The sequence below is a fragment of the Dryobates pubescens genome, chromosome Z, assembly GCF_014839835.1.
Source record: "Dryobates pubescens isolate bDryPub1 chromosome Z, bDryPub1.pri, whole genome shotgun sequence".
NCBI lineage: Eukaryota > Metazoa > Chordata > Aves > Piciformes > Picidae > Dryobates > Dryobates pubescens.
The window spans coordinates 37,200,013-37,344,191 of NC_071657.1; the positions used below are offsets into that span (position 1 = coordinate 37,200,013).

At 40.9% G+C, this 144,179-nt stretch overlaps 1 protein-coding gene across 7 annotated transcripts; it reads right to left on the minus strand.

The window, feature by feature from the left end:
* Positions 1–20,301: 20,301 nt before the first annotated feature.
* Positions 20,302–120,072, minus strand: ZNF462 (zinc finger protein 462). Of its 7 annotated transcripts, none has more exons than XM_054179055.1 (14): positions 119,283–119,507; positions 116,213–117,105; positions 76,833–77,084; positions 70,852–76,340; positions 69,819–69,983; positions 67,993–68,267; positions 64,819–64,937; positions 60,327–60,518; positions 39,068–39,332; positions 35,206–35,342; positions 29,525–29,748; positions 26,989–27,121; positions 22,109–22,223; positions 20,302–20,958 (listed from the first exon to the last, which is right to left on the minus strand). In XM_054179055.1, the coding sequence occupies exons 3-14, from the start codon at positions 77,050–77,052 to the stop codon at positions 20,757–20,759; spliced, it is 7,536 nt and encodes a 2,511-aa protein (XP_054035030.1). In that variant the 5' UTR covers positions 77,053–77,084; positions 116,213–117,105; positions 119,283–119,507; the 3' UTR covers positions 20,302–20,756. The 7 variants fall into 7 exon arrangements, with proteins under 7 accessions (XP_054035030.1, XP_054035033.1, XP_054035031.1 ...); XM_054179058.1 differs by lacking the exon at positions 119,283–119,507 and adding an exon at positions 118,730–118,842 and having other exon boundaries at positions 116,213–116,345; XM_054179056.1 differs by lacking the exon at positions 119,283–119,507 and adding an exon at positions 118,730–118,842.
* Positions 120,073–144,179: the final 24,107 nt, after the last annotated feature.

Here is a 144,179-nt window from a genome sequence, read left to right on the forward strand (position 1 = left end):
TTTGTACAGAAGAATAAATACACAAAAAGAGCAGGCCCTGCAGGAACGTAAGAGCTGACTACTCAATCTCTATCCATAAGTGAGTTGTGGTATTTGTGTACAGCCACCATGAAGGTGAGCATCTTTTTACTTGGATGCTCCTGTGCTGGGATAATGGAGCTGGTGATTTGGGCCAATGGTTTGGACTTGGAGGGTAAAGAAGCCAGTCAGCTGGAACCCATGGCCAGACAAGTGCATATTGGCAGGAGTCTTGCAAGAAAGGCATGTCTTCTCTCTTTCTAGGGTGACTCCTGCTGAATGTGAGGAACAGGCATCCCTTTAGAGACAACATTTAATGCCTGGGCAAGTGAATGACCACTAAGAGATGTGCCAAGAATAAGAGGAAACTATCTGTGTGGGAGCTGATTTTTGCTGACTGGGATATGCTGCAGACACCATTAGATCCAGATGAACTTGGAGTTACTGGGCTTATGTGGCACAGGTGGGTGCTGGCTGGAAGGACAATGAGGGACCAATGGTGCATGACACAGGTACCCTGCTGAGTCAATATCCAGATACTCTCTCTTCCTCCTCATAGGCCATCATCTCCACTGTTGAAAAAATTGTGACAAATCTATGGAACTGCTTGTTAAGATGTGCAAAATATTGTGCCAGCTGAAGAATAGGTTTCACTCTCCATCTGTACTGACATGAGTCTCAGTTATCAGGAGGAAGTATTCTCCTGTAAGGCCTGCTTGAGAAAGATGCTACATACCACGAGGGACACTGTGTTTTTTCCTATGTAACCATGGTGAAGACATGACAAAATGGGATGGAAAACATACAGATATGCATACATGAGTTGCAAGGTAAAACAATCACAAAATGGGGCCACACCAGGCACAGTGACTCTAGGCAGCCCCTCAAGATGACATAAGTAGGCTTCTGATTCATATTTATGAGATGAGAGTGACAGCAATGGAGGTATAGTCCATGTGAGCTACTCAAATGTGTATGTTGATCATAGATGGTCTGCTTGGAATTAGAAAGGCCCTGACCCTATCCAGTTGAAGGAGAGGGACAACAGAGTTTATCTGACTGTGTGGATTCAATGACCTGTCACATCAGAACCACAGGAATATAAGGCTTTTATGGATACTGATCCACAATGCACCCTAATGCCCTCACATTACAGAGAGACAGAATACATTTGTATTTCTTGAGTGAACGGAGGATACCAGGAACTCACTATAGTGGTAGCCGGCATGTCTGAGTGGCAAAAGCACCATATTGTGACTGTCCCAGATGCCCCGTGCATTCTCAATGTAAATCATCTCAAGAGAGGGTCTTTCAGGGACCAGAGGGGTACTGGTGTGCATTTGGTTTAGGAGCAGTGGAGTCAGAGGAAATTAACCAGCCGTCCACCTTGCCTGGTTAATCAGAAGACACTGCTACTGGGGGACTGATGAGGGTTGAGGAAAAAAAAGTGGCAGTTGCTGCTACAAAAGTTCACCTGGTCCTGATCTGGCTCCTCCTGCTCCAGCTCCTCCTGCTCCTCAGGATTGCTTTCCTATTTATTGTAACCGTGGTACTTTCACATTGGGCTGAGTGTAATTCTGTGTACTTTATACTTGCATTAGCATCAACATCAGTTTGTCTGTTTCAACCCACAGATCTCCCTTTCCCAGTTCTTTTCTGCTGGTGAGGGGTCATCAGATGATCATAGAATCATAGAATCATAGAATCAACAAGGTTGGAAAAGATCTCAGAGGTCATGAAGTCCAACCTATTACCTAATAGCTCGTGCCTAACTAAACCATGGCTTCAAATGCCATGTCTAATCCTTTTTTGAGCACTTCCAGGGATGGATAAAGCAACCGCCATAGCTCGTCTCCAGATACAGGATAAAAATAACTCTGCAGGGGAGTTGAGGGGAGGTACAGACCTTCGAGTCACATTTATCACAGGCACAAGGCAAAACATAATCCAACTCTGTTCCTCCCCAGTATGCCCATGGAGAGCACTGCAGACATCTTCAGCCATGTTCATGGCAGGCAGTGGGAAGGAGAAACTGGAGTCCTCGGCTAAGATGCCAAATCCCGGGAAAGAGCAGCACCAACTCTTCAAGTCCAAGCAGATAGCTCTCGCTAGCTGAGGACCCTGCCAGCCCATGCAGCTGGTATGCAGGCATGGCACATGCACCATACATCCACAGAAAGAGTCCTTGTGACTACTTTTAATCCTCTGCTACCTTCAGATGGAACTTCATCTTGTCACACATGTTGGACAAATAGCTGGAGCCAGGGAAAAGACAATGGGGTTTCTCCCAAGGAGGAGAAAGGAAACAGCGCAACTCAGTCAAAATGAAAATCCTCCATTTCACATAGAACTTTTAGCAGTGTATTGTCTCCAAAGTAAGGCCATCCCTTCCAGCACTTCAAGCAATTGAAACTAACTGTTTTGATTTGCAAAGAGATTCCAGACAGAGCAATGCTCTTGCGTGGCAGGTTTTGCATTAGTTGAATCAGCACCTCCCAGCAGAAAACCTTGCCTTTGGAAGGTTTCCAACCATCTCTGCTTTGGAAACAGTGCTTAGGGCAAATCACACTGCCACATCAACACTGAATCATAGTTCAAATAGAGATAGAAACCTGCAGGATTTCCAGAGCAAGTTGTTTCACCACACCCTGAATGCAAAATCTTTCTTCCACCCCCACTTCTTGCAAAGGGTAAGAGCAGTGTCATAAATGTTTACACTACTGCTCTCTGCCAAATTATCATGATCACTCTCACCACCACAGGATCTTCTAGATAATGCTAATTGCTTGCAAGGGAAAAAAAAAAAAAAAAAAAAAAAGAGGCACTAAAAGAAACCAGGATAAATGGTTACATTTAACTATGAAAAACTCTACTTCAACAAACAAGCTTAACTTGTAAATTTTGTGAAAATGTCAGAAAATCAGATACTGTGGTGGTTTGAAAGGAAAGGCTCTGCCTTCCCTTCCCCACTGAGAAAGAGACCACGGCTAAACCCAGTCGGAGAAATGAGAGTATATTTTACAAGGAAACAGATTATATGTAACACAACAAATACAGGTATTTTACAGTATATACAGGAATATACAGCAAATGAACTCAACCAGAAACCAGACCCCCCACAGAGGGGGCTTCCCCCTGTGCCCCCCTTCACCCCCTACCTCCCTTCTCCCCCAAAGAGGTAGAAGAAGAGATGAGGATGGTTAGCAGGACAGGGGAAGAAGCGGACAGGCCTGTTACAGGGAGTGAGTTAGTTCTTATCTCTTGGCAAGAAGCCCAGAAGCAGATCCAGCCGAAAGGGACAGCGAAGGAAGGAAGACTGAGAGAAAGTCCCAGCTACCCTGGGTCTAACAATCTCACCTCCCACAATTCTACCAATGAAATTCGTTTACAATACCAAAATATTTTACAAACATTTAGCCCGTGTGCCCCTTTCTTAAAGGCACAGCGTCAAACGGCCACAGTTACTTAGAATCATAGAATTGTCAGGGTTGGAAAGCACCTCAAGGATCATCTAGTTTCAACCCCACGTGCCATGGGCAGCAACACCTCGCACTAGATAGGTTGCTCAGAGCCACATCCAGCCTGGCCTTAAACACCTCCAGGGCAGAGGTTTCCACCACCTTCGTGGGCAACCTGTTCCAGCATCTCACCACCCTCATGGTGGTGAGACTCACCCACTTCTTCCTAACATCCAATCTGAATCTACCCATTTCTAATTTTTTTCCATTTCCCCTACTTCCAAAGCTTATAAAAGCAAGTTGTGTGAGCCTGTATTGCATTGCTTTCGGCTCTTTCATACATCATTCCATGGTCACTGTTGTGTCAGAAGGTAGCAAGCAGGAAGAAAAGAACCACCTAAAATACCAGTCCCTGTTGTGAACCAGATTCACACAGACCATTTGATGATTGCTTGTTTTTCCAAAGTCACACTTTGCTTGCCTTGAACCACCTAAGCAGTTTACTTCCACCATATTCTTGCTGTGTAGGATAGTATTAAACCGAACTCATGGTGTGGTATAGAAGACTGAACAAAGTTCATCTGAACCTTGTCCCCAAGCCTGACATTAAAGACTATTTTCCCCTCTTCCAGTTGTATGCATCACATCTCAATATATCAGCATCAACGAGAAATTTGTAGCCACACTAAAGGGGAAAAAAACCAGGGAGCTATGTAAGAACTAGAGACAATGCAGAACTGCTAGAACCATTGCAGCTGCTGTGGGTAAATTCATGGTGTGACATTATGCACAGGTAAATGATCATTTTTATATGCATTTTGTTGTGGACACATGAACTAGCACAAACATACAATATTATACATATAATTTTTATATTATACTCTTGTGAAGGAGGCATGGAAAGCTCCATTTTAACTATGACTGTTTCTGGAAGAGGAATAAAACTGATGAGTCTCTCTCAGGCTCTCTAGAGTGGGTTAAATGAAGACATTCCTTCAAAAATACTAAATCTATCATGGTAATACAGGGAATTGCACAACCCCTTAGCCTGCCAGAACCTCATTTCAATTAGCTTTTCCAGACTTTTCTAAAAACTTCTATTATCTTTCAAGAACAATAACAGGAACCTAAACATTGTAAACAAAATATTTTTTCCATGTTGAACAGTTTAAGAAAAAAAAAAAAAGAGAGAGAGAAGAGAGAGACATAATGGGGAAAGCAGTGGAGCACCCAGGCTCTCTGTTTCTGTGGAAGCAGCTTCTAACGTTTGGTCTGGGCTTCACTGCACACTAGGAGAAAGCACTTTCCCTGCTGTGTTGTGCTGAGCAGTTTCCTTACAGCTTCCTTCAAGCTGAAGCAGCATGGCTACAGTGCTGCCTAAGGGACGGAGTTCCCCAAGTCCTCTTAAAGTCAATGCCTGTGTATCCTTCAGGCTGCCTGTAAAGTTTTGGTCAAACTTCATCACTAAGGTATAATGAAAGTGTATGGGATAAGAAAATTTTTGGTGTTGTAGTACGTCTGTCTTATCTGCAATATGGGCTTTCTGGTCCCCCTATCTACTCCAACCAACATCTCATATGAATGTGGAGGGCAAAATCTGCACTGACCGCTTAGAGGATAAGCCAAGTGACTATCATTCCAATATTTATTTCATGAGAATTTAGAACATTTTGCACTTTCCTCCAAAAGTCTTTCAAAAGCAGTTTCCTCTTGCTGGAAGAATGCCTGTTGTCCATTTGATGCTAAAGACAGGACTTTGCTGTTTGCTTTTAAGTCAGCTATTGTAGGGTGGAGAGCAGAGAAGGAGTTAAGCTGTATTATGCTGCCTTGCCAAAAGGATACCACATTATCCAAAAGGAATGACGTGGAACAAAAAATTGCAGGGTTGTTTTTATTTTTTGCATGCACTCTCTTGCAGGCATACAGATTGTAAACTGTATTCTTCCTTCTTTGATTTGCCTGGACGATTGTATTTCAGATGGCTATATAAATTAAATGATAGGCACTTCGTACACCTTGCTGCCTCAGTCATTTATGAAGCAGCAATCAGTTTTCTGTTGCCCTCAAAAGCTGCAAATTAATGGGGCAGGACGGTGGTGCTGTTTGTCTGCATTTAAGCCTGTGTTAAATACAAATTTGTTCCCTTATTGTTGGAGCCTGTAGCTTGATATGAACAATATTCCCTCAGAGTAAAGCCAGGCAAACACAGAGGGACTGCGTGATCCACCACCACAGAAAAAGAGGACAGCCAGTTGCTTTTCTCTGTTTCTTCACAGGATAAACCAGAAAACACCAAGTGATGCCCCTCCTGATTTGTTTTTCTAAGAATGTGTCTCTAGCTCCCAGCTGCTCAGCTCGCTGCAGCATGTTGTGCAGCAAGATCATTTTATAGCCAATAAAGTGTTTCTTCGTGTGTGTTTATTATCCCTGAAAGTGGAATCTCTCATGGCTGAACGTAGCTTGCATGGTGCACAGTAGGGAACGTGTGGCAAACTCCCAGCAAATTCCAGTGTTGAATGTGATTAGCTCCCCCATACCTCTAAGGAACAGCACCAGGAAATTGCTAACACTGTAAATTGTCTCAAATATGCACTTACTAAAGCCTTTAAAGAGCAATTACTGTATGTTAACTGAACACCAATCAACCGTAAAAACAGCAGTTATGTGGGTTTAATAGGTATATAAAGGAGAAAATCTCACCACCCTGCAATTAATTCTAAATCGCATAAAAGGTGTAACTTGTACACTTATTAATAAAACATGTACAGCATGTTAAAACATTTAATTAGCACTTACATAACGACTGAAATTTGCTGTTGAGGGGAAACACACCCCCTACCCCCCGCCCCACAATGCTCAGATTGTCCTAGAAATTAGGTGTTTTCAGCTACTCTTCAGTGACTTCGAATTTGGCCTTGTCTCATGCCCTTTTGGGAGCAATGATAGATTGTCCTGTTTCCCTGCCTCTGGCATCACCTTTGTTACAATACAAGATATACCTAAGAATGCCAAAAGACAAAGAAGGGACATCTGGAAGAGATGTTTATGAGGAAGATCACAGAACCACAGAATGAAGGGGGTTGGAAGAGACATCTGTAGATCACTTAGTCCTGCCAGAGCAGGTGGATGCACTGACTGCATCCAGGTGACTTTTAGATAACTCCAAAGATGAAGACTTCACCACCTCTCTATGCAGCCTATTCCAATGCTCTGTCACCCTCAAAGTAAATAATTTCTTCCTTGTGTGGAACACATAGGTGGAACACATAGGTGGAACATCCTATGTCCAAGGTTGTACCCATTACCTCTTGTCCTGTCACTGGGCACCACTGAAAACAGACTAGCCCCATCTTCCTGACATCCACCCTTTAGGTATTTACAAGCATTGGTAAGATCCCCCCTCAGTCTTCTCTATGGGGACCCACCCTCAGCTTTTCTTCAATAGGACAGATGTTCTAGTTCCCTGATCTTCTTCATAGCCCTTTGCTGTGCCCTCCAAGGTAGTCCAGAACTGGACACAGCAAAGCAGAGGGGAAAAAAAAAACCTTCCTTGACCTGCTGGCCACATTTGTCTTGGGTCCACCCCAGAAAGTCCTTGGCCCTCTTGGCCATGAAGGCACATTGCTGGCTCATAGTCATCCTGCTGTCCACTGGGTCGTTTTACACAGAGCTGCTCTTCAGCAAGTCAGCACCCAATTTGTACTGATACATGAAGTTATTTCTCCCTTGGTGCAGTACCCTACACTTGCCCTTGTTGAACTTCATACAGTTACTCTCTGCCCAACTCTTCAGCCTGTCCAGATCACACTGGATGGAAGCAGCACAGCCTTCTAGTGTGTCAGCCACCCTTCCCAGTTTTGTGTCATCAGGAAACTTGCTGAATGTACACTCTATGCCTTCATCCAGACCATTGATGAATATGTAGAACACTGGACCCAATACTGACTACTGGGGGACATCACTTGCTATGGAACTCCATCTAGGCTCTGCCACTGACTACAACCCTCTAAGCTTATTCTCCAGCCAGGTTTCAATGCACATAACTGTCCAGCACAGGATGACACAGGATCACAGGATGTTAGATGTTTGAAGGGACCTCCAGAGATCATCCAGTCCCACACCACTGCCAGAGCAAGACCATAGAATCTATCACAGATCACACAGGAACACATCCAGATGGATCTTGAAAGTCTCTAGAGAAGGAGACTCCACAATGCCTCTGGGGACCCTGTTCCAGTGCCCTGTGACCCTCACAGTGAAGAAGTTCCTCCTCATGTTGAGGTGGAACCTCCTGTGTTGCAGTCTATACCCACTAGCCCTTGTCCTATCATAGCGTGCAACCTGTCCCATCTCTCTTGACAGCCAGCCCTCAGATATATATAAATATTTATTAAATCCCCTCTCAGTCTTCTCTTCTCCAGAATAAAAGGCCCAGATCTTCCAGTCTCTCCCCACACTTCCTTAGCTTGCCTGTGAGGATGCTGAAGTCAATGTCCACTGCCCTCCCCTCACCTATCCATCCAGGCATGCCCTCATAGAAAGTTATCAGATTAGTCAGATGTGACATACCTTTGGTGAATCCACACTGACTACATCTGATTACTTTTTCTTCCACATGCTTTGAGATGGTGCCCAGAACAAACTGTTTCATCTTTCCAGAGATGGAAGTGAGGCTCACAGACTTGTAGTTACCTGGGTCTTCCTTCTTGCCTTTTTTGAAGGCTGGAATGACATTGGCTTTCCTCCAGTCCTCAGGCACATTGCCTGTTCTCCAGGACCTTTCAAAGATGATGGGCAGCAGCGCAGCAGTGACTTCTTCCAGCCCCCTCAGCACTAGACAGTTCATCCCATCAGGATTCATGGACTTGTGTATATCCAGTTTGATCCTCCTCAGCCAAGGGAAAGTCTTTCATCCTCCAGACTTTCTCTGTTATCTCCAAGATCTGGGACTCTTGAGGGCTGGACTGAAGTAAAGAAGACATTCAGTAAGTGTGTTCCCTGCATCCTCCATCACCAAGGCACCTGCCACATTCAGCAGCGGGCCCACAGATTCTCTAGTATTTCCTTTTGTTTCTGATGAATCCTATCTTGTTATCTTTTAGCTGTTGCCAGATATAATTCAAAGAGGGCCTTATCTTTACTTCTTTCCACCCTACATGCTCTGACAGCATTCAGTGGTCAGTCCCTTCTTCCACGTAATGTAAACACCCTTCTTTGGCTTGGGGTTTTTCAGCTTGCAAGCACGCAGGTCTCCTGCTTCCATTTCCTGATTTTGTGTTTGTAGGGATGAACTGATCCTGAGCTTGGAGGAAGTAATACTTGAATATCAACCAGCTGTCTTGACCACTGCTATCTTCTACAGCCCCAATCTATGGGGTTTCACTAAGCAGTTTCTTGAAGTGGTCAAAGTTAGATCTCCTGAAGTCCAAGGTTGCAATCCTATTTGTCTTTCTTTGCCTACTACCCTGATTTGATTTGGGTTAAATTAATGAGGCCAGAATTATAAAAATATCATTATCTTAATTTTTCCTGAAAACCCCACCCCAAAATGTTGTACAAAACTTATTAAATTGTTTACAGGTTCTATTTGGTCATGAATTCTACCAGGATGCTTATTGGGCAACTTTAGTACAATTTAGAGAATTCAGAAAATAGAAAAGGCTAAGCCACAAAATAGCTTCACCCCACTTATAAAATCAGAGGCAAGCCTTAAGGAAAGTCAATGAGAATGTTGGTTTTACTCATGAGGATGGAGCAGGAAGTTGGAGACAGTCCCTAGGTCCTTCTTAGGTGACAGGCTCCAGAACTGCAATTTATGGATAACATGCACAAATCCAAAGGAAAGGGCCCCGCCAGAATCAAAGTGTCCATAGGCACAGCTGCCATGAGGGAAGCTCATGAGCAGCAGCACTGTCTGAGCAGTGCAAAAAGGCCACAGTTTCACAGCAGGCAGGGTCATTCCACGGCAGGCAGGCCTGGGGAGAAGCCAGGTCCAAGTGCTGGTTTCTCCAATTTTGCCACAAATGCAGAGTGAGTCCAAGATGAGAGCGGAAAATGGGAGTGAGCAAGATGAAGGTGAGAGCAAGAGCCTCGACTGCTTTCTGGTCACCTTATTTAAGGCATTTTCTAGACAATGTGTCCAAGGCCAATGCATAATGGATGTGAAGCACCCTGCTTAATCATAGCTTACAAACCCAGCAGACTTGCCTCACCAGTACATACCAGTGAGGGACCTCCTCCCCGGTGGGGTGAATGGGTGCTGTTTACCTGTCCCCAGGGGATGGGGAAGGAAGTTTCGCACCTTGGAAGACAATATTGTGCCTTTGTCTTTCCTCATTCAAACCTCCATTGACAGAGATGGGGAAAGGGGCATTGGGAACACTCCATAACATACTCATGACCCCGAACTCTCTCTTTTCATGATTGCTACCGCCAAGGCTGCCCACATCCTTACTGCCCTTCACCAATCCCTCTTTGTTTGTCAGTACTAGGTCCAGCAGTACACCTCTCCTTGTTGGCTTCTCCACCACCTGAGTCAGAAAGTTATCATTAATACACTGGTGGAACCTCCTAGACTGCACGTCCCTGGCTGTGTGCTCTTCCCAGCAGATATCAGTGTGATTGAAGTCTTCTCAGCATTTATCTCAGTGAAGCTGTATTTTAAAATCTGGCCAGTAAAAAATACGAGTAATCAGTTACTACCAAAAAGATATTAGTTAATAGCAATTCATAATGTGGATAACTTAATCAGTAGTGCATTAGGAGAGCAAGGAGAGTAAATCTGCACGTGGAAGAGAACCCATCTGACTTCTGTGTAGCATCTGTTAAAGTCCACAGTCAAGATGAAGGTCAAACAAGAGAGGGCCATCTTTTGTCACCAGATAGAGGGATCAGTAGGTAGAAAGACCTGCCTTTCCTCAGAAGTGTAATTCAGCAGACCACAAGGATGTGGGCAAATCTGCTCACCTGCAGAAAAAGGGTGTCCACTAACTAAATTTGCCTAAATGCTTTGACTGTATTTGAGTGCATTTTTACTCATCATGGTAGTAAATCTAAGTTGATGGTACCCTAACAACTTTAAAGATACGCAGTACAAAAAACCAAAACCCAAAACCAAGCAAAACCCCTCAAAAACAAGAACAACAACAACAACAAAAACCAACCAAACAAAAAAACAAACAACTGTGCCTTTCATGCACAAAGGTTTCTCTCAAAGCAAATGACAAAGGATACTAGTATGAAATACTAATGGGTTTTTGTTCAAATTATGATTACTATTAGTGAAAAGAAATGCAAGGATTAAAATAATTGAAACATTCCATTAACAACAGAAGCCTTTCTAGTCCTATGGATCCTTCATGAAGGAGACCTTGAAATGGTGATTAGAGACATTTATAAGCGGTTGCCTGTCACTGGAGTATAAACAGGAATTGAGGTTCATGAGTTTTGAATGTAAGTTTGTACAACTCTCCTTGCTTTTAGTGGACTCAAAGTCAAAATATTACAGATTTACTAAATATTATTCACAACACAGGGAAGTTAGTCAAGAGATTAATAACATTCCCTTTAAAAGAAAGAAATCTCAGCCTGAAACTGGACACCTCTTGTAAGGAAAGATGTACTATAAACTTACTGTTGAAGAAGCAAACAAGATTCCTCACAGCTCACAGAAATTAAAGAACATGTATTACACCCTCACTGTTTCATTTACAGCTTGTGCTAGAGTTTGCATCAGGACAGAGAGCTCTGAAATAGAATCTGAACATTTTTAATTTAGAGATCTTGGAAGATCATCTTATTCCAGGTTTCACTTCTGCATGACAAAAGTATCACCTCTTCCCTGCACACATTAACCACCTGTGAACACAGCACTTTTGCATTGCTGACTAATGGTGGTACCCATTCATGCTTTTACTTGAATTGGAGGATCACAGAGTTTTCTCCCAAGGACAGCATTGAAGAAGTGGTTTACTTTACTTCCTAGGCAAAGACAAAAGATCTGCAGCAGATGACTAGAGTCTCCACTCTGGGTGAATGAAGTCTCATCACGAAAACCAACTTTCCTATAACTGCAATCAGAAGGAAGTGCCAACAGAATTTATTGATCACCAGCACACTTATAATGCAGACTCTAACTTTAAGTGCTGAACTCACACCTCCTGCAATGGAAAGCATGATTTTTGGATGCTGTGAAAAGCACTCACATGCCAAAGGATGCCAAGAACCCCTCTGGGACTTCAGAAAAACCTATGCTGCCATTATGAATATGAAAGGCAACGAGGTTGCCAAGGTAGTAATGTATTTGAGTCTTTTTGGCATTGTGCGTGTCATCAGCATATTCGTTTTAAGAGCCTGACCCCTGTTCCTCTTTCCTCCTCATTCTGAGGCTCTCCCAGACTGCACAATGTCCCTGGGAACAGCCCACTCACTCAGGGAAAGCATCCATTTTATATAAATTAGTGGGGAAAGAGCATTTCATTGTCAGTTTTCCAATTAAAATACATGGAAATAAGTATATGCTACAGCATGAATCCCCGCAGAATGAGGTCCTAATTACTACAGATATACATTAAATGGATTAAATAACAACATACATTTAATCTGATTACAAGAATATAATTATACTTTTGTTACTGCAGTTAGTTGAGTTAATTACATAGAATATGATATTTACATCTGATTGCCTGTCTTTTATTCTTTGTTTTTGAAGAATAGGACAGAAGACCAACAAGTAGCTGTGAGAAGGACAAATCACATTTGAATTCATTAACCACCACAAAAGCTTTTTTCCTGCTACTGAGCCAAAAAAGTGCATGTCTTGTTTGCACCTTTCCTCCAGGACAGGTCATAGGGATTGATGAAGGCAAGCACAAAGATACTCTTGACCAGCAGCTGGATTATGTCTAATCCCAAATGGAGCTGAGCAGACTCTAGAAAACTCAGTTTTCTTTCCTAGTTGTTTGCTTCTCCCTTCTGGGGAGGGACAATGCCTGTGTAATCTCAGTCATGATTTCTTATGCCTGGGGTTCCTCTAGTACCAACAGCCGTAGAATCATAGAATGGTCTGCATTGGAAAGGATTTCCAAAGGTTATCTAATCTAAACTCCCCACAGGGACATCCCACTAGATCAGACTGCTCAGTCTTGTAAAGCCTGACCTTGAATGACTCCAGGGATGGGGCCTCAATTACCTCTCTGGCAACCTGTTCCAGTGTTCCACCACCCTTATGGTAAAGAACTTCCTCCAAGTCCAGCCTAAATCTACCCTTCTCTAATTTAAAACCCTTGTCCCTCATCCTGTCACTATAAGTCTTTGCAAACAGTCTCTCTCCGGCCTTCTTGTAGGCTCCTTTCAGGTACTGGAAGGCTGCTATTAGGTCTCCCCCAGAGCCTTCTCTTCTCCGTGATAATGTTTTCAGTCTTCTAAATACCATAGCCCCACTCCTACCAGCTCCATCATAGCCAGAGCTTGTCCTCAGGTTACTAACAGCAGTTCTTTAAATGAAGGTGGAAATGGTTGTTACAGGAGCAGGCAAGGAATGAGGGAAACAAACCTTCTTTTCTAATGCGTTTTGGGGGAGGAGATTCCTATAGTAATAGCAAGAAAGACTGTGCAGGTGTATCAAGATGGCTCAAAGACCTTACTTCTTCCTGTGGACAGCAAACTTTTAGTGCTGTATGTTTATTTACCTATGAGAAACCAAATCCCTTCTACTTCTGAACAACTATTGTTACTTAAATCTAATGATTTCAACAATCACATAGCTAAGTGTCATAAAGAGTCTAAGCAGACAAAAACATTCTCTCTGGAAATCAAACACCTAAGACTCATGTCATTATAGATCATGTCTTCTTATTATCTGCCAGTTCATACAGACCAAAAGCACCTCTGCTTTTGCTGCAGCATCTCTGCTATAAGACTTTGGTGACTGCAGTCTAAACGATTCCACACAGATTTTGAAGTATCATTTGGCCCAGTAGCTTTATATGATTTCCTTCATTTGCAGAGAAAAGTTAAAATTCCAGCCCAACATTTTCAACACAAACTAAATTAGAGACATAGCTTTGTCTCTTTAAACACTACTGAGAGCACAACACAACAGCTGCAAAGAGACACATTTGGAAGTCATACACGTAGAATTGGCTAAGCTAAGCTAATTTCTTCATTGGTGGAAATGTAAACTCAGTAGACAATTCCAGAATCAAGCTGAGGCCTCTTTGCTTTTACATCAACTATTCAAAGGGCAAATTATTTGAAAGGAAGAGAAGTATGTCTCTTCTGATTCCAGCAGCTGACTTCATTTTTTCCTAAGCATCCTAGCTGAAATGAATCAACTGGATTTCTTGACACTTTATTTTATGTACAGGGAGAATTCATTTTATGAACAACGTAAGAATAACAGAGATCACATGACTAATTTTTATGAGGCATTTCTTTTTCAGGAGAATAAAATAATAAGATTTTGTTAACACAAAAATATTTTGCCAGTCAGTTCCCCTCAGAGAAACCAAGAGTTCACTGAAATTTAAAATGGAATCAATAGCAAAAGTACTGTAACTCATTGTTGTAGCATAAAATGATTGTGAAAGTGGTTAGACTTCTTCTGCTTCTGTGCATAAAATTATTGATAAAATGGATGTGACTTTAATTAGGGACAGATTATTCCCTTCCTGGTCGCCATGGGATTTCTTGCTTTTCCCTTCATGCCTCAAGACACTGAACTAGAGATGGAACAGACCTCATCTAAGTTCTCACATTTTGCTAGAATAGATTTCAAATGCAATAAAAGGCAAGATAGTTGTGTTACTTGACACTGAGCTACACGCTCCATCTGTGGCTGCACAACGAAGTGCATTGCATGAGAAGTTGTTTTATTTTGCTTATTTATAGGGCTGTCTTCCTCATTTTTTTCTACTTTACCCAGTTGTGGTGTCTGACAATACTGGCCCAATCATAAAAGCAAAGCAAAAACAAAACTCCACCACCATGCTGACACTATTTTCTAGGGCATTTCATGTGATTTGTAGTATGTTGTGGCAGTGCTGAAGAAAAGGAATTGTAGTCTTGAAGTCAGAACTGATTAAATACTTTGGGTCAAGATGAAACACAGAAATACAGATCAGTACCTTCTCCTACATGAAAATTACTGTTCAGTGCTGTCTCTTGCTAATGATGTGTATAAACCCATAGAGGAAGTCTGATAAAATTTACTTTAATCCTGCTAAGAGATCATTGCCTCAGGTACGGTTTATGTTACTAAGCATAGAGACAGAAGATATTGGTCAGAACTGCTGACAGAAGTGCTGGCCAGACTCTGTGAGTCAGAGAGCACATACTTAAAGCAGTTCATGCTTCACCAAAAATAAAGGCTTCCAAAAGGTCAGAAACAAGCTGGAGAAATCAGAAGCTAAGGGAACACTAAAGAAAGAGAAAAACATGGAACTGAAATAGGAAATGGAAGGAAGGAATTCTGGAGGTCTCTGGTCCAAAGCAGGGTTAGTGCCTACGCTAGGCCAATCAGTCATGGCTTTGTATGTAGGAGGCCAAACCCTGCCATCAACAGTGAAGAGAGCACATGCCCTTGGGTTGACATAACCCAGAGCTGCACTACTCTCCCAACAGAAAAGTTGTTTTGTCTGAATGTTTCCTCCCTTGACAGCAACATGTGCGTGTCCTGAATGTCTCATGGAACAGACTTCCTTCTCTCTCTAGTCTTGCAAAATGCATTCTGTATTTGCACACACTGATAAGTAATTGCAAATTCAGCAGGAGGGACAGCTAGGTTGTCTTCAGCTAGGTTCTCCAAACATCTCTTGGTCTAAATAGGTGTCAGTCTTCTTTCCAAAGAATTTGGCCAGGGTGCTTGCTCTTTGACTTACGCCACCCAGCCCTACCTTTGGTTCACAGAGTGTTTGTTTGCATCCATCCGTTTAGCAGAGGTAAACTCTGAGCTTGGTAGATGACAGATGAGAAGACAGTAACAAAATTACAGGCTGCATCCTGGAAGGACTGTAGCCTTTAAGGCTAACCTTTGCACTTCAGACTGCTCAAATTGAAATCCCTGTTTCCAGCAGTGGTTCGTGTGGGAAGGTGTGGAACTAACCATGCTACAAACAAAAGTTTCTCTAACATCTTCAGCCTGTTTTGGACTAAACCATTCCTTTTTTTCCCAAATAGCCTTACCCAGAATATTTCCCTGTTCAGTGTTCTTGCTGCTTTGGGACCAGATAGCTCACTTTGTGTGGTGGAAAAGTCCTGAGTTACTCTGTGTTATTAATGTTAGAGAAACACTTCAGAATGAGGAAGAATGAAGAAACTTGGGGAAGTTTTAGTTGAAGTGGACTGAACAGCAGCAATTGTATTTTGGTATTTTCTTGAAGCCTGGAGTCTGACTTTTGCTTTTTAAGTTCACACAAATTCTTCCGTGTGGCATCATTTCCAAGACAACTGGGCCACAAGTATCGACAGTTCCCTTAGTCCTTGTCACTTTACAGAGTGGACTTTCTGTAGTAGGAAACCCTACAGTTCTAGACCTGTAATCCTAACCTCTTGTGGCCCTGCAAATCCTCAGCATTGGTCCTTGAGTCACAGGGTAAACTCCACTGCTCCAGGGAGGTTGAGTGTTTGCAGGGGAGTGAGATAGCTGTCTTCCTTCCCATAGCAACTCCTACAAAGCCTTTGCACCAGTGTGAATATGAGGGCAACTGGAGAGCACTCAGGCACTCTGCTTCTAGACCAAAAGAAAATGGCAGCAGTCAGCTAGCAATAATGTAACAAACATTTACTCAGACTTCTTGAGAAAAGGAAGCACAATGAGCTTGGGAATACCGTGTGTGCAGAACACCAGTTGTCTCACAGCACAAATGCCCCCTGTGAAATCTATGGCTCCCAGTCACAAGAAAGAATTGTCTGACAAGACAAAGAAGTAATGTTGAGTAAAGGACCTATTTCCTTTGCCTCTTCTTTCTCACCCTCTTTTGTATCAAGCACATGAGATCTCATGGCAGGTGATCCAGTCATGTTCAGCCAGATACCCAAACTGCAAAGATCAAGGGCTTTGTTTTAAACTTACACAATCCTGCGACTGAGGTGAATGTGATAATGCAACTGGTGGTACTCTAGAAATCATCACAAGGTCTTTCATTGTATCAGTTATGTAATTCTTGTTAGTGATGTACCATTGAGCAATCCTTTTTAAATTGGTGAAAGTGCATGTGAGCTCTGGGCTACAACATAAAATGTGTGAAGTATTTGCAGGTCTCCTTCATGAACAAGTATTTCCAGAGACCACTGAAAAAAAGAGCAATGTCTATTGGCCTAAAAATAATTCTTCTATTTTTTCCCCTGTAAACACAGGATAAGAAAATACATATTTCAGTACAGAAATATTTTGAGTCCTAGAGAGAAAGGCGGAAGCATGTTAAGCTATCAGGTGATCCAGCTTTCATTCTATTTAACATGATACACATTCAGTTGAGATCCAGTGCCAGCACCACCAAAAAGCTATTTAAACTAGAAACAGGCTGTGATTAGTACACACCCAAAAACCCCCAAACAAACCAAACCCCCACAACCCTCAAACCCCCCCTCTGACATCATCTGAAAGCACATTTAGAAGGAAAAAAAAAATAAATAAAATCCAAGACAACACCAGAAGCATCATTTTCAATTTTCAGGGGAGAAAAGAGGTAAAAATAGTGCCTCCTGCTCCACCTTACTGGGTGTGTGTTCAACTCCAATTAACGATAGCTTCCATGCTGGATCCCGTGCATTCGTCAGATATTGGATCATACAGTATTCTGGCTCATAACAATATTGAGCTGATACCTCAAATAACAGCTGGTCTCCACCTACTTTGATAATTCAGGACAACCTACAAAATTCCTTCATTTCTATGTTTGGGTCCAGGAACAGTCAGCAGACATTCACAGAGTGCCCTTGACCGTCTAGTGGACGGTAGGATTATGGATATTGGTAGCACATAAGACCCTTAATGGGAAGGTTGTGAGTTCAAGCCTGCAGTGGGCAGTAATGTCCTCCCTACTCTAGTCATGAGGTCTGTGGCGACAGGTTGGACTCGATGATCTTTGAGGTCTCTTCCAACCTTAGTGATACTGAATGCTAAAATATCAAGGCATTCTTTGGACATGCGGTAGACCCGTGTGAGCTGAAGGAAGTCGCAGGCATCCCCCTCCCACCCCCCCCCCCCCCCCCCGCTCGGGTAAATCATAAATTCCCACTGAAAAAGCAGGGTGGAGGGGAAGTGCAGAGGGACAGAAAGGTGCTTTTTTGCCTTCCCAGAACTGCAAACTGCAGAACCAGCCGCTTATGCAAACTCATCATCAGGGCGTCCAAAACAAAACTACACAAACACAAGCGCACACTCTTAAAAAGTTTTTATTAATTTTCATTGTTTTGTTTTTTTTAAAAAAAACAAACCCGTCAGTGCAACAGTTCAGTATCCCCTTCCTATCCCCCATCAGTAAGCAGTAATTTTAAAATGAGGAAATACCGAGTGCTGAAGCCAATGGGTTAGCATTTTGCTATTATTTCCTTCTGTCAAACTCTGAAAAAGTCCTCTGTATAAATTAAACAATGAAAAAAATGTTACTTTCAATTCTATGTCATTACAGTCAACAGAATCATAATGCATCTAAAATGTGTGTCCACAATATATCAGGTATACATTTTTGGGAAATGGAAAAAAAAAAAAAAAAAAAAAAAAGAAAAAGAAAAGAATGAAAAAAAAATATGACATTCTAGGCTTGTTAAAAGGATAATGGTCCCATATTTTTTATTAACAGGTTAGCAAAACAAAATCCAATGGATTACAATATTTACATGTTATTTGAAAAATAAAGTAGTGATAAAAGCATGTCACAATCATTTTTTTTTCTATTTTTTTTTCTTTTTTTTTTTTTTTTTTCATTTTTGGTAACCATTACAAACACCCAATCCAGGTATGGAACTGTTTAAATACATTTGAAATGAGGCCAATTAAAAAAAAACAAATACAGACACAAAATATGTATTTATACTTGTCCCTCCAATGTGTTTTTCTATGACGTTCCCTCCCTACTTAAAAAAAAAAAAAAGAACAAAATGAAACAAAACAACAAAAGGTAAAAAAAAAAATCAAAAGAATCCCCCTAACACACAAGTGATGAATCCCCAAAAGCAAAACACCATGCTTCTCAAGTAGCACTTATTCCACAAATGCAACATTTTTTGCCAACAATTTTATGTGAAGCTCTCTAGGACACCGTTTCCTCAGCAGCTTCCTATGTTACCCCCTCCCCCTCCCCCAAACCCCTCTAAAACAAAAAAAACAAACAAAGACACATGCAGTTCTAAAACTAGGTTTCAGTCAAGTACTTTCTACTTTTTGGAAAGAAACTTTTTTCTTTTTTTTTCCTTTTTTTTTTTTTCTTTTTTTTTTCTGTCTCTTTTTTTTTTTGGTGTGTGGTTTTTTTCATTTGTTTGTTTTGTGGCTTTTTTTGTGATTTTTTTTTTGTTTGTTGTTTTCCTCTTTTTTTTTTTTTTTTCCTCCTCTTTTTTTTTTTTTTTTTGCTTGTTTGTTTGTTCACAATCAGAACACACCATGGGCACCAGATCCTGTATTCACTGCTCAGGCAAAATTTCGGCTGAGTCAGGAAGGCTTTCCACCTGAGAAGCAGTGCAGGATCAGCCCTTAGGTATGCAGGTTCCTATTCATTCTACGCTGCTCCCCTCGTGCTAAAAAGCTACGGAGGAGGGGAAAAACTTAGCAACTCCACCTTGAATCGAGTAAATGTAGTTCTCCAGGCTCAGTCATATGTAACTATTTCACCTCCGCTCTCAAAAAGATGTGTTAACAGATACCCCTCCCCCCTCCCACCACACTAAAACAAAAAGAAGACACGCATACCACAGACGGAAGAAAAGAAAGGCAGCCAATCTTAACAAAAAGTTACTGGTGTGAGACTGATAGATGTTAATATGACAAGCAACAGAATGGTTATGAGGACCTATGTGTTTGGCCCGTGAGCTGCATAGCTGTGCTGTAAGTTTGGTTCTTTAGTTGTTTTGTTTTTGTTGTTTTTTTTTTTCTTTAAAAAAAAAAAAAGAAGTTAAAACTTTTTTGTTATTTCCATGTTTAAAATTAACAACGACAACAAAAAAAGTTCTATATTCACAAGATCTAGTCTCCATTCCCTGTCCCCCCCCCTCAAAAAGAAATACTCCTTTTACATGAGAAACTTAATTGTGCTGTATTTGTAACACCTCAGGCTGATAGAAAAGAAACATGTGGCAAACAAAACTGCACAATCAGTCACATGAAATCTATCAAATCCTAAAATTATAACTGAATACTATCAAACAGCTTACCTGGAATAAAGTATGACAATTCACAAACAATTATCTAGGAATTAAAGTCTCTCTCTCTCTCTCTCTCTTTTTTTTTTGTTTTTTTTTTTACTAAAATAATTAAAAAAATCACAGTATTTTAAGAAATAAAACCCACACTGGGATTTTAAGCACAATTTGTTTTCCTTTCTTTAAAACTTTTTTTTTTTTTTTCTTCTTCTTCTTCCTCCATTCACCACCTTGCCCAGCAGTCTCTCTACATTTAACCACAACAACAGCAGGTAGTACTGACAAATGCAGAGATTTCCCTTGGTTAATTCTGAGGTACTAGGAAACAGGTGACTGTTTTACGCAAAGTAGTTTCTGTCTTTTGTTTGTTTGTTTGCTTGCTTGCTTGTTTGTTGCTCGTTTTTTTTCTTGTTTTTTTTTTGTTTGTTTTTATCTCTTCCCCCCCTCCCCCCTCTTTTTTTTTTTCTTTTTTTTTTTTTTTTTCTCTTTTCTAAAGCAGTTGCATTCAGTCTGGAAAAGCATTATGTATTAAAACTAGAAAAACGCACACAAATTTGTGCGTTGAAAAGTTGTCCCCCTCCCACTTCTTCCATGCTCACGATGCTTCCATTCACAAACAATCCAAGTCTCCACTGCAAAGCACGATGTGTAATGTAGGAATACGGGGAGTTGCTTCATTAGTCCAAGATGAATGTAACTTCCCATTGTCAAGATCCAGAAGAAAAGATGCAGTGATGTAATGGATCCACTTATTCCATCACATAAATAACTTTAATACACACACACACACACAGGTACCAGTGCTTTGAAAATAGATCATTCAGTCCTAAAAGCAGCTTCATTTCTTTCTTCTGCCCACCCCACCCACCTATCCCTCCCCATTCATCACTGTTCAAGTAGGTTGATTAGAATCACATCAAATGCTTATTCGTTTTTGGCCTCCGAGTTGTCTTGGAGAGGTTTGTCAGCAGCTACCACACTGACTGCTGTTTCACTGCTGTGGGAATAGTCCACCACCATTGCCTCAATGCCTTCTTTCTCTTCTGGCAGTGTGCCAACAGTTTCTTCTATGTCCTCCTTTGGCTGGCTGTCCTCACTGATCCTGTGCTTACTTTCGTTCAGTGCCCTGGGAAGCCAAGAGGCAGAAAACACAAACACTCACAGTCAATACAGGCAACAGCAAAGCCAATCTGTGCACATCACAAGAGAGAGAAAATCAGACCACTTTGTAGAAAGGCCAATGCAAGCAGGCACGGCAGTGGAAGGAAGCTACTAGTTTTGAAAACAAACTGCTCTGCACTAGGATAGATGTGAGAGCAAAGAATACCAGTTCTGACTTTTAGAAGTTTTATTTGCCTTTCCCCAGTCCCTTGTAAACCAGACATACATGGCAGCAAACAAAAGCATAGGAAAAAAAACAACAAACCTTTCTAAAGAGTTAATGATCTGATAAAATGTTTTATAGGTTGCAACATTTCAAGGACTCATATTTAGGCAGACACGGTTGAGTAAGAGAAGTGTTTCTCATCCCTTCACAGTTAACCTACAGTATGGTTTTCAAGTGTCTCCTGCAAGTCAGATGCCTTGAAGAAAATAGATTCTTTGATGATAGCGGTCAGAAAAGAGAAACAATGGTTCCAGAGATGGCTCTCTCATCTGTGACACTTATCATCTTGCAGTGTGCAAACTGCTCTAGAAAAGCACAGCTCTTCCCTATGAAGGTAATCTACTGAATTTCACTATGCACAATTTAGGAGGAGTGCATTCAGAACAGTTCTACTTCCCTAGAAGGTTTTGACATTTGTCTGCACAGAATTCCTTGTATTGCTGTGCAAGATTAACGGCAAGCATGCAAAAGAGATGTAACAACAAAGGGTAAAAAGAAACCCAGCTCCTTCCTCGAATATTCCATATACTTTTCTACCATTTTTATGCCGCTCTGATGACAAGCAAAATCAACAAAGCATTCAGGTAACGTTAATCCTGGCCACGTGGTATTCACTCAGGGACATTTTTAAATTTTAGAATCACAAACAAATTTAAACTCTACAGTCTACAGTCACCCTGAGGAGTGGAGCTAAAAAAGGAGGGCAGGAACCTCCCATGCAGTGACATCTGGTGACTACATCCACACTTGTGGCAGAATTGTTCTTCACAGAACTGCTTTGCCTTCATCACAAGGCTTTTTTTGGGAGGTGAGGAGTGGGGTAGTTGAAATGCATGGAGATCTACTGTTAAGTTTTGATTGTTTGGTAAAGGAATGTGAGCGAACTTACATGCCATGTCTCAGCACATGTCGCTCCCACTCAGAGCCTTCTGTAAATGATCGTCCACAGAATTCACATGGGAAGCGTTTCTCTGGAGCACCGCTGTCAGGAAACATCATGGAATCTGGAAAATGACAGCATAGTCTGTTAATTTAGAAGTGTCAGGTCAAGAAGTGCCTGCTCTGGTCCCCTTTGCTGCATGGCTCCAGTAATTGTGCTAGTGAAAATGTAACTTCCCATAGCAAAGTGACATTTAAAGTGACAAATCTCATTGTAAGCTTTAAAGCATCTTTGCAAATAAGGGTAACTACTCAATGTTCCTGTATTTAAAAACACGAGACTGTGCAGTTTTAATTCAAACCCAAAAGTGAGTTTAGGGCTGAAATGGCTTAAAAGCAAATAAAAGAAACCCACTAAAGCCTATCTGTAATTTTTTAATTGGTAATACAAATTCTAGGAAGCACAGATTTGGTATATTTAACATGTGATACTCATAATAAATAGATATCCCTTCATGAGGAGGTTTTGTGGGTTAAGTCCTGCATCTTAACTGCATAGGTGTTTCATCCATCCTACTCTATACAAACTACTTTGGGCCTCATTTGCAGAAGTGTCAAACATGTAGTAGTAACAAATGAAGTCACTGGCATCTCACAAAGTGGTATTTTGGGAAGCCAAGCTCCAAGTGAACTAGCCAGCTTTAACAAAAGCTGAAACATTTTCTCACAAATTAAGAACATCACCACATAAGCCATTAAAAATAATTGCATGGACTATCTCATTTGATTCTTTCACTGAAAATGAGACAGCACCATCTGCTCAAAGCATAAATTCCTTAGCAGGGATGATCTTACACAAGAAATCAATAGAATGTCTTTCTGACTCCTCCCAAACTACGTAATAAAATAAAAGGGATTTTGCTTCACTTTGGTTTTGATCTTTGCTCATTTGATTTCTTCAATCTCAGATTTACTTTGTTCAGAGTAAGCCTATAAACTTGATATTGTCCATACATTCCCTAAGGTCGTGTAAACATATATTTAGGACACATTTTTCACTAGTTAGCCCTTACTGAAGTTCTATAAGGAACGCTTTCACACATCATTTTTTTGCCTCTTTTCTCTGAAAAAAAAAATTTCTTACACAATCTGAATTTTAATTCCTTATGTGTGGTACAAATTTATAAACACATTGCAACACACAGACTAGTCATGGAACAAATATTTATAGAGTCCAAAAGGATTAGAGGCAGATGCTGTTGCTCTGCACAAGAACACACCTTCTGTACAAGAACCCACACCTTACAGTATACAATAGCAAGTTTATTCTGGGCCTCTGCAGAGAACAAATATGCAGTATAGAGTCTATTTTGTTCACACAGAGTGGAGTTGGAGTTGTTCATCCCAGAGAAGAGAAGGCTCTGGGGAGATCTTGTGGCCTTTGAATTCTTAAAGAGGGCTTATGGAACAAGACCTTTTAGCAGGGCCTTGGTGGTAGGGCATGGGGTGATGTTTTTAAACAGAGTAGGTTTAGACTGGCTATAAGGAAGAAATTTTTTTAAGATAAAGGTCTTGAGACACAGGAACAGGTTGCCTAGAGAAGTTGTGCATGCCCCATCTCTGCTCATGGCAGGTGGCTTGGACTGTATGATCTTTAAATGTCCCTTCCAACCCAAAATGGCCTGTGATTCGTGCTTGCAACTCAAAAGGTTAGCAAGTGCTACTCTAGTAAATCCATCACCGCTTCAGAAAGCACAATCTTGTTCACCCTATTTCCCAAGCAGCTTTGCTTCTAGGGCTGTGAATCTGGACTACTACCCTGGAGCACTAGCAGAAGCCACTCCTCTCTGTGGCTTGCAAAAGAAAGGCAAGAGACTGCCTTACCTGACCTATCTTAAGATTTTCCTGCATCACACATACAAGCACCCATGGACATTAACCACTGTGGGAAAACAGCCACTAAATTACCTTTTTTACTGAGACCAAGATATAGAAGTCAGTAAAGATACACAGTCCCTCTGGGATTTAGTCCCTACCAAGGGAAGCTGTTCTTTGCATGATGTATATCAGACACTCTGGTTTTCTCTCTTACTCTTCTTCCTTAGTTGACATATTCTCTCTGGAATTCTCCCTGGAAATTTACCAGCAGACAATGGCTTCCCTCCTTTCCTATTCAAGACAGCTGTTCAGTTTTACTGAGCTTGCTACCCAACCTTGCCTGTTCACATGGGCAATTGCCTTTCTTTGGTCCACTGTCCAGCAGCCCATTTGGAGAAGCAACACACTCCTCTTTACACCTCGAGTACTGCGCATACCAGCCTGGAGTCAACATGGTGAATCTAGGCAAGCTATTGAGAAGAAATCCTGGTTCTGCCAAAGTCACAGACTTCAGAAGGTGCAGGCAGCATTTGCTTCCAGATACTTGGAAGACAGCCTCTCTCATTGGGACATTTTTTCAGAAATCTACCTTGCATCTTGCAACTTGCCTTGTAATTCACAACTTGCCTAGAAAAATACAGGCAATACACTTGGATCTTCTCTGAATACCCTTGCTGTAGTAGGCATAAGGGTTTTATGCATTTTCTACCTATTTTAGTATATTATACACAGTAATAGATTAAAAAGAAAAAAAAATAACAACAGTGAAAGACTGACTCTACAGATCAGTCAGAAAAAAAACAGCTGCAAAAAGGACTTGGAAATATGCATGATTTTTTTTTTGACTGGTCATCTGAACAAGCATGCAGAAGTCATTTTAGCCAGTCACAGGTTAAAAAAACCCACACGTACGACTGAAAAAAGTTCAAACTAAAAATCAGAATTATTAAGACATTATCCTTGGCTTAACTCTTGATTCTATGAATGATGGGGATAACCCTTATCCCCACAAATCTAAACCTGCAAAATAGAAAGCAGTATATTTCCATTTTCACAGTGTAACCTAAAGTCAGTTTAAACAATGAATTTCACCTTGGGCTGTGCCCCTTCTCATGGTGCATTTAAAGGTATTTATAAGACCTGGCAGATAGCACTTACTTCTTGGTCCAGACACCATAGCTTACAAGGTCACTTCAGTACCTGTGTTTGTATGTAATGTCCTCAAAAGGACAGTGTCATCTCCTGCTAGCTCTGGGTCTATATAAACTATTAATCAGCCTGCTACATCCGCAACTAAGGTAAGCTGGTCCTTTAGTCAGATCACTGCATTACATAATCATTGTTCCAGCCAAGAAACTCTGAGGGACGAAGCTTTTCTCAAATAGACATCCAGCCATATAGAACAAACATCTGTTTAGGTCCTTCTCTGATTTTTCTACTGCTCTGCCCAAGATCTTGCAAAGGATATTTTAAAACATAATGACGTTTCCTATCCAACTTGCTTCCTTCCTTACTTAAATAAAAGCTATCACTAACCACACTTGAGTGCTGGTGATAACTGTGGACTCAATTTATGCTGAGGGGTCACTAAGCAAAATCCAAGATGCTGGGGTCTTGCTATTAAAAGGTAATGAACATGATCTGTGCTCCTGCTCTGTAAACAACCTGTGAACCCAGAAATCAGAATTTTTCAACATCTGAAAAGATGTAGGGAGACATAATGTCTTTTGTGAACATCTTGTGATTGAGTTAGAAAGCTGGAAATTCAGGAGGACAAAGATAAATGTGGTGGTGTACCTTTAGTTAAAGTATACAGAACTTGGCTAACTGCAGTCATCAGGGTGACACCAGGAACCCACACTCAGGCTTCACCAGGCTACAGATACTAGAATTGCGAATATACTGTATTTGACGGGTGAATTGTGCAGTAGAAAAACTAAACAACAGAGTTTACATCGGAGACTGCAATAACCTGGGAAGGTTGTTGGAAGGTTGTCATGTCACAGTTAAGATCCCAGGGCCAGCCTGTTTCTGAGTCAGGACTCTTAGTGCAACTATGTGGTAAAACTAACATTTGCCTCTCTTTCAAATGTCCCAGCAAGGACTTGCTCTGATATGAATTTGTTGAAGTTGGGTGTTTGTTATTTCAGCCTTGTTTCACCAGTTTTAGCCAAAGCAGGGCTGTCTTGTCTTCATAAGACTCCCTCCTTCAGCTCTTTGGCAGGCTAGATTGGTGGATCTTCATTTAATGGAAACACCTGCTGATGGCAAATGATTCAGTCCCAATGTGTACTAAATCAACTTGCCTTCCTGTCCTACCATAAGCTAGGCAGTTATCCCACAAAGGCAAAGTCAAGAAACCCTTAGTTCAGTTTATAGGGAATTTCTTCCCTGCTGATTAACTTTTGCCAAACCAAGGTCATGAGCCAGCACATGACCCATCTTTGCTGAAATCTGGAGGATTAGGTACGAAACTGGACGCATACTTAAGTCTGCAACAGTACATATGGAGCATGGATCTATGCTGGCTCCACAGCTGTCAACTGCAGCAACTGCAACAGGATGATGCTGTCTGACAAGGAATTCTGAGCACAGAGCTAATAAGAGCCCATGAAAAAGTTTGTCCACAACCTCTTCATCCTCACTTAACAAAGCCAAGTGAAAAGCTGAAAACTGGTTACTAAAACAGAAAATCCAAGAGACTGCTGAAATACTTAAGTTTGTGTAGTTTTCCAAGACCTTATAGATGTTATCTGCATGGGCAAGTAAGCCACAGATCCTATCTGTATTTTCGCATAGTAGACATTTCTTAATAGACAGAAAAACTGTAATAAGGATTAGAAACACAAGATTCCCCCAGGAGCAGTGTCTTCATAAAAGCTCCATTCTGATTCTGCTGGCATGCCTGCATGAATCTACAGGAATGTGCTACAGAGTCAACAGGTGACCTTGCTTGGTGGACTGGTGGAGTGTGTTGCACAGTGCCAAAAAGAAAAGAAAAAAAGCACTGACCTCTCTCTTCAGCCTCAGGACTTAATTCATCTTCTTTTTCTTCTTCATCGCTGCTGGAGCTTTCTGTTTTCCCCTTCATTTGTTCCAACTGGTCCAAGTTAACCCGTCCAACCAGCTCAAAATTACGGCTCACCTTTGAAAGAAACACTTTTGTCAGCAATCAGCAGAATCCTCAGCTAATCAGAAAAATCATCACAGATGCAAAACAAAATCAAGTACACCCCAATGCCTGCTTAGCTAGAGGTGACATGTGTCAACTAATCAAGTTAACACTAATTTATTTTCAATGCTAGTGATTCCTCTTCTCTTGCTTATTCTGCATTTCTAGGGTTTGGTTCTCAAAATGTAATGATGTTCAGCAACCCCCCCCCCGATGATTTCTTACTGGTTTTGATGTACTAAAACCCCCAACAACTTAAAAATCCAAGAAATGCAAAACCAGTTGAAATTGTTTCTTCATTTTATGAGACCATTCAATGACTGTGATCAAACACTACTATTCCTCATCCACACTGACTGGTGTACTCCATTCATGAAAGGATGGGTCTTTTACTAAGCATATGTCTGTGTGTGTGCCACATACACATTCATTCATTAATAGGAGATCAATTTTCATTTCAAAGGGCTGCAAAGTACTTTGCAAACTGATACACAGACTATAATGGGAACACTTCACCCAGCAGTCAAATTCAGCTAACCCTAGGGTGAAATGTAACAGCTATTTAACAGCTCGTAGCAGCAGTATAAAAGGAGCAGCTTAGGGCATGGAAGTCAGGAAATCCACCACATCCAACAGAAACAGCAGAGGAGCAGTCCAGATTTACAGTAGAAGCAAAGAGCATGGAGCATGACCAGAACACTAAGGCCAATGCTTGTTTGATGACAAGTGCCCCCTGAGTTCATTCATCACTGCTGGGAAGATTTTTGGATTCATCTTTTATGCAGTGTGACAGTCCTCCAGCTGCACAGGCACTCAGCCACAGAGACAGAGAGGATGGAGAGAGAAGAATCAGTACAACGCCTCCTGCAAGATGCTGAATGAAATATCAACACCCACTGACTACTTTATCCCTCTATGGAATCATAAATGTGAGTGAAACTAAGAAGTAAATATGAGTGTAGTATATCTCCAAATAGCAAACTATCCTAAAGGCAGTGGTATGCAGATTCCTACTACTACTCTGTACAGACAGCTGTGATGAGGTTGTCACCCTTAACTGAGACTTAAACAAACAAGACCACATGCAAGTCATTAAATTCAACATGGCTCATGCACAGAAGCTCCTTGAGGTGCAATATATCACCTGAGTATTTGAGCCCAGAACTTGGATACAAATTAGTGAGAGATAAATTATTGAAGAGAGATGGGGAAAGGATAACCTAATCTACTGGCACCATCACTGCAGGTCTGGATTGCAAGGGAGAGCTGAGTAAGGGAATAATTTTCCCAGACTGATGCACTGTGTCAAAATTATAAGGAATAATGCACCCTGGGTATGCCAGGTGTCTTGCTGTGGTGACTAGGAGTCATGGAGCATCTCATGTACCACATGAACTGCAGAAGAATCTCCAGAAATAATAAAGGAGAGGGCAGGCAAGCACCACAGGCCAACAAAAGTTCACAGAGATTGTTTTTAGAAGAAACCAGGTATTTTTTAAGTATTAGAAGTCCCACTGGGACTTCTGCTGCTAATACTGTCAACATACAAAGAAAGTGTCATTCAGTCAGCAAAGTAAGAGTGAGTTTTCATCGAGGACCTGGTCAGCTTAGCTGCAACAGGTGAAGATACATAGCTGCTTCCTCTGGAAATTACAAGGAAGCACTAACAAATACCCCAAAACATATCTCAGTTATGTAATTTAAGTGTCTTTCATCTACTCAGCTCTCAGTTATAGAAATTCAAAACTAACAGACTGTGGAAACCCTTTAATGGCATCTCAAAGATTGGATCAGATTTACACTCAGGCACTCCACATGAACTCCAGAGTAAATCTTAATTTAGGACCTGGTTATGCTTGTGCTTTAAAATTCCCTTGTTAAAAGTAAAAGGCAATGTATTGCCCTCTTTGTTATTACAATACTCATGGCATGCCATGCTGCTGAAGTTGCCAGAGCAGTCTTATGTTTGGAATGTCCCCATTTTCAGAGAGGCTGAATCACAAAGCATTAATAGCGTTTCACAACTCCCTTTTTGCCTCTTTAAATACTTCTAGCATAGACAACTGCCTTTTCTAGATAATCACACACTGCATACCACAGTCTGCCAATTCTGATGAATGAGAACATCTTTAGAAACCCTCAATTTTGAGTATCTAAACAACAACAACAAAAACAAAAAAGTGAGAGAGAAATAATAGAGAGAAATAATAGAAAACAGAGGAAGTGAAATCTTACATGGGAGTAATTTTCAGATTTAGGGAGGGAGAGAAAAAAAAAACAAATGGCAAGTTGGCTACTCAGAGCTGACATGGAAATAAAAGAACACAGAACTTGCAAAGAGTAGACTGCTACAAATAAAAACTCTGTGGATGTTACCTTGTGCTCCTCTCGAAGGTGAGTGTCCAGCTCATCTGTGTGTTTGGTCTCATAGTAGCAGAGTTGACACTTGTAAGGTTTCAGTTCATTGTGCTTCTCTATGTGCTGCTGCAAGCTCTCATCACTGGAGCAGGTAAAGGTACACTTATCACAACGGAAAACAATCCCCTGTAAGTACTTGGACAGTTTGGAACGGCAGACTTCAATGGGAACGACCCGCTCTTCTGTAGGGACAGAACAATGTTCACTTAACAAATTTGATGAAGTATCAGGCCTGCCAGTCAACAGTTTGAGCACTACTATACACACAGAACAGGATCTGATATATGGGTGGGCAGTTCATCTGAAAGGTAATGGGAACTAAGCTGCACCAACACAAAAAAACCCAAGACAACAATTCTTCCTGCAATCACAGGGTTATTCCTCCAAGGCTACAAATGCAGGTGTCCTCACAATTGTAGCTGCTTATAGGATGAAGAGCATGGGAATGGACAGCAAATGAGATTCTATCTGCAAGTCAGAGTAACAGAGCCTGAGAATACAAAACAAAACCATTAAACAAGACAGACACAAAGTTCATATTTGTGAGCAGCCAGGAACAATTGCTAGAAACAGAGAAGATGCAGGATGCTTCCCAATGCATCAGCCTGCTGGCTCCACAAACATCAGAGCTGGTATCCTTACAGGTAAAGCTACTTTCTGGAGACTGCAAGGGTACGGCCATATTTTTTTCCTAGAATAGGCTTTCTACTTCATACAGAGTTAGAAACTTCTCAATACACCCATAGCTTTCAGAAAGCTCAACATCAAAATCTGCATGCTGTCATGTCACAACTTGCACAGTTCAGATCATGGATACAGGCATGTACTCAAAATGCTCTTGCTGAGGAATTAAACTCTCTGCTTCTGAAACAAAGCACTCACATTTAACAGACCAGCAATTAATTTGACACAGCCAGAATCCAATGTGTGTAACACTCATCCACAGTGGTTCTCTGAGCTGTATGCACAAGGGAAACCCTAACTGACCCTTCAGATGAGGGTTGCCAGAAGATTGTCATTATGGGCTTTTGTTTCCCAACTGTTTTTATGAACTAGAACATTGAACCTGAGCAGCATGACTCCTTATAGACCACTGATTAAAGAAGAAGTTTGATCCTCCTCATGCAGGTTCATTACTCATGACAGATTAAAACAATTGAACAAAAAACCCCCAGGTCTGAATCTCAGATGGCAGACATGAAGGCTAGGGGAATATGAGACATGGCAATCCACATATGGATCTCAGCCAATGGGCCCTTTTCTGTAGTCAAGACAGTAATATCACATCCAAAGATAACTACAGAAATACAAACTGGCTTAGAGTTTATGAAGGGTGGCAAAAGCTCCACTGCTCATTTGCTTCTGGCCAATTCACATGTCACCTCTGCTGACAAGACTTTCTACAGCCGAGCAAAATATTTCATCCTGATCAGCTTCTCACTGAACACAAAAGTTATTCTATCTCCTAACTTCTTTGGCCACTTCAAAAAGCAGTTTTCCCCACAGCTATGCTTTAAAAAAACCCAGAAAACAAAAACCCAACAAACAAAAAACCCCACACCAAACCCCCAACAACAGATTCTCAAGCTATAAATACAAAAAGCTGTGGTCATTCAGAGCAGGGAAAGGGAAGAAAAGGACCTAATAGGAAAGGGAATATAAAGCTGTTGACTCTGAGGTCATATGAAGACTTTTTATAAGGTTGTTGCAGCTGTGGGCTTTTTAACTCACTGAAATAAGCATGCAGATGGTTTCAAGACTGAAAAAGTCTGGTGAAATTTTCAAAACCAGAAATACTACTTTAAATAATTAAAAAGTCACTTTTCCTGTAGCACTTGGCACACACCATAAAAGCTAAAACATGAGATGGTATAAAACTTCATCTCTACCAGACTGCAGTAATGCAGCATTCCCTAATTCACATTAGCAAAATCTATTAAGTCACCATCACAAACACACTCCCCAGAGTAGCCAGAGAAAGAAAACTAAATATAAACACCAGTTTTAGCCTGAAGGATATCACTTTCAGCCGAAAGTGATGTATTCATGATGTATTCATGTCAGTGAGCTTCCTCCAAGCAGCAATTTTGGAACTTGCAGGGTTATCTGGATGCAGAACCTCCCATTTGGAGGATCAGCTTGCACATTTAGAATGCACTTATCTGGGCAACTGACGCAATGACAATGAATCATAATGCCCTATACACAAACTGAAAAAGGTAGTTTCTTTCTTGATATTTATTACTTCAGAGCTCACCAGTGTCTAAATGAAGACTACTGCATACATGCCACAGAAAGATGTCCTGAATTGTGGAATATAGCAAGATGTGTAATTAAAAAAAACCCAACCAACCAAACAAAAACCCCAAACAAAAAGAAACAACAACAACAAAACAAGCCACAAACAAACAAACAACACAAAACACAAAGTAACCACCTAAGGAGCATCATCTTGATTTAAGAAATCCAGTCGTTCCATTAGACTGAAATACTCGGTCTAATTGTAAGACAGATCAGAGATTAAACTGAAAGGCCATTAATGCACTAGAGTATATGCAGCGCAGGAACTCAAGGCAGACATTCTTCTGCTCAAGGCACCAAAGAGCCAGAGACTCTATCAGTCTTTAGTTGTAAGGAAAAACCTTTACTCGCCACCACACCACAACATATCATTAATTGATTTCCTTCCCTTAAAGGTAAATCAAGAACAAACAAAACAGTCCTCCTATTGAGATGCAAACCAATTATTTAGTCATGTTTGATGTGAAAATATGCATATTTGTCTGCACATCCAAGCTACAGTCACAGAACATGTGGCATTTGCATTCCAGTAGCCAAAAGCAGCACAATGCTTCTGCATGTATCAATGAAGATGAGTGTACAAGGAATAATGCCAGAAACAACCACATGCAAAGAATCCGGATACTCAGCAACAAAACTTTTGAGGAGGCAGATGAATTTGAATACTTGACTTTTTTATCCTGAAGTTACTATTCCAGAGAAGTGGGTGTGATTTCTATTAGATGAAAGGACAAAATCACCATTTGTAGTAGAAGAGACTAACTGTGTGCTAAAAGATAAAAATAATGTCCCAAGGATATTGAAGTAGACCAAATAGTGACTTTGGCAAGTCGCATTCAGCCCTGGGAAGTACCAGTGTGTTTGAAAATGTGTGATGGTAGTGGTGCTGGAAGGAATAATGAAAAGAACTGTATTGTCCAGATTAAATCGTAGGCCAGCACCTCTGCTAGGCAAAGAGTGAGTTCACTGTCCCCTCTGTATGTCCTGTTCCCAGGCTTGCCTGTCACAAAGGCCAGAAGAACCAGACAGTCAAACTTCTTCTCTTCACCTACCCGCGTAGCAAATTCTAGTTGTGCTAATCCTCTGCTACAGGCTCTGCTCCATCTGTACCCACAGAAGGGGAATAGGTGATAGATGTAAGAATGCTCTTGGAAGCTTGCTCTTTGCCCTCATTCTTAATGGGAAGAAAATTCCCTTTTTTTTTTTTTTTTCCCCTCATAAATGAGGCATTCAGGCTTTAACCTTGCAAAACTCAGCTTCCACAGCCACTTACTACACTTTTGATTTCAAGCACATTCTCTTTCATGAAGGATTAGGGGACCAGCAACATGGAAGTAATGTAAGAGTCATGCACACATCTTTTTAGCACAGGAGGAACTTTAACTATGAATGGATCAAATCCTTAATTCTTGATTTCACAGAGAGCACCACTCCCATCTACCTCAAAAATTATTTTCTTGGACCATGGCTATGGACATGCATTAGTTTTACTAATGCAATGGCTATAAAAAAAGAAGCCTATCTCCAAGTACATTCACCATCCCTCTGACTCTCTTTCAGTGAAATGTTAAGCCTTGTCAAAACTGTCTGCCTCAGCTGCCACACAAACACAGCAGCAGAGTAATTTTTTTAGCTGGATATACACATCAGAAAGTACTCTAAGGAAGGACTCTACTTCCTTTATTAGATGGATGCTTGACACATGAGAAATCCCTTGTTCCTCCCCCTGTGGTCACTGAGATTCTTTATCATCAAAACTTCTATTACTTCTTTTTACCTCTCCCATTGGATATACTGTGGATATAGTGTTAATATCCTTTGCTACCAGCTGTGTTTTAGGAACACAAAGGCTTGAGGTTAGTTTGTGTAGCTGAAGCAACAGCTCTAAAAAAAATCCGGATCACTTACCCAGGAGTTAACCACCTCCTCACAACTGGTCTGAAACTGCCCTGAACAGGCATTACAGTTGCTTGAGCTCATGAAGTACTCTTCCTCTTCTGTAACTGGACATTCCCAGTATGAATTCTATACATGATGGAAAATACCCTAACTAAGCCCATCCAGTTTTCTCTTATCCTGTCTATCTGTATTTTGAAGGTGTGGCAGTATTCACTGGAGCCCTGGCACAGCCAGAAAACAGAGCACACCTCAGCAGCACTTGGAACCACATGGTCCACTGCACAAGGGTTAACTGAATCCTCTTCTTTAGAGTGAGCCAGTTCTGGAGTATGCCCTGAAGCTGGGAAAAATCTGACACAGCAACACCTTCATAGACACAAAGTAAAAGCTAAAGCATCTGCCAAATTCTAACAACCAAATAAGGCAGATTTGTAATGTGCTTTCTGAATCACTGACAGGTCATTTTCCCCAGATGTTCCGTCAGAATGGGCCTTTTAGCAGACAAAGATTTGTATAAACTCTGCCAACCTCACTGCTTTAGTACAAGAAGGACTCTAAGCTATGAACACTGAAAAGTGGCATGTTACAAGGAATTATGATAGTGCTTGTCACACCAGGATCTCCTCCAGGAAAAAGATGGCATGCAAAACTTGTGTTTGCCCGCCACCAATACCCTACTGTGAAACTCTGCCCAACCTGCAAGCAGGCAGAGTGCCATCCCAACACATGGGTTTGGATTTCAGCAGCCAACAGACCATCTACAAGCATTGAGTGTGATAGCTATGGGCATGAGTCCCAGCCCAGAGAGCCCAAACAGCTGTCTCTCCTGAGCTAGCAATCCCAGCTAATAGAATATAGAAATCCTTCCCTTTCAGTTGGCATAAAAAAAAGAATGAAGAGGGGAAGACAGAAAATGAGTCTTACAGAAAAAAAAAAAAAAAGATAATTCTTGTTTTGATCCTAAGAACACTGACAAGGAGTTAAAAAAAAAAAAAAAAGAAACACACAAATACCCAGGAATACCATGGGACCTCTGTGGTTACCTGATACATCTTGTCACCAAGAGTATGCCAGCAAGGCCTTTATGACAAAAATGAAAGGAAGAAACAACAAGCAAGAAACAACTCTGGCCTTGATCAGAGCTGTAAATTAGGGCAACTCTTGCAAAACAGGTATTTGATGACTTAAACCCTGTAGAGGAAAAGCTTAAAATCTGTTTTAAATCTGCCCTCTTTCAGCACTGGCTAGCTCTGAGTTTTAGAAAAAATAAATAAGATGAATAATTTAGAAATTTCACAAAAGATACTTAAGGGCTGATAACTTAACGCATTTGTCCTCATGTGCAGAGAGGGGAAAATTCAAGGAAATCAGACTGAAAGACAAGGGCATTGCTCAGCATTCCCCTCATCAGGTACAGACACATACAGGGATAATGTTACCTCTGTGCAGAACTATATGGTCAATCATGTTGCGTTTATATTTGGTGTGATATAGGCAAAGAGGACAGCGAAGGTCTTTGGGTCCTTCCTCAGGAACTGCCGAATGCCCAGCTTCCACGTGCATAGTAAAAGCAGATCTGTGAAACAGGAGGGAGAGATGGAAGCAGTCAGAGGAGGTGCGCAGGGAATGATGAAGTGTCACAGCTCTGTAAGGGACGTGTGGCATAAAATGGTACAGATAGCACTCAACCTTGTCTTCACAGTGGCACATGGCAGTTTAGCAAGGGTACTCACATGAGTAACACATGAGCAGAGGTATTTTCAGAACTGTATCCTCAAGTAACAACCACTCTGATGAGATATTCTTTTCTTATGGGTTGCTCTATAGCCACATTGCTATAGGTAAGATAGCAAAAGAATTTGCATCTGCTATGTGTCTTCAGGCTGAAATATTCTGTGTACTTTCTCTGACATAGATTCATTTTTTTACGAAACTGAACAAAATTTGTCAACTGTTCTGGACTTTCTGGAGGCAGATAACAGTCTTTGTAGGACAAACTCAGAACCAGCGAAAATGTTTAGATTCAAGATACAAACAAGATTTGCATTCAGTGAGTCTGCCTCAGAGTTTTTAAGCATTGACTTTAAGGATCTGAAAATGTAAGATGAAGAATAGTCTACCTATTCATGCAGAGGAATGAATGTACTTTTGAACAAGAAATGTCATGCTGGTATTGCACTGGCTGCATGTTTAAAGTTGTAAGAGACATGTATACAGAGGAATCTAACCACACACCTATCTAAAACCAAGCTCAATGAGAGGTGTCTGTAAACTTGAGGCACTTGCTTAATTTTTCCTAAAGCAGTGGTAAAGCTTGCAAAAGCTAAGGACCTTGCCACATTGGGCTAGACTTAGAAGTCTCTTTGAAGATTCTCAAAACTGTTAGCTTCAACATAAAGCAACTTAGTAACACAATTGCCTTTGAGCCTGATCCAACTATTGCTGAATTCTACAGGCGTATTTCTACCAAATTCTGTGAGTGTTATCGTGTATGTAAATTTCTATGGTGAGTTGACAAGAGGATTTTTTGCCACCCTTCCCTACCTTGTTTTTTGTTAAAAGACAGAAAAAATGCTGTGCTTCTAAAGGAAGCAAGATGTAATCCCTAAATGTTTGAGACATCACACTGAAGAACTCCCTTATGCAACTCTGATCATGTTTAAATGATGTTTGATGTAAGACGATTTTTATTTCATCCAGATTGAAGAACATGGCACTCTTGAAACAGGAACAGACTGGACAGACCCAGCAATTGCTAACATTGTTAAGACAGATAATAATCAGCAGCAAGCACAAGCAGCAAGCCATCAAAGACGAAGCAAGGGACTGAAGCATCAGAGGCTAGAGATAGGTAACTAGAGTTGATCTTGTGCGGATTCTCTCAGGTTTGCACTAAAAACTTTCTTCAACAGAACTCCTCCCCTTTATCCAGTCATACTGCTTAATGTCACCAGTCTTGTAAAGGCTTGAAAGGTTTGAGACTTCAAATGTCAGCTGAGGGTGTTAAGCCTGAGCATAGAGTGTATTAGGAGGAAATTATGAACAGCAGAGGTGCAAGTTTTTTTTTCTTATGGAACAACACCCAAACACACACATGGCACCACATTCTTAAGCTTTGCACAGTAATTGGATTTTCTGAAATGTCTATGTATGCTGTCAGATATGCTAGAGAATGGTTTGTATTTTAGCCATAGACAGTTGGAGAAATAAAGTAACATGAGAGACACTTCTTCAGAAAGATGATACAAATTCTCTTGTCTCCCTAGGTCACTTGGTTGTCCCATGCTTCATGCTGGTTGCATCAGGATATGACAATCTGGCAAGGCCATAGAGTCAAGAAAAATGTTTCTAAAAATACATTATCAACAAAAAGAGGGCTAAGGAGATTTCTCCTGCACTGGAGATCACTGAATATAGTGATCAATGATGAGGAAAAGGCTGAGGAGCTCAATATCTTATTTGCCTCAATTTTCAATATTAAGAACAGTTGTTCTTGAGGTGAAAGACCCTGAGCTGAAAGACAGGGTTAAGGAGCAGAACAAAGCTCCCATAAGCCAAGAGAAAATGGTTAGTGAGCTGCTGTACCACTTATACACATACACAAGTCTATGGGGTCAGATGGGATCCATCCAAAGGTACTGAGGGAGCTGGCAGAAGTGCTCGTCAAACCACCTTCTGTCATTTTTCATCAGTCTTGCATAACAAGGGATGTCCCATTTTACTGGAGGTTAGGAAATGTTACATCCATTTACAAGAGCTGGAAAGGGGATCCAAGGAATAAAAGACCCGTTAGAATGACCTTGGTGACAGGGGAGATTATGAAGTAGATCATCTTTAGCACTACCACATAGCATGTACAGGACAACCATGTGATCAGGCCCAGTCAGCATGGGTTTATGAAAGGTAGGTGCTGCTTGATTAACCCTTCTATGATGCCCACTTAGTGGATGAAGGAAAGACTGGATGTTATCTACCTAGACCTCAGTAAAACCTTTGACAGTTTCCCACAGCAGTCTCCTGGAGAAACTGGCTGCTCATGGCTTGGGTAGGCATACTATTTGCTGAGTCAAAAACCAGCTAGGTCCAAAGAGTTGTAGTTAATGGCATTGAATCCAGTATCTAGTCAAAAGTACTGTTCCCTGGGACTCAGGGCTGTGGCCAGTTCTCTTTAATATCTTTATCAATGATCTGGACTAGGGGATTGAATGCATCCTTGGCAAGTTTGCAGATGACACTAAGCTGAGAAGGAGTGTTGATCTGCCTGAGAACAGGAAAATTCTACAGAGGGATCTACATGTGCTGGGTTGATGGGCTGAGGCCAATGGTATGAGATTCAACATGGCCAAGTGAAGGGTCCTGCACCTGGGTCACAACAACCTCATGCAACGTTATGGGTTTGGAGCAGTGGCTGGTAAGCTGGCTGGCAGAAAAGGATGTGGGAGTGCCGGCTGACAGCTGGCTCAGAAGTGTGCTCAGGTGACCAAGAAGGCCAACGGCACCCTAGGGAATAACATGATCAGCAGGACCAGGGAAGTGATCATGTCCCTGTACTTGGCACTGGTGAAGCTGCACCTTGAATATTTTGTTCAGTTTTGGACCTCTCACTACAAGAGTGATACTAAGGTGTTGAAGTGCATCCAAAGAAGACCAAGACAGCTGTTGAAAGGTCTAGAGAACAAGTCTTATGAGGAGGGGCTGAGGGAACTGGGATTGTTTAGCTTGCAGAAAAGGAGGCTGAGGGGAGACCTTCCTCTCTACAAATACTTGAAAGAAGGTTGTAGTTAGGTGGGTGTCAGTCTCTTCTCACATGTAACAAGATGGGACAATAGGAAATGGCCTCAAGTAGCATCAAGGAGGTTTAGATTGGACAAATTTTTTCACTGACAGGGTTCTCAAGCATTCTAAACAGGCTCTCCAGGGATGTGGTTGAAACACTGCCCCTGGAGGTATTCAAAAGATGTGTAGACGTGATGCTTAGGACATAGTTTAGTGGGGGACTTGGTAGTGTTAGGACTTAAACGTCTTTTCCAACCTAAGTAATTCTGTGATTCAGTGGTTCTAAAACCTACTCCAAGGACTGTTTCATCTGCAGCAGATGGTACTGGCTGTGTAGGAGAGAGGAAAATGGATTACATGGATGCTGCTGTGATCTGGCATAGCATTTCCCATGTTCCTCTCCCTGGTTGACAGTGGCCATTTTTCTGTTAGCTACAGCCAAACATGTCAAAACATCTCAAAAAATCCTGTCAGGTGCTAAAAGAAGCCTTATGAGTTCAGTTTATTGTTTTGCACACTACTTACTTAAAGCCTGTGTAAAAGGAACAATCTTTGCACTTGAAGAGTTTTTTCCCTCCATGCTTGTCACGGTAGTGACGCCGAATGCTCTGTATGTAACCCGAGGAGAATTCACAAAATTCACAGTTAAGGATGGCTTCTGTTTTTTCCAGTCCTGCAGCACTTCCAGAAAGCGGGATTGGACTGATGCTGCTGTTGTTCCTGGCCAAAGCTGCAGATTGGTAGTGGTTCAACTGCTGCTGAACATCGGGAGGCTCAGAGTACGAAGAGTCTGTAGAAACACAGAGGGAAGTTGTTACTCCAGGTGGATCAACAAAAGTAAAAAGGTTGGAGGCCTGCCCAGCATCTATTGGGTTTTAGAGGGGGTTGATCCAAACATTGGTTATGAAATCCACTGACAGCTTTCTGAAGGAAATTAAGAAAAAGAGGCGTAATATTTCTTAATCTGATCTAAATGTGGATTCTACAATTTAAAGGGTGATTGGTATAAATCATACTTTTGATATCTGATCTGGGGAGGAATGAAGCGACAGATTTAAATTAAAAGCAGTCTAAAAAGGAGTTTGGTTTTAAGACACTTTTAATTTGTGAAGGTAAAGCACATTAATCACACTGCCAAGTGCTTATGTGTTTGGCGCACAAGTCAGACCAGATCCTCTCCAATGTCTTATGCTGGTTTAAATCAGATGAAGGTCTAGCACAGGACACATGCAAATAGCCTATCCAAAAAGAACAACAACAACAAAAAGTAAAAGAAATTAATATTGCTCCCTACTTATTAATTTGCTGTTATCAATAGTAAACATTAGCAAAACGCTACATTTCTACATTGTCACATTTGAAGCAATACTCACAAAAGCTAAATTCCAGTTTTCCTACCTGATGATGCTGGAAATGAAGTCGTCATTTAAAAAAAAACCCAAACATTTAATCATAAATTCCTGTAAAGCAAACTTCTAAACCACATTTACTTGGAAGCTGCTAGGTTTTGCTATGCTAAGAAAGACACCTCTTTATATAGTCATATACAGACCTGTCATTTTTACACTCCATCAGAACTCAGCTACATCATTTTAATGGCATGTGGAGAGACAGGGTCTAGAATGTCTCAGTACTGATACTGAAAGTTAAAATACTTACAGGATGGCCAAGGGATCAGGCCCAGCCAACACGGATTTAGGAAGGGCAGGTCCTGCCTCACCAACCTGATCTCCTTCTATGACAAGGTGACTGCCTGGTGGATGTGGGGAAGGCTGTGGATGTAGTCTATCTGGACATCTGACACCATCCCCCACAGCAAACTCCTGGCCAAGCTGTCAGCCCGTGGCTTAGACAGCAGCACTCTGTGATGGGTTAGGAACTGGCTGAAGGGCTGAGCCCAGAGAGTGGTGGTGAATGGCGCCACATCCATCTGGCAGCCAGTCACTAGTGGTGTCCCCCAGGGATCAGAGCTGGGCCTCATCCTGTTCAATATCTTTACTGATGATCTGGATGAGGCTACTGAGTCCATCGTCAGTAAATTTGCAGATGACACCAAGCTGGGGGCAGGTGTTGGTCTGTTAGAGGGTTAGAGAGCTCTGCAGAGGGACCTTGACAGGCTGGACAGATGAGTGCTGGGTTCTACACGTTGGCACAACAACCCCATGCAGTGCTACAGGCTGGGGTCAGAGTGGCTGGAGAGCAGCCAGGCAGAAAGGGACCTGGGGGTACTGGGTGATAGTAGGCTGAACATGAGCCAGCAGTGTGCCCAGGTGGACAAGAAGGCCAATGGCATCCTGGCCTTTGTCAGGAACAGTGTGGCCAGCAGAAGCAGGGAAGTCATTGTGCCCCTGTAGTCACACTGGTTAGGCCACACCTTGAGTCCTGTGTCCAGTTCTGGGCCTCTCAGTTTAGGAAAAAAGTTGACTTGCTGGAAGGTGTCCAGAGAAGGGCAACAAAGCTAGTGAGGGGTTTGGAGCACAAGCCCTAGGAGGAGAGGCTGAGGGAGCTGGGGTTGCTTAGCCTGGAGAAGAGGAGGCTGAGGGAAGACCTTACTGCTGTCTACAACTACCTGAAGGGAGGTTGTAGGTAGGTGGGGGTTGGTCTCTTCTCCCAGGCAACCAGCACCAGAACAAGAGGACACAGTCTCAAGCTGCACCAGGGGAGGTTTAGGCTGGATGTTAGGAAGAAGTTCTTCACAGAAAGAGTGATTTGCCATTGGAATGGGCTGCCCAGGGAGGTGGTGGCGTCACCATCACTGGGGGTGTTTAAGAAGAGACTGGATGAGGCGCTTGGTGCCATGGTTTAGTTGATTAGATGATGTTGGATGATAGGTTGTACTCGGTGATCTCAAAGGTCTTTTCCAACCTGGTTTATTCTATTCTATTCTATTCTATTCTATTCTATTCTATTCTATTCTATTCTATTCTATTCTATTCTATTCTAATTAGTGGAACCCTTCAAAAAAGGAGGGAAGAGGCATTGTGTTGAACCTTTTCCAACACACTACTTGAATGTGAAGGTTAGGAATTAATCTGCTTTGTTCCATATAACCCAGTTGCCTGTGAATGGCACAAATGAAAGCACATGAAAAAGGCACACATGAATTTCAGGAAAGAAGACAAAAGGCTTTTTTCTTAAGCCTTCTGGAGGAAGAGGGGGAAAAAGCAAGCTGGGATGGGGAGAGGAGTGTGCACAAATTCAGGACACAAACTGTACCAGCCACCTCCTGCTTTGATGGGTACTTCATTTTACAAAGCTTAATTCCCCAGTGACAGATATGTAGGAACTCTCTAAAAGACATAGTACCATCCATTCTAACCAATTAATATGGAGAAACAAAAGGCAAACAGGCCTATAGGCCAGTCAGTGTGGGGACTTCACCTCTTTTCAAGAGTAAAATGCTTGCTTTCTTTTCTACCTCAAGACAGTTATACATGACTGAGAAATGAAAAATAAAACACAAGGAAGAGACAAATCTTTCCAGGTTCCCCTGGCTTCATCACCACGTACAGTAAAGACAATGCCAGACACAAGAAGCATTCCAGTAAAATATTTTTTTTTAATGTTTTTTTTACCTATCCAGGTCTCATGAACTGAGGCTGGATAATCCAGCATTTATCAACATTTATTTCCACATTCCACCACTTCTACAGCATGTCTGATCACCGTGAGGGCTCACAGTGAATTCCACCCATTCAAGTATCAAGGCTTTCTTTCCCTTGTATTTGAAATGGGCTCACCACTTCTTTTTCTTTGTGACAGGAGAGGCCTGAGGAGCTGCAAACCTCTGCAGAACTCTCTTCACTCTCTTTGGGAGCAGGACGTTGAAGCCCAAAACTGCATCATTCAGAGCTGACTTACTTAGCTGCAGCCTAGCGTATGGTCTACCAGGCTCAATGCTTCTAAAAGCTCAGAACACTGAGAGATGAATTTCCTGACAAGCATATGACATCTTTCAAACTTTTCAACTGGATATTTATATCATCATCATCGAGTCACAGACTATTTTGATTTGGAACAGACCTTAAGGATCATCTCCTTCAAAAACTCCTGCCATCATGGAATGGGACACCTTCTACTGGATGAAGTTGCTCAAGGACCAATCCAACCTGGCTTTGAACAATTCCAGTGCTGGAGCCTCCACAGCTCCTCTGGGTAACCTATGCCAGTGCCTCACCACTCTCCTGGTAAAGAATTTCTTCCTAATGTCTAATGTAAATGTAGCTTTTTCCAGTTTGAAGTCATTACCCCATGTCCTATTGTAATGGTTTAGCACAAGGGCTAACCTGCTTGCTTCCCTAACACAAAAGTGAGGGGAAGAGTTTAGCTCAGGGTTGAACTAAAGAGATAAGAGTTTAATATAACATGAGATATCATAAGCACAATGCATAATTACCTTACCTAATAATGAAATTAATCTACAAATACAATGTATGACTACCTTAACTTAGCAACTTAGCCTATTGGCAGAAGCAGCACACTGAGATATACAGGGAAAAAAGAAACAGCGTAAATAGAAACCCACACTGAACAGCTACCCAACACCCACTCTTTCCGCCATCATGCCTGCAGAAAAGAGACCACACCCAAGAAGCCGGAACCCAGAAGCAGCAACTGGATGCAAAAGCCTCCCATGCTGCAATCTGTGCTGCTAGCACTTTCATTTTTGAAGCTGGCATGACTGCAGTGTGGTATGCATAACAGCAGCAGGTTCAACGCAATCCATGACACCTATCACTACATGTCTTTATAAAAAGTCCCTCTCCAACTATCCTATAGACTCCCTTCAAATACTGGACCCTTGTCTTCTCCAGGCTGAACAACCTTAGTACTCTCAGCTTGTCTTCAAGGGAAAGGCTGGTCCAGCCCTATGGTCATCTTCATGGGCCTCCTCTGGATCCACTCTAACAGCTCCATGTCCTTCTTGTGCTGGTGGCTCCAGAGCTGGATACTGTACTCCAGGTGGGGTCTCATGAGAGCAGAGTAGAGGGGGAGAATCATCTTCCTCTAGCTGCTTGCCATGTTTTATTTAATGCAGCCCAGGATACAACTGACATTCTTAGCTGCAAGCATATTTTCATAGAATCATAGAATGTTAGAGGTTGAAAGAGACCTCCAGAGATCATTAAGTACAACACCCCTGCTGAAGCAAGATCACTTAGGGTAGTCTGCACATAAATGCATCCAGGTGAGTTTTGAAAGTCTCCAGAGCAGGAGACTCCACAACCTCTTTGGGCAGCCTGTTCCAGTGCTGTCACCCTCATTGTAAAGAAGTTTCTCCTCATGTTGAGGTGAAACTTTCTATGTTCAAGTTTTAATCCATTGTTCCTTGTCTTATTACTGTGCACCACCAAAAAGTGATTGGCCCCATTCACTTGACGCCCACCCCTCAGATATTTATAAACACTGAGCAGATCCCCTCTTAGTCTTCTCAGGACTGTACAGCTGCAGGTCTCTCAGTCTTTCTTCATGGGGGAGATGCTCAAGTCCCCTAGTCATTCTCATGGTTCTTGTCTGGACTCTCTCTAGCAGATCCCTATCTCTTTTGAATTGGAGAGCCCAAAACTGGACATAGTATTCCAGGTGTGGTCCCACCAGGCAGAGTAGAGGAGGAGACGAACCTCCCTAGACCTGCTGGACACAGTTTTCCAGTGGCCCTCTTGGCCACATGGGCACATTGCTGTCCCATGGAGAACTTGCTGTCCACCAGGACTCCAAGGTCTTTCTCCACAGAGCTGCTTTCCAGCAGGGCAGCCCCTAACCTGTATGGGTGCTTGTTGTTATTCTTCCCCAGATGCAGGACCCTGCACTTGTCCTCACTGAACTTCATGAGGTGTGCCTTCACCCAGCCCTCCAGCCTGGGTGGCTGTACAGCCTGACAGGGTGTCAGCCGCACCCCCAGTTTTGTATCACCAGTGAAACTGCTGTGCCTACTCTCAATCCCCTCATCCAGGTTGTTAATATACTGAACAAAACAGGACCCAGTAGTGATCCCTGGGGAGCTCCACTGGCCACAGGCCTCCAACTTGAGTCTTGCTGGCTCACACTGAGCTTCTCTTCAACCCACACTCCCACACTCCTTCTAGGGAGGTGGTGGAGTCGCCATCACTGGAGGTTTTTAGGAGAAGACTTGACGGGGTGCTTGGTGCCGTGGGTTAGTTGTTTGGGTGGTGTTGGATTGGTTGATGGGTTGGACACGATGATCTTGAAGGTCTCTTCCAACCTGGTTTATTCTATGTATTCTAAGTCATTCTCCTTAGGACTGCTCTCTATCCATTCTGCACTCAGCCTGTACTTGTGCTTGGGACTGACCCGACCCAGGTGTGGGACCTTGCAGTTGGCTTTGTTGAACTTCATGAGGTCAGTATGGGCACACAACTCAAGCCAGTCCAGGTCCATCTGGATGTCACCCCTTCCCTCCGTATCACAGAGCTTGGTGTTGTTGGCAAACTTGCTGAGGGTGCAGTCAATTCCAATGTCCATATTGAAGACAAAACTGTTACAAACAGGACTGGTCCCAGTACTGACCCCTGAGGAACACTCTTTGTTACATTTCTCCACTTAGGCATCAAGCCATTGACCATTACTGTTTAAGTGTGATCATCCAGCTAATTCCTTAATCCACCATGTCTTTTCAGTTTAGAGATAAGGATGTCATGAAGGACACAGTCAAATACTTTGCGCAAGTCCATGCAGACATTAGTGGCTTTTTCCTTGCCCATCAGCACTGTTACCCCTCATAGAAGGCCAACAAATTTGTCAGGCATGATTTGCCCTTGGGGAAGCCATGTTGCTTGCCACTGAATCACCTCCATGTTTTTCACATGCCTTGGCACTTTCCAGGAGGATCTGCTCCATGATCTTGCCAGGCACAGGGTTGAGACTGACCAGCTCGTAGTTCCCCGAGTTGTAGTTTTTTCCCTTTTTGAAAACAGGAGTTATGTTTTCTCCTTTCCAGAGAGTGGGAACATCACCATACTGCCACGACTTTGCAAATATAATGGAAAAGTGGTTTAGCAGCTCCATCCACCAGTTTCCTCAGGACCCATGGATGGATCTCATCGGATCCCATGGAATTTTGCACCTTCAGGCTCTTTAGGTGGTCTTGAATGTGATCTTCACTTAAGAGTGGGTGGTTTCTCACTTTCTCAGTTCCTGCTCTTACATTCTGTAACTTGGGTGGTATGGTTAGAGCCCTTGCTGGTGAAGACTGAGACAAAGAAGTCACTGAGTATCCTTACCTTCTCTTCTTCCTGGGTAACCAAGTTCCCTGTTTCCTTCTGGAGTGGGCCTACCTCTTCCCTAGTCTTTCTTCTATCATTGACATACCAATAGAATCTTTTATTGTTGCCCTTGATGCCCCTGGCTAGATATGATTCCCTCTGGACTTTAGCTTCCCTGACCTGCTCCCTGGCTACTTGGACAAACACTGTATTCTTTCTAGGATACCCAGCCTTGCTTCCAACCTCTGTAGGTCCCCTTTTTGTGCCACAGAGTGCCCAGGAGTGCATTTTTTCTCTATGCAGGCCACCTGGTGCTTTTCCCCACTTTCCTCTTTGTATACTTGTACTTCTTGTGAAATCTCATACATGAAAACTGCAAGAGTAGACAGCTACATTTCTAATCCCACAGAAAAGCAAAAAATTAAACACACAAAGTAGCTTTCCTTGTCCTTTATTTCAACCAGAATTTTTGCTGGTATTTTGCTCCACTACAGTGCATCAATAATCATGATATTTATGGGGGGGAGGGGAGAAAAAAGAAGAAAAAAGGAAAAAAAGAGAAGAGCTTATAGAGAAAGCCTTACACTTAATGGTAGCATGGGTAGCATGGATGTTCCTAGTTTTGCCTGTGTATTCTTCCCATTCTCCCAAATGATTTCATTATTTTGCAATCCTTCTGGAGTGCAAGACAGCACTTCCTGAAGAAAAACACCCCACATGTACACGGGGCTTCTGTTGGTTTCTGAGAAGCAGCTTGCCAGACAGCTATCCTATCATGCAAATACAACCCAGCACCACCAGGAACACTTAAAACAAAGGTCTAAAGCCAACTTTAGTAAATCACACTTTTTCATTCCCATTGGTTTTGGAACCAGTGAAGGCAGTGGAAAGATAGCAACTGACTTCAGTTTGCAAACGTGTTTTAGCACACGGCACAGAATGAACTGTCAGCAAGTAAGAAACAGGGTTGAGGTTCAGATTTTTAAAATTTGTTTTCAAAGCAGTACCTGAGAGAAGAACTAGGGATGCAAAACCACAGCCAAGGTGCAATAAAGTTGCCTTCAAGTTCCACACAGGCACCCCCTCTACTGCTGAAAGAGCAGGCTGATGTTTCAAACAGTTCTGAATACACCTTGGTGCTAGGCCAATTTAAGATGTTGAGTAGGTATTAAAAGAACCTCAGCATGCACACAAGCCTTGAACTACTGTGCACCAAATGATAGACAACTTTCAGTGGTGTTGCTGCAACAACAGGATGTCTGGATGCAAGACTGGAGAATGAAGAAGGAACAGAAAGTAGCACAAGAAAATAAAGCATGTTCATTGAAAGGGAGGAAAACAGAATGCTTCTCCCTGACTGAAATAAATACAATGAAATAAACTAAACAAACAACCCCCCTCCCCCCCAAAACCCAACAAACCAAAAAACCTACAAACAAACAAAACCAACCAAACAAAACCAACAACACAACACATGAAAAACATTTATATCCGTTTTTACAAGTAATTTTTACCCAAAATGAATGGAAAGGACTTCACCATGCAACTCCAAAAGCAAGGTAAAAGCTTGAGATTGCTCTGATGTAAAAAGAAAAGCACCTACAGTTATGCCAAGAAGCAAAAAAGTAACATTAACTGATACAGTATAAAATGGATAAGGAGCAGTGATACTGCAAATCTCAATTTTCAGATTTCACGTATCACATTTACCTACAGACTACAGGAAGACTATCGATGCTAGCCAGTAGTGTAGTCCCTGACAGTATCTATGAATAGGAAAAGCCACAGAATCTACTCTTACTATACAACATAATTTTCAAATCCGAATGTGGAAATTACTTGCTGAAATGAAAGCAGTAGAAATGACTGTCCATATGGTGACTCACCAACACAGCCATATCTAAATTAGGGCTGTTTGTTGATATGTCTCATACAGTCTATGCACAAGGAGAAGAGTATTTCCAGACTGCCTAAAAACACTTCGATGCCCATTAAGTGATGTTGCCACCCTGAAAATTTTATTCAGAGTACAGGCACAGACTGGGTTAATGAGTCTGTCAACAATACAAGAATCATAGAATCAACCAGGTTGGAAGAGACCTCCATGATCATCCTGTCCAACCTATCACCCAGCCCTATCCAATCAAATAGACCATGGCATTAAGTGCCTCATCCAGTCTATTCTTGAAGATTTCCAGGAACATTACTACTTCATCCAAAATATATTCAGAGTTTCTACTACAATGCAGTGCAACAGAGTATGAAAATCTAGCTTGATACACACCGACACATCTGAGATCATAGAATCATAGAGGGTTTTTTTGGTGGGGGGAAAGACCTTCAAGATCATTGAGCCAAACCATTGTCTAACTCAACCAAGTCTGATGCTAAACCATGATCCTTAGCACCACATCTGTATGTCTTTTAAACATTTCCAGGGATAGTGATTCAACCACCTCCCTGGGGAGCCTATTCCAGTGTTTAATAGCCCTTTCAGTGAAAAGGTTGCTTCTAACATTCAATCTAAACCTACCCTGGTACTACTTGAGGCCATTTCTTCTTGTCCTATCATTTGTTACTACTGAGAAATGACCAACATCCACTTCACTACAACCTCCTCTCAGGTAGTTGTAAAGAGCGAAAAGGTCTCCTAGCCTCCCCTCAGCCTCCTTTTCTCCAGGCTAAACAACCCCAGTTCCCTCAGCCACTCCTCATAACACTTGTTCTCAAGACCCTCTGCCAACTTGACTGCCCTTTTCTGGACATGGTCCAGACTCTCAGTGTCTTTGTTATAGGGAGGGCCCCAAAAATGAAAACAGTACTCAAAGGATTGCCTCACCAGTGCTGAGTACAGGGGCACTTCCTTATTCCTGCTGGCCACACTATTATTCATTCAGGCCAGGATGCTGGCTCGTGTTCAGCCAGCTGTTGATCAACATGTCCATGTTATTCTCTGATGGGCAGCTTTTCAGTCACTCTTCTCCAAACCTGTAGTGTTGCATGGGGTTGCTGTGACCCAAGCACACAATCATGCACTTGGCCTCATTGAATCTCATGCCATTGTGCTCAGCTCATTGACCCAGCCTGCCCAGGTCCATCTGTGGAGCCTTCCTAATCTCATGCAGACCAACAGTGTCTCCAAGAACAGTAACATTATACATTGGGGAAAAATACACAATAAAAACCCATCATGGAAACAAAATGAAAATCCAAGTTTTTATGAATCTTATGCAGTGTATAACAGTTACCTAAAAGAAGAAAAAATAAAGCTTCTAGGCTGGATACACAAATCTACTCAGAAATTAAGTGCCGATTTTGTTACTTGTAGGTATTTTCAGAGTTATAGATGAACACACATGCAATGGTGAAACACACTAAACCAAGACACCTAAACCAAACAGAAGACCAAAAATACACCTGGACATGACTATATGACAGATACTCAGCAGCAGCTGAGAAACCAGAGGAAGAAGTACCAATTAAAGGAATGAAATCAAGTCATCGCTTCATCCTTTTAGTGTGAACAGAGCTAAACACACCTAATACAAGCACCTGCCTGCCTGCACAGTGAGAGATAGTCATGTGGGGAGAAACACTGTTCAGGAATAGCAGCTGTTTGAGTACACTGAAAAGCAAGCTTATTGCATTTGCAAACCACTACCAATAGAATAACTCAATGACCACAAGGAAACAGTGGGAGATAAAAATGAAGACACCACGCTTTCCTGGTATATCTACACAGAAAAATCAACCAAAGACAAAAGAGATCAGCATTTGTATAACAAAATGAAACTGCGAAGAGGATGTTTGACTTTAAAGATAGAATGTATGAATAACAGAAAGTGCTTTAAAACTATTTGGGAGGGAAAAAAAGGAATGCAGTAACAATATCAACCTATGACATTAAGGAAAAGTCCTAAAGAGACTAAAAGGAAAATATTTGGAATGCTATTTGATGTTCTCTGCATTCATTCACACAGAAGACTTCTATGAACAATGACAGCAAAATTCCAGGGAATTAAGCAGCAGATAAATGGTTTCCTCTAGACAGAAACTTATTTGTGAAAGAAAATCAAGATGGAATACTATACCAAAAAATACCATCAAACACAAAATATATAGCCAAAAGCATGGATTGTTGAACTGCTACTACTACTACTGCTAATTTTAAAAGGCTGATTACAATTCTAAGAGTGCAATTTATGAGATTTAAAAACACAATCCCTTCTGAAATTCAGTGAGATTCACTGAGTGGTAGGATAGCATATAGTCATGAATGGCAACAGCTTGCAAAGTGGGAAGGTGGCAAAGCAGGGTGTCATACAAAGATTGTCAAGACTACACACATTTGTTCACTTTATGCCATGCAGCACTGACCTGGAAGGAAGAATATGTGGGCGGGTGAAATGTTCTGGCAATAAATTAAGATGAGGGAAGGGATGCAACAAAATGTTCATGAAGAATCTCAGGGAACCATACAGCACAAGGAAGTTTTATTCACTACATGTTTAAAAGCACAATGTGAATCTACTCTTCTACCTAAACTCTCACATCTATTAAAGAATCCTTACAATGCTAGGATGTTGTGAACAAGATGTAACAGAAGCAAAATTTGTGTCCTTGTTTGCACTCTCCAAAAGGCAAAATGAAAGAGTAATCACATAGGAAAGAAAATAAAGCCCTGGAAGAAATTTGCCATTTAAAGGATTTACACCCAAAAAACCCCACCTAACCCCCAAATACCTTGTTGGAGGACTTTTTTTCAGGTTTATTGGTAAACATGATTTTTTGGCTCTTTCTGGACTAGCTTTTGTGAGAAAGATACTACATACACATCTAAGGGTCAGAAGAGGGCAGCCAGAAAGATAAACTGCGCAATCTTATTTATTCAAAAGAGGCAAGAAACGACATACATGTTTAATTCCCTTTCATGTGCACAACTATCTCTGAATGTGTCTGAGATGGGACATGTGCTATGCAGCTTCTTGTACTAGTATCAAAATAATTTCAAAGGGACATAAATTTAATCTAAGAATATAAGAATTTTATCATCTGAATTTGCTTACACAAAGTCTCATACTGCTGCATATAGAAGAATTTTGAGAGTTTCAGAGTTGGGATCAGGTGGCTAGAATACTCTGTATGAGATGATGCAAAGAAAAGCAGTAGGAATTTTGTAAGACTTAGGAAAGAGATACATATAACCAATTAAATAAGTTATACCATATTATTTCTATCAAAAGAGAAGGATCAGTCCAAGAATTTCCCATGCCCTCTTGGTTTTGAGTATCTAACACTACCAGGAATTGCTATTAGCAGCACCTTTCAAGACAGGCACAACGTGGTCATCTCTATCCTACTAATGCTGTGATTTGGAAGGATCACTTTTAGGGGTCAGGCCATTTAATTTCTACTTATCCCTTCTTTTCATCTCTACTGCCCACAGCAAAATTTCTTTCCTGGCTTTGACTCAATTTAACTTGCCTGCAGTTCTTTAGGTGAGTTGGCCCCTTAATAATTCAGGCTGCACACAACTCCCTCATAAACTAGGCCCTTTCAGTAGCTGCTCTACTGCTTGCAACCCTTGCAACATCAATGCCAAGCCACTACAGCTTTATAACCCCACCAGCTGATTTCTTATTGATGTTTTCACTTGTAACAGAGATGATGCATGGGGAGTGCATTATGTTTCCCTTGCTCTGACATTTGTGTTATTTCACCTCTGTTTATCCACTGCTTTCTCTTTAACGAACATACCAGGCATAGAATCTGCTGCCACTGGCTTGTACCAGGTTAATTTGGGGTCATACTTCAACACTATATTCTTATTATGTTATTCAAGGAGTAAAATTCCATTGGCTAAATACAGGGTGGCACTTAAAACTAAGATTTCTCCAACAAGACAGACACTGGGATCTCCATGTGCTTACCTATTTCCATAAAACAAAAATTGCCTAGCTATTCCTCATTCTGTTAAGCTACACTCAAAACTCATAAATTGAAGTACACTTAGAGAATAATGGAACACAAATAGATCTGGAAATAGCTTTAGCAAGATGCTGATCTAACCAGTCTGCCAAAAAGACTTGCTGGGAACACATTCTTTTCTGAATTTACAAATATTTCCTACTTTGATTGATTTCTCACTCAGATAATAATCTTAGCAAGCAGGTTGGTTTGTTTTGTTTTGTTTGGGTTGGTGGTTTGGTTGTTTTGGTGGGGTTTTTTGGTTGTTGTTGTTTGGTTTTGGTTTTTGGCTTTTTTGCACTTGTAACCAAGCCATTCTCATGCTATTATGCTCCATGGTTTCATTCTCCATTTGAAAGGCAATTAATCTAATGTTTTTCAGGCGCACTCCAGATTTCCTTCCGTATTATACAACCATAGAATTGTCAGGGGTAGAAGGAACCTCAAGGATCATTAAGTTGCAGCCCCTGGCCATGGGCAGGGACATCTCACACTAGACCAGGTCCCTCAGAGCCACATCCAGACCAGCCTTAAAATCGTCTGAATGTGGCTTCTCCCACCTCCCTGGGCAACCTGTTCCAGTGTCTCACCACCCTCATGGAGAAGAATTTCTCCTAACATCCAAGCTGAATCTACCCATTTCTACTGTTGTTCCATTCCCCCTAGTCCTATCAATCCCTGACAACATAAAAAGTCCCTCACCCGCTTTCTTGTAGGCCCCATTCAGATATTGGAAGGCCACAGTAAGGTCTCCTCAGAGCCTTCTCTTCTCCAGACTAAATAGCCCCAACGCTCTCAGTCTGTCTCCATAGGAGAGGTGCTCCAGCCCTCTGATGATCCTCGTGGCCCTTCTCTGGACATCCAGAGCACATCCAGATCTTTCCTGTAATAGGGTCTGCAGAACTGGATGCAGGACTCCAGGTGGGGTCTCACCAGAGCGGAGTAGAGGGGGCTGCCTATGCTTCTCTTCATGCAGCCCAGGATGTGATTGGCTTTCTAGGATGCAATTGTACACTGGCAGCTCATATTAAGCTTCTCATCCACCAGCACCCCCAAGTCCTTTTCTTCAGGGATGCTCAAGCCAGTTGCTGCCCAGCCTATATTGGTGCTTGGGATTGCCCTGACCCAGATGCAGGACCCTGCACTTGGTCTTGTTGAACCTCATGAGGTTGGGTTGGGCCCACCTCTCCACCCTGTCAAGGTCCCTCTGGATGGCATCTCTTCCCTCCAGTGTGTCTGCTGCACCACACAGCTTGGTGTCATCAGCAAACCTGCTGAGGGTGCACTCAATGCCACTGTCCATGTCACCAACAAAGATGTTGAACAAGACTGGTCCCAGGACTGATCCCTGAGGGATCACTTGGACATGGACCCATTGACAGCCACTCTTTGGGTGCAGCCATCAAGCCAGTTCTTCACTGAATGGTCCATCCATAAAACTCATACTGCACCAGCTTGGAGACCAGGATGTTGTGTGAGACAGTGTCGAAGGCTTTGCTCAGGCCTGGGTAGTTGTTTGTCCTTCATCTATTAATGCTGTGACCTTTTCATAGAAGGCCACCTGGTTTGTCAGGCATGATTTGCCCTTGGTGAAGCCACATTGCTCTGCTCCTTTAAGTATTTGTAATAATACAAGGTCACAGCCACAAACATGTATGTCACCTAAAAGCTCACTTGCCTCTAAGCTTGAAATGAAGAGGGGAATGAAATTCAGTTTTATTAAGTTCTGCATTTTTGCATTCTGCTTTAAAACTGGCGCTAAAATTACAGTGACAATACATGGAGACTGAGGATCCATTCTAGTCAGAACTCAGGAACTTGTAATTTGTTCTGGAGATTTCCAACATACATCCAGACATTATCATAATTATCATCATCATCATCGTCATCATCACCAACAGAAAGTCCTAATCTCTGTCACCAGCTCTGAGCTCAGATCACTGTGGGCAGTATTTTCAATCATTGGTTCTGAAATGTAGTAACAATATCCCTTGAAGAAGAAATAATGCCAGCTAGTTAAACATCAAACTTTGGGTCATCAACTATGATGATGACATATGTCCATTTCAACAAAGCTGAAGTGAGGACAGAATCCTTATCTTTTCATTAAACATCAAATCCCTCTAGTTGGTTTTAGATCAATATAAAGTCTCAGGGGACAGGGAGAATATCAGTAAGCATACAGAAGACAGCTTCTACTGTGTGGGACCAACAGCCTGCTGAAATGCTCTCTTGCACAGCATTGGTAAAGTCATACCTCACAGCAACAGCATGCTTTTTGCTCCATATAGAATGACCATGAATTCCAGGGACAGCAGTGGTATGTGACAGCTACAACAGTATCATCTGCCCCTTCATGCCATAAAAATCAGAGCCCAAAGTAAACAAATATCTCAAGTAAAAAAAAATCTAACAGAAATCTAGATATGCCTCATTCTTTCCCTTGCGGGTGCAATCATGTCATTTCCACCTGCCTGGAAGGAATTCAGAAGATGTTTCTTCCTACATTTTTCACTTGATCCACCCAAGCTACTTATTTTTTCTTCTTTCTACCTGAGGCAAGTCTTTCAGTATCACAGCAATCCCATTGCAGAAGACTGGACAAATCCATATAAAGACTGAGAGCAACCTTCTCCCAGATGCACAAGTTTCTGTCTCCACCCTGTTAAATTGCAATTTTGCCTTTACCCATTCAGTTCAGGCACAAAAAGCTGAGAACCAGGAAAATGCACAACAAACCCCTCTGAGCACTGCCAGTGACAGAATTAACATTTCCCTCCTTTTCGCTAGCCACAATACTGTTCTCACCGCACTGCAGGAAAAGGCCAAAAGCCAAATAACTACAGTGGAAGACAGATGCAGAGAAGAAGGTATTCCCCAGTGCCCTAGGTCCTTGAAACAGTCATGAGTTTGTTCAGTAAACCTGGAGGTGAGCAAGACCTGCATTTGTTCCACCAATCTGCCAATCTGATGCAGGAGAAAAAGTTCCCATCTGATCCAATGTGTGATAATTAGTTTAACATTTGCCACAAGCAGAAAGACACACCAACAAGCACCAAAGATTTTTAACAAAGACTGACAGGCAGTGTGGTAGCACCTCTGGGAATGAAAAATAGGTGAAGTCTGAGGTGAAAGAAGAAACTTGCTCTAGGTTAGCAAAAGAAGGAACACAGATAGCAGGTAAATAAGGCAGCCTGCAAGGAAGAAGACTTAATCTGATGCTTCATACTAAGCATGCATCACTCCTATGGGGCACAAAACTAGCAAGACAGGCAGAACAAGCAGACAGTTCTTTGCAGCCTGACTCTGACTACAAAAGCAGAGGCATCTTGCGTTCTGCAGTGTGCAGATCACCATGTGCATCCTTAACATGGATGTCATCCTTCCAACTTGTCTTGCAATTAAAGGACTTAGCTACTGAATTTGCCTGAATTTGCTCTGTAGTCATTACTGGCTCTCTGTCTCCCCAGTCAAACAACAGACAAATAAAAAGTCTCAAACTTTTAAAGAGTGGGGACCAAGCCCCTCCTCCTCCACCCCCAAAGACCCACCACACAGAGACCCCAAACTAACTCCAAAGAACAAGCTATTCTGCTCCAACAGTGTTTCAGTGCTGTGAGGACTGACCCTTGCAGTCTTGCTAAAACAGCAGCAGCCATAGAACACTAAGACACAGGAGCAACAATGAGAGAAACAGCATCAAAGGTAGAAAGGATAGTTTTAGGAACTTTGTGCTCTGATTATAAGGTTACAAAAATATTCCTTATCAAGAGCAATAGTGCATGTGAGGAGAAACAAGCCAGCCAGCCACAAAGTATGATATGCATTTTAAAACAAATTCAAAATCAGGGGTAGTATGTATGAACATATGGAAAGCCCGCTTCTCTTCTGAAAGGTGGAAGAAAGAGGGAGATCCATGGCTATTCTAGTTCTGACCCTGCATGTGTTTTGTGATGTGTGCTGGTGTTAGTGATAGACCACATTCGCACAACATTGAAAGCATGCTTCAAAGTCATACATAAAGTGCGTGGCATTCTTCATCTCAAAAATTAGTCATTACTAAAAGGGGATGTGCAATAGTGGTATGACTGAGAAGACATTAGAAGCCATATCCAGGTCTCTTTAGTCTTTCACTTTCACTCTGCTGTTTTAATTTGACAATTCAATATTATTCAATATAGCATAATCAGTAAAATGAAAAAACTTTTACCTTAAATTACTGCACACAGTCACAATACAAGCACATTTGTGAAGCTCCCAATCTGCCAGGCATATGAATAAGGAGTAGTACTTTGCTGTACAATGCAGTTAGGCCAAAGGGGCTATTTGCACAAAAGAAAGAGCTAGTCAAAAAAGCAGCAGTACTAGCCAGGACAATTTTGGGGAAGTACTTCACATGTTTCCAAGAGCTTTTGCTGAGGGGGAAGTCATAACACAAAACCAGTTAACAAATTCATTAAGTCATTCTACTTCATGTGCTTTATGACTATAGGTTGCAGTCATTAATTTCTGCACTTTATAGAAGGCAGGCAGTTCACCACCTCCACAGCTCTTGCATACCAGGAAATGTGTAACACCATCGCTTATACAAGCAGCATCTGTTGCCATGGGCTTTCTCCTTAGGTGACAACCACTTTGCAGATACCACCTTGTACCTATCACTCCTGTTCCTGTTTTCTAGTGTTCAATCACACCATTTTTGTGCCTCTGCCTTGCTTCTAACTCTTCCCTACTGAAAATGACACTAGTCTTCTAATGTTATACCTTGGCAATGCAAATTGTAGGATTCTATTGCCATACATTCAGCTCATCAGGAAATGTTGGCTCTGCTGACCCTCCACAGTGCAACACTGGAAACCCTTATCTGTGATACATATTGCCCCATAAAATAACAGTATATTCAATAAATCCATACAACCCTTCTGGGCACAGATGAACATGAATATAAGCTCTGATTCTCAAGAAAATTGTGATTCCTCTTGCTAGAGGATTCATACAATCCTCCTAATAATTTGCAATATTTCAGTCTACGTTGAATTTTTGTTGTATAAATTCTCAAAACTGTTAAGCTGCATTTCAGCATAAAGGGAAAATAAGTGACTACAAACAAACAAAAAAGCCACCCACACAAATACAAACAACTAGCCAGACACTACCATTTATTATTGTTACTACTACTACTACCACTACTATTGGGAAAAACCTGTAAACCACCATAGAATACATAGAAAATACATAGAATAAACCAGGTTGGAAGAGACCTTCAAGATCATCGTGTCCAACCCATCAACCAATCCAACACCAGCCAAAAAACTAACCCACGGCACCAAGCACTCCATCAAGTCTCCTCCTGAAAACCTCCAATGATGGCGACTCCACCACCTCCCCAGGCAGCCCATTCCAATGGGCAATCACTCTTTCTGTATAGAACTTTTTCCTAACATCCAGCCTGAACCTCCCCTGGCGCAGCCTGAGACTGTGTCCACCAGGACAGCAAAAGAACATTTTAACCTCTTCATCATTTCAAGAAGAGTTGGACAGCACAAATTAATCACTGCCCCTACACTATGCAAAACAGAGATAAGTTTCAGTGCTGAACAGCCTTTCCTTTTTCTTTTTTTTTTTTTTGTTAGTTTGTAAGAAAAACACCCTCAAAACAAAACATCACCACTTCACCCCTGCAAAAAACCCTAGATACTTCTATTTAAATTAGTATACCGTGAAAACACATTCCTAACATACCAAAGTATTGCCCAACAAGCAAAGAGAGTTAAGATACAAAAAGTGGTGTCTTCAAACCAGGTGTCTGTAAGAAAACCTTCTCTGCTCACTGACTGAGATTGACACTATCACTTTCTTACACTACTGGCCTGAGAGGCATACCACTGCCAAAGCGGTTGTCAGTATTTCTAATGACGATGTAGCTGCCAGGGATGAGTTTACCTAAACTGTTCAGCACATACTCCATTTTAACTTCACTTCCACAAAAAATGCATGAAGCACCCAAAACATCTGGAGGATATAAAGTTGAACACTTCAGATATGGTTGCTGCTCCCAACTCAGAACTAAGAGCTGAGTCACAAAAACATAAACACATTTGCATCTTTTAATGAATAGATCAGTTTAAAAGAACAAAAATGTTCTAAGAAAAGTCCCACAGAGAGTAATTTCTACAGGCAAATCAGCCTAAATTCCACTGGGCTGTTGTCCCAGAACAGTTCTATTCAGATATGCACTCTGCTATTACAATTTAGTACCCTTTTCCCTCTTCTCCACTTTACAGGGTTCAACAATTGGCAAGACGAGTTCTGCTAACTCCTGAAACCTCCCCAAGTCCTTTTTCTCTATTTCCTATTCCAATCACAATATTCATCCACAGACAAGAACTGACCCTGTCACCATTTCAATTATGCTGGCCTCTTGTATACCTACCAGCCTACAAAATAAGTTCATAGCAATGTGAGACAACCTTTATTTTGCTTTTCGCCCCAGCCCTAATTCGATTTTATATCCTCAGTGAGCTAACTTGATCACAGCTTGCATTGCACATTAAATATGCATACAAACACAGTCAAAACCCAACTACATCACACTATGTGAACCCCACTTAATATTTGCTACAGCTGGACATAATAGTGCTTGTCACAGAGACCTGCATTTCCTATTATTTGGACAAGTTTTTATTAAGTCCTACTCATGACCTGCAACTTGCAGGCCTAAGCCACAGTGACTTTGATTTATTCTCTTCTAGAAAACAAACATAAATTATGTCATAATTATCATTAACCTGATCTGCAGCCAACTTCTGAAGGTAAAAAAATTACTTAAAACAGGTCACTGTGTCCTCAAGCAATGCAGAATATCTTAACATGATTATTGTAACATCTGTACTCATCTGACTAGCTCTCCAGTGGGTGGCTTCTATTATTGTCAAAGTGACTTAACCATTAACCCTGTTTAAAGGCGATCAAGCTAACTGGGGCAAACTCTGCCTTGGTTTCAGGCTACAATACAGATCTAGGTAACAAAGTCAACCTCATGAAATGAGAGCCATCATTTCATGTGTTTGCAAGAGTAGTTCCTAAGGGTTGCAAATTGTCTTCTGCAGAGATCTGCACTCAAATTTTAACTTCACTGATCCTGACTTTTAGCTCCTGGGATAACGGGCGGGGGGAGGCGGAAAAGATGAACCTTCCTTCCCAAATTTAGATATTGTCCTTCTTTATCTCTCAACACAGTAGTGCTAACAAGAGACAGCTAACACAGAAAAGTCTAACTTAATACTAAGCCAGGAAGTCCTTGCTGCACTGTTCCAGACAATCCTTCAACAGGTAGTCTGAAAGCATCTGGTCAAAACCTTTCCGTATGACCACAAGAGTGACTTCCTGAACCACAGAAGTATTATTCATACATCTGTTTTTCTTCTGATTAGTTTTTTTCTTTAAATTCCATTCTGTCATGTTTTGAACTTATTTCTTCTTTTTCACTCTTTCTCACTTCATGATTTTTTTTTTTTTTTGCAAAGAAGCAGAGAAGGGGTAAAATGTGAGATCAAAATTACTACAAAGTTATTACTAATAATATTCAACTCCCATCCTTAGTTCAACAGTAACTGAAGCAAAACAGCAACAACAGAAAGCCCTAAGAACCTCTTTGACCTCTGTAAAGAGCATTATTTCCTTCCTCTTCTAACATGCCCTTCATCCATCCCAGTTTCTTGAAGATCTGCAAGTCTGATCCTTTTATTTATAGGCACTTACATTCTCCTCCCACGTGAACACAACTCATCCAGGAATTAAGATTATTTTCTCCCCAAAGACCAGCTCTGTTCTTAACTGGCAGGAAGTGACAACCAAAACATGCCTCAGGAGCTACCACTTAAAAAGCCTTAATGCTTGCTGTGATACCACACAACACCTCTTCTATGAGTCTGCATTTTCTCTGTTAACAGCATTCCTTCCTCTGCTGCTTTCCAAATATCTTCTGCATACTCCTGCAGCACAATGCAGTTAACAGAGGTTTCAAAGCACGGAAAAGAAGATGGTTCACAGATTCGCCTTTGTGCAAATGCAACTTAGTATCTAAATGTACTTCTGGTGTCCTCTGCAGCAAGGAGAAAAATAATAAATTACTACAGGTTCACATTTTAAGCTTGGTCACACGATTTCACTGAAGTGCTCCACTAACAAGATACAGGGATGTTTTTTAGGAGCATGGATGAAATTAGGTGAAACCTTTCCCACTGTCTATCAATAGAAGCTTTTCCTTTGAAAATTTTCTAAATTTACAATCTCTGCTAAGAAGTAAAGCCAGCACTGACGGATTCCAAAGTCAACTGGTGACAGGACAAGTAAATGCAGTATAAACTGGTGAGGATTTAAAACAGGTCATTCCTACAACATCATGTTTACTCTCGATTTTGATGCAACTTCAAATCTTTTTTTTTTTTTAAACCATCAAATGAAGTTGCTTTTTGGGCAAACTGTGTGGGCCCCCCCCTTTTCTTTTCCCTTCCTTTTTTTTCTTTTTTTAATAAGAAAAATACTAAGTGGCACCGTAGACAACAAAATTCTTGCTTTGAGGCACCTCTTACCATTAGAGTCCTCCACTTCTTCAGCAGGAGTGTGGTTCTTGGAGGTGTGGTGGGCGTGTGAGGCTGCAAGGTTGACAATGCGGGGTCTTGGTAGTGTCAGTGCTTTCCCATGCACTTTCAAGGAGTGCTCTTTCAGCTGGCTGATTGTCATGGTGGAAAATGAGCAGGAGGAACATTTGTAGGCATGTTCACCTGGGTGAGCGAAATACAGGCAAGTCATCAGCTCACAAAAGAAACAAAATGGGGCCCCCATAGTTCTCTTATTGATGATGGCAGTAAAATTGCCACGAACTCTTCAGTGAGACTGATCCCAAGGAGAACAAGATATGTGAATCTCCTCATTTGAGCTGTCTGTAGTCTCCTGGTACAGACACCTGTTTTGGGCTGAAGTACTGCATTCTGACAAGTGCAAATCCTTGTAAAGTGACCAATGTTTGGGAAAAAAAAAGGCGGGGGAGGATAAAAAACAAAGCAGAGACCAGACTCTTAGCATGCCTGTGTTGCATGGTATGAGAAGAAAACAGATTCTGGGATGAAAATGGAGTCACTTAACTATAGTATTTCTGAATTTCTTTGGGAGCTCAGCAACTAAGAGGAGGTAAAGTCATCTGTTTCTGCATGCAGCATATCCTGAATCATTACTAATGAAGCAAGATGGACATCACAAAATGCTAACAAGGTCCCTCAAAAAAACAAAACAAACCAGAAACACACTCACAAAAAAACCCCACACCCAAACAAGCAAAACAAAAGAAAATAAAAAACCAAAACCAAGCAACCAAAACAAGAAAAAAGGAGGGTTGTAATTTACATTTGGGGAAGGTTGGATTTTCCCTATGAAAAAACTGCCATTATGCAGGAGTAATCTTCTTTGATCTGGTAATCAGTTCAAGGCTGGTTTACCGCAAGAAGTGAACACAGCATTACCAAGAACAGCAAGCATCTGTAAGGCTATGTGAAAGTGTGTTATGAAAAAACCAACTAAAAGAAATGAAAGAACAGAAGTAATGAACAGTAGTGAATTTAATTTTGAATACATTCTGAGCCACAGAGACAGCAAATAAGAAGAAACAAATCCTGAGACAAGACTTGCTTTGCATTAAGCATGGAGGCAATTGGAACACAAAGTGAAACTGTCCCAACACAAAAAACATGAGGTGCCAAGTTATTTTTTTGGAAGTGACACTTCCATGTACAAGACTAACACTGGGCACATATGAATTGTACATAAAGTGCCAAAACTAATATAGGAGTGAAATATTAATGAATAGTAATAGCGGAACAGGAGATCTGGTAATGAACGAAGCTGAACATGTTTTCCATCTATCATAAATTCAGCATACAGGTTTCTCAAACAGCATTGTTTCCAACACCAGAAATAAGTGAATCAAAGGAGAATGTGAAAACACATGTATTGCAGCAAGTCAGAGTAAGCACACCTGAAAACATCAGCAACTAACTCACATATAAATAACTCTCGCCCCTCTCTTCCAGAAAAATTATGCTAACAATGGGGACAAAATACAAACTCTTTAAAAGTCTCTTTTGGTACATCTGAAAAAGAATAGATTACTTAAGAGTCTGAAGTGGTGAAACAAGAAACTGTCTCACATTTCTTCAAACGGCATTTCTCACCTCCGTATTGTATCAGTTATATATTACCTTTTTCTAGAAATATAAACAAAACAATTTTTTTGCACAGCACATACAACACATTACTCAACAGAACAAGATAATATAGGCACAAAAGAAACTCTGAGGTATAAGACACCAGTGAGATACAGATATATTCATGGTTTGTCAGTATAAGATTCATGGACAACAGTGGGCATCAACCATTAACTTAAAAGCACCACAAGACATTAACTCAAATAGAAGGTGATTATATATTAAGCATTGTAGAAACAACTAATAAATACACCTATTATTCAGCCATAACAATATAGCTGGACATTAGCATGAAAGGATGTGTTTGATTGCAGAGAAAAGGCTACAATTTGTCTTAACAGAAGCCTTCTGCACTTTCTGACTGCTAGTTTTGCATTTCCTAAAATTATTATATTAATACAAATAGAAACAAATAAATCTTAAATTGGATGTAATGTGTCATGACACTTGGTAGGTACTCAAAGCATTATGGTCCAGACTACAGAGCATCTGAGCACAGCCAATACTCTTTTACAATTATCCATTTGGGCATGCAGTAATATTACCAGTGAGGCAAAGATACTAGAAAATGCAAACAAAGGCCCCTCAAAATATATAAATGAAACAAGGCAAAAAACAACCAACCAAAGCCTGAAACCAACCAACCAGAAAAACCCCAACAACAAAAGCCACAGGTGGAAAAGTTCAGATGAAAGCAGAGAGCTCATTTAGAAATACTGTAAATTGAAGCTTGATGCTAAAGGAGATGGCACATACTGCATGAAAAGCAAATGCCAGAAACACGGACTCGTATCAGCTGTTAGGCAAGAACGCATTTTATAGTCCACTGAATTTTGACCCATCCCCAGGAAATTAGGGAGAGAGGCAGACTGAATAAAAGACCGGAGGATTTAAGTTTCCAATCCTACATAAACTGGCAATGAGATGACTGATAAGAGAGAAAGAAAAAGAGTTACAAGAGAGAGATGCAGAGAACCACTGTCTTATTGAAAAACTGGGCAGTTTGAGCTAAAGTCTTCATAACGTTGGTTCAGTAGTGTATTTTCCTTAAAGACTGACTCAAAACACAAGACAAAGCTCTGACTGAAAAACATACAAGCAATTTTTCTATGATGTGAATATCCATTTGGTAGAAATGGACTGAGATAGATCATAAGCCTTTGGAAATTCTATTATGCAAGTCATTGTTCAAGCAGTATCTAGGCTACCCTGAAACTATTCTTGTATGATGCAAAGCATGGTCCTCCAAAGAATGTCTACTAATCAAGAGCTTGAATTCAGAATAAATAAATCAATGATGAGTGTGAAGTAAATACTAGTTAGTTGCATGCTAACTTTGGCAGGTTCACACAAAGTAGTCCAACTGTATAATAACATAAAGAAAACATTATTTTATGGTTGGCAAAGATAAAGAACCATGTCACTGCTGCACTGGATGTGGGACTCTGTAAAACGGAACTGCTGCACAGAGTTGGGTTTCCTAGAAGGAACAGAATGCCAAAGTTCCATACAACAGAAGGTTGGCAAAACTTAAGCTAATCTCCAATGCCCATTCAAATAGAGAAAAGGGTGGCACAAGTTCTGTGAAATCCAAAATCAATCAAGGAAACAAAGTACAAGCAACCATCAATCCCTCCTACATTTTTGTAGATGAAAAGGGCCCCTGGATCAATGGTGCAAATAATGGCTTGGGTTTTGTTTGTGGTGTTTTTTTGTTTTGTTTTGCTTTGTTTTTTTACCATCAGACAGCTATAAATCCCTCCTGCCTTTTCTTCCTACTTTCCTCATCCACCCCAACCTGAGTATATGACAATGTAAACAAATAATTAAGAAAGGACCATACTTCCAGCCTTTTTGTCATCTGTTCCAGGAATTTCTACTTGAAAATTTCTAACAACTGAGCTAGTTTGCAAGTTTTTAAATTAGTTAATATTCCATTATTTGCATCAGCATGTATGTTTGGACTATAGTTTAAGGTTTGTTTTTGGTCTTTTTAACCACAAAGATGCAACTGGAACCAAGGAAGCCAGTGTTTCTTAACTCAAATCTTCTGATAATCTTTCAACACATGATACATGATGGTCCCAGAGGGCAGGGCCAAAGAATAAAGATGAAGAAATTCTGAGTATTGCACTTTTCAATAATTAAAGTTTCACCACTTTGAGGTGACCTATCCTCTATGACACATCACCCTCCCAATTCTTTTTCATCTGAAGCATGTCTGTTGGCTTGCTTGTATGGATTTCATTTCTGCAGTAAAGAGATTTGCAAGACAAATTTCCATGCATAGTAAAGGAATCGTGTCATTTACAGTCTGCTGCCCACAGACCTGACTCCCAGAGTTTGCAGTGTTTGGTCTTAACATGAAACCCAGCATAAGACTGCCAAAACCAAGATGCAACCCATGATCCTTTTCCCAGAGTCACCTAAAGCACAAATATAAATACAAACACAGCAGAGAAAATCTCACTATCAATCTGGTAAGATATTGATGGTATAAGTGGATTTGTTACATTCTTGTGGAAAACAAAAAAAGTAGAAATCATGATTTTTTAAAGATCATTCATATGAAAGACAATAGAAGAAAACGATAAAGTTCTTAAAGTACTCATCATTGTTGTTAAATTCTTAGCCTTCCAAAAACATTATCCAAACTCCAGATGAGTCCAGCAGATGCACAGTCTGGCCAATCCCAACTTCCCTTTGAAAATCTTACCCAAATTTGGTGAGAAAACACGTGGTTCAAACGATCATCTCTGATCAGCAGCAAGACTACATGGGCCATTTCAGCTGCTGCAATGCAAAAGTGAGTGAGAAAACTTACCAGCATGAGCCTTGAGTATATGGGTTTTTAGGCGACTATTATAAGAGGACTTGAATGGGCACAGTTTGCAACGGAACGGCTTATGGTGGCCATGATGGGTCTGCATATGACGATCCAGACTTGAAAAGAGAAAAATAGGGAAACACAAAAGGGAAAATTATTTCAATTATTCCTTCAGATGCAAAGCAAAACACTTAAAAGCAATGATGAATTAAATGAGACCAAACTCAACTATATTTTCTTATACTCTTAAAATTCAATAGGTTTGCTTACAGAATCTGATTTGAGGAAAAGGAGCAGAACTGACACCAACCCTGCTATGCAGAAAACAAGCCATTTAAATAAGGGCTGATATTAGTATAGACTAAATTATGCCTGATCCAGACTTAAAGGACCAGCTGAAGAAACAAGAAACAGCCATAAATAGTAAAATTATCATTATACCATTTTTCTCCTGGCAAATGTTTTGGTGAAAATATGTCCCATTTTGTCCTGTTGATGAAGTTAAACAAAAAAACACGACCAGCTTTACTGAGGAAGCCTTCTTTTGGTTACAGCAGCAAAAGCAGATTAGAGATCCTGGTTGGGGGAGGGTGCCAGTAGGCTGCAGTTGATGAGTTCCAGGATTAAAAGACAGCAGTTTCAGAAGTAACAGTGTGGGAGATTCTGCATGAAGCTCTACAATAGAAGAAGGGGTGGCAAAGACCAGCCTTTACTTTCTTCAGGGAAGCTCCTAGCATACTTAGTACTGGGGGGTGATCAGAACCTGCTCTATCTCCAGTTTCTTCTAACAGTTCAGTAATGTTTGGAAGGGGAAAAAAGGACGTTTTCCACATTTTCCTGCAGACCTCTGTAGCTGCTATAATGTGGGTGACATCCATGAATTCACAATCTCCAGGTGGTAGGTAGGGAATTTCAGCTTGGGTTGTAAACATTTCCAGTCTTTGGACACATTCTTTCTTTGTGATCTAGTTTTAGATTGAGCCATTTTATGCAAACTGACAGAAGAATGACAGGGCAGACACAGATCACTGGAGGACTAACAATATGTTGTAACTATCACCCACTGACCATCTTAATTCTAGATGTATTTCAGGGTGTATTTTTTATTTTCCTAAACTCTTTTTTTTTTTTTTAACTGAATATCAGCACATAGAGATCAAGCGGCAGTTGTTCCAGCTCTCTTACACTACACAAGATTGTCATAGGATCTTTAGTCCAACACTGACAAGAACCTGAGCCAGAAAATCCCTGTTTACAAGAATTAACATTGAAGTCTGTGCATTTGAAGATCTGATGATAGAAACCAAACCAAATAAAAAAACCAAACCAAATCAACAAAAACAAACAAATCAACCCAACCCAAACAAACAAACAAGCAACAACAAAACCCCTCCAAAACACATGTCTAAAATGTACAGCTTTTCTAGAGAAACAGGGTTGGGGGAAGAAGTCTCCTAAATGAGTAAGATATCAAACAATTGCCATGAATACTACATAGAACTGAACTTGTTTTAAACAGCTGTCAGGGAATGAGCTTACTTAACAGTTAGATCAGACTGCCAAAGATGTATGTATTACATATCAAGCTATTTTGAATATATACTTTAACACATTCTACACAGTAATCATTAAAACTGTATTCACAAGCACATACTGTGCAAGTGAAATTCTACACAAGGCAGGCTACTAAGTTTTGGTCAGTCTGGGAGAAATGTGGGCTATTTAAACGATCAGCTTGGTTGTCTATGAGACTATCTCCCAAGAGAATAATTTAACCAGAAATAAAAAACTGTACAGTTATTCCCTGACACTTTCTGACTTACCTGTCCTTCTACCTGTAGGACATAGCTTTAGTTCACATTCTAGGCAGGAAACAGTAACTGGAAACCTAACTCAGCATAAATTTGATTTTGGAAGCAAACAATACAGGTTCTGCATGCTATGTTAGGAAGTAGCTTCATCTACTGTCAGGCTTAACAATACACCCTGTAGCACCCAGTCTTCCCCCTGTCCCTTTATTACTGTTTGTTAGTCAACCGCATGGACCTTTTCAATAAGGCAGACCAAAATGTGGCATCAATTTGCAACACCATGACACCAGCAGAGATGTTTTTTAACATAAAGAGTTAAAAAATGTTTGATATCATGCTTTCTCTCCCATATGCACTTGACTGCCAAATAGTGACTTCACCAAATTTAAAAGCATTATTGATAGTGCTATGAAAATCTAAATCAAACAAACACCTGGATCCTCCTCTTCTCTTAAGAGCATGTAAGCAGCACTCTTACCAGAAATCAGAAAAAACATGCATCTGAGTCAGTCCAAGATGTCACACATAGAATCACAAAATGTTAAGGGTTGAAGAGACCTCGAAAGATCATCTAGTCCAATCCCCCTGCCAGAGCAGGATCACCCACAGTAGGTCAGTACGTCATAAAGGAAATATCCCAAACAACCCATTTTTGAGGGGCATGCCATATATATATATATTTTTATTTATATATATATATATATATATATATATATATATATATATATATATTTGTGTGTGTGTGCGTGTAAGATTAATTTTTTAAGAAGATGAAGCTCTGGCAAACAAATTATAAGGAACCTGGCTATTAATGACAAATGCGTGTTTTTCACATACTCCAGCAGACAAGGAAGCAGGCTGAGGTAGGCACTAGTATACAACACTAGTGTGAATTTGAAATATTTGTAGGCTGAAATTGTATACCATAATTAAGAAAAAAACTTAAAACTCTGATTTTAAGGTAAGTTTACTATAGCTATTTAACATTATAAATGAAGCCTCCATCAACAAAAAGCTGTAGCAATTATAAACAAGGTAGTTATATGACATTTGAAAAATTAACAAGGAGAATACTTCTTTCTCCTTTTCTTGAGTGTCACGCATTTGACAAAGCTGGGTAAGTGGTGGGATTCACTGTTTGCCTACTGAAAGAAGTCTTTTTCTTTTGCTTGCACACTTTTCCCCTACATGCAAAAAAATAGCCACTCATGATAGCCAAAGACTTTGCAGCATGAAAAATTTCACAATGCTGAGAAAAGCACCGCTCATGATCAAGTGTGCTCCTCTTCGATGTCAACCTACAAAACAGTAGAGCCAGTTTGTGCTTCTTTTGAAAACAAAAATAAAAGCCACAACTTACTTGTGCCTGAAAGCAGAGACAAAGGAGCAATACTGGCAGCTGTACTTGTCTTCCCGGGCAAACATGGCCAGAGCCAAGTGACTCCTCTCGTGAGATCGCAGACCCTGCATAGACATCAAAACCCGGTCACACTGGCTGCAGTAGTAGCCCCCAGGCCTGGTTTCATCTTCCAAGGATGTTCCAAATTCAGCTTCTGTAAATTCCATAATGCCAGGGTCTTTGGCTCCCTCAAAACCCTCCATCAAAGTTGTGTCTGAAGAATCTTCAGCTTCCTGCTAAAAAACACATACCCCCCCAAAGCCATCAATTGTCTCTCCCTTCTGCCCCTCAGTCTTTCCCATGTGTTCATTATAATGGCTAAGTTTACTACTGCATTATTTTTCTAAATATATCCCTACACAAGCTCCACACCAATGGCTTTCTGAGAAATAAGCCTACTCTAAGGAAGGAAAAAAAAAAAATTGTATCCATTATATGCAGAGGTGTATATGGGAAAAAAGAATCTCAGGTTTTGATCAAATTTGAGTCAGATAATGCCAAAACACAAGAAAGGGAGTCCACTATCCCTCAACAGTCTTGATGTGAATCTTCTAAAGTTTCAGATAAATATTAGTAAGGTATAGAGTGAGTTAATTTTAGTTTCATTTGCTCTGACTTACAGGGTAGCTACTCTGCAGACTGTAACAGGGATCCAGTCTACAGCAGACTCTGTTCATCAGTGTCAAATTCACAAGAAGCTCATACTCTAAAAACCTAGAACCTTCTTTTAAAATAAAAATATTTTATATATGCATATTCCCTAACTTTCCTTTCCCTTTACTAACCAGGGCATGCATTATGCATTTTTGCAGCAACTTTAATAACCTATGAGAGTATTTCCACCACTTTCTTTTGGCCAAGGTTTTCAGACGTTGTTCCCTGCTACAACATTTTAAAAAGAGTAATACCCTTCATAAACTTCACTTGAGAAAAAAAGCAAAACAAGGAACTGGCCTATTAGGATGAAAGTATGTAAATCTGTCGGTAGTAGCAAGAAAGGTGAAAGCTCTCTCAGGTAGCATGAGTGAGGCTAAGGACTTGGCTTCATCACAACAAGCAGATAATGTCACAAAAGAAGCACCCTTAGGCAGCAAGACTCTTTGCCAAGAACTCAATGCAGGAGGAGACAGAATACACAGCTAGTTCCCACAGCCTTGTTGCACTTCACTACTCCTGCAGATGTACTGGAAATTGGGCAGTGGAGCATGGCCTGTCCTTGGAGATATACCAGAAGGAATCCCCTTTCACCAAGAGAAAGTAACAACACATTTACACCTAATCACCTGAATGGGGCCACTGTTTCAGTTGGCCACTGAATATTTTGTTTGGAGCCACTGTGCAAATTTCACATGGAAGGGTGTACCACAAGCAACTTCGCACATTTGTGTGTGCACACTTCCTCTTCTTATAAAAAAACCCAACAACAAAAAACAAAAGGGCAGCTCTTTCAGGGTTTAACTAAGCAGAAAAGTAGCCCAGAATAGCTGAGATAAAGCTTCCTGCTCAAAACCCAAGTTTTTCGGTCATCGACATCAACTCCTTTGCGGCTGAGAAGAAATAGAATTATATAGTCTTCATGCCCCTGGATCAAGAGTGGAAAAGAGTTAAAACATTGTAAAATAAACAAAATGCACTTCAGAAACTTAGCGTTAGATTAAAACATCATGCTGAACTGGAGTACCCAGTTCAAAACCCATTCAACTTCACAAGAGGTTTTCAAGAAGTCCTTTATTTTGAACAGTGCAAGAAGTTTCAGTCAACTTCAGTCACCATTTAAGCATTCTTACCTTTACTGCCGCTGACACAGAAGAGACGTTCCCGTATTGGACATGCTTGCGGAGGTGATTACAGATGGCTCGAAGTGTTGGATGGACTTCCACACAAAATTTGCATTTGTAGCCAATCACCTTCCTCTCCTTAAGTTTTGAAATATCTTCCAAATGTCCAAAAGCCTGTTGAGTATACAAGCACAAATCACTGAAGTATACTTTGCTATCTCATTTTTAGGAACACAGACCAGATTTTACACCTGAAGGGAAATTAAATTATGCTTGATGTACACTTGTCCTGTTTTGCAGAACTGCAAGGCTGATTTTTACTGAAATCTATTAATGCCTCCAGAATACGGGATGGGCATCTCTGCAGGAGAAACCAACAGTTTCTGCATAACAGAAGTCCTCTAGAAGATCATTCAATTTGGCTTCAAACTGTGTTCTTCCATGACACCAAGACTTCCCTAATAGCTGTGCAAATCTTTTCCACAGCGACTATATTTCAGATTGAAGCAAAAGGAAGGGGGTAAGCGGGCAAGAAAAGGAGCAAAAATTTGGTTTTCTGCTTATGAGGCAACTGTCCAAAGCATCAGTCACCGGAGAGAGTCATGTCACATTAACATTGACAGCATAACCAGAAAACATACTGAGAGGGAAAGAAGGTTGAGAAGGAAACTGTTACGATATTCAGAGTTCCACTGAAGAAGGGGATGGCACATTTTGTAAATTATCTTCAACAAAGTACATGGCTGCCTTGCAACAAAAGATCAAGTAGCTGTCAGATACAGACGGCCTTCCAGAAGGGTGGGAGGAAGGAAAGAAGATGAAGAAAATACTGCAAGAAGCAGTAAGCAGCAGATTCCTACGGAACCTAGGGAGATGTGGAGGATGGATGTGGAAATTAAAGCAGAATGTGTGACTGACTTATGGAGCTCAGTGACGCTCTGAGTCACTCATTAGCCTGTTGGCTTTCAAAAAGAACATGCAAGTGGGCATCCCTGGCAGGGAGTGGGAAGCAGGGAAAGAAACCAGACATACAAATCCTTACCCTCTCTTGTTTGAAATCCACAAAAGCACCATCTGCATATTTCTGCTTGCTCAAAAGCTGCTTCCTCCTCTCCTGACGTTTGGCACGCTTCTGGAATTCCTCATTGTGACCATTCAAGTGTGCAGTCAGCTCTGCCGTGCTATGCAATTTCATATCACAGTGCTTGCACTGGTAGACAGCATTCTGAGTACGGGTGCCACTTGCCAGTATGGCAAAGTCCCTTTTCAAATCCTTACTGTGGTGATCAGTGTAATGCATGCACAGCAGCTCTGCTGTGCTAAAGGACAGCTTGAAACATTTTATGCACCTGAAGGGAAGCCACTCAATTTCCTGAGCCTCAGTCTCCACCTCAGGCTTTTCAAAATCATTCTTCTCCTCAACTGGAGCTGGCTTTTCATGCTCATCAGCATACACAGCAGTGAAGTAACCCCCCAGCTTGCTTGCATGTTGCTTCTTAGGGAAAACACCTGGGTGACGCTTCATGTAGTGTGACACAATACCCTTTTTGCTGAAAGACTGGAAAGAACAAAGTGAGCACTTCTTCTTCTCTACAGCCCTCCTCAGCTCCTCACTTAATTGAGGAGTGTCATCCTTAGGAGGAGATGGAATGATCACTTTATTGGGTTTGTCGCTTACCGTCCTGGAGGCTGCTAAGCAGTGAGTGTAGTAAGCATCAATGTCATGTCTTTTCTGGTAGTGTGCTGCAAGCCCTTTGCGGATAGGGTTGGTGTATGTACATAAAGCACATTTGAAGAGGTTGTTCTTGCCTTCTGGCTGTGCCCGGACATTATTATGCTTGATACGGTAGTGTCTAGCTATCCCCTTCCGGGTGGAACAGAAGTATTTGCACAGTTGACACCGGAAAACTGTATGAGACACTAAATGTGAACTGGAGAAATGAGGTCCTGCCATAGAGACTTCTCCAATATCCTCAACTGTAATTTCTGGGGAGATCTTTATTTCAGTGACCATGTCTGGCTCCACTGAGGCAGACATCTTTGGTGGTGACTGAGCAAAAACATCAAATTCAGGTTGATTATGGTATTTCTCATAGTGAATTTTCAGCTTCTCAAGTGTTCCGTGGGTGTAAGGGCAGAGTTTGCACCGATAAGCACCATAGCCTTGCTTGAAAATCCTACTTGTCTCCTCCACATCATTCTGAGCAATATCATTTGACTGCTCCACATCATGCACAAAGTCTTCAGCAGTGACCTTTACTGATGGGTGCCGTTTCTGGTAGTGTGTGAGAACGCCGTGAATACGTGTATTAATGTATGGGCAGTGTCTGCACTTATATACAGCTCCTGGATTAATGTCTATATCCTGAGCAAAGTCTGCAGCTTTCACTTTCATTCCAGGATGCTTTTTGCCATAATGTGTCAGGAGGCCATGCAAGTTGTTATACTCAGACTGGCAAACTGTACACTGATAAGGAGTGGAGGATATGGCAGGGTTTGCAGAAGCCAGCTGGATAGCTTTGTCCTGGGAAAGGCTGGGATCCTCTACACACTCTGCATCCTGATCAATCTGTGACGTCGTTACCTGGTCTTCAGAATCCATCCTGACTCCAGCTTCATCAGGCTGTGGGATGGATTGATCAACATCTTTCTCCTTAATGATATCTAACAACACAGATTCATCTCCATTCATGGCCCATGGGTGAAATGCTTGGTAATGATTGGTGATATCCCAAATGGAAGATGCTTCAAAAATGCAGTCTCTACATCTATAGGTCTTTATCTCTGTTGGCATCACAAGGGCAGGAGGGGAAGGATCAGGACCTGCCCAGAGTTTAGTTGCCATATAGGTATAGTCAACATAATGCTCGGGATGTCTCCTTTGGTAATGCACGAGCAAACCACTTGGCTCTGTGTGTGAATAAATGCACCATTCACAGTGATAACCAGCTTCTATCAAGCCATCCAAAAATGCCCATCTCAGAATAGATGTGACTGTGGCCTTCAGGTTTGGGTGGTCCTTCTTGATATGTTTCCTCAATGCATAGAAGTAAGGTGATGTGTAGCTACACTGCCTGCATTTGAGGGCTCTCAGCTTTGACTTCTCCCGTTCAGTGCCAGAGGTGTGAGCAGGCATATTGCCAGCCAGTTTCTTCTGGCTACGATCACAAAGGCTTCTAATGGTGGCTGTATGCTGCCTAATCACATCTGCGTTAGCCTTGAAGTCACGATGCTTCTTTTGATAATGAATGAGCACGCCTTTCACAGTCCGATTTCCATAATCACAGTGTTGGCAGAAGAACATTTCATTCTCAGAAGGATTCACAGAGGTCTCAGATCCACCCCGGCTCAAATGCTGCATTGACACTGGTGTCCTCTGAATACCAGGGGGCATCTCACCAGCTCTCATCATCGCTGCAGTAGGGGGTGCCTGTCTGATATATTTGGCAGTGACCTTTATCTCTGGGTGCCTTTTCTGGTAGTGGACAAGCACTCCCACAACTGAGCGATTGCTGTAAGAACAGTGTTTGCAATAGTAGAGTTCCGTAATGAGTTCTGGGGGTGCAAGGGGTGAAGGTTGAGAAGACAAGCTGGACAGTTTTGGGGATATGGGTGTCCCCAACTCAAAAGCCATCTGAGCCAGAGCAGAGCCCCTGTCAACAGAGACTACTCGCATGGTCTTCTGAATCCGGAAATACGACGCTTTTTCCTCAGGGTGCTTTTTCTGGTAATGCACCAGGACTGAATGCATGTTAGGGCTTGCAAATGAACACACATCACAGTCATAAACAACCACAGTGTTGACTGTAGGTTCCTTCTGATTTTCACATTCAGGACTAAAACTCTTGGCGGCACTTTTGTTAAAACCAGCTGGCACACCAGCCCCGCGAGCCATGGGGGTGGAGGTTGCCATAGTTTTTGGAGCAGAATTCAAGATCTCTCTCAGTGTCTGAGACTCTGTGTTCAGCCCTTCTTGCTGCTCAACAACGTAGCTTGAAAATATCATTGCATTGTTAATTTTCACTGTGGGATGCATTCTTTGGTAATGTGGCATCAGGCTTCTAACATTTGGGCTGGTGTAAGAGCAGAAGCGGCAGCGGTAGATGAGATCAGAATGATCAAAGTTCAGTACATTCATAGCTTCAGGGTGATGCTCTCCATAATGCTGCTGCAGGTCTTCAAAATTTGTGTAGTCAATGTAGCACTCAAGACATCGGTACACCGCGCTGTGATCATTGGGATCCAGGATATACCTAAAGCTGAATTTAATGTAGGGATGCATTCGCTGGTAGTGGGTGCTAACACTCCTGGCAGATTTGTTGCTGAAATCACAGTGTTTGCAATAGTAAAGCCTGCCAGAGTCACCAAAGTCTGCGTTCTCATTGTTCTGATCAGTACCATACATGTTTGACTGGCTCCCCAGAACAGAGGCATTAGGGCTCTGATGGTCCTTCATACTGACGGAAGAGTAATAGTCTTCCTCATCTTCAGATAAAGTGAGCTCAATCTCTGCTCCATTTGTAGAATTGTACTCATGCTGCATGCTTCTGAAGTTTGACTCCTTCTGGGAATCACTAGCCTCTCTGCCCCACATTTGCTGAGGTGCATAAGAACTGGAAACTTCGATCATTGCTTCTGTCTGCTCTTCTTCTCTGTCTAACTCCACTTCTATCTCCACCTCATTGTCCTCCTCCTCTTCCTCATCATCCTCTACATTTATCACAGCATCCTCTTGCTGTTTGTTTTGGCTGATTTTGCTCTGCAGGTTGCTTGCTATTTCATCAATTCTAGTTCTCTTTTTCACTGGAGAGAGATCTAAAGGGAAGTCATTTGACACCTTCCGAGGTGCTTTTGCAACAAAGTTATTTTTAGATGAGAGGCCAAGTATGGAGGTCTGGCTTTTCTTCACAGTGCTGGCAGAGAGGTGAGCATCTGCCTCATTCTCTTGTGGTGCATTTACTGGTGGTCCATCATATTTTGGCAAGTTGTCACAGAATGAATGTTTGTGCTGCTGATGAACTCTGAGGCCTTTCAAAGTTGTGGTGGAGTAGTTGCACATTGTGCACTTGTATGGATGCTGTGAATGGGGTTGAGGTGACTGCTGCTGTTGCTGTTGCTGCTGTGACTGCACTGGTTCCATCATTCCAGTTGATTTCCTGCCATTTATATTTCCACTCTCATAAGAAACTGTGCTATCATTCAAAGAAGAGGCAATACTTTCAGTCTGAGAGTTCATAGTGTCCCAGTCTGATGTTGTTCCTGTGTGACACTGCTTGTGAGCACCAAGCTTTAAAGAACTCTTGCAGGTGAAAGGGCATTCATCACACTTGTACACAGCTGTCTTCCCAGACAGGTGGATGTTCTCAATGTGACGGGAAATGCTTCGGCGGTGCATCGTCAAGAAAGGGCAAAAAGGACACTGGAACCTGTTCATATACCTTCTAAAGGGAATCCCCTTTGTTTCCAATAGTTTGTTGCCATCAGATCCCATCAGCTGCTCTGTAGACATTCCTGAGGTCTGGTGATCCATGGAGTTCAAGCCATTCTCACTGTCCATTTCATTTAGCTCTTCATCTGAGCTGGAGTCATTTAGCATACTGCTTGTTTCCAGGTCAGCAGAAGAATTTGTCATATCAGCAATTCCATAGCGAGATCTGTCAGACAAATTAACCATGCCCGAGTTGTGAGGTGACTTAGGCTTCATTTGAGGGTAAGACACAGAAGAAAACTTGGAAGATGTAGAAGAGTTAGGCCTGATAAGAGAATTGCCCACAGAACTCCTGAAGTTTGAGACATTAGCATTTGACATCTCACGTCCCGTTGTGTTCATGGAGATATAGTTAGAGTTTGGAGAGGCATTCTGGGCACTCTTACTCTGTACATCAGGTGTACCGGTTCCATCTTGTTGCTGCCTCAGGTTTGACAGTATTTTTACCATGCTGCGGTGCTTCTTCATCATGTGGTCACACCAGCGCTCCCTTCGAGGTGTCTGGTAGCTGCACCATTCACAGCAAAAGTTGCCCCTAGACTTCGTCAGGGGCTTGACCATGGATTCCAAAATGCTCCGCTCCACAACCTCTGCAGGCAGCTCCTTGCAGGGGTCCTGCACTGGCACAGAAGCAGATGTTGATTCAGACATAGCAGTGGCAGCAGTTGGAGTAGGAGGAGTTGAACTCTCCTTCAGGTTGCTTTTGTGATACATTTTCTGATGCTTAATAATCCTTGCACGCCTGGGTGACTTGTAGGTGCAGAACTGGCAACTGAAAACTTTGCCAAACCCTTCATACATCATGATGTTGTAATTTAGGGAACTAGCAGTTGGTGGCCCCACTGAGCTCCCCCCAGCCTGTGCTCCATGAACCTTTCGTGTGTGCTCAATGAGGAGGTTTTTGGAACGGAAGTAACGCACACAGAACTTGCATTGGAAAAACTTGTTGGTTGGTTTAGGATTTGGAGCCAAGTGCTGACCATAGAAAGTCTGGCTCTGGCTATAGTAACTTCCAGTCCCCATCTGACTTGTTGCATTTTGCCCTAAAATGAGAATTAAGGTGTATATGTAAATAAATAAAATCAAGTAAAGAGGGTTTTTTTTCCTCCACTCACCCTGTTTGCATAAAAATGCAACCACATGCTGAACAGATAATAATCAGTCACTTATGGTGAGCTCAACTTATCTGGCAATGTTTGGAAAAATTATAATTATTCATCATTTTTACATATGTATTACTGTGGTGTACAGTTTGAGATAGAGAACTTCCAAAATAATCTTGGGGAAAAAGGAATGCTAGTACACTAATAAAAGTTCAGCATGGTTCATGGTAGCAATGAACCACCAGGAAAATTTGAAAAACAAAAAGCAGTGCCATGAACTACATGAAAATCAGCTGGGGAAATAAAACAATATGGACAATGCAAGTTTTTTAAATCACCTAGAAAGTAGAAACTAAAATACACTGAAATTAGCCACAGGGTGCTAGAACTGAGATCTTAAGATTTGAAATCAGTCTTAGAGTTGAGATTTACCTGCTAATTCATCTGCTATTCCAAATTCATCCTTTACAGAAGAAAATTCAACCTCAGTCTGGTTGCTAGCATTCATGGAACCAGACCGTGGCTGGCTAGGACTTTCCTCAGAGACATCTGTTGGCTGCAAAAAAGCAGTGTGAACATCCTGAATGTGGGCTTTTAGATCTTCATATGATGGAGCTCGAAAATCACAGCCATCACACTGCAGCACCTCCATGGTTCAGGTATGATCTCTTACATTAGCAAATTCTGGAAGAAAAGAACAAAGAAGAGAAAAGATATGTTTTACAGCAAGGCCACTGAAACAAATCCTGAACATAGGTAGTATCAAGCTTATGACGACTCTGTCATTTCCAGAGATTCCACAAATACTGCAGCATAAATTTCAGCCTTTGCTTACCATATTAAGAGGCATCATTTGAGATTCACATAAAGTCCTATCTAGGTAGCTCACAAGTTGCTGACTCAACTCTACAAGGTCAGCTTTCTGACAAGCAACAATTGATTCAAAGGATTTTGTCCTCTTGGCTTTTCCATTACACAGGTCAGGGCTGCTGTTTGGAAGTTTGTCTTGTTCAAAGACCACATGCATGACAGAGAAACAGCACATTACTCCCACTCATACACAGAAAATTACAACTGAAAGACAGTAGCTTTATGAGACCAACTCTAACCTTCCTGGAAGTTGCCAAGTCTTCTGTGATTCACTGCCACAGATCAAAAGCCTTCTCAGGAAGAAAAACAAACTTGCCTTCCTTCTCAGCATCCTATCAGTACTCGTGTTTGTGGAAAACCTAGACATAACTGAAGGTGAGTGGCAACTACCTGAAGCCAAGGTAGAATGCTTCACTCTGCCCTACTTCCACCAAGCTTTGTAAGGGCATCTCCATTCTTTGCTAAAATATTTACAGATTCATTTTAGCCTATTCTGGGGACATGACGTCTGCGCCTTTGCAGTTTGGGGAATGGAGAGGGATAAAAAAGAGGACAGCAATGGAGAGAAGAATATGAAAAATAGCGAAAACCACAATGAATATAGGAGTTACAGAGGCTCTGACACATCGTTACTTACTTGAATTATTCAAAAGGTCTGTATACCTTCAAATACAAAGCAATGTAAGGTATGGTAACATGATGTATGGTGGTGCCATTTGAGACCAATTAATCCAAACCCAGAGACTGGTATTTTTATGCACTGCCATGAAAGAGACACAAAGCACAAGCAAGACAAAAGACTTAAGACCCTCCTACCCTGTGCAGTACTTGGGAACAGGAACCACCTTCCTGTGTTAACACAGGAATTACTTCTTCAAGTTTTCATGTGCTGCACTGGAAAACGATGATAAACTGAGAGTTTGAGAGGTCCAAGACACAAGCACAGCCCAAAGCACTGAAAATTCCATGAAGAGCATAAAGCTACTCCCACAGAAAGAAAGCTCCAAAACATTAGGACACTCAAAAAAAAGACTGAGTATGGCATCAGGATTGTACATCACAGAATGCTTCTTCTCATGGACTGCTAAAATAAACTTCTAGGAAGTCAAACTCTGGACAATCAGAGCAGAGGCCCTCTATATATTTATCTACATCGCTGTGCAGGCTCCACTGTGTCCTTTCTCTCCCCCTTCTCCCTCCCACCACCAATAAAGAAAATGAGCGCTGCAGCAGCTTCTTTTCAGCTAACTAAGTTACAATAATCGAAATACTCAAGCTTTTATGTGCAAGCACCAGACCAAATTGTGTGGAAGAGGTTGCTATCTGCTCTGGATCAAATTACAGCAGTGAGTGAAGCCCCACCCCACGTCTCCTTTAGCACAGTCCATTAGACCTGAAAACAAATTTTTCCATGGAGCAGACGACTCCTGCATTTAGAGCACTTCACAGAAAAGCAGATCATCCAGTTTTCATTACCCATCCCCCAAGCTTAGTCCTTTCATCTCAGCCAAACAAGCCACAGCTCTGCTGAATGTGTTTATCACACTTTCAAGAGATATGAGTCCCTGCGTCACTGAAGCTTTAAGACTCACTAAGCTGCCCTAGTCCTCTGAGCTATGGGAGCAGCCATTTTAGCTCACACAACTCCTGCACTCAGAGGCTCAGAGCTTCTCGCCTGTGCACAACATGGCTTCACTTATCTCAGCTTCATCTCAGGCACACCAGGCTTTTTTTTTTTTTTTTTTTTTTTTCCCCCTTTTTAACTCCTCCTCCTTGAGTGATGCATAAAAAATATGCATCCCCAGAACACATCTCACCTTCCCTTGCATGACTTGCCTCACAAATCGTGTCACTTTTGTCCCCCTGCACTGCCCAAGCAGCATGTTCTTTCTCTGAGCAGATCGCCTGCAATCATCTCCTAAGGTTGGTTCCCCTGAACTCTTGGATATCAAATATGACGGTTCGTTCCAGAAACGTAGTGTTACAGTATCAAGACACGGACCAAACTGTCCCCCAGGCAGAGGCAACACACAACTGAGCCTCTCAGAAAGACAAAAAAAGGTGGTGGGGGTGGGGTGAGGGTGGGGGTGGGGTGGGACGGGGGGGAGGGAGGCGGACGGGGGACCTCCAGCCTGCTCTGTCCCTGGGGAGCCCTCCTGCTTGGCGAAGAAGACACACCACCCCACTCCCCTGCCAGATTCCAAAGTCTAATGACCTTTGTTAATCACCAGCCAGCCTGTCTGCATCAGCAAACCCTGCCAGCAGACACACCCTTCACACAAAGGCTGTAGCTATGCCTTTTAAGAGAGGTTCTCTGAAATCTCCATTGTGTAGAAGAGAAGAAAAACAACACAAGCATACACACACACCAATCTCGCTCTTCCCCCCTCTCCCTCCCACCCCCCACTTCACAAACACCACAGCAAAGTGCTCTCAGTTCTCTTTTGGAAACTTCAGACCACCTTACACAATAGATTAAAAAAAAAAAAAAAAAAAAGGGGCGAGCAAACCTGACGCAGTGAAAAAAAAAATATTAATCCTGGCAGCTTCAAGAAGTAAAACCCACCACCATTCCCCACCTCCAGCTGTCACGGTACACTAATGCTTGGAGAAGGTATCCTCAAAGATGCTCGTTACTGTCTAGACAATCTTAACCTAACAGTGCCCTTCTTCAAGAAATCAGAAAAGTTAATAACTGCTGATTACAAAAATTGATGGAGACTTTCTAATGGGTTCCAGCTTGAATCTCAGCAAGGCTTGTATCACAAAGGCAGCAACAAGTCTGAGAAGAGGTTAATCTTACTGCAGCTTGAGGAACAAATATCAGGTACAGCTGAATGGACTTCAGTTTGATGTTTTCACCATGCACCACGCTGAAAGCAAGATGAAGCATTTTGTAAGGAATTCTGCTCTAGCATTTTCCTATTTTTCTTTAAATTTCAGGCATTGCACAAAGGCAAAGAAAACCACAAACTACTCGTCTGAGCTCCTATGTCAAAAGAAAATGAAACATAACGTATATCTTTCATGTGGGTTTTTTTTTGTCTGAGAGGCCCATCTACCCACCAGCAAAAAGCATTTTCAAGTGCAGACGTTAATACACTGGCAAAATGCACATCTCAAACAACGCAGACAATGCAAGATTTGCATGTTTCTGTCATGACCAGCTAAGGAAATGTTTTCCATAATCCTTTCAATCTTCAGATAGCACAATAAGAAAATTTAGAAGGGAATGGAGGAGGGGTGAGAGAGGAATTACCAAATCTGCTATCTCAACTGCAGAACAGGAAGTCTGGAGGAAAACCAAAACCAAAACCAAACAAAACCACAACAAAAAACCCACAACCCAACCCAAACATGACTTACTAATATGTTGCTCACCAGATTATTTTAATGCCACTGTCTGACTACCTTGCATTTACAACTTCCTAAAATATATGGGTTTAATGCTTAATATGGAGGTATTCTCACTTCCCTCATGAGTGGACAGGTTACAAAACCTTGGGCAAAAGAGATTTTCAAAACCACACTTTTAAGGAGACAAAGGGAAGTCTCAAATTGTATTTGACATACTTCTCTACACTTGTAATTGCATGTAAAGATCAGAAACACGGTTGCATTAGATTTCTAGGCTTTTAAAAATCCAACCCAAAAGATAATTGTGCTTGTTGAACAACAGTCATTACAGAATTTGGCAGCAACCAAAGTAGTACAAATCATTATGTTTAAGTTTGGTTTGAAGGCTTCAAAATACAAAATTAATTGTGAAGCCCAAGGCACTGACCTCAAAATTGAGCATCTGTGGTTTGCCTACCCATCCGTTATGTTTTGAGATGGAGTCAGCCATGCTTCTAGAAGTTAAGAATATGCACATGCATAACCACAACTGAAAAGGTCACACAGACCACACACACAATGTGAACTTCCAGCTCAGGATTAGTAACATTACATCTTACAGAGTAATCTCTATTTCTCCAAGCCTTCCTCTTGTCACATGATCAAAGAGATGCATCATCATCATCATCTCTTTCATACACTCAAGTTGCACATACAGCTTTTATTTTACCCTGTGCCAAAGTGGGTTAAAAAATAATTAATTCTTTAATTCTTTTTAATTCTTTAATTCACAAAGCATTAGAACAGGCTGCCCAGGGACATGCCACTTATTGGTATGGTTTAGTGGTGAACTTGGCAGTGCTTGGACACAGTCTTAAAGACATTCCTTGATATAAATGAGTATGTAATGTTACCTTATCACACTGGCAGAAACTTCCAAACTCGCTTTCAACTGGACAGTCCTACATCATGTGTCAGGGCCCTGAGGGCACCCATAGGCCTTGCTCCTTCTTAGGATTGCTCCTGGGGTGTGCCCACAGCACAGGATCCCTTTCCTGGCGCCATCAGACTCTGCCTCAGAAATGCCACCCACCCCTTGGTCCTGCAGAGCCATGCCTACCTGCAGGTCCCTGGCCAGGCTGGTCCCCAGGGACATTCCCAGTGCCTGGGTCTGAAGCTATTCCTGTACCTACTCAGCTTCCCACTGTGTGGTGGCACAGGCCCAGGCTATTAGGCCCTGACCTGCTGCTTCAAGGGAGCCCCAGTAGCTCTCACATGGCATTGCTGGGTGGCAAAGCAGTTTAACATGAACAAAATGTCTAAGCATAAATTGGAATCACACACCAAAGTAATCTTTTTCTGTCAAAACATGCAGGAAGCTTCTGTATTGGTCTAATCTCTCTGACACCTTTTTCTTGCTATTTGAGATCATCCTATCAGAAAGAAATGACCAAACACTATGGCAATGTGATTCACAAGCAAATAATTGCAGACATGACAAGTTTTCAAAATTCTCATGTATAATACTACATGTATTTTTCCCTACCAGAGAAGCCTGGGGTTTGTGAGGCACCAGTGCCTACAGCTTTGGTGTGGACCTTAAGAGCCATGCCACTTGGTCTTGTGGCCAGGTACATCTCAATTATGACCAAACTGCTGCTCTGATATCCATGTCTTCTAGGTCGTTTTGCTTTATTTATTTTTTTTTCCTTAAACCCTTTCTATAACATAAGATCACAAACAGGAAAATGAGGGATGAACAAGTAAAATCATAGAGCAATGTATAGATCTATACATCTGAAAAACTAGAAACCTGAAAGCTACTCTGGAGTAAGCCAGCCTCATCTTTAATTTATGGGGGAAAAAATAACACAAACAAACAAAAACAAGCCCTAAAAATACACAACTAATGCATAATTCAGAGACTAAATTAAACTCTCGACTACAGTTGGGCAAACCTACTCAACTGATGGGTCCTTTTCAATGACCAAATTCCAGTGATTCTTGGTCTTCTGAGAGTGGTCTTTGGAGTTACTCCTCCAAGTTGGTATAAAAATAAACAAAATTGAAATACAATTTCTTTTTTCATTCTTTGAAAATGCTAAACTGTTAGAACTGGATAAAATTCCATGTGTTTGTTTGCAATTGTCCACTTCAATATACTTACTTCATATTTGCATGTAAAGGCCTTGTGGTAGATTTTATAACTTTTTATAATCAAGATCTTTATTATCAAGATGTCCAGACAGATGTCCGATTTTAGGTCATTTTTGACATTTTGAAATTCAACCATTATACCCGTGAGAGAACTATTTTGTCTCATGATTGTGCTTGTGATCATATCACCCATTTCTCTCCGTAAAAAATTCTGTTTATCTACATGGAAATATGTATTACAATACATATTTGAGGAAATATATTAGAGATGCATTACAACTCATTGGTAAAAACAATTATCTAAACTGATTTGGGACAGACTTCTTTTTCTTGAAATATATGTATGCAGCCAACTTGGGAGTCTGATCCTGAAGTGGTCTTCAGGTTTCATTCCACAAAAGGAGATCTTCCTACTCTACATTCTTTGTGCATAATATTCCAAACTCTTTAGAAATATCCCAGTCATCGACAACCAAATTTGCTGATGGGTCTGCAGTTACTGTTTACTTAAGTTCCTGAATACAAGCATTCATTTAGCATACCTGATACCATACTATGCATCACTGTATAGCTACCACATAACTTGCAAAATATTTTACATTTTGAAGGAAATACAAACCACATAACTGTTAAAGCTTGTGGAAGAGAGGCTACACAGTGCTAGGAGCTGCCAGAAGCATAGGTGGGTTTTTCATTCCCAGAGAACAGGGATTCACAGAACCTCGGGTTATTTTTGTTTTGGGGAACTTAATACATAAACACGTAAATGACCTGAAATGAGTCCAAACGATGGGGACATTGCTATCAGCTCAACTGGTTCTTCAAGGCCATGACTTTTAAATAAAAGAAAACAAACAAACAAAACAAAACAGAAACCCCAAAAAACCATAGTTACTGAACATTGATACATTTAGCCATCTCACCATGAGACACTAGCAGAAAGAAAGCACATGAAAGATTTTAAAAGGATGTATGAAGGAATCACAGGTAGCAGCACAATGTCAGTTTGTGCAAGGTAGGTTGATGAAGACTACAGTCCCCAAGCTTAAGCAGACAAAGCAGAGAGATGATTCTCACTGCAGAAAACACAAACTTCCCCAGCAAGGAAGTCAAAATTCCAAGACAGAATACTTGATCTTACATGTTACTCGCAAGAAAATAAACCAAGAAAGGCAATTCGAATATAAGTAACTGAAATACAAAGAGCATCAGACTGATGCTCTTTACTGATTCAAGCTATCTAAATGAGACCCCCTCCTTTTCTGTTTCTCACAAATAATGTCTTGTCTTTCTTTAGGCTCCTGGAGTCTACATGCATATCTGTTATTTTTAATTTTTTATTATTTTTTAATAGGTGAAGAAGCCATCCAAATGTTGGAAGGATACTTGCAAACCTTTTTTTTTTTTTAATGAAAGTACATTGCAAGCAGCATGCCACAACTCAATTATAAGACAAACTGAGTGTCATACAAAGTATAATTACGATGTTTTTTGTCTTTCCTTCCTGAAGGTTAGCTGTGAGGCACTGCATGCTACAGAGCACATGGATTTGAGTCTTAGGATGAAGAAAATCACCTATGAGAAGTTTCTCAAATATTTAATGCTTTTGCTGCATGCAAGAATGGGACAGGTTTTACTGATATTCTGAACTACCTTTGCAGCAAGCTATTCTCTTACAAAATTAAAAAAGACTGTAAATATATGTACAAATCTCAACAACAACAGGTATGTAGTTTGCTGCACAAAAGTAGTTGTGGAGGTGCAAATATAGACACACAAGACAGTTCTGTCAAGCTTTCCTGTGGTTCAGTCAGAACAAACATAGTTTTCTTTCCTAACAGAAAAAGAAAATGAAAACACACACAAAAGCATTAAGCCATTTTCCCAGTCAAAGCCTTTAAAAAAGTATCCATTTAAAATCCTTCAAGGATTTAAAACGAAGATAGAAAAGTATAGGACAAAACAGTAAGAGCAGAACATTTGTTTCCTGTACTGAATGTTCACAGGAAAAAGCCAAGTCGTCCAACTCACTGACACAACCCAAACTCTCCACACCCTTCAGCGCAGACGTACATGTTCAAGAGTTATTCAGGCTGGCCCCATCTATGAAAACAGATACCAGAGCCAAGCTTTTGGCTTTTGTACCCTGATCCTTGGTGCTCCCTATACAGCATAATGCAACTGAAAGCAGTGAGTCTGGGGTTTCCAATGTCCAACAAAGAATGTATTTGTTAATTACCTCAGGAAATCCAGTTCATGTGAGTTAAGAGATGTGCACTCCCCCATGTACATGGACTTAGGAGATGTCAGTAGGTGGTGCTGAAGAACACAGCAGTGCTCTGCCTTGGTACTCCAGAAACAACTTAATTCCTGTTCATGCATCGCAGATAACATCTTCTAAGAGTTCTTTGCACAAAGGATGCATTACCAGCCTCACCCTGCAAAGAGCAGGGAGGAGGAGCACCCTCTTCAGCCCGGCATAACCCCAGCAAAGATCTCTTTCTTGCCAAGAAAAATCAGAGCTGTTATTAAAGGAGGTCCTGCCAGTAGCAAATCAAGTATGACAAAATCAACCCTATACCCTGATAGATCATGAACTGAGGTGGAAGAGAGGAAAGCTGTGACTGAAGGCAAGAGATTATCCTCTGATGGCCATCTGTCCTTAAATAAACCCTAAAAAAGCCTTGTAGTGCCTTTAAAAGTAATCTTATAATTTACCCTGAAATATATGCTCCATTCTATGGACATTTAATACTGCCATAGCTGGTGAGTTTCAAACATGCCTTCAAGAGGACCAATGTTAGCTTTCAGGGAGCATGGTGTTTTTATAGAGGCTAAATACAGTTTATAAACTGGTAACAGCTAAACCATGGGAACACATGAACTGGTAGGGTATTTTAGGGGTCATAGCGTTTTAATCTTGGAGATCTGAGATTAGACCAGCCAACACAGCTGGTATAAAACACTAGCACAGAGGTAGAAATGAAGTCACTAGCTCTCAGAAGCCACAAATACAAATGGCAAAGCTCTGCTTTGGGTTTGTTGTTTGAAAATGTCTTCAGGAAGGCAAAATAAAGAGACATTATCACTATCTTGAAAAACAGATGTGAAAAGATGCTTTGCTGGACCCATGTTCCTTCTTTAAGTGCAGAGACAGGACCTATGTCCTAGCAGAGGTGACAGACTGAACGCATCTGGTGAGAGGAATAACCTTTCAGCCAGAGATCATTTCCATAACACAACGTCCAGTTTGTTAGACATTCAAGGCTCTCTAAGAGAAATTCACAGGACTCTTGGAAACCAAAGAAATGTTACATGGATTAGATCCAAGGGAACCAGAGCTCACTGTTTGCCTTACATCACCAATAAGAACTCAACTTAGTAAGGACCCTGGAAATGATGCAGCTTCAGTCCTGAGAAGAGACCTAACATGTTCCAGAGATACTCCTTTAAAGGGTTAACCCTGCGCAGAAAGCTTGAGGAAAGGATGAAAAAGGTCATTCAGCAGAATGGGTTTAACCCTATAAACCCAAAGCACCAGAAGTCATGTTCCATACCAGCAAACAAAGCTGAGTAGAACAGCACAATCACCTCACGCAGACCCACACTGGCTTCATGAAAGACTAATTATAAAGCAGGATCTATGACATAAACCTTGCTGGAGGATGAGAAAATGCTGATTAACGAAGTCTAAGCATTGTTCGGCTTTTGCAGTCTACTCTTCAGAAACACATTTTTTTTGAGGAGCTCCAGTGACATTCTAGCTATTTTAACACAGCCTTTGTCTCTAGCTGTCCCTCCCCTTCCCCCAACCTTCCTGCTATATGTGACATTTACTGGACAGCCAGCAGAAGCCTCTCCATCAGCCAGTTCATTTCCTCAGGTAATACAAATCCATCATTGACCCATTTGTGCCAAACAGTATATACAATTTTCCTTGCCCACTGACTCATTTGCAGCATGGCTGCCAGCATCTCTGCCCCCGGTGTAAGAATATATACTTCGCCAGCATTTGACAGATCTCAGACTAGTGATTACCACTAGGCTGCCACCCTTCTCCCTGACACCCCTCACAAAAGATCTTTTCCATCTGTACAAGCAAAGATCCTCTGCTTATTTGGGATGATGGCAGTAAGATGGAGATCCTATTACTGATAGCTGAAAAGTGATACTGCTGAAAAGGAGGAACAAGTTGCAGCAAACATTTAGGTTGTCCAAAATACTTTGTCCCAATTAACTTTTATTTACACACACACACACACACACACGTGTATGTTTTTTGTGTTGGGTTTGTTGTTTTTTTTCCCCCCTTGCATTACATGTTGGGATGCAATGTATGTACACACTGGAGTGCAATATCCAGGGTCCAAATATGAATCTTGTTTCTTTTACTGCGCCTGTTTCAACCTCCTGTCTCCACCCACTTAATCTTTCCAGGAAGCAAGTTTTTGCAGATGATGGAATACACAAAATCCAAGTACAAAACATTTGACATAGTATAGTGGCCCAATGATCATCATTTATACTCTGGTGAGACCACATCTAGAGTACTGTGTCCAGTTCTGGGCTGCTCAGTTCAAGAGGGACAGGGATATATACTAGAGAGTGTCCAACACAGGGCTACAAGGATGATCAAGGGACTGGAGCATCTCTTTTATGGGGAAAGATTAGAGACCTTAGGCTATTTAATCTGGAGAAGACTCAGAGGGGACCTTATCAATGTCTACAAATAACTGAAGCCATCTTTTCAGTGACACTCAGCGACAGGATGAGGGGTCATGTAAACTCAATCACAGGAAATTCCATCTCAATATGAGAAAAAAACTCTTTATTATGAAGGTGTTGGAGCACCAGAACAGGTTGCCCAGACAGGTTGTGGAGTCTCCTTCTCTAGAGATCTTTGAAACCCACCAGGATGTGCTTCTGTGTGGCCTGCCCTAAGTAGTACTGCTTTGCAAGGGAGTTGGACTTGATGATCTCTGGAGGTCCCTTCCAACCCCTAACATTCTCTAATTCTGTGAAAGGCTGAGAGACCTGGAGACGTTTAGTCTGGAAAAAATACCTTACTGATGTTTGTAAATATCTGAAGGGTGGGTATCAAGAAGAATGTGGCAGTCACTTTTCACTGGTGTCCTGTGATAGATCAAGGGACAGATCCAAATTGGAAGATAAGTTCCACTTCAATATGATGAAAAACTTCTTTACTGTAAAGGTGACAGAGCACTGAAATGACTCTACAGAGAGGTTGTGGAGTCTCCTTCTCTAGAGAGGTTCAAGACCTGTCTGGATGTCTTCCTGTGTGACCTGCCCTAGGTAAGCCTGCTTTGGCAGGGGTGTTGGACATGATGATCTCAGGACATCCCTTCCACCCTCTACTATTCTACGATTGCATGGCTCACATGATACACTAATAGCAGAAAGTCTCTAGAAGAAACTAAGTGGAATACCTACATTGCACTTCAGGGAGGTATTGTGGGGGAAAGGAATTCAGAGTGATCCTGTGGATCACAGCATCTATGACCTGAACAAGCTTCATGGAAGTTCTCCATCCAGAAAGTGTTTGAATCAAAGAGACATTAGAAATTATTACAACAGAGAAAACCTGCTATTCCTTCTTTATTAAAGAAAGATAATTTGTTATGCAGGTAATAATGAAAAACAATCTTCCTCACAAAAAGAAAAAAACTTGAACTCTTGTTAGCCTTATTTCTCTTCTTTCCAATAATAAACAGTCTTGTCCCCTGACTACTCCGGACATAATCAAATTAAGGAGAAAACTATTAAAGCTGAGCTGTATCAAAAGTGGTGTGATGTTGAAGCTACTAATAGAGTTCTCTGTCCCAGTTTTATTCTTTTTGCTTTAAATATATTGTTTGAGGGCCAGCCACTAAGAGCCTTTTTTTTTTTTTTCTTCCTCCTAGGAAATACCTACAAAGAAAATAGACTACAAAGAAGAAAAAAATAACTTTCTTTGTAATAAGGCCCATGGCTAAGAGGAACTGAGATTATAACCAACTGCATCCTTCAGAAGCTACAATCCCTGCAAATATGTAGACGTCACAGAACAATTGTGGCTTTATTATCTTCTGCAAGTCTGTTACACACCACCTTGGTTTTTTTCTGCTGTTGTAAATGTTTTTCATTTAACCATTTGAAACTGAAAATTTTTCAAGTGTTTTAAGCAACTAGACAAGTAAAAACATCCAATTTTAGAACAAAATAATCAGTTCCAATTGTTGCAAGATTACTCTAATTTTGAGTAAAGTGGAACTGTTCTTACTTTACCCTAAAGATGAAGATGAAAGCTTGTAAAAGAGAAAATAGTTTCCTAAACTTTATCCCAGAATACCTAAACAATCATCAAAGTACACATAAAGAAAGCAATGTCTCTTGAAAATGTCCTAAGTTCCACTGAAAACTAGTTCATCAGCAGAAAAAGTACATTTTGAAAAATTAAGAAAAAATAATAACACAGGGAGACCATGAACATCCTGTTATGTTTTCTGGCTACTCACTCCCTCTGTTTAAACCCAGCAAATTAAACTAACAACTTCTCACAATTTACAAACAGTTTATTAAAGATTTTAGCTACCTCAGGCATCAGCAGTTCTAAACCTAGCCATCATCATATTTTATTCAAGCACTCTGAAAGAAGGTGGTATATTTTCATTATGAATAAAGCATAGGACAGTCCACTTCAGAGACAAACTCTGGATAAATAAGTTTCCCTTATCTTTGGATCTGTGTAACCTAGAAACTGAACCCAAATGCTTGATTTTTGTAAGAGGGTGGAGAAGACTTGACATAGTTTCCTAGAAAGCACTCTGTCTAAAGCAAGGTGAAGACTGTAAGAGGTTTTCAGTTTTCCTGTCCTAAGAAATGTCCTGGGTAATTTCACTGTGAAAGGACTTTCTAGAAAGTGCTCATGTTTGTGCCTAGTAAAAAATGGAATCTTCTAAAAAAAAAATAAAATAAATAAAAGCTCCCTAAAAACCCTACCAAGATTCTTATGCAAATTCAAGGAGAGGCACCTTAGTGGCACTTAGACTTCACCAGGATTTTAGTTATTTTAGTTTTGCACATAAATACTAAGAAGTGACAATAAGAAGTCTGAAAAGAAGCTCTAGATTAAGTTACCCCACAGTTCAACAAACCTTGACGTTTACTCTGCATGCAAGAGATGGAAATTGATAAAATAATTTTAAGATATATATATATGTATATATATTTTTTTAAAAAGGCCAAACCATTGACAAAATACCCCAAAGAACCCAGAAAATTCAAGCCCTGGATGGTTTAAAACATCTAACAAAACTTTCAACCTGATGAGATGCAAACAAAATTATGCAATGCAATGTGCCTTTTAATTAATCTGAAAACTTCAGAAGCAATGTTCTGAAAACAAAGGAAAAGTGGTCTGCTTCACAATGTGTTCCACATTTAGCTATGATAATGACAAAGAGATATATGCTGTGTTCCACAGTTCCAAAGCAAAGCGGTATGTAATTTAAATTGATTTTTATTGATGATTATAGAACCACTTAATAAAAGGAACCAATGAGTGACTTAAAGGGAAGAAACTTACAAACTTCCCAACTTACTGCATTTCCAAGAGGTACACATTAACACTTTAGGTAGATCAAGTGTCATTGAATCCTCCAGCTCAAGAGATTTTAAAATACAACAGGATTACATCAAAGTAGAACCATATAAAGAAATTCTTATTCTTCTTCATACTAAAGGAACCAAGATGGAAACAAGCAAGTACGAGCCAATAATAATAACAATAAAACCCCCAATAACAACAAAAAACCCCACAACCAAACCAACCAAAAACCTAAATAAAAAAAACCCCAAAACCCTAAACCGTGAAGGCTCAACTGATACAAAATTGTATGTCCTCAGATTTTTGCTAGTTGAAAGGGACAGGGTGCATCTTTTCAAATACACATGGAGAGGAGACCAATTACAGAGATAAACATATCTGTTTTGAACAAGAGTCCAGTTTAGTGAAAAGCCCATCAGACACAGCATTCAGCAACACCACTTGCCAGTCAGGTGAATCTCATCCTTCCATTTTCATCCCAAAAGAGTCATACACTTTGAGGAACATTATTCATGTTAGCCAACATCTTTTAACACTATTGAAGAAAAAATGCAAGAATGTAATGTTTGTAGTCTATTCCAGGCATTTTTTCTCTTTAAAATTAATTTGAATAAAAGTAATTTCTACTTTTTGTTGTTGTTGTTCCTTGCAACAAGCATTCATTCAGTCATGGGTTCTTGTTTGCCAGAATGCATGCGGAATGAAAGTTTCACATTAATTTAGGACTTTATTGACAGAACAGTCTGTGCCAAAAATATGCAATCAGTCCTGCAGAAATTAATTTTTTCTTTCTGCTGTTTGTGGAATGACAAAAGAAAGACAAATGACAGTATTATATGTTTCAGGTTTCTATTCATAAGCCATTTAAGTCAGCAGAAGTTACTTGCTCTCAGAGAGAGAAAAGACAGAAGTATTGCCCTGGTTTTCAAACAGCTTCGAATTACTGAACAAAATCTGAAGACTTACAGCCTCAAGATAGTATGTAAGGAACAAAACCACAAATTAAATATATCAAGTAGCAATACTGACACTCTATTCCATGCAGTTTCAGGCTGCAGTGTTGTAGGTTGGTTGTGTGAAAAGCAGGTTGAGTGAATTTGTGCTAGGGTGAACTTTATTCCTTTACCTGGTAATGGAGAAGCACAGAGAAGAGAAGTAGCCTGGCTTCAGGTCACAGAGCCAGTAGCAGAAAGTAGGTTTCCAGACTCCAGCCCTTCACTATTATGGCACAGCAACTTTCTGTGCCACTGGTCCTGAAATCCCAGGGCTAACTTCCCACAATTACTACAAATGAAAGATTCTCCAGCACAGCAATAGTTAAAATTTCAACAGCAGAAGTAAATCATACACCACACACAAGGATGTAACTGATGCTCTTTATTTTATTTTTGCTTCTTAAGTGGAGTTGCCATTTCCAGCTTTCTACACAGAATCCAGGAGATTTACTGAAGAATTTAGGTCAACTCAGCAAAATGTCTGCAGAGCTGAGAAGAATACCAGGGGAGACACAAAGTTTAAGGATGGTGAATATGGTCTAACACTCATATTACATGAGATTACAGTGAGAAGGACATACAAGAAAGGGTGGCCATCCACTTTATATGAGGGTGAAGGACTGACACTTAGAAAACCTGAAATTCTTATGTGCTCTGAGAGGATTTTCTCTTAATATGATTTTACCCTAATTGCTGGATACTTCTACTCTTAACAAACTCATCCAAATAATATCCAACATACTCACTGTTCTGCTCTAGCAAGCATCTGGACAAAAAACAAACAAGTAAAACTTACTAGAAGTAATTAAACGGAGTGTTCATTATAGCATCTTTATAAAAATATCTGTATGAGGAACACTGTACATCTCCCTCAGTATTTTCTGTAAGCAGGAGACATTCATGACCAAAGAAGAGGAAGTTTGATGTCATCAGGCCTCTCTCACACATTCTAGGTGGAGCCACAAAGCATGTGCACACTTCCACTCCACCTTGGCTAGCAAAATCTATGACAAACCAAGTAATTAGTTTTCATATGCACCTACCCTTAATTGTTAGATCATCACCACAAACAAGGCCCAGATCTTTTATGGACTAAAAAACCCCAAACTTCCTGACTGTAAGAGAATCAAGTCCCACTGAATCTTTAGCCTACAGCATCACTTTCAGCATACATTCGCCTAGTATGTAAAACTAGAATTATTTTATTTTTTTTAAACTCCAATAAAGTAAGTGTTCCAGCTTGAGAGTTTGGATGTCTTAGAAAACATAACTTTCCAAAAGAGGTGATTGGTTTGTGCTGACAGCCATGCATAGCCTTCCAAGGACTCCTAATCTTGTTTAATGTGAACCCAAACTGTGCAAAAGGAGCTCACAAACACAAAGCAACCTCTGTAACAACCCAAGATACTGCTGGCATTCCTCTTGAAAGAAGCATACTGAGCATGCTTCATCCTATGTCTGCAGTGCAGAACCAGCCTGAGCTCTGCCAAAAGCTACTATTACTTTGCCTGGGCAGACATACCAAGTGGTAACACCTTTACTTTGTTTTTTGGGCTTTTTGCCCCCCCCTGCCCCCCTAGCTGTCAGTTGAGCTATACAAACATGTTTACTGCAGCTGGAAGAAGCTTAGCCAAATAGCCAGTTTCTGTTTAATATGAGGTGCATCCAAGAACCAGGGTCTTTCGCTGAACTACACACTCCATGCAGTCAAAGTGTAAGCTCTGGTCTTTCAGCACACCATCTTGAGGTGTCATACAAGCAGGTAAGATTGTGCACTGCTGCTACCTCCACACAGTTTCTGTCATGTCCTGAGAGAAGCTGCTTCACATCAATTTGTTGGAGGAACTATGACTTCCCAATTTTGTCATCCCAGCTCACAATAATCAACCAAAGTCTGGAAGCTGATATGACACCAGCATTTTGGGGAAGCATACCAAAAAAATGGTTGAATCTTTCATCTTCTTCATCTCCACCTACGTTCATCAGTGGTCAAGAATTGTATTTTCCAGTTTGCCTAGACTGTTTGTCCCAATCATCTTTCAAAAGATCATTCCTTTCTAACATAACTTACCTCACCTTCTAAGCTGTATTCCTGGCATTAAACCTTAAATTTCTGCTTTTCTGCAATAAATGGTTCTTCCTGATCTATTACTTCCTCTGCAGGACAGTTCTTCTCCAGGTCTTCTGGAAAGCAAACTGATCATCTGCTATTTCCACAGTTTAAGAGAGAATGATGCTGGTGATGTGTATCTTTGAGGTAGCTCTGAAGTCCAAGTTCTTGGTCTTTCACTTCTTCAAAGATGCTTGCCATGCTGGTCACTCAGCACTCAATATGAAATAAAAGCCATTGCTTTTAGCTCTTACGAAAGGAGCACATTTTCATATAAAGGCTGCTCTACCCAGAACCATACTCAGTAGAGCAGAGAAAATGAGGGAGAGAAAAGGAGTGCTGAGCAGGGGCTGTAGCAGATACCACCAGAAATAACTGACAGTCATCTGGTCTTACTAAGTCTCTCAACCCTATTGCTGGTGAAGGACCTCCCATGCACTCTAGATAAACTAGTATTTGAGGCTGCAGAAGCCTTATATTTATTCCTCCTTCTTTTTGAGGATCAAGAGTCCCTTTTTCTTTCTTATAGTCCATTGCGGTGAATTCAGTAACTGATATAACTGTGGTCAGTCAAGACTTTGCATATGTGTGTGCGTGTGTGTATGCTATGTCTGGATCCTCAGGAAGGCTGCCTGGTATTTTATTTTTAAACTTTGGCTTCTGTTGCACAGCCCCACATATAATGGCTCCACTCCTGAAGGTTGGATAGTCTTCTGCTATCAGTTTTCAAAGGAAAACAAAGCCATGCAAGCCAACACCACCAAGAGAACAGGAGGAAAGTTGTGTCTTAAATATTTTCTTTCCATCATGAAAAAACCAAGAGATCACAGAAATATTAATCCATCAGAGTCGTTCAAACTTACCACTGCTGTATTCTTAGAAGCTGCAGAATACTGTGCAAGTCCCAGTAACTGCTGTGCTTTTAGTGATTTCTCTATGTTATTTCTAGACATTTTCTGGATTTCTGCCAATTTTTCCCAGCTGAAGGCCAGACCTTTATGTGGATCTGTACTTACTAGAGCCTTTTATTATGAAGTGTAGAGGCAAAATAGGAGTAAGTTTCTTCTTACCTGAAAGCTGAATGTGCAATGGAACTTCAAGGTCTCAGAAACTGAAGGAGGCAGAACCAGACTTGCTAATCATAGGGCTAGTGCTACAGTTCACCCTGCCTGAAGAGCCTGCCCTTCAAATGTGTTTGAAAGCTGACAAACTAACTTGTATCATATACCTCTAGCCACCTGCAGTACAAGATCACTTTGGCAGTGGAGCTTCACTGTCAAAAAAAAAAAAAAAAGTGGTTTCCTTTTCAGCTGAGCACACAGAGGCTATATCTGTAGGCTTGATTACTAGAAGAAAGGAAATGTTCAAGCTGAAGACAAGAACGTTCCTTTGCATCCGTGTCTAGAAGAAAATACTTTACACAGAATACAAGAGAGAAATGGAGAGGGAACAGTTTGCCAAGAGGAAGTTACCTAATTAACTTTACTTGCATTTCATGATGGAAGACAGCCACTAATATTCGCCTTATTTACAGGTTAAAATCGTCACTCATTCCAAAAACAAGGCAGAGGGGGAACATCTCAGACCTCTTTCTGTTTCATTATTCCTGAGTTCTTTTGTTTCACCATCATATTCTAAATTCGCCAGCTAGACCACTGCAATACAGAGTTCTGAATCTTGAAAGCAGTCTTTAAAAACTGGTACTATGAATTAAGAACTGAAAATAATTTGTCAGTTAGGGAATCTAAACTTTCCTTTATCTTGCTGTAGTAGCTGGTTTATAAAGTTAAAATGAGAAACATTAACAATGAGTCCCTTGCTGCTCACGACCTTCAAAACCAAGCTAATGTACCATCTCCCCCAAAAATTAGTTTGTGCACCAGTTGTCCAAAAAATAAATCTAATGATTGTTCTTACTGTTAAAGACAAAAAAAAAACAAACCACTAAGTTTCCTACACTGATCATTCTTAACAGACCAAGTCTAAGATTTTGAGAAGTCTCTTAACAAAAAACTGAAACACATTACTGCTGAAAGGATCAAGATCCTTCTAATCTACTTAAGTCCTTTCATAATATAATTGGTGGGATATTTCTATGAAATTGACACATTCTGATTACATCTTTATGCCACAGCCACCTCTATGTAACTGCAGGACCAAAGTCTGTAAAACCATGACAAAGAGATACCAGATCGCTGGGTTGTAGAGCCCAGATGAGACCAGAGGTGGTCTCTCTGGGGATTCACTGATCCTTCAGAAACCACAGTGTCAGTTTGTAGTAGATCTGTGAGGACTGCAAAAATGCTTTCTTCTTGTCCTCCATTGAGCCAACAGGAAAAAAAAAATACTAGTTTTTAAGAGGGAGGCAGCTTCCACTAACCTTGTGCTTAGATTCCACAAAATGCAAGTAATTTGTCCAAAATATCAAAACCAAGACTGGAAAATGGTAGGAAAACTCACTAAGGATAATCAAGCCTTAACTGTTCACTACAAATCTGCAGTCAGTCTTATAATTTAATTTAACTTTGTTATTTGCTTCCATTTTCTTTACCAGGTGAGCATTCTTGCATATTCTGGTGAAACTCAATCACTTTCTCTTTCTCCCTGTGCTTCTAAGTTACGAGTCAGCTGTTCTTTAAGACAACTAATCCTTTACATGGCATGAGGTAATGGCAGTAGGAGTCATCTCACTGAAAGTTCACCTTCTACAACTAGACAACTGTCCACATCCAACTCGGTGGTTAACAGTTTAAAGCCTGTCTCCCACCATAGAATCTGAAGAGAAACTACACAGATAGGCTTGACACTTCTGGACTTTCTACAGAGTACATTAATAATTCAAATAGCTCTTAATCTTTTTTCCACTATTAAATCATAAATAAAGAACTATTTATATAGCAAACATTTTCTAGTTGTAGATTCCAGCCACTGCATCTTGTTACAGCTTGGTAGAGATTCCAAATTCCTACAATGTTGGACATAGCTTGGCAAATTAAGTGATTTTAGTCTTCTAAATGTCACTTTTGAAAACCTCTGAAACAGAAGAATGGACTATCTGAAAGCTGTTACTGTGAACAACCATTTTACAGACCTAGAGTAATAGAATTGTTTCTGTTGGAAAAGATCTTTAAGTTCATCAAGTCCAACCATTATCTAACTCTACCAAGTCTGGTGCTAAATAAACCATGTCCCTCATCACCACATCTATGTGTCTTTTTAAACAACTCCAGGAATGGGGATTCAACCACCCACCCTGTGGAGCCTATTCCAGCATTTGGTAACAATTTCAGTGAAAAAGTTTCTTCTGCTATCCAATCTAAACCTCCTCTGCTGCAACCTGAGGCCATTTCCTCTCATTATATCACTTGTTACTAGGGAGAAGAGACCAACACCCACCTTGCTACAGCCTCCTTTCAGGTAGTTGTGGAGAGCAATGAGGTCTCCCCTCAGCCTTCTCTTCTCCAAGCTAAACAATCCCTTCAAATTATTACTCTTCCACCTTCAGGAATGGATTTCATACTCCAAGAGCAGTACTTGTCATCAGCAGAGGGATGACAATATCCTCTGTGTTTATACATCTAAATGCTATACTAGTCTGTTTAGTGACTCTAACCCTTCTGAATGATATCTACTACTTTGCATAATCTGTTTTCTGATTCAAAGGGAAGACAAAAGTCTTGAAGTTCACACACACTACAAAGCCAACACATTTCTTCAGCGAGTCACAGAACATTTTTGTTCCACATTTTCTACGTTACAGATATGAGGAGGTTTTTAGGTCTGATCATAGAATTATTGAAAGCTTTAGGTTGGGAGGGGCCTTTAAAGGTCATCTAGTTCAACCCCTTGGCAATATACAGCAACATCTTTAGCCAGATCAGGTTGACTCAGAGCCCCATCCCACCTGATCTGGAATATCTCCAGGGATGGGGCATCTACCACTTCTCTTGGCAATCTGTTTCAGTGTTCCTCCACCCTCACTGAAAATATTTTTTTTCCCTTATATCAAGTCTAAATCTACTCTCTTTTAATTTAAAACCATTATCTCTTGTCCTATCACAGCAGGCCCGGCTAAAAAGTTTGCCCTCATCTTTCTTATAGGACCCCCTTAAATACTGGAATGTCACCATAAGGTCTACCATAGCTTTATTCCAAGCTGAACAACTCCAACTCTCTCAGCCTTTCTTTGTGGAAGTGTTCCATCCCTCAGATCATTTGTGTGTCTCTCCTCTGGACTCACTTCAACAGATCTGTGTCTTCCTTGTACTGAGAGGACTCCAGAGCTGGACATAGTATTCCAAGGTCTCACCACTGCAGAGCAGAAGGGCAAGACAACCACCCTTGACCTCTTGGCCATGCTGCTTTTCATGAAGCCCAGGATACCATAGACCTTCCTGAGCTGTGAGCATTCATTGCCAGCTCATGTACAGCTTTTCACTGACCAGTATGCCCAAGTCCTTCACCCTGTACTGATAATAGGAATTGCCCTGACTTGGGTGTAGGTCCTTGTACTTGGTGTCGTTGGATATTACAAGGCTCTTACAGACCCACTTCTCAAGCTTGTCCAGGTCTCTCTGGACAGCATCCCATTCCTCAGGTACATCAACCACACCACTCAGCTTGATGTTTGCAAACTTGTTGAGCATGCACTTGATCTCAATTATGTCATTGAATATTAAATGATACTGGTTCCAGTACAGACAGCTGAGGGATACCATTTGTCACCAATCTCTATCTGGAAATCAAGCTACTGTATTTTTAAAATATAAATTACTGTGGCAGAGAACAGTAGGGAAAGAGGAGGGTCCTCTTTAAATACCGACAGATACCCTTCTTTTCTGACCTGTAGGATGCCTTTTTTTTCCAATTGAAAAAAGGAAAACCTGTACCTTTCTCTTTGGGTCCAAGGGCTCCAATGGCACAATACTGGTGTTGCTTTGTTTGACCTCTCAAAGCAGGGTCATTATTTACTTTGATCATGGAAGGCCCCAGAAGACTTCTCTGATATACTAGAAAAGCCAATGCAAACAAGACCTATGATTCCTTGGCACTCTCCACATAATATTTTTTCATTTCACAGTACTCTACTCCTGGAGCTACAAAACCAGGTACCTCCATCTAGACAATCCTTGAGGAACTGACCCAATTCTCAGTCTCTCTTACTTCAAAAAAATAAAGCACAAAAGGTGTTGGACTTAGATCTCAAGATTGTAAAATATGTATTTTTTATGATTTCCCTTCTTCGGCTCAACTCCATTATGAACATCTGATAAAAGCTCAAAGTCTTTTAAGTATAATAGGTAAATACCAAAATTCAACTTTTGACAATAAGAATTTCAGACTTGCTTGACGTGATGGATGACTGAGAAACCATGCACATTGCTCTTGTGCAAAGTTTCATGCAAACCAACCCTTTGTTTTCCTTCCCTGTGTGTGAAAACATGAGCTTTTTGCTTGGTACAGTGATTTGAGTTTTCAGAAAACAACAATTGGTCCAACTGTCTTATACCTTAAGGAGTCTATTATAAAGAAAATAATAAAAACATCCCACAAAACAAAGATAAGATCTGTTTAATATAAAGTTGGGAAATAGAACAACTTCAAAGGATGCATTTCTGCAGATCTCAAAAACTAGCCATGATCCTCTGCTGTGCCTCTTATTTCCTGAAGAAGTCAGTGAGCAGAAGGTAATAAGAAATGCTTTTGCAGCTGTCACAGTTAAACAATTGACTTTTTATCTCTGCTCAGTATCAGCCTTATAATAGTACTTTTTTAAAGTGCTTGCTTTTAGAACTAAATATTTATTGCTTCTGAGAATGCTCCTTGATTTCTTTATCATAAATAAATAAAACCATACAGGTCTTTTCCAACCAAAAGAATTTTAAGATCATCAAGTCCAGCTCTGCCAAGGCTGGTGCTAAACCATGTCCCTCAGCACCACATCTGTGTGTCTTTTAAACATCAGAAGGGATGGGGATTCAACCACCTCCCTGGTAAGCCTGTTTCAGAGTTGAGAACCATACCAGCGAAGAAGTTTCTTCTAATGTCCAACCATTTGTGAGATTTATGTCCCCTCTGGAGATTTCCTCTTGTGCTCATACCCCAGCATTGTTTGAATACTCACTGAACTCTCTCCCACTAGACAATTTTGGAATATAGGCATTTTTCATCACCCTGTCCACATAGCATTATTTTAGTTCAGACATGGTGTAACTGTGTTTGACTACAGAAGACAAAGCAGCTAACATCATTATTTCATCTCCCTGACAGTGGTTTCTCTAAGTTAAAGCAGCTGAAAACCTATACTGACCACAGGTTCTGTTGGGTCAAATCCACTCAAGAAGTGTGATGACTTTCTGATGTACTCTTAAATGCAGACTCCTAAAGCAGCATTTTCATCAGCACTGCACAGTAATAATAGACCTTGCCAGCATTCTGTGGAACTAATTCATTCTCTTTTGATTTGACATAACCTTCTATATGGTATGTAGGGGAACAATGGATGAAAGGGATCTCATGGATCACCAAGACTGGTTCTGTTATTGCAGACAGAAATCTAATCACCATGAACTCAAAGAAAGTATAATAGCATACTTGCCAAAGAAATTACAGCTATGGGTCCCTGTGCCAAGAAAATCTTGATTTTAAAGAAAACTGGTTCCATCTGAAAGTCTCTTGACCATGGGAAATCCAACTGCTAGCAATTTCTAGTCCCAGTGGCCACATGAAAAAGGTAATACTCGAGATCTAGCCACCCATGATGCTGAAAGAATTTCTACACCCCTCTCTCTAAAGGATTCATTTCTCAGCTGAAACCTGCCTTCAGGCTGGAAGTCAAATACTATAGGTCTGGAATGTGAAGTATCTCTCAATTCTGTCCAGTTTATCAGATATCCTTGCCCTGCCCCTTTCTTCTCAATTTTCTTAGGCTCACCATGCCTTTAAAAGGGGAGCTTGCTACAAACCCTACTTGAGTTCATTTGGCTATGACAATGTGACAGCTGGAGTAACAGAAACAGAAGTATTCTCCCAAGAAGATTCTGACTGTCCCAGAACTTGATCATTCCTGCTCTCCCTATGTAGAAATCCCATCAGGAACACAACTGAGAGAACACAAAGATGAGTTATTCAGGGAAGACAGCAAGGGAAAAGAGAAAAGGGAAAAGATAAAAGAGAAACTCTCCGACTTTCTGCATGTTTAGAAGGAGCCTTGAGTAATTTCTTACTAGGAGGTCAGAGTTTACTGCATTTCTACACTTGCCAAGCTTCCTTCAAGGTAGGTTTGGTTCCATGTTCCAGGCCTGGGACACTTCATTACTTCTTAATATAGGTAAGATTGTTTAGGCAGGCTACAGGAGAGAAAGTACTCATTCAGTGCCAGTAGTCCATTGCCATACTTTCCCATTACCATCTTGCCAGCCTGCCAACGCAGAGAGCTTCTTATTGTTCTCTTCCCACAAAACACCAATCAGCATATCCTTTGGAAGCTCTGTTCAACTTCCCTTTCTCATCTATGAGCCTGCATCTTTGAGACAATGGGTAAGAGGAGGCAGACCACTTCCACCATCCAGCTCAGCCTGCTGAAATGCCAGATCTGATCTTGCAGCAGAAGCATTACGCTTTTTGTTTTTCTGATCAAGTTGCACAAATCCTTGTGTCAGTCTTCGGACCAGAGATTTTTTTTCATGACCAATAGGGTTACAACTCACTGCAGCAGAGTGTGTCCTACTAAAAATGTTGCAGATTGTTTTCCCTCTGATCCAGGACTTCTACAAAATAGCGTTCAGTGCTACACACTAGGGAAAAAGGGGAAACTGTAATACCACCACAGCATGTATCCTAGCCAAGTAGAGCCAAAATATTTGTAGCCTCACCAAATGATGTTCAGTCATAAGCACAGGAGGGGCCTTGAGTTGAAAGAGTGACAGGGCTACAAGAGGGTGAGGACACCCAAGACATCCCACCACTTCTCTGTAGGTTAACAACATCCCATACTGATCAGCAACAGCTGTCCTTACAGGTCCTGACAGCTTACTTCTTCCCACACAGACAAATTGGACTGGCCTCAGCCACCCCCACCGCTGTGGTGACATACCTTTGCCCAGAATTTGCACCTGGACTGCTTGCAAGCCATCTGCAACTGAAGCAACACAGGTAGCCACTGCCAGGTTATATGAATATTCAAAGTGGTACATCTGGTAAGCAGTTGAGTTTCCCACACTGACAGAAGGGTAATAAATCACTCTATCTACTGTTATGAGCTCACAAAAGGTTACAAAGCATGGCTTTAATTTTCCCTTCTCCCTGCTTTACCATAATGGATGCTACTGATGAAAATGGTCAATTTTGCAACACTCTTCCTTTTCCTAGGGCAGAAAAACCAAATCAACCAGAAAATAAAGCATGTACATTCTTCAGAACTTCAGCTTGTCAGACAGTACTCATTCAGATTGGAGGTTGAACTTTGTCTAGTACCTTCACATTTCTTGTATTTTTTGCCTAAGTAGGTATGCAGAGACATCTCTGATACCAGATAAAAGCATGAATCCCTATTTCTAGCTTCTAGCCAGGATTCACAGAGGAAAAAAAAGTTTGCTAATCCATAGTTTGAAATTAAAAACCACATACCACAGGGGAGAAATCCTCCTGCCGTTAGCCAAATCTACTCTAATCTTTCCTTACCACTATAATATTAGTCAGAGCGCTTCAGTCCCTAACTTTAGTTTTATATATGAAGCACAGGGAATTACTGATACAAAACTTTTGTACAAGGCTATACTGAAAAAAAAAGTACATGAATTGGTGTGATTAACACTCCTGAGTTTGCAATCATAATCAATACATTTTCATGAAGATACTGCCATTTTTAGTAACCACAATACTCTCCAAAATTCAACAGCATTACATGATTTCTGTTTCATAAAGGCTTCAACTTCCCTTCTATTATCCTAGTCTTTCTCTAGCACATATTTTATATTAGAATGCGTTCCAGGAAGCATATGGCAATAGAACTAGGTCAACCATTAACCAAATAACAGGAAGCTGCTCCGCAAAGCACACCCTTCAAAGCTTGCTTAATGAACTAGCTCTTCAGAATGTGTCCTTCAGTAGGGTTGAAACTAGCACTTCCACAGGATTTTTGTTAAAGCAACAAGGTCACCCAAGTTAGGCAGTGTCTGTACATGACAGTCTCTGAACGGCCTTCCCAAAGTGTAAAGGCATATGGGTCAGATATCAAGAGCTGAAGAGCACTCCCAGTCATGCATGGGTCACTGAACCCTAGCAACCAGTTCCAAACCAGTTCCAATAATTTCTTCATCTTATCTGGGAGCAGAGCCCATCCCATGATTAATCTAATTCCACAATTTCAGTAAATTTCATGTAATTTCAGTAAACATGGATTTTGTCTTTATAGATCTTGTGGGGAAGGTTACCATCACTAGACAAAGAGTTAACATCTCTCTACCTCCTTCCACGCTTTCCTTTCATAGGATGGCAAATTACTTCCCAGAGAAGATTCAACTCAAACACATGTCTGGTTTGAAAAAAAGACCAGTAATTAAAGCTTTCAAGTCAGTGTCTAACTGAATTCTTCATGTCCTGTTGACATGAAGATCTCATTGAGATACATATAGGATTTAACATGATCTGTCAAATCAGGGAGAAAAAAAAAAAACAACCAACAGATTGGAATTCATTTGTTCCATCTTGATCTTACCAATTGTTTCAAAGAAATATCACCTTCCATACTTCTAAGCAACCATTGTTGCCCAGGCTTGAAACATAAGTCATTAGGACTCTGCAAAGCATCAGGTGCCAAGGAACAGAATCCTTCAGTAAGATGGGTTAGAAAAAGTTCTGGTTCATGTTATACTGTTAACAAAGCAGTAGGGGCAATGTGATAAAATTGTTTCTAAACAAATAAAACACAGTTTCCATCCCTCTACTTTAAGTTTTCATACAACAGCCACTGATACCTATCACACAACTGTTGCAATAGCATGAACTCAACTGCCATGTATCACAAATCAGCACCAACTTTTCAAAATCAAAACAGTCATCATGTAGCTGTGTGACTACAGTCAAATCCTGACACTAAGCATGTGGAATCATAGAGTGGTCTGGGTTGCAAGAGACCTCTGAAAGTCATCTAATCCAACCCCCTCTGCAATAAGCAGGAGCATCCTCATCTAGATCAGGTTGCCCAGAGCCCTGTTGAGCCTTACTTTGAATATCTCCAGAGATCTCAACCACTTTCCTAGGCAATCTGTTCCAGTGTTCCACCACCTTCATGGTAAAGAACCTGTTCCACATGTCCAGTCTAAATCTGCTGTTCTCTAGCTTGAAGCCACTGTGACCTTGTCTTACCACTACAGTATTTAGAAGTATTAATATTAGTTTTCCAATACCATTAGAAAAATGGATACAGCATCTTTTCTTTATTTCTACAAAATAAAATACTGAAGACATTGAAGTAACTAAAAAAACCTGCCTTTCTACCCCATTGTCGTTGCTATACTTACATTTCTACAATATTTCTAGTAGGAAAGTATGCTGTGAACATATATATATATATATACATATATATATATATATATATATATACAGAGTTCCTTCACTATCTCCCCATCTATTCTTGCAACATCAAAAATAAAACAAGGACAAAAATCCCTCAATCCTCCACAAGCATGCTGAACAGACATTCTCCTACTAGTGCTTCCATAACTGAGAACTTCTCTGTAATCTGATCTTTATGAGATGGAAACTCAGGTGCTAGATCCCATGGATCTAGGCTACATCCTGATGGTCTACCAGATAATAATTCCAGTTCCTAATTACTAGACAAAGGAAATGATGAAGTATCCACAATGACAGAGAAAACAGTCAATGTGTATGATCATATGTCCCTGCAGATTGCTTTGTATCTTAAGAGACAGCTCCTTGCTGAAACAGGCTAATTCAGTGGAAGACTGCCAAGCACTCTGTGGTGAGATTATCATCTTAGTAGTTATTTATAATAAACTATCTTCAGCAAGTAGCACCTTTTGTTGGCATGAAAAAGTCAAGGACAATGTATTTTCTTTGCAGTAGAGAGAAAAGGTGTAGACTAACTCTAGACGCATTATTTATTTACATACAAAGAAATACTTCTGATGAAAATTATGCAGCATGTTCTAAAAACTTTTCAACACCATCAGAAAAACCACAAAATTACCAGCTACTTCAAAAATAAACCCTGCAAGGGAAATTACGTGGACATGACAGAACTGCCATACCTCAGAAGACTCTTGGTTTGCCTGCTTCCTCAATACTTCTGACACTTGAAACATCTACCACAACATGGAATTATCCATGGAGCCAAGAGTAAGTTCTGCCCTAAGAGATGGTGTTTGAGTTTCATATAACTCTTCAGTGCCGTTTCTTTGCAAGTGCCCTATGCAGAAGTGTTAGACTTCTGTACCTTCAAGCAAAAAATCTCCTGAAGGAGACCGATGAAGCAGAGGGGACTGTGTGAAGATTAAGTTACTGAAGAACAGGACAAATCATCTTCAGACACAAGCCACATTTTATATGCATCCTCCTGCCATTACCAAACTGCAACTGGAAAAACATACCTGTGGGTTGACTACTACCACAATCTCACTCCAGTTTCTCAAACACAAGAAGAAAGACATACCTTTGCAGGGCTACCACAGAATAACTTCTAAGACAAGGATTCATTCAAGGGGAGCTGTAATATTATTCTTTGAAAATCCTGCTGAACAGGCAGTGGAAACCATGAGAGCTCTGGTTATAAAATTTAGTTCTGCCATGATGATCAGGAAGCTGGCTCTGGAACTCTGAAGTTTCCTAGTTTGCAACTAAAGGAAGATATCTCCAATTGTTTTGGGGAAGACAAGTCATCAACAAAAAACCCCCAACCAACTGACCAATCTATTACTGAGCCAACAGGACATATATCACTAGATTTTTAAGTTCACAGAATGCATAACAAACTTGTTTAGAAACTCTGTTTCTGCAAATTTTTGTCTCTTAAAAAAAACACCCAAAAAAAAAAACACCAAAAAAACCCACACACCACAAACAAACAAAAATTGCCACAGGGATTTGCCACTAGTTTTAAGAAAAACATAAAAATAAATTCTAATATGACATTCCTTCTGAAAGGAAAGCAGAAACAATTACAATAGCTTTCTATAGTCTCTTACTAATTTACAGAATTTAAAAATCTACGTGGTGTATCACTTCCAGTATTTTACATCCTTTTGAATTTTGCTGCTGTAGTACAATGTTCTTAAATGGTTACAGATTTTGAACAAACTTTCTCTGCACTAAAGCCAAAAGGATCTACAATGAAAGTTCATCTGAAGCTCAGGACTTTCACATGACTGAACTCTTCTCTTTCTTCAGATCTGCTTAGCCCTTCAGCCTCCCCACAGCCTCCTTTATAATCCATCAGTCATGCTTTTGGAGTGCACTTCACTTGTTTAAAAAAAAAAAAAAAAAAAAGGCAACCAAAGAACACAACCAAAAAAACCAAACAGATTCAAAAAGAAAAAGAAATTAAACCCTGCTGGGCTGAAGTTTTCAGATGACAAAACAGAAGATAATTGTTCAATGCCATGTATGAAAGTAGCATAAAAGGACAAGATGCTGAGGGGGAAAGTCTATTTAGGCTTCCTCTACCGGCATGAAATGGCTGCTTTCCTTCTTACTGCCAGCTCCCATGCTTCATGTTGACATTACACATCCTGTACTGTAGATCCACCCCCATGCTGATGCTTGCCCAACAGAATAATCTCCTGCGTCACAGCAGTGGTAGCAGAACTGCTGGCTCTGCAGATCTGAAAGCACCATTTCAATGCTTAATACATGCATCAACTGGACACACTACCAGATATTCTGGGCTGGTTTGTGGCACTCTCAGCACTATATTACTTGGCCTAACCTTCTGTTAATCAGATGGTCTGTTCTCCCCTTGAGACCCAACTTCATTAATTTCTACCAACATGCAGGGACAGTTTACAGCACTTATGCCTGCTTTTTCCCCAACAGTATTGCTGAGATGAAAATGACATAAAATAACTGGAAATACTTCTTCACACCAAAGAACAAGATCTTTTGGAGTAAATATTTAAGTGAGCTGCCAGATGTACTACCATAGCAGTATGAACCACATGGATGGCAACTTGTATTATGTACACATATACAAAAGTACACACTCTTGTAATTGTAGAAGTTGTGATTTCCCTCATATGAAGCACCTCTGTCTCAATCAGACAATTAGAGTATTAGTAACCATTCAAACCAATCCACTATTATTATTAATACTACTAATAATTATTATTTATTTTTTTTTTTAAGTGAGAAAAACTATGGCTTTCAAAAACACTACAGGTAGTGGTGGGACTCCAGAATGCATACACATCATCTACCAGCATCCCAAAGACATGAATGCCCTTACTAGAACACCCACGAACTCATCTGGAATTACATTTCGGGGACATGCCAGCATTAATTGAAATCAAAGTTGAGTATAACATAAATGCTTCCCCTGTCAAAATACAAAGAGTGAGAATGAAAGAAGTACATGAATGAAAGTGAAAGAATTATCTAATGCATAAGCTCCCACTGACTTGCAAATCAGCTACAACCATGCCCTCACATGCAACCACAAATGAACATCTCATGTATGTAGGTGGTAATTGTTGAAAGCTAGGGACATCTTCTATTCAAGATGTAATTTCAAAACATCTCCCTAAAGACTCCATAAGAATTAGTCCAGCTAAAGACTTGATCTTCAAATGTTTACTACAGGAGTAGCTACAGTGAAATTCAGAATCAGATCACAGTGATTATTCACGTGAATAAGCTTTTACAGTATAAGGGGTTTAGTCACTATCTTCTGTTATCTGCCAAATGGTCTACAGTTACAAGAAAATGCAATGGTAGCTGGTATCTGACGTATTAAAAAAATCTTCCTTAATGGTCCTAATGGTGGCAATAAGAATTTAAAAAAAAAATATATATAAAGCATACATGCCTACACACAAAACAAAATCCCAGGAATGGAAGAATCATCTTGTAAAAGTTGCAGTTTTACTGCCTTCCAAAGAAAAGAGGAAGCCAATCCACATAAAATCCACATAATAAACTACTAAAATTTGCTCTTCATAGCTACCACTACAATGCTCCCCAAGCAAGACTGGATCCACTCTTCAGATTGCTGCATGCAAGCATTTGTCTGAAGCAGTAGTCTCAACCTACACCTCCAAATCTCTGCAGGCTGGGGTGTCAAATTATGTTTAAATAGAACAGCACTGCTATTATCCAACTTCCCACATGTGACTAACTTCAGATGTGGAAGGAGATCACAAACCATTTTTTTTTCACACTGCTTGGACAAATAAAACACTCTTTTTGTCACCTATTACTAAAATTCTTACTCAGACATGAATAACCCTCAAATCTGGATGTCAACAGATCAGCAGGCATTGCCTTCAGCTCATAAGCAGAGTGCTTATTTCACCTGTAAAGAGGATTATATGTCTTGAGCACATCAAGGAAACAAGCATGAGAACAGACTGTGTGGCATCTTAGCTCCATCTATCTTTAAAATTTCCCTAAAGAGCAAGATTTTTTTTTTTAATGTCCCATTTAAGTTACTAACTCATCATCATATGACTGGCCTCCACTGCCATGACATACAAAACTTCAGTGTATGGTGACAGGCCCCCTAGAAAGTCATTCCACAACCTGAAACATCATCTACCCTTCAAACACACTAAAAATAGATTCCTCACCCCCTTGAGGTCTCAGCAGCCCATCTGATATTACAGTACAGTATTAACAAACCTATGTAGACATGAATTCTTAAAATAAATATCTTCAGAGATAAGACCAGAATATCAGTAAGCAAACTATATTTCTGTACACCACTGAAGTAATGTGGGTGATCCTGTGGAAGCAATGAAGAACCATAGAGGGCAACAAGCCCTTCACGTTCACTTTGAAAGAGCACATCACATGCAGTCTTTGGTCAAACAGTCTGTCATTTTGCCAAGCAACTTCTGACTCAAGGTTTTTGGTCTGAAAGATATTTTATGAGTGCAATCTCAGGTATTATGCGTTTCCTTGAGAGAACAACACACTGAAAGCTTTGTACTCCCCTCCCTTCTCCACAGTAGAAGGAGACCAGCACATGTCTAGAGGGCGTGGAATGGAAAATTCTCTGGAGTATGTTATCACCTCTGTAATCTGATCACTTAAAAATAATTCAGGTTTACTCATTTATTCTTGCAGCTGGGAGACCCAAATATATTGACTCAGTGTTTCAGCAGCTTCAGTGAGTAACAGTTATGGCTTTAGAGCCAGGGATTTCAGGTCTTACATGCAGATAACCTGGCACAAGAAATCTGCATGTTCTTGGGAAACAACTATTTCTTCTCAACCTACCAGGAGCTAACACCACTGAAGGGTTAAATACCTGAATCCTACAAGCCCCGGCAAGCTGAGAGCCATCATATATGCTGATTCACAACAGGGACAGCAGTCAGATTAACCCCCAGAAGGCCTAAAAATGTCCTCCTCTGCCTTTGTCCTGGTGCTAACCCACACTCGGCTGTTTTACACCACATACTTGATCACAGACAAGAGAACTTGACCTCTATATGACCTGACATAGCTGAAAGCTGATATGCTTTCTCTTTACTGCCCTCCCCCAATAAAGATAAAAGGTCATTTAGAGCAAAAGGAACTGATCCACACTGACTTCAAATTACATTAATTCAAGTTTTGGGATGCACTCTTGGCCAGCAACCCAAACTTCTTCTCCTAGGGCTACAAGCCTCAGGCATATGAGAGGGCAGGAACAATTCAGCAGTCAAGAAGCTAATTAGTCAGGTGGAGAGCTGTCTACATGCTCTCAATTTTCCATCAGCCATTTGTTAACATTTTTACCCTTGCAGTTTAAAGTTATTTAGCTGAATGAAGTTTCAGAGCCTACTGGTGCTAGACATTCTATATCCTGCAGCCAGAGTCACCCAGATGTAGACAAGGAAGGGGACATCTTAAAAACAAGAGCTTCCAATTAAATAAGTAGAGAAATCATTCCAAACTTGTTCATATGAAATTTATTTATTTTTCTCACAGTATCGTAACACAGAAGAAAACAAGATGACTCCTGGTGACCATTGCCTTCCAAACAACTTTCTAGCATTACCAAATGAACTTAAGTAGATACTGTATGTACATACTGTTGCTGGAGTGTGTCCAAAGAGCAACAAAGCTACTGAAGGGTCTAGAAAACAGTGAGGAGTGGCTGAGGGAACTGCATTTGTTTAACCTGGCAGTGGCTAGGTAAGGGAAGCCCTCACTGCTCCCTACAACTACCTGAAAAGAGGTTGTAGTAAGGTGGGAGTCGGTCTCTTCACTCTAGTATCAGGTGATAGGATGAGAGGAAATGGCCTGAAGTTGTGCCAGGGGTTGATTAGATTGGATATTAGGAAAATTTTCTTTACAGGAAGAGTGGTCAAGTATTGGAATAGGTTTCCCAGGAAGGTGGTGGAGTCACCATCCCAGAAGGTGTTCAAGAAACGTGTAGACATGGCACTTCGGGACATGGTTTAATGGCCATGGTGGTGTTAGGTTGGCAGTTGGACTTGATGATCCTAAAGGTCTTTTCCAACCACAACAATTCTATGGTTCTATATAGTTATTCTTCCATACTCACCGTAAGCAGCAACATACCGGAGAACACATGATCAGTAAGAAGGACCATAGTGACAAAGAAACAAAGTGGCAGATCACTAGTTCCCATCTTTCAAGTGGTTGCAAGCAACAAAGCAGATCTGCTCCAGTCTCACCAGAACCACTCCCAACAGATTTTTATTTTCTTATCTACATATTGGTTTATTTCACACACACACGACAGCATCCAGCACCAATGCCTTAATTTCCAATATCCCTGTTAAATTTTAATTATCCCTATGATATGAGTGGTTGAAGGAATTAAAAAAAAAAAATAAAATTTAGAGCAAGATTTCACGGTCAGACACCAAATTTTTGGTCTCCTCAGCATTTGGTCAAACAGGCCTAAAACCCCATTATAAAGAGTTACATCCCTATAAATCTAGCTGATTCTGGCTGGAACGAAACAATCCAAATCTGATTTAATATAAACATTCAGGTTTCTCTCAAGTTCTTTGCAGAAGCAGTTTGCTCAGCTAGAGATTGAACGATCCAGTTTGATTCACTGCATCCACCTTAAGACCAGCAATCCTCCAAGCTGTCACACAAGTTTAACCCAGAATGGAGTGTCTATTTTATTTAAAATAAAATTTAAAAACCAAAATCAAAGCAAAAACCAACTGAAAAAAAAACAAAACAAAAACCAAACAAAAACCAAACCAAACACCAACACACATACAGACAACCAAACCAAAAAGACAGCACAAAAACCCTCAGATAACCAAACAAAAAAACCCACAAACAACACCCCCACACCCCCAACAAACAAACTGCAAACAACCCATGGACAAAATAACCCTAAAACCAGGAAAAGAAAAAGAAATTGTTACAAGACCCACCACCAACATAATCCACCTTCACCAGTCCCTCTAGAACTTCTGACCAAGGATCTATTCAAGCTGTCAATTGATGAACAAAAGGAAGGCAGAAAGGAAGAAAATAAAAAGCACTCTAGCATCACCAGGCAGCTGAATTCTGGCATTCAGAACACAGCAAGGCCTTTATTAATGATCCCTTCCCTAGCTAGACACTAAATTAAAGTTTTGAGCAAGTCAAAGTCATTAGAAAGTAAATGCACCACATTGCATGTCACTCATGCTGAACCAAAATCTTCCAGAACATGTCATCATCCCTTCTCTACCCTGCTTACTTGATAAAACAGCATAAAACTCAAACTATAGGCTGCTGGAGCAGATTCTGCATGTCACATTCCTCCATCCTGCACTTTTCTAGAAATGAGAGGTCTGGGGACAGTGTGTGGGAGGAATGTGTTTGCCTGGCTCATGTGATACATATCTATTGTATTTTAAATCCATTTGCATGACAACAGTTCAAACCAGTACGACCCATCTTCTTCCTAAAAGGAATATCCTGTGATGTCTTCTTTCCACAAGGACTGATAATACACTGAATCAGCACCATTTGAACCTTAAGAGCTGCAAGCGGGAAGGAAGAGTTTGCTCATTTGGGGCAGTGCAAAGAAGCCCCTATTGTCCTGCAAGGCCACGGAAACAGTGACCACATGTACATCAGAAAATTCCATTTTTAGCATCTTTCAAAACAGAGTCTTCTCTTTCACATTATCATGGGCACACTGAATCCTCAGTCTTCCTATATCATGCTCTGCAATGTCTGCTTTGTTTTGTCTTGAAAAATTGTTCTCCTGCCTCTCTACCCCACGCAATTGCTCTATTAGCAGCAAGTCTCCACTACACATAATTATGGCATGCCTTAGCCTACTTTTCTGTTTGCTGAATAGCTCTGCCTATTTTCTACTTGTGCTGATGCTACCATTTACTTTTCCTGACACTCCAATCTTTGTGTCCTTTGAAGGCCTGACTTCCTCCACCGCAACAGCAGCTGGGATTCTCAAGCCCCTTTCCAGAGCTTTTTAATAGCAACAGTAATGCCATCACTGAACATCCCACTTCTTAATCTTCAGGTCAACAAAGTCTGTACCTGCAAGAAGCACTGTAAATACACCACCCAGTGCTGCTGACCACCCATTATCTAAATGACTAGCAAGTTATTAATTGCATACTCCTGGCATTGAAATAAGGGAGAACACAGACTCACAATGCAAGCACTTAGCTTCTTCTCCAAAAGGCATGAAATATTTCTCCAATTTTCTGTATGATCCTGATTAGAATGTTTTATCTTCCACCATGAAGTAACAAGAGATATATCTGAACAACTGAATTCTTAATTTAACTAGTTCAAAACTAACGTAAGTAGTCCAATGAATAAACTGCCTTTTCAGAATTATTTGTCCTCAATACAATGGTCTTGCAATGATTGCTACCTTGATAAGCTCTCAGTAAGTCCTGCCTAATCACTCATGACATTGACACTGTGCCTAGAGCTCTTTATGTTGACATTATTAAACATGTATTCTTAAAGAGACTGTATTTGGCTCCACTCAAGAACAATGACTCCACATCTTGAGATGTCTCATGTCCATCTTTCAATAAGAACCATAAAGTAATGCTTTTTCTTGAAGGATCTTACCATCTTCTACCCCAAAGCTTCCTTTAGCCCAAATCAAACCTACAGTATCCCACTCAGACAGCAGCCAGAGGCCTCTAATTGTATCACAAAAACAATCCAAAACCAAAGACTTGTACATCAAGGGGAAATAAAAAAAAAAACATCATAGAACTGTTGCTAGGCTTGGGACTGATGTTCTGATAACCAATGTGTCTCAGAAATGACCTCTAAGCAATCACAACCAAAGATGAGGGAAGGCTCTTGTCCAAACACTCCTTAAAGAAACGTTCCTTCAAGTAGTGTTTAGCTAATGATATTTGAGTTACTGCAGTAAAGCATGCTGCCTGAAGATGGAAAAAAAAAAGAAAGGGGGGGGAGGGGGGGGGCAACTATACCAAGATCTTCAGCTCCTGAAGAGCTGAAAACACAGGAAAAGAAAAAATTGAACATAAGACTTTGTTTCAAAAAGAAAGACTCCCCTTTCCCCATTTCAAAGCGTCTCTTTAAAATCCCTTCAGAATTGTGTTTCTACTGCAACATGTAGCGCCGCTTCATAACACACCAGAGATGAGGGGCAGCCTTTAGATCTTCAGTATTTAAAGTTATAAAGAACAAAATGGAACAAACCCCAAAACAATCTCATGTGACGTTTTATTTACCTATGTATGTGTCCAACTTCCTAAGCACAAGCTGAAAGCAGAAGAATACTTCCAAAACTCAGTACACAAATGAAGACTGCATTCTATTAAATGTAGTCTCCCCATTTGGAAACTTCTACCAAAGCCTTTTCACTACAACCAACAAGATAATTATTATAAGTTGAGTTATCTCCCTTCCTCCCCGCTTTTCTTCTTTCAGCACTGGCATACAAACCATGCTATTTTAACTTCTTTCCTGTTCTCCCAGTTCTTCTGGAACATTTTATTTTCAACAGTCAACTCATTTGGAGAAGTGCCATGCTGAAGTTGAACCGTTCACAATGTTAACTGTGTCTCTGCCAGCAGCTGAAGACTTGCATCACATCACCTTCTCCAGCACTTCTTGGTTAAACAATTTTAGTTCCGCCAAGAGGTTAGCAGATGTTTAGGCAGCCTTCATTCTCTACTTTATTATTATTATTATCATTATTATTATTACTACTACTACTATTATTTTCCCTTCAAAATTATTCTCCCTCTGAAGAGTATCATCCCCACAATCAACAATTCACAGACCTCCTGCTCATCTCCTGTGGGCCCACATATTTTAACACTGCCAGAAAGGGTCCCATTTAACAAACCACTTTGGACACATTGCTTAATATTTAGTGCTCTAGGAAAAAGCAACTGTTTGAAAATCAAATCATTTATACTGATGTTCAACATTTTTACTAAAGCCAGAAATTTAAAGTTCATTCTTGATCACATCCTGATCAAGTATGCAAAGTTAAGCAATTCATACAGTACTGCCATTAACAGCAGACCATTTTTTTTATCCAGACAAGTTCACAAATACATTAATTTCAAAATAGAGAAATAACTGTAAAGGGCGCATTTACATTAATTTTCAGCTACAATGAGTTGGAAGTATAACAACGGATAAGGAAACAAAATACATTAAAAGACACAAAGACTTATTGGCCTTTGTAGACCTTTCCTGATCTGTCAAAACAGGATCTCCTTCCTCTACCAGTATATTTCTTCAAATCACCCTTTTCAGCCTTTCACTGGGGGTTATGGATACTACAGGTTCCATCCCTAAGTTTGCTTATTGATAATTACACAATAATGTTAGTAAGTGAATATTAGACAGCTATTTACCCGATTCACACTTTGAAGTCCTTTTTCCGCAGTTCATTACTACAAAGCAGTGTTCTTCTGCTCAATTAAAGAAGTTATCCACAAGACCACACAGAGAAACTCTTACAGCAAACTAAACAATCTCAACTTGTAACTGTAATACTAAACGTGGTTTTTTTTAAACCATAGGAAGAACCATATTGGAAAGGCTCTTTTACACTTGTTTCTGGGACTTCCAGACTCAATACACATCTTTGGGCTTTTCTTAAGTAACCTTCCTCAAACTGTAAGTTGTACTATTATAAGACTTCAGTTCTTCCCATTTCCTTTTTATGGCTAAAATTAAACTTGTCCATTCTTTGGGGCCCACAGTAACATCTGCCAGATGTCCAGACATCTATGTTGAACAGAGTTCTTCTCCAATACTTATCTATTTGCTTTTTAATCACTCATGTCTTCATAAAAGTCACTCCTCCTTTAAGTCAAAATTCACAACATTAAAAATCTGTCATAGCTTTTACTAAATTGAAATTATCATGTGTCTTTTTTCCCCTCCCCTTCCACTTGCAGTTGTTCTAATTTCCATTTCCAGTATCCACTTATGTATTGTATTCTTCAAAGACTCAGCACAGACAACATGTTTTTAGTATTCCTTTTGTAACAAAATAATTATTTTTAGTTATGGGGAAAAAAAATTGTAAACATGACTTTAAAAACTTCTCAACAATGTAATCCATTATGAACCTAGTAAAAATGTATAAGGAAATCAAATAATTGTTTGAGAATTTTTAAGACAATGGTCCATAGCCTATGTCTAATGGGGTTGGGAAATGTGATTAAACAAGTTTGTATACTGAAGAATAAGCTATGAATGGAGTTTTAGTTAGAGCTTACACCATGAAGAAGTTTTGAATGCCCACAAAGAAACTGAAAACCATTGTCCAAATGGAAAAAACCACCCAAAACAAAACACCCTGTGTCTGATTACAAGAAACATTCGGGTAACCACCACCTCATGAATCAGGATTATCATTCTAGAGCTCCTTTGAAACTCACTGGTTGGGGTTTTGTGGGTTTTTTTCAAGCTTTGTTTTGGTTTGCTAGTAAATATGAAAGTCCTTCAGCTAGTATTTTAACAAGGTATACTTGGGTCTGTCAGACATCATTAATATCATTAATAAGAATATCATCTCTATAGGAGTCCAGTCTCATAGTGAAGAAACCTCCCCATAGATATAACACCACGGTCACTCCAATTCAAAGTATTACAATGACAATTGATTTTATAGGGTATCTGTCAACCACAGGAGAGGGGTAAGAGGCCTTCCCAAAAAGATCCTCATCTTAATTTTCATACCCATTCTTGGATTGCCCATGCCATATTCAAGAGCAATGTACGTGTAGCGCACATTATAGTGCAAGCACTGAGTTGGCCTCTCAGAAAGTAAGAGGAGATTCATGATTCTGAACTATAAAAACCAGGCAGATAACTAATAAGATTACATGTAGTCATTATACAGGGGATGGATGTTCAGGATCTGACCCAAACAAGCAAAGGTCAGTGGGGATTTTGTCAGCTTCTTCAGTGGCTGCTGATTTTGACCTGTGCAGAGATCACAAAGTGCATCATAGAACATCTCCTTGGGGGAGGGTGATGGGGGTGGGGGGAGGTGGGGAAAGTTAATTTCCTTCTTTACTTTGTCAAAATGTAAGATTAAAATTACCTGAAATGGTATGTTCCATGGCCCACTTCTGTAAGACGGAGACAACCACGATATCTCAGTAATTTGGGTGACAGATCAGCAATCAGAACTTAAGAAATGCACAGTTGATAATGCAATGTCCTTCCCAAGTATACTAGATTAGCAAAAATGAAGCAAGGGCATTGATTTTAACCTTGCAGCAGCTGGATCTCAAGTTCATCACTAGTCATTGCAATCCTCAAATGTTTGTACTTTTTTGTACATCTGGGAGCACGTTCCAATTCGGATTCACTGGTTCCCTATTTTGTCACATCTCCCCATGTAACACATTCATTTCTATAGTCTTCAAAGTAACCTATGCATGAACACTGATACTTTTGTATGAAGCTGTGCCTTTGAGCTCAGTAGCATTGCACTCTGGTAGCCCCTACATGTATTTCAGCATGTAGTTTGAATTTTTTGAGGAACTGCATCTACCAGGCAGCTGATGTGCAAATTTAGGTTGGTGGGAAAAGAGCTGGGCCTGTTGTGAGTCTACTCTAAATTATTTCAGATGAAAAGGTGGGTTAAAAAAATGCACAGAAATGTCTATTCAACTGCTATGTCACTTTAAAGATCTCAGGTTTCCATAATGACATTAAAATCATACAAGAATGTTGTTATATTTTTTTCAGAAAAAAATTGTATTAAGACACCAAAAAGCCAGTTCTGAAAACTGTTTTGTTTCTTCCAAGAGAAATTACGTGTGTTATGATGCTCTGAGAAACCTACTAAAAGCTTGATAGTTTTAACTTTAATGAAACCTGCTGACTGGGGAGAAATATTCCATCTTAATTTAAAATACATCCAAAAGAAGGAATGCTCTTGAAAATCAGATGTTAAAAATCCCAAAAATCAGGCATCACCATCATCACCTAGAAAAAAAAAGACATTTCATGACGTTCTCTGGAAGAACCTGAGCAGCCTCAAGCTGCATGCACTTACCTCCAAAAGCTTTCAAAAATATCTAAATATATGCATCTATACACTACTTCTTTGGCCAGCTGATCAACCTCGTTAATTCGGCGGTCTTTAACCAAAGAAAATTATCCAGAAAGGTGACCTCCACCAGAAAGCATAAGAACAAAAAAGCCTGAGGATATGTTTCTCTGTGTGAAGGAGAATCTGAGCAATTGCCTCCAATCCTCATTTCCTGATAGCATGAAGTCAGAGTGAAGACCCATCACAATGTTGTACATTGAAAAAAAAACTGAAGAAACCTTAGGGGGGAAAATCATGATTAAGCCAGCAAAGCTTCAAAACATGGAGAGACATCCACGATGTTAGGAGCACTTCCCATCTCAGCTTTGTCTACTCTCTCTCTCTCCTCCATTTTCTGGTGGAGCTAGAGAACATGACATGGCTTACCTGACTCAGATCACAGCTCTCTGCCAAACTAGTCACTTCCTCTTAGACATGCAAGCAGCTCCATGAGACAAACAGACCCTCACAGACACGCACACAAAAGCAGCAGTAGCAAGCACTCAAACTTGAAGGTCTTTCTCCTTCCAAACACCAGAAAAACAAATTAAACTTTTCCTTTTCTTCCCCAAAAGAGGGAGGTGAATGGGGGGAGAAATCCTATCACATCTCACAACTACATGAAGCTCCAGAAGGATCTCTCTGTATGGAGAATAGAAACCACACTACTAAGAGGAGCAAGGGAGGGGGAGAAGAAGGTTTCTCCAGAAGACATAAACAGCCTGTAGACTCTCTGTGTGTGTGCATGTGTGCGAGAGTGAGGAGAAGCTTTGTGTTGTGGAGCCTGGACTGGAACCAAAGCAGACAGCTTGCAAATGGAGGACAGAGAGATAAAGAAAGGGGAAAAGGGGGAGAGATAGGGAGAAAGCTGCTTCGGGTGGTTGAGAAAGGGACACGGGAAAAAGAGTCTTCTCCCTCGCCTGGTGTAAAGGTAGGGACATCGGGGAACTGAGCAAGAAGTGGGCTTCTTCCCCTTCCTTTCTTCCCTTCTCGCTCTCTTTCTCTCAAAGGAGAGCACAAGCATGTGTAATGGCTCCTGCTCTCCAGCTGAACGCTGTCCTCTTCCAAGCAACCTCCTGCGAGCACCACCAGCCCACTAGCCCCGATGCCGCCAGGGACCCCCACATCCCAACTCCAGGAGAGCCGCGGTGGGGGCACCACCACCGGGGTGAAGGACCAAGCTCGCCAGAAACGACGAGGAGGGCAGCGAGAGGGGATGAGGCGAAGACACAGGAAGAAGATGTGGGAGAAAGAAAAGAAAGACAAAAAGACAGAAAGAAAGGAAGAAAGAAAGAAAGAAAGAAAGAAAGAAAGAAAGGATAAAGAAAATAAATTAATAAAGAAAACAAAGAAAAAAGAAAATAATAAAGAAAAGAAAGGAAGAAAGAAGAGAGGAAGAGAGAAAAGAGGAAGAAAAGAAAGAATGGAAGAAAAAAAAAAGAAAGAATGAAAGAAAGGAAAACAGTAAAGAAAGGAAGGAAGGAAGAAAGAAAAGAAAGAAAGGAAGAAAGAGGTCACCCGAATGCCTGAGTCGTGCCAGCACGGAGCCTTGCTCTCCTCCTTGTCTCTCGTCTCTGATCCAAGTCCACACGCACAGCACCATCCAGACCTCGCGCGCACACACACACAGACACACACATATCCTCTCGGGCACCCCCCACCCCGAAAGCTCGGCTGATATCTCACTTATCTCCCCATATATTTCCCCCCCCACCCCACCCCCCCTTTTAATGCAACAACAAAAAATTAATTAACTGCCTTCCTCCTCCTCCCACCATCACCACCACCACCAGCACCTCCTCCTCTTCTCCTCCTCCATGCAAGAGACTTCTCTCTCAAACAAAACACCCCGCTTTCGCTCCCGTCTCTTCTCTCTTTTTTTTTTTTTCCCCTTCCTTTCTTTCTTCCTCCTTCCTCCTTCCTCCGTTGACCGAATGAATGGATTTCACAGGAAGGTGGTAGAAAGAAAGAAAAACAAAAAAGACCAAACCAAAACCAAATATACACACACACAAGAGAGATGATCTCTCCAATGCCAAACCGGAGATGGGTTTTAATTGCAAGAACTTACAGGAGCGTCCCGGCACTGCTGCTCTTGCTTCTGCCTCCTCTCCTCTTCCTCTCTGCCTAGCTCTTCTTGTTGTTATTGTTGTGGAAGTTGTTTTGTGAGCCTCATGTGCTCCTTGCCAGGTCTCAGCAATGGAGGATCGCCATCTTTCCCTGCTTTTCCCCCCCCTCTCTCTCCCTCTCCCTCTCTCTCTCTCTCCTTCACTGGTTTGCTGCAGCTGCAGATGACCTGAGATATCCGTCTCTCTCTCTCTCTCACTCACCCTCTGTGTCTCTCTCTGAATAATGAGCAACCAGAGGGAGAGAGAGAAAGAAGACAATCTCCTCTCCTACCACACAAAACGCAAGAGCACCAGGGGGTGCAAGAATCCTTTCTAACAACAACAACAACGTGTAGGGGAAGAGGAGGAAAAAGGGAAAGAAAGGAGAAGAAAAGAGAGGAGGAAAGGCAAGAAGAAAGAGAGGGAGGGAGGTGGGAGAGGAGGGGAGAAAGCAAAGAATGCAAGAGAGATTCAGGAGGCAGACAGATGGAGAAGATGGTAGTGATAGAGGAGGAGGTGTTTGAGATGAAGAAGAGGAGGAAGGTGGTTACGAAAAGTTACGGTTTGGGACACTGAATCACTCACAGGCCAGGGAGGTGGAGAAGAAGGGGAAAAGATCTGAAGAGCTTCCCCTTCCAAGCTGTTGCCTTCACAAAGCCTCCTGTGCAGGAGCGCTCAGCAGCTCCTGTGATGCACAGAGAGACGCTCGGATGGAGTGCTTAGCTAGGTCATAGCTCTCTTCCAGCCATGGCAAAAACCGGTTTCTGCATGCAGATCTGCCCCTGAGGTGATCCCTCAGACACATCCATCTAGAGGCTAATCTTCCCTGAGCAGGGTAAAGAACATAAATGGAGCTGGAGGTTGCAAAGTATAAAACCAGATCTACCACGTGGTTGGGTTTTAATCCCCCATCCAGCTCGCATTTGATGTGGAGAAAGGACACTCGAATTGTCCATTTCTGGCACGTATTTTGAAGTCTGCTCCCGGAAATAAAGACAGTCATCTCCAGGTTTTTTATTTCTCACAATCATTTAGGAGAAAAGAGAGCTTGTACTACTGAGCACCAAAATCACTTCCTACACCAGTGAAACGTTTTTGGCTGGGGGGAAAAAAAAAAAAAAAAGGAAGAAAAAAATTTTTAAATTGTACTTAAAATAACTTTTATGCCTTCCAACACCTAGTTGTCTGATTCTTTGTGAGTGATTATTTAAAACCTTGGAAACTAACGATCAAAGCTCACAAAGAATGGTGTCTTGGTGATGAAGGCAAGCAGGCAAAGACAAAGCAGCTGTAGCCTGCATTTTTATTTAGTCTCTTCTATTAAGTATTGTGCTGAGCTACTTCTTTTGCTCGACACACATATACCCCCCCCTCCCCCTCCAATCTTTCTACAGCACCAAGTCAGATTCTTTCTAGGGTTATGTCTAGCACTGAGGGGGTGTGTATTAGGGGTTATGTGCAGACTCAGGAAATCCATACACGGGAGTGAGGCAAAATCAATTTGAGCACAAGGGCATGGCTTATATTGGAACATCACTGGGGTTTCTCAAGCTCTCAAGCATTGCAGTTTGCATGGGTGGAAGAGAGACTAGAACCACAAAGCTCTGGTTCGGGTGGAGAGTAAGATCCCTCCCTGCTCCAAAGAAGTTTTATGTGTGTGGTGAAGCTGAGATGATCTTGAGAGTCCAGATTTTACTGGTTCTGGGAAAGGTCAGACATGTTAGAACTTCATTGTCTGAACTCTCGCAGCTCAGCTGAAGACCAAATGCAGAAATGCTAACAATAGCAACAAAATAAAATAACAAAAATCAGTGGCTCAGGTACTAGTCAAATGTTAAACCCATGCACTCTCCGATCTTCCCATCCACAAGACTGCTGTAAGTACAAAGCACACAGGCAGGATCTCTCCCATCAAATCTTCTCTTTCTTTGAGCTGTGCAAGTTAATCACTAAACAGGAGAAAGATCTTCTCCCTCCTCCTCCTCTCTTTCTGTTCCACCCCTCCTCACCACAAACAAGTGCTGTGAGGGAGAAGGAAAGATAATATCTGGGCAGAAGACTGTTGGATTCAGAGATTCCTTCCTAAGGAAAAGGGGAAAACATCAAAACTGGGGATTCCTACTAAGACTACTGTTTCCATGCAGACAAATAAAGCGGACACCTCCTAAGAAGCTGATAAAAGAACATTAAGGAAAAGGGAGGGACTGTCTTTATGACTGCCAGAATGTGCATGTGTTCTGACTGCAGTTTTCTATAAATCATTCTCTTTGCAGGAAGAGAGCGCCTGGGCTTTGCAATCTTTGACGCACCATCAATGCCGAGGCAGATAATTCACCTCTTTGTTTCTCAGCATTACATTTAAAATAAATAAATAAATAAATTAGGGCACCCCCACAACCGCAAGCCCCAAAACACCTGACTTCTGACCAGCCACCCTCCAAGGAAATGGCTCTTGGGAGGAGTGGGCATCAATCCTCAAGGGAGGGGAAAAAGAAAAAAAAAAGTAAAAAAGAAAAATAATTATTAAAAAAAATAAGAAAAGCGAGAAAATATAAAAAGTAACAGAGAATGAAAAGGTATTATAAAGAAAATAAAAATATGAAAGGAGAGGAAAAAAGAAGAGGAAGAGGGGAAAGATAAATGAGTAAAGAAAAAAAATAAGAAAGATAATAAAAGAGAGACAAGAAAAAAAGAAAAAAAAAAGCTAAAAGCGGGGAAGAAAAAAAAAAGACAAAAAATTGTTTAAAAATTTAAAAAAAAAAAAAAAGTGTAAAAAGTGAAAAGCAAAGGTATCTTCATGGAGGTAGCCTGGAAACGTTTTCCCGCCGTATTCCCCAGTCCTTTGGCGGAGTGGGGTGTTCCTCCTTCGCCGGTCCCGTGAGGGACCCCCGCGCTCTGGCGGGGAGTGCAGGTGTCCGTGTACTCAGGATCCCAGGCGGTCAGTGGAGCCCAGGCACTGGAGGGCACTGCCGGGGGTCACGGGGAGGGAGGTTTCTCCCTAGGGTTTGGGTGGTCCATAACTTCCTTCTTCAGGCTCTCTGCCACTCGGCCGTGCTCAGAGCGCCGCCGGGGAAGCCAACAGCGAAGTGGACACGCTCAGCCGGGAAAGCCCTACCAAGAAGCAAAAAGGACAAGGGGAAGGCTCTCCGGAGCCCGCCGTGTCCACGCGCTGCTGGTTTCGCGCGGGAACTGGCGCCTCTGGCTGCCGACTCCAGGAGAGCAAGACCGGAGGTGCGGGACCCCCCATGAGTGGTGGGCGGGCGGGAGTGGGAGGGCTTTATCTGCCTCTCTGGCTCGCTCCGGTGCCGTGCCCGGCGGTAAAGAGGTTAACCGTGCTGACAGCTCCCTGGTCCTAGTTACCCCGGCCGATTAACAGTCACATTACGCGGAACAAACGTAGTTGACACCTCTGGGTGCTGGCATTTGAGTCTCTGGGTACGTCGGGGTCTAGACAAAGGTTCGATACCTCCTGTGCCAGACAGCCTAGCTGCAGGGCGGGAGTGAGGAAGCTGGGACTGAGCCCACGGTGGAGCCCACCTCCACTCCTAGCCTGTGGCTGGGAGGTGGCGGGGTGCGGCGATACAGGATTTCAGTTTCTGTCTTCTCTGCAGGGGCTGTATCCCTCCACTGTCTTGGCTGAAGCCATGAGAAGGAGATATTCATGGTTTAAAATAAAAAATTAAATCGTTCTCCATCGACCTAAGGTAGATGGATGATGTACCACCATGTACCCAGGGAAATGAGGGCCTGGTATGGGGAAAAAATATTTTCCAGCCTCTTGGACTGGCTACATCTTTCTTCATTCATAAAATATGATCGACCCATACCTGAGCACTTCATCCTCAATCCAGATCTTTGCTGGTGTGCAGTGATTCAGTTTTGTATTGCCCTGGATGACACCCATATTTCACCCCTGATGACACCTACATCTCACTTCTGCAGCCACTAGAAGCCCATGTGGGTTGCACAGAGGCAAGGCCATAGGCACAACAGTGGGCAGGCTGCAGAAAGCTCAAGATAGTGGTATTTTGCCTCCATATTTTTTGTATTTATATTTTTCAGGCAAACACTTTGCTCCATGGGCTCTAATTAACTTTTCCAAATGGGATACTCTGGTACATTTAGCATGGAGAGGGAACATAGTTTTCATGAGCAGAAGACATTAGGAAAGCAATGTAGAAAATAAGATACTGAATGCATGCCTCTTTATATATAGCCAACAGTGAGGCAATATTGTTAATGTCCTCTCACAGAAGTGGAAGTGGTTTCTTCCTCCCCATATTTGGAAGAATTTATTTTTCTGCACCAAGTCTGAATGAACTTTCTATTTAGTCCCTAACTTCTTTGTGGTAGTTATATCCTACCGTAGCAAGGTTCCACTGTCCTTATGCAAGAGACAAGCATTGTATCTGCTCACTGAAGAACTGAATATCACTCTCTGGAATATTATGTTCTGCAGCTATTGAGATAATTTCACTGTCCAATCTAAGAAGATTAGAAATGTGCTGTTCTGACCTTAACCTTGGCAACCCACTTATTTCTTTAAACTCCAAGGGTTTCCTTATTATGAAGGACTTTGAAGGAAAAGTGTTTGGTTGGAAGTAGAGAATCCTACTCCAATCCATGAAAGGCAAGGGAAGTCTAATCAGACAAATTTTCTTTTAGCAAATACTGTTATAGAAGACAGTGAGTTCAAAAAGATTTACATGTAAATAATCCAAATCTAAGATCTTAAGAACCCCTCAGAAAATTCTTATATTAAAACCTAAAACTTTCAGCCTACTAATAAAATTTCAAATGTTTTCTTTCTGGCAGAAGCCACACTGACATCTCCAAGCTCTTCACTGTAAGATGGACTTTGTTGTCAACAAGGACACCTCATCATGGGGAACACATGGTGCAGACCCATATAAAGATACACTTTAATGTTGCTGGTAAAGCTTAAGAGAAGTATACCTGTGAGGACCAGGTTGGGTATTAGGAAATCATTTCCTCATCTAACAGATATGTAGCTGGTAAGTGTTAAAGATACAGTTTGTGGTCCTTTGAGAAAACTGGATCTTCAGCATTCAGATGTTTGGATAAACTCGTGGTTATGTTCTACACCTGTCTCCAAACTCAGGAACTCTACACCAGGAACAGAAGCCTATAAATCACTTTACAAAGAGAACCAGTCTTGCCCCAAACCCTTTTAAATTAGGCTTGAGTCAAGAAAAATGAGTATATGGTGTTGGAGGGCTATGGTACACTTCCTGATGAATTTGATGTGTACCGCAAGTCACTACTTCTCCAACCTAAGAAGAGGAGGGTAGCAGAAAAGCTCGTGTTTAGAGCCCAGTCAAACTCCCCATAGTGTTAATAAAAAAATTAAATAAAATCCTTTAGAGTTAACTGGGTTGGAACCAAACAGAGCCCATCCTCAGTAACTGAAACATGGATCACAAATGGCCCTAGATATTTAGGATATCATTCATTGGTATTTATCCTGTTGCCAATGATCACTTTGATCTAATAAAAGAATATAATGCAGTGTAGTCAAAGGGTGTTTTATCTATCACCAGAAGACAGCAACAAGCTGATTTTGAGGAAATCCATAATTACCATGACACGGATTTGCTAAGTGACTGAAAGCTTATTCAGACTTCACTTCTTACTGCTGAAAAACAGTGACCATGAAGCTTAATTAAATTTACTTTTCACTTTTGAAATCTTTAGAAGCAAAATATTCTTTGTTGTAAGTGCAAATTAAGTTTTACAAAATTCAGTCCTTCCAAAGACACAGCTGGATTTCATTTAACTTCTACATGGTTTTAGATGGAGTCAGTGAAATTGAAACTGCAGTCACTTTACATCTGACCTTCTGGATCACGACAATTGTTTGCTGGTTAGTATAGGAGCACTGTATACTATCATCATATTACACTTACTACTAAGAAGAATTTGAGAGAGAAACAGTTTGGATTTGTCTTTAGAAGGGACAGGTACTAAATGATTTGTGAAATTATTTTATTGGTCAGATACAAAATGTATTTACTGGTCATTTTTTTCAGTCCCTCCACCATGTATATTTTACTGGATTTATACAATTCAGTAAAGGGCTGTTCTTACTTGCACACCATTTTTCCTTTTAAAAAAAACTAAAGGCAGCACTTGCATCTCTTGTCTAGCACTCCAGTATTTTTAAGACTTAAGCTTTAAAATGCTAGTGAAATAATTTTTATTCTATATATCCTATTCAATCTGTATAATATATAGGCTGTGATAGATTTGAGTTCCACTTCCTAGACAGTATTTCTGATACCTAATTTTTCTAGACTCGTAAAATTGAACAAGGCCATCTCTGGCTTTGTAGGGAAGTACCTGGTACTTTTGAATAATCTGTGTGGTATATGCATTTTGATGACATTTTTATTGATACATTACAAATTTAGGCCAAGTTTCATTTTTTTTGAAGCAGCTCCAGTAGGTGTTTTCATTTCCCGTGGAAACATTTCAGGCATAGTTGATTTCCTATGTTGCATGTCTTCAGAGATATAAAAAGGAAACAATGCATTTTATCTCCTACATTTGAACTACTTCATCTTACAGTTTATTTCCTAATGAAGCTGTTTCTTCTTCAGCTTTTGCTGAAGTCCCAGTTGTACATGTGGCTCAATTCCAGTTAATTTTCCTTGTGAGCATAGGGGTACACACTACAGAAATTTGGACAATGCTGAAGTGCATGCCAAAACTCTATTGTAATAATGTCATTTGCTATGGGCACATCTGTAATCGAGAGGTGTATCAACAAATGCTGTTGAAGAGTTTCTCATGATCTTAATTTTGTGACCCACATAAATTAAAATCCTCCTCATCCATCTGCTGTCATTTATCTCCAATGAAAGGTTGTTTTTTTTCCCTACTCCCATGAGCCATGCCTGGCTCATTCTCGCATATGATTGGGTTAATAATCTTTACCAAATACTTCCAGTAGCTTAGATATTTGTCTTTTTACTTATGGGTGTTAGGTATTGAAATTACATGTTTTTCTCCTTTACTGTTTTCACTGTGCCACATTGATACCTCATAAGGTTTTACTCTGTTTTAAAAATGCACATTTCTTTTTTTGCCACCTTTTCTGATCTATGCAGTGTTATTTAGTTTCCTAATGCCACCTATGGCTTTCCACATTTTTAACTGTAGAATTTTGCTGAGTTTCTCTCTGCCTTTATTTTTATGTGTTATATTTCAAAATAACTTTTCTTCTTTTAATATCCTATTTTTACTGGTTTTGACCTGTTTATGAAGAAGACATTGTTTCCAGTATTCGTCTTTACAGCTAGCTGTTGTGTTCTCTGGAATTGAAAGAACATCACTTGTAGTATGAGTTTATATTTACAATGCCCATTCAATACTGATCTAGTTCAGAGGTGGGCAGTCGTATTGTCCTAAAAGATAACAGCATATGTAAGAATGCAGTTAGTATCACAGTATCACAGTATAACAAAGGTTGGAAGAGACCTTGAGGTTCATCGAGTCCAACCTGTCACCACAGACCTCATGACTAGACCATGGCACCAAGTGCCACATCCAGTCTCCTCTTGAACACCTCCAGGGACGGTGACTCCACCACCTCCCTGGGCAGCCCATTCCAATGACGAACGACTCGCTCGGTGAAGAACTTTCTCCTCACCTCGAGTCTAAACCTCCCCTGGCGCAGCTTGAGACTGTGTCCCCTTGTTCTGTTGCTATAATGTAGACTTGAAAACATGCTTAATAACTTACAGTGTATCCTGTCTCTCTTGAGATTGCCCACACGTTTCTACACTAACATGTGAAAATGGCTTGGTGTGTTTTGCTTCCTTTTTGCAACACCATTTCCATATCAGAAATTTCAAGCTCTGTATAGACACCCAGGCTACATTTCAGCCTTGAAGGTAAGTTGGTGGATCCCATTAACAGGGAGGAAGTAGGACACACACACACACACCAAAAAAAAGACACAAAGAAGATCACAAAAGGTAGTCCCTAAATAGTGACAGTACTGTTGGAAAAAAAACACCTCACCTATAATTAAAAAATATTTCGGCATCCCATTCTGTATTCAAAAAGCTAACAATTATTTATACATATCAGTCTCTATGTAAGTACCACCTGTCCAATCAACATATTAATATTTGAATTAATTTCAAAGGATGATAGCAGAAAAAGCCGTCATTTCCTCAGTAATGAACTAATATATCTGAAAATCTGACAACTGCAAGTGGGTGGTACTCTTTTCTGTGTAGTCTTACAAAAGATATTGCTGCAATCAAGCTGGTACTTACTATTCCAGTGGTAAAACATGCTGAGCATCAAAACTTGACATGGAATGTAATGAGAAGTAATATGATTGAAAAGAGATTTAGCAGATATGTTAGTTACGTTAGCATGATTTCTGCTCTAGGTCTTGAAATCTTTATACACATGCACACACACTTGATGAGTAAGACAGTTTCTTGTGGAAAGTACGTTGAAGGAAAGGCTTGGAAGATAAACCAAACCAAACAGGGTAAAAGCTCTGTCTTAAATAGCCAGATGGAAGCGGTTATTATGGTATATGTACAATGACTAGTTCATCAGGATCCAATGCCCCTTTTTTGACCCTGCCAATCGTATACTGCAAGCAGCAAGGAGAAGGTCAACAGTGTCTTTTCTTTAAAAATAAGGGAGACACAAGGGGAAAGCATACAAAGAAAAGCAAGGGACTCTGCAAAGGCAAGGCAAGGCAGGCTGATGTTTCGTGGTAGTATCTGGGACAGAATGAAGAGGACTTAATGAGTGTCAATAACAGAACAGTGATTGTAGCACTGTTAATTCAAGCCAGAAGTTTGCACAATAGCCACAAAGACACCAATAACTTCAGGGGAAACAGTAAGATTTTGGATTAAAAAGGTGAGGGCAACAGCAAGTGTGCAGCTCTTCAGAGAGAAAAGTAGGTGGATTACGCATGTATAGGATATAATCAGGTTTATGCTGTAACCAGTTAGGTCCAGTCCATGACTCTAGACTGCATTATCATAGTTGCTTCTGCTTGCCTCTTCTGTTCTTGGATGGTGATGTTTTGCTGGAGGTGCTCTTGCCTATGGAAGCTTCTCCCTGATACCCAGCTGTTCTCCAGGGTTCAAGTATGCATATTGAATAGCATTTCTAGCCATTGTGACTGCAAAGGAAATTCTGATAGATGCACCTCAAACACCAGCAGGTGCAGGTACTTCTGAGTCTGAAGAGAGCCTAGAGCAATAGGTCCAAGAGGTTTGAACCTTCTCATTCATCTTGTTCTTAAATTGTCATTCTTCACATTCTAACTTAATCATCAGCTTTAGAGCTGGCCCCACATTTTTAACTTTCTCTTTTGATCATTTCACAGAAGCCCTCTGAAGTTTTTATTCCCTAATTTCAAAGTGTTTCTTGTGCCTCCAGGTGAGAAAGTCTAGAGCTGAAATATCTGTTTTCCTTCTTGACAACTTTCAAGCTGCAGATGGGAATTGCCAGTGCAAGAACCCATGGAATACTAGAAAAAACATAGGGCCTCCAATAAATTAATTGGTTTGCCTACCTACTTAATTGTCCTTGGGATTAATGTACTGAATGATTAATTGCTTTCATAGCTAGTTAATCATGGATTTAAATATATTCAGTGTAAAATCAAGCTTCCATATAATTTCACAGCAACATAATCTTTTGGCATACCAACTCAGGTGTGGTTTGCTGGTGAGGAGGCATAGAGCTCTAAATGTCTTTCTCACTCTTAATTTTATATTCTCTGGGTTAAAGGGCTGGTGTTAACCACCTTTATTTCATCATATGCTTCCTATTGTGCTGACCAAATATCAGTTTGCAACACTTTAGTATTCTACAAGTTTATTCAAACATCCATCCTTTTCTTCGTTTAAGTTTTCCTTCATCCCTTGGGTATGAGAATTGAAGAACACAAGCAGAGGAAGTATGAGTCATAAGGAGATCACTGACATTCCTGTGAAATGTGCAGTTCTTGTCTCAGTGTTCATAAGCCAGAAGGACTGCGGTTTTCTAGCTAACATGTCCACCTGTCAGAAGTTGATTTCCATGGTTTTCTCCAGCAAGCAGGACTCAAAGTTCTTTGGTCTAACCAGCTGTAAGATAGCCACTGTTTAGCCCGATGAATATGCCTGCCAATCTTGCAAATTCATAAGGATTTCTTTGCTTTGTAAGGATTTGGTTACATTGGTAAATTGACCATCCAAGCTATAGCAGTATCATTTTTTCAATATAATAAACCAGTCCATGTCCTGTGTAAGCAAGCCCTTAGACTAAGCTTCTTGCCTGACCCCAGCCCCAATTACAGAAATCTTGGAATGCCTTGGGGCCTTATTCCACTCCTAAATTATTAAGTCTGCCAAACCTTTTCATATTGTTCAAGGTTTCCTGTTATTTTGGCCCTGGAATAAATCTGATTCCAGATCTTTTGCCCACCAGCCGAGCCTCTTCAGCCAAGCCACATACATCCTGCCATCAGGGTGCTTCTGGTTTTACCAAGGTCAAAATCCTTCTCTATTTTTCTCTCTATGGCTACCTAACCTTGTTCAATATGAATGAACTGAACAATGGACATCTTGAAACCAGAATACGTGTTTGAAATTAAACAGGCCTATTGCTTTTCCTCATTGCTAATTTTCACTTAGATGGATGTTTATGTCTCTGCATCTAAAAGCTGTGTAATATAAAGCCACCAGTACGCTCCACTATCTCTCATGTTACCTGATGAAATCAAGAAATTCCATCATTTTTCCTCAATCCTTAGTTTAAGCAGCAAACACTGATTTCACAAACTTACCTCCATAAAAACAGCAGGCAAAGATGACATTTTCCTGCAGTCTTTATTTTACAATTTTCTACATTCCACTATTTTTACTTTAGGTTATTTTACACATTACATTTCAAATTATATGAAGAAAGCACCAAAACACCTAACAGATTTGCAGTGATGCAGACATGTCTCATGAAGACATCTACATTCAAAGACACATTATAGGATGTGTAGACTGTTGGGGTTTGGGGTGGATTTTTTGTGGTGGTGGTGGTGGTGGTGGTGTTTGGGGGGGGTGTGTGTGTGTGTATTTGCTTATTCTAATTCTCAGTTTCAATTAGTCTCACACAATATCTGTATTTTTTTATATTAAACTCCTAGTCAGACTAGCAAGCTTTATGGATATTTCAGCATTGTGGACATGCATTATAAAAAGAAGATTGAAACAGGCACACAAATTCCACTGTACAGCAGGAATTGTTTTTCTTACTGTTTGAAATTAACAGTAATAAAGAAACCCACTGCTCAAATCCTCTCAGGTAGTAAGTGCAGTAACTCCTGCAGACTACTAGTTTGTTCCTTCACTGAAGAAAAAAAAATATTGCCACACCAATATCCTAGTCCAGGCTATCTTCCTCATGATTTCAACCTTATTTCTACCAAGTAATGTAAAGCTGTAGTATCATCAGGGCCTTCAACTGCATCCCCAATGTCTCCTAAAGCTCCACTGCTGAGAGCAGGCTTGCTAAACAGACCTTTCCTCTTCCGTTTGCCCAAGCCTTTGGGAACAACACCAATGAGTAGCTTTCACTTGTCCTTCATGAGGATCTGCTTTCAAATAGGGCTGACAGGATGCACGGCCTAAGAAGGGCCCAGTTACTCTCTGTTTGAAGTCAGGGAAGGAGTGTCTCCCTACTTCCAACCACATCTTTAATGTCTCTTTACCAACCATCCTTTGGCAGCTCATTTTCCTCCACCGAGTACTTCAGGTTGAAATCAGGCCTCAAAGGGCCTTGAAGACCAAAGAACTGACCTGGAACAAAGTGTTGGAACCAAACACTATGCAGACAAGGATATGTGTGTCTAGAGATACATCTAACCTTTCCCTGTCTCAATTAAAAAAAAGTGTTTATGAAGAGTAGAAAAAAGCTTACAATTTTAAAGCTTGAATATTGTTAATTATTTTATTTGGTTTATTAAGAAATACTCTGGGAGGTGAGGACAGAAATCTAGTTAATCCCATTATGTGCCACTGGCAGAATGACTCTTCTTTGTGGTCTTGGGAACATAAATAATTTTCTATTCGCTCCTTTCATCTGAAACACAGAAGAAGACACAATGGCTTTCAACTGATTTTCATGAAAAGAATATTTGGTGTATTGGGTCACTTCTGCCATGTAATGAAACCCCATTAAACATATTGTAAAGGCTTAAAACCACACATCACAAAAGGCCACAAATTAATTCTGGCACCTCTTATCTTGGATATATTATGTTTAATAAACATTAAATAAAGTTGGCTGGAAGACTTGATTTTATGAGAGCTTGAATATTTTGTAATGGGTTTTGGTTTTATTCAGAAAAGGAAGTAAAAGTATCTTATGAATATTTCAACATATTTCATTTCAGTGATTACTTTCTGAATTAAAAATAACCAAAATCATAAAATAGCATTTTGGTAAAGCTGTATTTTGCAAAGAAAACTGTTAGCTCAAAAGTAATTTGAATAATTCTTGCATGTATCTATGTGTATGTCTAGCAGTAAGTGATATATTAATTCCAGCTGATCCAATTTTTAAAGGAATTCATTAGCAACATATACAGGAATCTGAATAACTGATAGCCACAGGGCTGGTGTCTTCTTCTCTAACTGAGGCTTGAACAGAAGAATAACTGTACTGAAATATCTTTTTTTGTTTTCCTTTTTTTTTTTTAAATAAAGATTTGCCAGTTTGAAGAGTTAAAAAAAAAAAAAAAAATTGAAGAATTTCACACTGCTCTTAACACAACACTTTAGAAGTTATTAACATCTCACTCTGTTAAACAGGTTCATCCCCTAGTGTATGAATTTGGGAAAATCATAACCACAGTGATCATGACTTGAAGAACAATTTAAGTGGAATTTGTATTTCATTGCTCATGGCAAATTTGGTAGAAGTTTTTGTATTACAGTTATATAAACAACCTCAGTACAGAAGTGAAGTAAGCATCTTAGAAACTGGGTAGACATGGCAGATACTGAAGACTTAATATTCATTGAACTGAAGTTTCTCAGGTAAGTATTGCCAATGCGCTTGCTTGCCAGTGTAGTCAGAATAATGAGAGGAGTCAAACAGCAAGGTAAACAAACCAAAGTTTGAATGACCGCAGTTAGGCAGAGCTGTAATGAGGATGAAGCAACACAAAATCTAAACTGAGCCTGTCAATACCACTGTTGCCTAAAATAACATGCATTTAGCAGGAAAAGAATGTCTGTACGAAATTTAAGGCATAGGTAGATTTTGATGAGTAAGTGAATAAGGAGGAAAAGGAGTAATCACTAATTATTGTACCTCTGGCAGCTATGTGTAACAAGAAACATACTGCTAATGCAGCTGTATTGCTTTCTGTATGAATTTTAAAAGCAACAGTGACTGTTGCTGCCTCTGACACATTAGTGGTCTTGATGAAGCCCACTCTCATGAGTAACTATAGGTCATGTGCTTTTTCTTTGGTTGCAGGATGCTTGTTGGATATTGGATCACCAAATACAGAAAACAGTTTGTGGGAAAATGAAGCTAGGTCAAACCTGATCAGATTGGAAGGTCTATTTCCTAAACAAAAAAGTCATTTTGACCTGCACTCCTGTACTTCTTCCACATGGCTCTTTTCAGCTATGCAGTTTTGTCACTCTCATTGTGTTGCAGAAGTGAATTCAGTGCCACAACATAAACTGTGGGTATGCAGTGACATATCTGCTGCATTGTGTGTGTACTCCAAGTTGCTGAAGGCGAAGTAAGATTTTTCTTGAGCATCAAAGCCTTTCTGTAGTGCAATCGGTATCTGAAAGACTTCATACACTTCATGAGCTTGCACCTTTCTGATTCATTCCTGTCTTCAGGAGCTGCTCACTCACTATCATCTAAACAGTATGTGCCATGAATCATTCATTTATTCCATTCAAATGAATGGAAAGCTTTCCATCAACCACAATGGAATTTGACTCAAACCTTGAGGGACTGATGCATCTACTTTTTCTTGCACTGATTGGTGCTTCACTTCAGATGTAGTCCCACCATCCTCACCAGCAGCCTCTGCCTTCTCTTCCGCAGCTTAATCACTGGTTTTCTTTTTCAGCTATATGGGCTGAAGCATAGCCTCTTTCAGGAGCAGAATAGGGAAGGAGGAGCACCCTTGCAGGTTTTTGGTATGGCTCCCTTTGGCCTTAACTTTACACAGGATGGCAGGATGCTTCCCCTCTCTCCTTCTCCTGACCTTGTTTAATGTCTCTACCTGGACCTCAGCAAGGCCTTTGACACCGTTCCCCATAGCAAACTCCTGGCCAAGCTGTCAGCCCATGGCTTGGATGGGAGCACACTGCGATGGGTTAGGAACTGGCTGGAGGGCCGAGCCCAGAGAGTGGTAGTGAATGGTGCCACATCCAGCTGGCAGCCAGTCACCAGTGGTGTGCCCCAGGGATCAGTACTGGGCCCCTTGCTCTTTAACATCTTTATTGATGATCTGGACGAGGGCATCGAGTCCATCATCAGTAAATTTGCTGACGACACCAAGCTGGGCGCAGGAGTTGATCTGCTGGAGGGTAGAGAGGCTCTGCAGAGGGACCTCGACAGGCTGGGCAGATGGGCAGAGTCCAACGGCATGAGATTTAACACATCCAAGTGCCGGGTTCTGCACATTGGCCACAGCAACCCCATGCAGAGCTACAGGCTGGGGTCAGAGTGGCTGGAGAGCAGTCAGGCTGAGAGGGACCTGGGGGTGCTGGTCGACGGTAGACTGAACATGAGCCTGCAGTGTGCCCAGGCAGCTAAGAGGGCCAATGGCATCCTGGCCTGCATCAGGAACAGTGTGGCCAGCAGGAGCAGGGAGGTCATTCTGCCCCTGTACACTGCACTGGTTAGGCCGCACCTCGAGTACTGTGTCCAGTTCTGGGCCCCTCAGTTTAGGAAGGATGTTGACTTGCTGGAACGAGTCCAGAGAAGAGCAACAAAGTTGGTGAGGGGTTTGGAACATAAGCCCTACGAGGAGAGGCTGAGGGAGCTGGGGTTGCTTAGCCTAGAGAAGAGGAGACTCAGGGGTGACCTTATTACTCTCTACAACTACCTGAAGGGAGGTTGTAGACAGACGGATGTTGGTCTCTTCTCCCAGGCAAGCAGTACCAGAACAAGAGGACACAGTCTCAGGCTGCGCCAGGGGAGATTCAGGCTGGATGTTAGAAAAAAGTTCTATACAGAAAGAGTGATTGCACATTGGAATGGGCTGCCTGGGGAGGTGGTGGAGTTGCCATCATTGGAGGTTTTTAGGAGAAGACTTGACGGGGTACTTGGTGCCGTGGGTTAGTTGCTTGGGCGGTGTTGGATTGGTTGATGGGTTGGACGCGATGATCTTGAAGGTCTCTTCCAACCTGGTTTATTCTATGTATTCTATGTATTCTATGTAAGGCAAGCTGTCAAATACTTCATCACACAAAGCAACAGGATGAGCAGAGCTGATGAGCTGCCTGTTGCACTCAACTGATGGTGCTTTGTTTGCATTTCCAGATGGTCCTTCCCAAAAGATTAGCTTCTTCCTGCCACACTTCTAGACCACTTCAGAAACAAATGTTTCCTTCTAGATGCCCTTGCACTTTGCTCTCTTGTAGAAGAATCCATCAATCCCTTCTGTTCAGAAAGGATTTTAGTCAGAGAAGCAATGTCCTGTGAAGCTCCAATCAGCTTTTCCTCTATTTTCTAAGGTAACAAGTGCCCTTCCTGCCCATGGCAGAGTGGATTCCCACACCTGCAAAGGCAACACTTGTTGAACAGAACAGAGCACCTTATGGCTTGAGCCTACAGCCTTATAAGGACAATGTCAAGCCACACCACTGTTTAAAAAAGAACAGAAATTGCATTGTCTCATGCAAATATATAGCATATCTATTTGTATATATGAAGGTTATATGTACAGAAATACGTGTAACTGTGTAAGTAGTATACCTGCAAGCCCAAACAACCTGTTGAGAAAGGATAAGAGAACAGATGTGCAGCAGACCTCAGCTGGCTTGCTTGATGCCCTAATGGAAACACTCAGAAACCCAAGTGATGCATGCACTCCATGAACCCCATGCTAAAAGAAGAGAATTCTCTTCAGCCAGTCAAAGTGAGTTGATTTTGGCTGGGCTACTAAAGAATATTTGATAAAGTCAAAGTTCTGCCAAGCTCCAAGCTCCTCAATCCAAGCTCAATAAAGTGTGGATTGTTCTACAGAAATTAAGGGATAGCTTGTTCTGTTTCAGCCAAAGAGTTCACAGGGTTGAGTATTACTAACACTTGATTTTAACTGTGACAATCATCCTCATATTAATTGCTGTAGAGGCCCTCATGTTCTGTTTAGATCTTGCACTGCACAGTAAGTAGACTGACCCCATGTGGAGTTTTCTTCTGTTGTTTAGATGAATGTTTTGTCTCACTCCCAATTAAATCTACCTTGACAGGAGGTCCGAAGGAGGTAGTGCTGTTCAAGCTTCCTGAGGTGAATATAACAGGTTTGGCCAGAGCTGAAAATTTGACCTATACTCAAGTAAAGGTGAGTGACTTGACAAGGCACTATCCTCTGATACTACATTAAAAAACTTCAGTTTTAAAGTTCAGTTCTAGGGTGCAGCAGGTCAGATGTTTTTTGTTGTATTAACTGCCCTCTAAGTCAGCTGTTGTTCAATGTGTAAGGCTGGAATAAATTGACTGGAAGCCCCTTCCAGTCAATCATGCATTACACCAAGTATATGGACACACAAGCACACTGGTTCTTGCACTGTGTAATAACATATTCAGGTTTGTAGAAGCATCAGGGTTTTTTTCAGAATCTGGAGGAGCTGTGGTTGTTCTGAGCTCATATTCCTCCTTCAAAAATCTTCAATTGGTCATTTTCAGACATAGGATTAATCTGACCTAACAAGACAAATCTTGCATACCTTAGGTAATTGCATATTTCCTTGTTTTCACTTGAGAGTTCTGAAGAATGGAGTCCTGATCTTGCTTGATGCTGTTGGAATAGAATAGAATAGAATAGAATAGAATAGAATAGAATAGAATAGAATAGACCAGACCATATTGGAAGAGGCCTTCAAGATCATTGCGTCCAACTTATCAACTAATCCAACCCACCTAATCAACTAAAGCATGGCAACAAGCACCCTATCAAGTCTCCTCCTGAACACCTCCAATGATGGCGACTCCACCACCTCCCCGGGCAGCCCATTCCAATAGCCAGTCACTCTCTCTGTGTAGAACTTCTTCCTAGCATCCAGCCTAAACCTCCCCTGGTGCAGCCTGAGACTGTGTCCTCTTGTTCTGGTACTGGCTGCCTGGGAGAAGAGACCAACCTCCGCCTGTCTACAACCTCCCTTCAGGTAGTTGTAGAGAGCAATAAGGTCACCCCTGAGTCTCCTCTTCTCCAGGCTAAGCAACCCCAGCTTTCTCAGTCTCTTCTCACAGGGCTTGTGTTCCAAACCCCTCACCAACTTCATTGCCCTTCTCTGGACATGTTCCAGCAAGTCAACATCCTTCCTAAACTGAGGGGCCCAGAACTGGACACCGTACTCAAGGTGTGGCTTAACCAGTGCAGCATGCAGGGGGAGAATCACCTCCCTGCTCCTGCTGGCCACACAGTTCCTGGTACAGGCCAGGATGCCATTGGCCTTTTTGGCTGCCTGGGCACACTGCAGGCTCATGTTCAGTCTACTGTCAACCAGTACCCTCAGGTCCCTCGCTGCCTGGCTGCTCTCCAGCCACTCTGACCCCAGCCTGTAGCTCTGCATGGGGTTGCCGTGGCCAATGTGCAGAACCCAGCATTTGGATGTGTTAAATCTCATGCTGTCAGATTCAGCCTATCTGTCCAGCCTGTCGAGGAAGAAAAATAATAAGAAAAATAGTATTAGTAAAGAAAAAGTGAACAAATTAAATTCCAAGTCTACAGCAACATCTCTACAGCATGATTTTCTGCATTAGGAACCCAATTGGCATCCAGACTAATCTATATGCTAACCTAAACCAAAGTAGGCCTCAACTTTTCTGTGGACGTTACACAGGCTTTCTAATGCCTTGCTATTTATTTAATCAGGAGTGCTTACATTTCAGATCAAATTCCTTGTTCTTTAACTCTTTAAACTGAAGAACAGGTCCTTTTCTACTTCTAGGTTAAGACTGAGACGTAGGGTTGCAAGAGAAGCTTTATACTTTTATTATACTAAGCAGCTAACAAGCCAGGCATTCTTTCAGAGAAGGAATCTAAGGCATTCTTGTGATGGAAATATGAGCCACCTGTGTTTGTTGTGGACATGCTGGAAGTGCTGCACGGAACAATACTGCACAGATCTGCAATTATGCTTCCATATCCTTAGCCAGTATGTGAAAGTGTGGAGATTTTGGCTTCAAAAAAGATGGGTTAATAACAGTGGTTAATGGAGTGTCTATTCCACTGCCAGAATCTAGGTGTGCACAGGCAGTCAAGCCAGCAATGCACCATCATTCTGGAAAGATCTGTGCAATTAATACTGCATTTGCATGCTTTCCCTGTTAATTAGGCAAGAAGCTCTACATGCTTAAGACTGATGGTTCTACTTTGCTTCTCTCATGGAACTCCTCAGATCAACTGCCCTACTTTAGGTTTGATACATTTATGGTATTAGATATTAAGTACTAGATCATAATTTTCCCTTGTGTCTTTTTAATTTAAAAAAAAAAAAACCAAAAAACAATTTATATTCTACAAGACAATTTATATGAAGTAACCACTTAAATCTAAAAACTGTCAGCTTTGGTTAGCTATACTCCAAACTTTCTCTGTTTTTAATAAAAAGTTAACATTTTGCAAAACAAGTCAAATATATTGACTGTGATTGATTTTTTTTTTCAATGAAGGAAAGAAAAACATTATGAACAGTTTTACTATGGACATGTTTTAAATTTTGGAATGTAAATATTCAGAAAAACAAAACACAACAACAACATATTTCAGCTTTTCATTATCATGAATACCAGAGAGCTAAAACAGAATATCCTTGTGTTTCCCACTTGATTTAACCCATTACTATATTTGATAGTGGAATATGAAAATGTGAAACATCACAGTATCACAGCATCGCCAAGGTTGGAAGAGACCTCGAGGATCATCAAGTCCAACCTGACACCACAAACCCCATGACTAGACCATGGCATCAAGTGCCACGTCCAATCTCCTCTTGAACACCTCCAGGGATGGTGACTCCACCACCTCCCTGGGCAGCCCATTACAATGACTAACGACTCTCTCAGTGAAGAACTTTCTCCTCACCTTAAGCCTAAACTTCCCCTGGCACAGCTTGAGATTGTGTCCCCTTGTTCTGGTGCTGGTCGCCTGGGAGAAGAGACCCACCCCTTCCTGGCTACAACCACCTTTCAGGTAGTTGTAGAGGGCAATGAGGTCTCCCCTCAGCCTCCTCCAGGCTAAACAATCCCAGCTCCCTCAGCCTCTCCTCATAGGGCTTGTGCTCAAGGCCTCTCCCCAGCCTTGTTGCCCTTCTCTGGAAACGTTCAAGTGTCTCAATGTCCTTCTTAAATGGAGGGGCCCAGAACTGGACACAGGACTCAAGGTATGGCCTAACCAGTGCAGAGTACAGGGGCACAATGACCTCCCTGCTCCTGCTGGCCACACTATTCCTAATGCAGGCCAGGATGCCATTGGCCCTCTTGGCCACCTAGGCACTCTGCTGGCTCATGTTTAGGAGGCTGTCAATCAGCACCCCCCAGTCCCTCTCTGTTTGGCAGCTCTCCAGCCACTCTGACCCCAGCCTGTAGCTCTGCATGGGGTTGCCGTGGCCAAAGTGCAGTACCCAGCACTTGGACTTGTTAAATGCCATGCCATTGGACTCCGCCCATTTGTCCAGTCAGTCAAGGTCCCTCTGCAGAGCCCTTCTACCCTCTAACTAACATCTGTTCCTAATTTGGTGTCATCTGCAAATTTGCTGATGACTGACTCAATCCCCTCATATTTTATATATCATTTATAAACACATGTGTATCATGTATCATAGAAAAATCCTATATATCTTTAAAAGAACCATTCCTTAGGAGAGGTGGGTTGGTGAGAGGGAGAAGGGAAAGACCAAAAAATGAATGTCAAGTGCTATTAAGCAAAGAAATAGTTGGATGGAGAGGTAAAAGTATATGAAAGCAGAAGTCTGAACCAGAGGAAAAGGATTTTAAAGCTCTCTTGTGCCCTCAAGATACTTCACTTAATGAAGAATAAAGTCCTCCATGAGTGGCAGAAATAATGAATTTTGGGTTTCAGCATCTCTTCACTGTTTGTTTTTTCCTATTTCTAATAAAGGGTGAAGTGTTAGCCACTTCAGGGAGAGAGAAGAGAAACATCACGCACTCCATTATATGAAAAGCTTCTCCCTTCAAAAAGGGCTGAAACTGTTGTAAAGAGTCTGGAAGCATAGTAGAGCCAAAGGTAAGAACATCCAGGAACCAAATAAAGTATCCCCAGTAAAATTATGGCCTGCTGATGTGAATGGCTGGACTTTCATCCCTATTTTCTGTTGCCTGCTTAAGGTAAACAGCTCTTTCTCTCTTCCACCAGGGTAAGATACGAAATGTTCAGTAGCTGTTTGGTTCTTGATTAGTCAAGACCTCTCATCTATCTAGGGATGAGTTAAAAGTAATCTAACATTAAAAAGTGCCCCAGCTATGAGACTGGTGAAAGACACTGGCATTATCTCAGAGTGAAATATCAGAAGGCTGCAGTGCTGGAGAAGAAGCTTAGCACATCAACTTTACAGTTAAAAAAAATGAAAAAGGATAGTACTTCTGATGATGCAGTGATAAAGCTAACATGGTTATGAAGGCAAGTGACTGCAGACTTTCCAAGCTTAAGGATTAAGGTTTTAGGTTAAGCAGTCCTTCTGGACAGAAAAGGGGAGGGATTAAAAATCAGAAGGAAGATCAACTGTCTCTGTTCATAATGTAGGTGATAGGTAAATTGGAAAAAGCACTGTTAAAATATTTTGCAGTTGGAACATCAGAGTGAATAGACATGCAGAGACACACAGCAATGAGTGAGTCCTCTTATGTTAAATCCCAGCTGTGTGATAAGGAATTTTCACATGACGTGGGGCTAATCTGTTTACAGCAGTGATTCAGATGATCTCATAGCTTGTTTGGTTTTGCTTTTGTTTTTCTTTGGGGTGATAAACTGGCATATCCCATAGATCTGAATCTGCAGAACAAAAGTCTAAAATCTCCTTCTACTTCTCAATCCTACAGGCATATTCAGAGTCCTCTCTGAGCTTTCAGCAAGAAAGAGGAAGTGAATGAAATATCCCTCTTTATTTGTGCCTCCAAAATTTTCAATGGTGAAAAAGTGGACAATACAAGAATCTTTGTGGTGTGGGTGATCAGCCATTCTTTTTTTGTCCTACTGCAGACATAAATGCAACTCCCATTTTTTTCCTCTTATACTTATTTTTCAGAAACTTGAATTTTATAGAGAAACTTGTTTTATTTTTTTGCTGGAACTTTAAAACTATGCAAAGTACTTTCATACTCCACATGCCTTCTTGATGTGTAAAAGGTGTTACAGAGTTGGAAGGTTGGGGAGGAACATAGGAAACCTTTCCTATCATCTTAAATATTTACAGAGCTAGAAAAATAAATATAATTTTCATAGTGGAAAAAAAAATAAAAAGGCAGGACCACTTAAATTCCTGTTACATGACACAGTGAATAAGCTATGACTTTTGGGGAAAAATAGAGTGCTACAAAGGCTGAGTTATAATCAGCTCAGCAGAGGTCATAGCAGGTTGATCCAACAGCCATCCTCATTGAGGTTCCAGTTCCACACAGCATTTAAATGCATGCCTAATTTTAATCACATACATAAGTCCTGAATGACCTTAATGTTAAGCACCTGCTTGAGTGCATTGCTGAAGTGAAAACGAAGAAATGGTTTCATGAACAGGAAAAGCAAGAAGAAAGAGCTCCTTACTGAAGGTCTCATTTACTGCAGGATCAAAGGATGCAGTATCAGTTCTGAAGCAGCAAATGTCCCCATAATGCTTTGAAGCAGAGAACAAGGTAAACAATTTGTAAGGGAAGGTGTACTAGCGACTGCAAAACATACCCCACCCAGGCTGGCTGTGCACTTTGCTTTTCTTGGACAGCATTGAGTCCTGTGACCCTCATTCTGCAAATCACAGGTTAAAATGAAGTCATGCTCCGCTTTTACAGAATCTAAGTCTAAGCATACTGCTCATTGATACAGGGATGAATTTTATTGTCTGCTTCCTTTTCTTCAGACTTTGTTGTCGTTTACTGTTTTGATTTTTAAGTAAGTATTCCTTCTGACACAAATGAAAAATCCCACCCTAGTAATTCAGGATAAAAGATAAGGAAAATTTTCCTTCTGAGGTCCTCAGACTAGTATCCTGATGGTAGTCAGGTTTCTCAATTATATTCACTTGCTGGTGGTGCTAAAATAGTAAAAGTATCTTGAGCAAAGCTGTATTCCAGAATAGGAATAGTTACTTCCCCCTATTTACTTCAATTGTTCTGGTGATTAAACTATGGGCAGACAAAGAAAGCATGTGTAATGGAATCCTAACATCAGTATTGCATTCACCAGGAAAAATTCTCTTCTAGCTGTATCACTACCTTGTCTGTGAGACTTTGGTAGAGTTTACTCACACTGTTTTTAATCAGGAAATAACAACAACCCAAAACAGTCCAAAAAATGATAAAATATGAAAGAACCACTCTAGACAAGGATGTGTGCTGCCCTAGTGCAGTGCTCAGACTGGCAACTATACCACTTTTGCCTCTCAGAGGTTCATGAGTCTCCTGTACACACACAAAAAAAACCCAAAACAAAACATACCAAAATCAAACCAACCAACCAAACCAACAAAAAAACCCCACAAAAACCCAAACAACCTCTCCTTGTCTTATCTATGAAAGCCAGGGTGGCAGGGACTATGGTGAACCCTGTAAAACTAATTTTCATCTAACAATGTGTTGAGGGTTAAGCAGAAACTAGTGTGGCTTCCTGCTCACCACCATGACTATGAGTGGCCATTGGGTCTGTCAGCATGTGGACTTATTTAGTCATCCTGCTGTTTGGCCTCAGCCAGAAAGTGTGTTCATGACTTGAGCAGATGTTTCTTCTTTTAGGAATCAGTCGTTTCCTCTTTTCCAGAAGCACATGCCAACACAGTCAATATCTGGAAACCTGCTGCTTCACAGTAGGTCCAGAGTTTAAACTGGTACTTTACCAGAAAATGGTAATAAAGCAGTCTGAATTACTTTTCATCCTTCATGCTCTTAATGGCTTTCAGGTTCATATGAGACCAATCAAACAATCCTGCTTCAGACCAAGAGGGATGGGATGTATCATACCCTCTGAACAAGAAAAAAGCCCATAACGAAGATTACCAATCTACTTATTAAGACTTATGTCAGCAGTATAGTCTAACAGAGCCTCCAGCTGGGGTTGGGACTACAGATTTGCAATCTTGTATAAGCCTAATGTTCAGTAGTCATATGCTAATTAATTGCTAAATCACAAAAGGCAAATCATAATTATTGTTTCAGGTTAGCAATTTTCCCTGACCTGATTGCATGCTTGCTGATTTGAAGAATTAAGACATGAGGCTCATTTATGAGCATTTACCTGTGTAACCTGTGTTTCTGGTTCCATTTTTATTGTTTGCAGGTGCTGAAAAATTCTCTTTGATTTGAACAAATCTTGGACAGATCCTGTAATACTTCATTAATCTGGAAGATAAATTAAGAGAGTAAGATCTCATAAAGTTGAAGCTGATTATGGCTCCAGATTTTCAGTGGACTGAATATATCACACTGTGGCCAGCCACACTCAGCTAAGTTTTTGCAGGCTGGAGTACTTGCTGTTTCCCATTTCAGATCTTCTTTCTGCAGGCAACTGGGCCATTTGCACAGAAAACCCATGCATTTCCAGCTTCTCTCTTTATTTGCCCAATGTAGTGCTAGCACTTGATAAAATGTTTGTACTGAGGTTGTAACTGGTGGACTGGAGCTCAGAATTTTTTTAAGTACTCTTCCAAAAATCCCATTGAGATAAATAGCAAAGCTCGTACTGACCTCACACATGCAAAGGCAAGCTTTTATTTAATGATTTGGTAATGGCATATTTGAAAAGTCTAGATCAAAGAAAGTTTCCCCAGTTCTTTTGTCACCTGAACATGCACACCCAAAACTCCCAGTGAGGCCAATAGGACATCAGGAAGCCTTCTGGTGCACACTCAGACATATTCACACATTAGGACTAGCTTAAATGTGGCTGGTCATGAAAATGCAGAGAATTGCCTTGGCTTGGAAAGCTTTCACTCAGCTTGCTCTCTAAAGCTGTCCCAACCTATCAAGCCTGACATGTCCAGGAATCTTCCTGTCATTATCTCCTAGTTGTGTGGTAAGAAGGTTGAGTTGGCAGCTATGAAGTGACAGTCAAGAAATTGGACTAATTTCCATGCTAGGAGTAAGGTAGTTCTGACAATGCTGAGTGTAACTGTGAAGGACAGATGATTCTGCTACATAAATCCCTAGTCTGAGGTTATCTGACCAACAAACATTGATCTACCCACCATTACTAGTTGAAGTCATGTCTGAAAAATTTTGATGGCCAGTCAGATCTCAGGACTGTTGCTCACTGCTGTTCTGTGTTTTCTAGTTTTGCACTGGGACTGCAGAGGAACAACCCCATCAAAGGGTAGGTGCATGGGTTCATGAAAGCAAAAAGAAAATTGAGAGAAAAAGAAGGCTGCAGCTCCTGGGCAGTAGTTAACTCA

Coding starts and splice junctions, on each gene's coding strand:
- ZNF462 (XM_054179059.1), bottom strand. CDS start 77,052: ATGGAGGTGCTGCAGTGTGATGGCTGTGATTTTCGAGCTCCATCATAT. Junction 64,938..67,992: donor GTCTCTGCTTTCAGGCACAA/GTAAGTTGTGGC, acceptor TCTCTTTTCAAG/TCTGGATCGTCATATGCAGA. Junction 35,343..39,067: donor TCCTTTTACACAGGCTTTAA/GTAAGTAGTGTG, acceptor CCTGTTTCACAG/ATCTGCTTTTACTATGCACG.